The following is a 113795-nucleotide window of genomic DNA, read 5'->3' as shown; positions in this document are numbered from 1 at the left end:
ATAATGTGGCCCCAACACAGCTAACCCCCCCCCCCCCCCCCACTTCAAATGGAACTCATTACTGGCTGCCATTCTGAAAAATGGCCCATCATCCCTACCCTCTGCCTTCCGTCAGTCAGCCAATCCTCTTGGAATGAATTTCTGTTTTTCTTCCCTAATTACCCCCAGAAACTCTGGTCTTTGCTGCTCCACCATCTTCCCTGTTAGGCTTCAATCCCACTCACTCCAATCAATTCTGTCCAGCTCCTCTCGCATTTCTTCGTGGTTACCTCTACTCGATTGCACTGCCGTTACAACTGATTCTGGTTTCTCCCTCTCAAAATGCAGGGTGAATTCTGTAATATTATGGCCAATGCTTCCCTAGGAGCTCATTCGCCTTAAGCTCCTTAAGGAACTGGTGAGGCCACTTTTAGGATATTGTGTATGGTTCTGATTATCCTTCCAACAGAAGGGCATTGTTAAATTTTGACAGCGTGTGCAGAAAAGATTTACAAGGATGTTGCTGGGACTGGAGGGTATGAGCTATGGGGAGAGGCTGAATATGCTGGGCTTTTTTCACTGGAATGTCAGAGGCTGAGGGGTGAACTTATGGAGGTTTATAAAATCATGGTGGGCATGAATAGCCATGGCCTTTTTTCTAGGGTGGGAGAGTCTAAATCTAGAGGGCATAGGTTTAAGGTGAGAGGAGAAAGATTTAAAACGACTGGAGGTGTAACTTTTTCATGCAGAGGATGGTACTTGCATGGACTGAGCTGCCAGAGGTAGTGGTGGAGGCTGGTACAATTACAATATCTAGAAGGCATTTGGATAAATACATGAATAGGAAGGGCTCAGGGGGTCATGGGTCAAATACTGGCAAATGGGTCTGAGTCAGATGGTATGTCTGATCAGCATGGACAAGTTAGACCGCGGGGTCGGTTTCTATTCTGTTTGACTATTACAAGTCATCAAATCTAGAACTGCCTATTCCCTAAAGGGCTCTACCACATGCTGCTCCAAAAAAAAAACAAGTCTGACATATTCCACAAACAGTGCCACCTGCATACTGAAATCCCCAGTGATACTGTAATCGTAGCATTCTTACATGCAGTTTCTATGTCCTGATTTATTTTCTACCCCAGATCCTGACTACTGCTGGGAGGCTCTACTACAAAAGGTTCTACACCTTCCAACCCTAAATTGCTTCTAGTTATTGATTTTTTTTTTAAAACTAAAACGACAATACTACCTCCTCTGCGTATTTGCCTGCCCTTTCAATATGATGCACATCTTTGGATATTTAATTTCCAGTCCTGATCTCCTTGCAGCCATGTTGGTGTTGCCTATACACCATCATACCAATCAAATTTCAATTGGCGCTAATTCCTGAAACTGCCCAAATAGGACCTCTTGCCCACATTGTTGGTGTCAACAGGACCTGAAGGGCTTATGCCCGAAACGTCGATTTTCCTGCTCCTTGGATGCTGCCTGACCTACTGTGCTTTTCCAGCAACACATTTTTCAGCTCAACATGGACCCCAACAACTGGATACCCCTTCTCTCCCCTGTTTTCTTTCAAGCTGACTTGATATATCTTTCACCTTGGCACCAAGTAGGTAACACTGTGTGGTGGGGGGGGGTGCTCTGAATCCGGCTTGCAAAAGGACACTGTTCCCTAATTATAGAATCCCTATCATTTTCCTTCATGCGCCTCCTACATGAATGGCTTCCTGGACTACATGCAGTGGTCAGTTCGACCATCCTCCCTGCAGACCTTTTCCTCATCCATACAGGGAGCAAGTACCACATACTTGTTGGACAGTCAAGAATAAGTAAGCCATAAAATAACCAACAAAAAGGGAGCTGCACAGAACAAAGCAATTAGCAATAATCATACATACTGGAAGACCTTAAACTTTAGTGGTGGTTTATTACAAAATGTGTGTAACAAAGCTTTCAGCTTAGAACATTAACCTCATCTCCAAAACAAAATTGAAATTCTAAATGGCACAAAAATAAGTTAATATAGCTAACCACAGTTATTAAAATTTCTTTTCCTTACAAAAAGCTAATGAGAAATTTGGTACAAAAATGGTAACATCTTCAGTACTTTGCTTTATTATGAGGTGCAAAAATATGTACATTTACTAATTTTTAATGCACACGATCAACTTCAGAGACAGTGAAAGATTACAAACATCCAACAATGAAAGCATTATTGCATTAACATTCAAATACTAGAAAAAAACAGAAGGAATCAGGAAAGATGGAAGTTTAAAAAACGTTTGCCCGGTGCAATGAACTGTATGTCTGGTTATAAATTCTCACTTGTGTCATACCAGAAATGATCCTTCAGGCTTTTTCTTAAGTTTATCCATATTTGTATACAAATCTCTCATTCATGATATCCATTGAAGTGACAGTAGCTCACTAAACTTCCCCAATGTAAGTACTGCAAATTTGAAGAAATGCTGCTCAGGAATAACCACATTTCAGAGTAAGGTTTGAATAGAGTGACACAAGAGAGCAGAGGTGTTGAATGGAAAACACAAGATTATCCATTTGTTATAATCTCCTTCAAAAGCAAAAAGGTCACATACTTTAACTTCTACACTGAGGCAACAATGCCACTTCAAAAAGCTGCTACAAACAGCTTGTAAAGAAAGGAGAATTCATTTTTGTTTAATTAGCAGCTAGCAAATGTAGATTAGTTGTCAGTTCTAAAGCAGTATCATTATAAAAGTACAAATTTCAGAAACATAACCTATTACACAAAATGGTGTGATCACCATTGAGACAAAAGAAAATCTAAATCTACTTATTATGTGCCTGATACCAACTGCATCAGAAAATCAATTTTACAAGATAGAAAAAAATCACAACACTTGTATTTATTAATTTTATTGCCAAAGTCAAAATGTTAGGGTAGAAAAAAGTGAGTTTTTTTCCCCTATTATAATCATTAACTTGTTAGATTATGATTTGCTAAGTTAACATAGACATTCCTTGTCTCTTCAATTTTTATCCCAATACAGGCCCTTGAGATTACATCACTTCAGTAATCTGGTTAATTGCAACTGTACTTCACAAGCTTTATAACTGCCCTCAACTCTAGACTACTTGCGCCAATAGATTAAATTTTTGCTTTCTCTGCATTCATTTTTGTTATAATCTTATATCTCTAAATGCTCAATACATAGATCACGTTTTCATTTACACTTCAATTTTTTTTCTCAAAAGGGTTTTAAGCTTCCTTCATCATTGGGGAACCCAGTTTCTTCACACAATGCACAATATTGCTAATTTCTGAAGAGCTTTGGGGCATTTGGGACATGGAAGGAAAAACAAATAGTGCAAGTTCTTCCACCTCAGCTCTCAGGAAACACTGCAGTCAGTATCTGTTGGTCATGAGCAGTGTCCAGAATATATTTAATGGACTGCAATGGCTACCTGTCTTTATAGACCTTCTCAACTATCATGCAGAGGGGATATTTATTTTGCATGATTCAAAGATTTCTAATACAAAGATTTTCTTCAAATGTTGCCATAATATCACTCTGTAAATTCATGTCAATGGTAGTCGCCATCTGTAAAAAAGGGAACATTTTAAAATTATTTCAAGAGATGCAGATGTTTATAGCAAACTGAACATTTATTGCCCATCCCCAATTGCCCTCTAGATAGTGATGGGGAGCTGCCTTCTTGAACTGTTGTAATCCATATGATTTGGCACAACTACTTGACCTTATGTAGGGAATTCCAAGTTTTTGAAGTAGTGACAGTGAAGGAAGAGTAATATATTTCCAAGTCAGGATGGTGGGGGTTGGAGGGAAACCCATAAGTGGTAATATGTCCAGGCATCTTCTGCCTTTCTCCTTTTAAGTGGTAGAGGTTGCAAGTTTGGGAGGGGCCTTCAAAGGCAAACTTGGCAAGTTGCTGCTGTGCATTTTATCGATCTTATAACTGTCATTCTGTGGTAATGATAAAGGAAAATAATGTTTAAGGGTTACTGATTAAGTACTGAAAATGTGTTGCTGGAAAAGCGCAGCAGGTCAGGCAGCATCCAAGGAGCAGGAGAATCGACGTTTCGGGCATGAGCCCTTCTTCAGGAATGAGGAAATTGTACCAAGCAGGCTAAGATAAAAGGTAGGGAAGAGGGACTTGAGGGAGGGGCATTGGAAATGCGATAGGTGGAAGGAGGTTAAGGGGAGGGTGATAGGCCAGAGCGGGGGTGGGGGCGGAGAGGTCAGGAAGAAGATTGCAGGTTAGGAAGGTGATGCTGAGTTCGAGGGTTGGGACTGAGACAAGGTGGGGGGGGGGGGGGGGGGGGGGGGGGAAGAGGGGAAATGAGGAAACTGGAGAAATCAGAGTTCATCCCTTGTGGTTGGAGGGTTCCTTGGAGGAAGAGCGCCTCATCTTCCGCCTGCTGTCGTGTTGCTATGGTCTGGCGATGGAGGAGTCCAAGGACCTGCATGTCCTTGGTGGAGTGGTTGCTTTATTCTGGATTTGAGTGTTGTCCAAATTACCATCATCGAGGCAAGTAGGTAGTATTTTGTTACACACCTGATCAGTTTGAGTTTCCAAAAAATGTTAAGTTAACAAACAGTTAAAAACTTCCAGCAAAAGAAAATGTAGAACCTATTTATAAAGGACTGGCTTAGCTGTTATATTATTATTTTGTTATTATGTTTTAAATAATCAAATAACTGTTACTCATAATAATTGGTCTTGTTATGATCCTAGCTGATGGTAATACAGAACAATCCAGATCCCAGAGTAAAACCTGGCTTGATAAGCCGCAAGTTCTATGTGTCTTTTTGGTTATCATGGGAAGTCAGTTACTCAACAGTCACCAGAACTTGTATAAGTCAGTTTTGACATAACGTGACAGACGGAATCTCGCGTTAAGAAAATAGTGTAATACAGCACCATTTAAACTGAGGTCGGAATCACGTTATAGCCACATGGGTAAGGAACGTTTGCGCTATAGCTAATTCCTGTTGAAGAAACAGGTTATAGCAGAATTGACTGTAGTTTGAATAAAAGAACAAGGTTGAGAGGGGAGAGTGAGGAGCAGAGGACTGCTGGGAAGGTGAGTAAAATTGTTTTCAAAAAAAAACTTACCTCGGGCGTCAGGGCCTCCGTTTGTCGAGAGGTGAGAGTGAGGAGCACTCTCTCTTTTTAAGGGAGCAGCAGAGGGAGAGGCCACACGAGGAGCAGAGCACTGCTGGGTATATATTTGGGCAGCGGCTGAATCCCAAGACACTACACGTGTAGTGTCTCCCACCAATCCTCCTCCTCTAACCAAACAACAAAGGGAATCTCGTGTATTGTTAAGGTAAGGTGTTATAATTTATGTTTGTGTATCGTGTGATAGATTTCAAAGTTTAATATTGGTTGGTTAAGACTGTAGAGAAGTACTAGAAATTATTTAACTCAAATTTATATAAATTAATTAAGTAGAGATGGCTGGACAGGTGGTGTGCTGTGGCTGTATGATGTGGGAGCTGGCTGATCCCATTGTGAACGGCAGCAACCACATCTGCAGCAAGTGTTGGTTGCTGGAAGAACTCCAGATCAGAGTTGATGATTTGGAATCGGAGCTTCAAACACTGTAGCACATCCAGGAGGGGGAGAGCTACCTGGATGCTTTGTTTCAGAAGACAGTCTCACCCGCTAGATTAAGTAATTCAAACTCGCGAGTGATCAGGGACAACAGGGTGTGACTAAGTGAGGCAGGTAGGGGGATTCTGAGTTCAGGAGTGGAACAGCCTCAGCCCTTGACCTTGGCCAACAGGTATGAGATTTTTGCTCCCTGTATGGATGAGGAAAAGGGTGTGAACAGGATGAGCCAGCTGACCACGGCACCATGGTGTAGAAGGCCATTCAAGAGGGGGGAGCAAAAAGACAAGTAGTTGTTCTAGGGAATTCTATAATTAGGGGGAACAGATAGTATTCTTTGCGGGCCGGATTGGGAGTCCCGCATGGTGCGTTGCCTGTCCGGTGCCAGGGTACAGGACATCTCCAACCAGCTTGAAAGGATATTGGAGTGGGAGAGACAGGATCCAATTGTTGTGGTCCACGTTGTTTGTGCAAGGCTTGGAAGGAGGACCTGTTTGGGGATTATCAAGCACTATGAGGAAATTGAAGAACAGGTCTTCGAGGGTCATAATCTCTGGATTACTGCCCGAGCCATGTGCTAATTGGCACAGGGATAAGAAAATTAGGGAAGCAAACACCTGGCTAAGAGATTGGTGTGGGGAAGAGGGATTCTATTTCATGGGACATTGACATCAGGTTTGGAACCGGAGGGATCTCTATTGATGGGATGGTCTCTACCTGAACCAATCTGGAACCAGTGTTCTGGTGAAAAGGATAAATAGGATGGTCATTAGGACTTTAAACTTGACAGTCGGGGGCGGGGTGGGTAGGGAAAGGGAAAGCAACGGAGTATGGAGTCAGGTAGAAAGATAAGCAGCAGGTTAGCATGTGTGCAGGGTTTAAGTTCGAGGCAGACTAGGAATGAAGCAAAGAAGGATGGATAACATAGGACATATTACTAGAGATGTTAGCATTAAGGCACTTTATCTAAATGCTCGTAGTATTTGTAACAAAGTAGATGAATTAACAACACAAATCTTCGTGATTGATTACGATGTGGTAGGCATCACAGACGTGTTTGCAGGGGGTTCAGGACTGGTAGTTAAACATCCAAGGATTTACAACTTATTGAAAAGACAGGGAGATGGGGGGGGGGGGGCAGGGTTGCCTTGTTATTTAAGAATCAGATTAAGTCTATGGCACTGAATGACAGGGTCAGATGATGCGAGTCTGTGTGGGTGGAGTTGAGGAACCACAAAGGCAAAAAAAAAAAACCATAATGGGAGTTAAGTACAGAAGTCCCGGCAGTGGTCAGGACCAGGGATGCAAGATGTACCAAGAAATAGATAGCGCATGTCAGAAAGGCAAGGTCACAGTGATCATGGGGGACTTCAATGTGCAGGTGGACTGGCTGAATAATGTTGTTGGTGGATCCAAAGAAAAGGAATTCATGGATTGCTTACAGGATGGCTTTTTGGAACAGCTTGTGATGGAGCCCACAAAGGAGCAGGCTATTCTGGATTTAGTGCTATGTAATGAGCCAGACTTTGTAAAAGAGCTTACAGTAAGGGAACGCTTAGGAGGCAGTGATCATAATATGGTAGAATTCAGTCTGCAGTTTGAAAGAGAGAAGGTAAAATCGATGTAATGTTAATAAAGGTAATTACAGGGGCATGAGAGAGGAACTAACTAAAATCGACTGGAAGCAGAGCCTAGTGGGAAAGACAGTAGAGCAACAATGGCAAGAATTTCTGGGTGTAATTGAGGTCACAGTACAGAGGTTCATCCCAAAGAAAAGATAGATTATTCAGGGAGGGGTCAGAGAGCCATGGCTGACAAAGGAAGTCAGGAAATGTATCAAAGAAAAAGAGAGCACCTATAAAGTGACCAAGAGCACTGGGAAATCAGAAGATTGGGAAGACTACAAAAACAAACAGAGGATAACAGAGAGAAATAAGGAAGGAGAGGATCAAATATGAAGGTAAACTAGCCAGTAATATTAGAAATGATAGTAAAAAATTTCTTTCAATACATAAGAAACAAACGAGAGGCAAAAGTAGAAATTGGGCTGCTCCAAATTGATACTGGAAGGCTAGTGCTGGGAGACAAGGAAATAGCTGAAGAACGTAAGTATTTTGTGTCAGTCTTCACAGAGGAAGACAGGAGTAATATCCCAACAATTAAAGGAGAGTCAGAGGGAGAGTTGAGTATGGTAGCCATTACATAACAAAGTGCTAGAAAAGGTGGAAGGTCTAAAAAAAAAAAAGCCCAATAAATCTCCTGGCCCGGATGGGCTACATCAAAGAGTTCAGAGAGAGGTGGCTGAGGAACTAGTGGAGGCGCTGACTGTGATCTTTCAAAAATCACTGGAGTCAGGGAAAGTCCCAAATGATTTAAAAATTGCTGTTGTAACTCCCTTGTTCAAGAAAGGATCAAGACAAAAGGTGGAAAATCATAGGCCGATTAGCCTCACCTCAGTTGTAGGTAAAATTCTAGAATCCATCAGTAAGGAAGAGATTTCTAAATTCTTGGAAGTACAGGGTCAGATTAGAACAAGTCAACATGGATTTACTAAGGGGAGGTCGTGCCTGACAAACCTGTTAGAATTCTTTGAAGAGGTCACAAGTAGTTTAGACCAGGGAAACCCAGTGGATGTTATCTACCTAGACTTCCAAAAGGCCTTTGATAAGGTGCCTCACGAGAGGCTGCTGAGTAAGGGGAGGGCCCATAGTTCGAGGTGAGCTACTGGCATGGATTAGGGATTGGCTGCCTGACAGAAGGCAGAAGTTTGGGATAAAAGGTTCTTTTTCGGAATGGCAGCTGGTGACAAGTGGGGTCCTGCAGGGCTCAGTGTTTGGGCCTCAGCTATTCACTTTATACATTAATGATCTGGACGAAGGGACGGGGGCATTCTGGCGAAGTTCACCGATGATACGAAGTTAGGCAGACAGGCAGGGAGTACTGAGGTGGTGGGGAGGCTGCAGAAAGATTTAGACAGTTTAGGAGAGTGGCCCAAGAAATGGTTGATGAAATTCAATGTGAGCAAATATGAGGTCTTGTGCTTTGGCAAAAAGAATACAGGCATGGACTATTTTTTAAACGGTGAGAAAATTCATAAAGCCGAAGTACAAAGGGATCTGGGAGTGCTAGTCCAGGATTCTCTAAAGATTGATTTGCAGGTTGAGTCCGTGATTAAGAAAGCAAATGCAATGTTGTTATTTAACTTAAGAGGGTTGGAATATAAAAGCAGCAATGTGCTTTGAGACATTATAAAGCTCTAGTTAGGCCCCATTTAGAATACGGTGTCCAATTTTGGACCCCACACCTCAGGAAATACATACTGGCACTGGAGTATATCCAGCAGAGATTCACATGGATGATCCCTTGAATGGTAGGCCTAACATAATGATTGGCTGAGGATCCTAGGATTGAATTCATTAGAGTTTAGAAGGTTGAGGGGAGATCTAATAGAAACTTACAAGATAATGCATGACTTAGAAAGGGTGGATGCTGGGAAGTTGTTTCCATTAGGCGGGGAGACTAGGATCTGTGGGCAGAGTCAATTTAGAATGGATATGAGGAGACATTTCTTGGTGAGTCTGTGGAATTCACTGCCACGAAGCGCAATGGAGGCCGGGATGTTGGGTCTCTTCTTGATCTCGCAAGGAATTAAGGGCTATGGGAAGAGTGCAGGTAAGTGGTATTGAAACGCCCATCAGCCATGATTAAATAGCTAAGTGGACCCGATGGGCTGAATGGCCTTACTTCCACTCCTACGTCTTACGGTCTTATGGTTTAGAAGACAAAAATAAAAATTATATTACAAACCATATTCTTGTGGGCAAATCACCTTTCATTCAGCTACTAATTAAGAAATCTCACAGACAATCAAGTACTGAAAGAAATGATTTAAATTTTATTGAACGTAGCAACCAAAATAAGACCTCAAGTAAGCGAGTTAAACCTCAACTCAACTTGGCTATTACCTGATTAATGGTGGAACTTAGCAACGATTTCAAGTGACAGTGTCTGTTTCTAGACGTGTCCAGAGTTTGATCCTTTTGCTAAGTTACTCTCCAACAGAACTCCAGAGAGCATGTTCAATTCTTATACAGTCCTTCAGAGGACTGTGACAGATATTACTGATAAATTTTATTTTTAAGTCCTTTCATCTAAATTACTGAAAGTCTGTAGCTTGCCTCATCAGAAATAGCTCCCGTGTTCCTGGTTACATTCTGCATTGGCTGCCTGTTTGAAGACCTGCTTTCCTGCAGTTAACTCCTTAAATTCTTCTGCAGGCCATCATTGGCTTGTGGCTTGAGAAGCTAGATGCTTTATGCAAGTGTCAAAGCAATTTTGTTCATGCAGTTTTAACTCCCTTTTAAAAAAATTAACCTAGTTTTCTAATCAACCTCTTCAGAGATATTATTACACTCCTCTGGAGCAGGTGGGATTTGAACCTGGGTCTCCTAAGTCCAGGGCAAGGATACTACCATGTGTCACTAGAGAACCTACAATTCCCTCTTTTCACAGATGTAACTAATTGGTTTCAATTCCTGTAGAAGTTTCGGCTCGTCCTGTAGCAGTTTATTCCAGACAGTTTTGCTGCTTCTTTCCATGTGTGCCAGCTTGTCTTTGCTAACTCATTATTAAAAGTTCTGAAGTCTACACTATCACAATATTAGATAGAAACATTTGAGGGATCTCATTACAAACATTAAAAAGATTCACCCACTTTATTCCATCAACACACTCCCACATACTAAAAAACTTTAATGCAATCATCCTCATCGCCACACTGAAGCGTCTTGTGCATCTGGCACGGATGTAATTGGCTTTCATGCAACAAATTTCAGTGCAGTTACTTGATGCTTCTTTCATTGGCTAATGTCTGCTCCAAACACTAATGCTTCCTCTAAGCTGCACACTTACACAGATGTTGAGAAGTTCATGCTGATGAACATTGCTTCCATTTCCAGAAGCCGCTAATGTACATGGACCTCTCAGGTCTGCATAACAGGAAGAAACATTAAAAGGGAACATTGCTAGAGACCTTTAAAACAAACTGCTACTCACATGTCTATTACTTAACATGGATTCCCTAAATTCACCTCTTCAAGATGTCTTCTGATACTTCTGTAGCCTTTCACTTCTAGAATTTCCTTCTCCTTGAATTCTATGCACTTCAGGACTTCTCTCTCGCCCTGACTGCTTGCAGAATGCTGATTTCCCCAATCCGAGCGGTCATACAACTCAAGTGAGCAGAAACCTTAGCAATCATCTGCCTCAGCCGAAGTGACAAGACTTCTTGTAAACTTTAGTCATTTCAAAACTACATTTAACTTTAAAAAGCCAGATATTCACAATTGAAAAACTAGAATCTGTTTTCCTTCTCTTTAGAACCCAAGTTCTCAAATAATAAAATTAATCTTCATAACTGTAAAATATATTTGTTTTATATTCTAAAAAATTATATACTAAATAGGTTGCTCTACGATTTTTAAATGCTAAAGGATAATCTTAAGGTAATAGCCGCCTTCTTAGACACTTAGGATTGAAGATGACTCACTTACAGTCTGAGTTGATGGAATTTTAGATGGCTGTTAAGTTTAACATATAATCTGCAGACTCTGCAGTTTCTGGCGATCCTTGTACTGGGAGGCAGTGTTTGGGGGATCAGGCAGAGGTGATGCTTGGAAGTTTGCACAATCGTAGGGTGGCACGGTGGCTCAGTGATTAGCACTGCTGCCTCACAGCACTAGGGTTGCATGTTCGATTCCAGCCTTGGGCAACTGTCTGTGGGGAGGTTGCACATTCTCCCAGTGTCTGCGTGGGTTTTGTCTGGGTGCTCCGGTTTCCTCCCACAGTCCAAAGATGTGCAGGTCAGGTAAATTGGCAATGTTAAATTGCCCACAGTGTTAGGTGCATTAGTCTGGGTCTGGGTGGGTTACTCTTCGGCGGGTCAGTGTGGACTTGTTGGGCCGAAGGGCCTGTTTCCACACTGTAGGGAATCTATTCTAATCTCTCAGATGCCTCAACTTCATCCCTGCATGCGTCTGATGAATTCCATGTTTAGTGCCTTCTAAATTCTCAATGTTGGCTAATCATAAGCCAGGGCTTCCCATGAGTTGGCTGACATTTTGGTTTCTTCAGAGACTATTTAAGAACACCTCAAGTGCTTCTGCTGTCCTCCTCTCTTCCAACAAGGTCAGAGTAAAACAGCCACTTCAAACATTTGGCATCAGGAACACAAATGGCGTGTCATGCTCCTGGTTGAGTGATTTGTGCCTCAAAGCTGGGAATGTTAGCTTGGCGTAGGATGCTGCGATTTGAATGCCTTTACTACCACAGAACTTTATTATCTTGCAAGAGGCACTGCTGCTGGCAATCCCCTTCGTAGAAGTCCAAGACTTCAGGTGTGTGCAGGAGCCTGTGGATCACTGTTGTCCAGTTAACAATGGCTTTAATTTTTCAGTTTGTGATCCCAGCTCACAACATTCTCTTCATTCAGGTGAAGGCAAAGTTGCATGCTACCATTATATCTGACTTTGCCAAGACAGGCTCCCTGCATTTTTAAAACAGTACATAGTTTTCACGATTTCACCACTGACCTTAATCAACAGGGAGAAATGTTGCGCTGTGGGAGAAGGTTGGAAGAGGACTTTACTTTACTGCGATTAGCGAAAGGCTAAATTTTGCACATACTTTGGAGAAAAATTCAGCAGTAACTGCAGCTCAGTTTCTGACTGAGCACACACTCAAAAGGTCATGAGCATGCCAAAACTCAGTGACTAAGAATGAAGTGTTTTTGGTTTTGTATAGAAAATGATTAAATTAGATTGAACAATTACAGAAGCAAGATCATTCCTGGTACTCAGATGTTTTTGTTAACAGGAGGAGGACTAGCTTTAAATTAGTTATAATGACTGGTTTGTTTGTCCTTTCTGATACTGAAGCGCAACTCGAGCCTTACCTCCTTCAACTTTGAACATCCAAGATAGTTCCAGGATATATTTCAATGGTTAAGGGGCAGTTTTCATGCTACACCTTGCCATAGCGAGGATCATTCTGAACATTGTTTTTAATTAACAGTGTTCTTTAGTATTAGTATTCCGGAGAAGCTAATGTTGCCCTGAACCCCTCTATTCAGCAGCAAATTTTGAGAACACTCCATCCAGAGGACATAAATGTATTTTCTGGATCTTCTAATCTATTTTCAGGTCAGGCTACATGCAGATCATGGATACTCTGGGCATGAAGTTGCAGGATGCGACATAGTTTCTGTCACCTAAGAGTAGATGCAGGTCTATGCAAGGAGAAAGATGCCATGAATGTTGATTTTGTGGAGATCGTATTAGATTTAGCCACGCTTTTTCACCACAGCACAGACTGACAACCCTCATGTAGTCTGTCACCTCCTCACCAGCATCAGCTCTTTGCTGGCTACACTGATACAGCTATACTATATCTCAGTTCCAACAACTGTCAAATGTCACACTCTTCTCTGACATCTTTCCTGTACCTGGAGCACTGTATGAGGAAACAACACTTCCCAATAATGTAGAAGTGAGTGGTCGATCCTTCTCATCACTGTTGCATAGCAGCTGCCTCAGTACAGAGTCCAGTTTTCCACTATAAAGTCGATATATCTCAGTTTTTCCTAAACAAATGCCATTGAAAATTCCAAGTCTGCAAGTGAAGCGATAGCTTTTCAACAAGCAAATCCTATTCAGTCATGCACCTTGTGTAGATAGTTGATAAAAGATTGTTTTTAAACAAATTTACGGATAAACTCACTTATTTTTCTACAACCACAGTACCATGGCATTAAATAACATGCACCAAGTCAAAACTTAATTGACTTAAGGCAAGTGGTTTCTTAAAAATCACCCTGGATTCCTAGTCATTACATTGTATTATAGTACCACCAAAATGGAGCAATTTCTTAATGATTTGAAAGCAGCAGCTTTTGAACTGTGGACTGAAACAGCGGAGACAAATTAATTGTATATTGTGTCCTTACAGTGAATAAGAAATGTGCTTCTGCAACTTTTACAAGTGGTGGAAGCAGCTCCTTAGAGATTTAAAAACTACCTGAAAACTACCATCCGAGCAGAGTACAAGTCACATCAACTATTTAGTCATTTGTGAAATAAATTGCAGAACAGTCTTGAAAATATTTCTCTTTGGCTACTTACTGCTTCTCTTCTTCTACGTTCTTGTGCCCTTTTCCTGGCCAATTCTCTTTCTTTATCCAATGATTCTTGTTGTGTTTCATTCTCCTCCTGCATTTTCTGCTCAGTCAATTTCTCACTGACCTCGGCTTGAATTGTTTGACTCTCTTCTGGGATAATTTCCTTCTCTTTTTCTCTGCAACACAAGCAGAAAGTAGTTAAGCAAGCATTTGGGATACTTGACTTGATAAATAGGGTTCTTGAATACAAAAACAAAGAAACACAAAACATTAGTCAGCTGAAATAATATGTAGAATTCTGTGCACTACATTTTCAGAAGGTATAAAAGATATGTAGATGATAAAGCAGTACCTTATCACAGTAATACCAGTGAATGAGGGAGTAAAGTTATTTACAGATATTGGAGAAGTGAGGATTAACCTCCGAGCAAAACAGATTAAGGAATAAACTAATACAGTATTCAAAATAAAAGAGCACTCTTAATAGTTTCTCCTTTTTTGTTCTATTTCATAGTTGCGTAGATCAGCAATCAGTATCAGATTTAAATATCATAATTCGCAAAAACACAAAAGATGGAAACTTGGAAGAAATTTCTTCCCACAGATGGTGGTCAAGATCTGGAATGTTATTATACAGAAGCGTGGTGAAATACATTCAGCCCCTCAAAAATGCTTCAAGTCTTCAACCTTTTTATGGCTGAATTTTTACCTCAATGTAATCTTTCTGCACTATCCTATGGGTTAAGGAATTCCAAAGATTCACCACCTAACAGATGTTACCTAATAAATGTTACAAATAGTGTTTACAGATCTTAATTTGATCCAGAAGAAAGCAAACTTGTTTAGCTTCTCATGTCTTTCCACTAAGGATACTATCTGTAGAATGAGCTTCAGAATCTCAGTTTTATTTGGTATCAAATCTAAAAAAACTAACTTTGGACTGTAAGAGCAGCAGGTACTTCGGAACACAAAGACCTTCAGGTTCCCCTCCTGATCTGGACAGGTCACCATTCCTTCAGAGTTGCTGGTCCTCCTTGTTGTGTAGTAATGTGAAAGTACAGACTGTAGTAGTTCAAGATGAAGCCACATAACCACATTAACCACAATAAATTCTAGCTTAATCTTTGACAAACATTAAGATAGGTTAAAAATGGCTATTCCTATGAAATCAATTCTAGATCCATCACTTCATAAGATCTCGGATCAGCAGTAATATACATTTTATACTATCAGTGATGCCAAAGGCCAGGTATAATCAACAGTGATAGTTTTGACTATCTTAAGACCATAAGACCATAAGACATAGGAGTGGAAGTAAGGCCATTCGGCCCATCGAGTCCACTCCGCCATTCAATCATGGCTGATGCGCATTTCAGCTCCACTTACCAGCGTTCTCCCCGTAGCCCTTAATTCCTCGAGACAACAAGAATCTATCAATCTCGGCCTTGAAGACATTTAGCGTCCCGGCTTCCACTGCACTCCGTGGCAATGAATTCCACAGGCCCACCACTCTCTGACTGAAGAAATGTCTCCGCATTTCTGTTCTGAAATGACCCCCTCTAATTCTAAGGCTGTGTCCACGGGTCCTAGTCTCCTCGTCTAACTGAAACAATTTCCTAGCATCCACCTTTTCCAAGCCATGTATTATTTTGTACGTCTCTATTAAGTCTCCCCTCAATCTTCTAAACTCCAACGAATACAATCCCAGTATCCTCAGCCGTTCCTCATATGTTAGACCTGTCATTCCAGGGATCATCCGTGTGAATCTCCGCTGGACACGTTCCAGTGACAGTATGTCCTTCCTGAGGTGTGGGGACCAAAACTGGACACAGTACTCCAAATGGGGCCTAACCAGAGCTTTATAAAGTCTTAGTAGTACATCTCTGCTTTTATATTCCAACCCTCTTGAGATAAGAGACAACATTGCATTCGCTTTCTTAATCACGGACTCAACCTGCATGTTTACCTTTAGAGAATCCTCGACTAGCACTCCCAGATCCCTTTGTGCTTTGGCTTTATTAATTTTCTCACCATTTAGAAAGTAGTCTATGCTTTTATTCTTTTTGCCAAAGTGCAAGACCTCGCACTTGCTCACATTAAATTCCATCAGCCATTTCCTGGACCACTCTCTCAACCTGTCTAGATCCTTCTGTAGCCTCCCCACTTCCTCAGTACTACCTGCCTGTCCACCTAACTTCGTATCATCGGCAAACTTCGCTAGAATGCCCCCGGTTCCCTCATCCAAATCATTAATATATAATGCGAACAGCTGTGGCACCAGCACCAAACCCTGCGGGACACCGCTCGTCACCAGCTGCCATTCTGAAAAAGAATCTTTTATTCCAACTCTCTGCCTTCTGTTAGACAGCCAATCCTCAATCCATCCCAGCAGCTCACCTCGAACACCATGGGCCCTCACCTTGCTCAGCAGCCTCCCGTGTGGCACCTTATCAAAGGCCTTTTGAAAGTCTAGATAGACCACATCCACTGGGTTTCCCTGGTCTAACCTACTTGTTACCTCTTCAAAAAATTCCAAAATCTTGTTTGCCCTTCAGCTACTTTACAGCTAAGCATCGAATACACTTTGAGGCAATCTGACAATGACATCCTATGTCTGCTGACCCACATTATTTGCTATTTCCTCATGAGCACAAATTTTAAATTATTTCAACACCTCAATAGCTATGCCTTCTCATCGCCAATATCTATCAGCACTACTAATCACCTCTCCAAATTTTCTACTCCAATTCTAATCAATTGTGAATTCTTACTCCTGCTTTTTGCCTAACTGTGCCTTCCAATACTCAAGCCAAATGCGGAAATTTCTTCCCTCTTCCATGCTAGCCCTCTACCACCCTCAGATCTTCTTAACACACTCCCTAAAACCATAGTCTTTGATCAAGCCCTCAAAGATATTTTCTAAACTCCACATAATTTGCAACAGACATTTTTTAAATCAGTAAAGGATTCAAGGGTAATGGGGAAAAGATAGCAAAGTGGAGATGGAGATCATTGGATCTTTAAAATCCCATTGAAATGGTGAAGACTTGGTGGACTGAAGACTCCTATGTCAAAGTTATACACATGTACAACACAGAAACAATCCCTTTGGTCCAACTCATCCATGCCGACCAGATATCCTAATCTAATATAGTCCCATTTGCCAGCATTTGGCCCATATCCCTCTAAACCGTTCCTATTCATATACCCATCCAGATGCCTTCCATCACTTCCTCTGGCAGCTCATTCCATATTTGCGCCATCTTCTGCCTGAAAATGTTGCCCTCAGGTCCCTTTTAATATCTTTCACCCTCTCACCCTAAACCAATGCTCTCTAGTTCTGGACTCCCCCCACCCCAGGAAAAAGACTGTCTATTTATCCTATCCATGTCCCTCATGATATTATAAACCTCTACAAAGGTCACCCCTCAGCCTCCAATGCTTTAGGAAAACAGCCCCAGCCTGTTCAGCCTCTCCCTATAGCTCAAATCCTCCAACCCTTGCAACATCCTTGTAAATCTTTTCTGAACCCTTACAAGTTTCATAACATCTTTCTGATAGGAAGGAGACCAGAATTGTATGCAGTACTCCAAAAGTGGCCTAACCAATGTCCTGTACAGCTGCAACATGACCTCGCAACTCCTATATTCGACGTTCTGACCAATAAAGCAAACCAAACCAAAAGCCTTCTTCACTATCCTATCTACCTGCAACTCTACTTTCAAGGAACTATGAACCTGCACTCCAGGTCTCTGTCCAGCAAAACTCCCCAGCACCTTGCCAATAAGTGTATAAGACTTGCTAAGATTTGCTTTCCCAAAATGCAGCACCTCACATTTATCTAAACGAAACTCCATGCCACTCCTCAGTCCATTTGCCCAGCTGATCACTATCCCGTTGTACTGAGGTAATCTTCTTCGCTGTGCACTGTACTTCCAATTTTGGTGTCATCTGCAAACTTACTAACTGTACCTCTTAGGTTCACATCCAAATCATTTATATAAATGATGAAAAGTAGTGGACCCAGCACCGATCCTTGTGGCACTCCACTGGTCAAGGCCTCCAGTCTGAAAAGCAATCCTCCACCACCACACTGTCTTCTACTTTTGAGCCAATTCTGTATCCAAATGGCAAGTTCTCCCTGTATTCCAGGAGATCTAACCTTGCTAAACAGTCTCCCATGAGGAACCTTGTCAAATGCCTTAATGAAGCCCATATAAATCGCGTTCACTGCTCTGCCTTCATCAGTCCTCTTTGTTCTATGTTCTCTGTTCCTTCTTCAAAAAACTCAATTAAGTTTGAGAGACAGGACTTCCCACACACAAAGCCATGCTGACTATCCCTCATCAGTCCTTGCCTTTCTAAATGCATGTAAATCCTGCCCCTCAGGATTCCCGCCAACAACTTGCCCACCAACAGTGACAGGCTCACCCATCTATAATTCCCTGGCTTTTCCTTACCACTTTTCTTAAATAGTGGCACCACGTTAGCCAACCTCCAGTCTTGCGGTACCTCACCTGTGACCATCCATGATGCAAATAGCTCTGCAAGGGGCCCAGCAATCGCTTCTCTGACTTCCCAGAGTTCTAGGGTACACCTTATCAGGTCCTTGGAATTTATCCACTTTTATGTATTTGAAGATATCCAGTACCATCTCTGTTGTAATATTTTTATGAATAATGACATTCTTATTTGGATTATAGTAGGCTTGATATTTACCTTATGGTTCTGCAGCTTCAAATATCAAGGAGCAATGAGACAGCAATAGTCCAGTGGTATCAGTGGACCGTTAATCCAAAGACGCAGATAGCAGAACTTGAATTGAATAAAAATCTGGAATTAAGTGTCTAATGATGACCATGAATCTATTGTCAATTGTTGGGAAAACGTACCTGGTTCATCAAGGTCCTTTAGAGAAGGAAACTGTTGTCCTTACCCAGTCTGGCCTACATTTGACTCCAAAACCACAGCAACGTGGTTGACTCTTAACTACCCTCAGGGCAATACATGTTGGCCTAGCCATGGATGCCCTCATCCTGTGAATAAATTAAAATAAAGCCAACTAGAAAACTGGACAAACTACATGCATCTTGCAGCTCAGCATAGTCTTCTGTTCTGTCTGGTTTTACAGTGTTGATATTTGTGCTGAAACAAACCATCTTATTAGCAAGTGAAGATGTCAGGGAGGCAATGGCCTAGTGGTATTATTGCTATACTATTAATTCAGAAACTCAGCTAATTTTCTGGGGACTTGCATTCAAATCCCACCATGGCAGATAGCGGAATTTGAATTCAATAAAGAATCTAGAATTAAGAGTCTAATGATGACCATAAATTCATTGCTTGTTGGAAAAACTTATCTGGTTCACTAACGTCCTTTAGAAAAAGGGAACTGCCATCCTTGCCTGGTTTGGCCTACATGTGACTCCAGACCCACAGCATTGTGGTGGACTCTTAACTGCCCTCTCGGCAATTAGGGATGGGCAATAAATGCTGCCCTAGCTAGAGATACCCACATCCCATGAGTGAATAAATAATTTTTAAAAATTAGTGAATTGTAGAATGCAATCAATGAGCACTGCAAACTCCACACAGACAGCCACCAGAGGTGACAATCCTGAATTGCTTGTCAATGCATTATGAAATTCGAAGGTTGTAGCATAATAGTAATGTCACTTGATGAGTATTCCACAGTTCCTAACACACTGGGGTTAGAGTCCTGTGAAATTTAAAAAAAAAATCTGGAATTTAAAAAGTTTCTTTATTGTTGACCATGTAACCACTGTCCATTGTAAATACCCAGTATCCTTTAGAGAAGGAAATCTGTCATCCTTACTTGGCCTGACCTACACACTACTCCGACACACAGCAGTGCAGTTGATTCTTAACTACCCTCTCAAATGGCCTAGCCAATTCAAGGGCAATAAGGGATGGGCAATAAACATTGATCCTGTCAGCAATGCCCATTTTCATGAATAATGTTTTTAAAAAGTGCAGTCAAGTAAAATACATAAGCTGACTATAAAAGCTTCTACGGGCATGCAGAAAGGAAATGCTTAGCTAAAATGAAAGATAGTATTACAGGCAATGTCAGGGGAATTTATAATGCGGAATAGAGAAATGGCAGAGAAGTTAAATATTACTGTTTCACTGAGGAAGACTCAAGAAATCTCTCAGAACTTCAAAAATAATTCCATGTGACTGTGGAGAATGAGTAGTAGCAGGAAATTAGTAAGAAAATTGTACTGGAGAAATTAATGGGGTTGAAAGTTGATAAATCCCCAGTACCTTATTCTCATCTAGATGAGTGCTGAAGGAGATAGCTGGAGAGAAATATGGTGCAATTGAGGTTACTTTCCAAAATTAATAGATTCTGGAATGACTCTTGTGGGTTGAAAGGCAGCAAATGTCACTCACTATTCAAGAAGAGAACGAGAGAGAAAACCAGGAACTACAAACCTGTTAGCCTTACATCAGAGGTAGGGAGAAAGTGAGGGCTGCAGATGCTGGAGATCAGAGCTGAAAACGTGTTGCTGGAAAAGCGCAGGTCAGGCAGCATCCAAGGAACAGGAGAATCGACGTTTCGGGCATAAGCCCTTCTTCAGGTAGGGAAAATACTAGATTCTATTGCAAAGGATGCAATAAGTAAACACTTGGATAATAATGATCTGATTGGACATAGTCAGCATGTATTTCGAAATAAGAAATCCTGCTGGACAAGTTTGGAGTATTTTTGAAGATGTTACTGGAAAAACAATAAAGCAGAATTGATGGATAGCATATTTAGATTTTCAGAAAGTGTTTGATAAAGTTCTCCACAGGAGGCTGGTTAGAAAAATTAAAGAATATGGGATATAAAATAATGTACTTACATGATTAATGATCAGCTGACAGACTGAAAACAGGAGTATGTATAATATGTTATTCTCATATTGGCAGACTGATTAGTGGGGTACTTCAAGGATCAGCAATTAGGCCCCAGTTGTGTTCTCACACACACACACACACAAAATCAATAATTTGGAGTTGGGAGACCAAATGTAATATTTCCAAATATGCAAATACAAAACTAAACAAGCACATTTGTGACAGGAAGATGTAAAGCAGCTTCAGGAGAATTTGGACAGATGTAGTGAATAACAAGAATGTGGGAGATGGAAAATAATGTGAAAATGTGAGGTCATTCACTTTGCAAGAAGAAACAGACATGCAAAGTACTTCATAAGTGGTGAAAGATAGGTAAGTATAAATGTAACAAAAGACCTTAGTAGTTTCACAAGCAGGTGTAGCAAGCTATTGGGAAGACTAATTGATTAGAACCCTTTGTTGCAAGGGATTTTGAGTACAAGAGTAGTGAAGTCTTGCTTCCATTGTATAAAAGTTTGGTTAGATCATAGTGGGAGTAGTGTGTACAATTTTGATCTCCTTATCTTGAGGAAGATATTATTGCCATAGAGAAAGTGCAATGAAGGTTCATCAGACTTGTTCCCAGGATGACAGGACTGTCCTATGAAGATAGATTGGGCAAACGGGTCCTATATTCTCGGTTTGGGTGGAACTGAGAAATAAGAAAGGGATGATCACCTTATTGGGATTGTATTATAGACCCCCCAATAGTCAGAAGGAAATTGAGAAACAAATTTGTAAGGAGATCTCAGCTATCTGTAAATATAATAGGATAGTTATAGTAGGGGATTTTAACTTTCCAAACATCGACTGGGACTGCCATAGTGTTAAGGGTTTAGATGGAGAGGCATTTGTTAAGTGCATACAAGACAATTTTCTGATTCAGTATATGGATATACCTACTAGAGAAGGTGCAAAACTTGACCTACTCTTGGGAAATAAGGCAGGGCAGGTGACTGAGGTGTCAGTGGGGGAGCACTTTGGGGCCAGCGACCATAATTCTATTCGTTTTAAAATATAGTGATGGAAAAGGATAGACCAGATCTAAAAGTTGAAGTTCTAAATTGGAGAAAGGCCAATTTTGACAGTATTAGGCAAGAACTTTCAAAAGCTGATTGGAGGCAGATGTTCGTAAGTAATTGGACAGCTGGAAAATGGGAAGCCTTCAGAAATGAGATAACAAGAATCCAGAGAAAGTATATTCCTGTCAGGGTGAAAGGTGTAGGGAATGCTTGATGACTAAAGAAATTGAGGGTTTGGTTAAGAAAAAAAAGGAAGCATATGTCAGGTATAGACAGGATATATCGAGTGAATCCTTAGAAGAGTATAAAGAAAGTAGGAGTATACTTAAGACGGAAATCAGGAGGGCAAAACGGGAACATGAGATAGCTTTGGCAAATAGAATTAAGGAGAATCCAAAGAGGTTTTACAAATATATTAAGAACAAAAGGGTAACTAGGGAGAGAATAGGGCCCCTCGAAGATCAGCAAGGCAGCCTTTGTGTGGAGCCACAGAAAATGGGGGAGATACTAAATGAATATTTTGCATCAGTTTTTACTGTGGAAAAGGATATGGAAGATTTAGACAGGAGGGAAATAGATGGTGACATCTTGCAAAATGTTCAGATTACATAGGAGGAAGTGCTGGATGTCTTGAAACAGTTAAAGGTGGATAAATCCCCAGGACCTGATCAGGTGTACCCGAGAACTCTGTGGGAAGCTAGAGAAGTGATTGCTGGGCCTCTTGCTGAGATATTTGTATCATCGAAAGTCACAGGTGAGGTGCCTGAAGACTGGAGGTTGGCTAACATGGTGCCACTGTTTAAGAAGGGTGGTAAAGACAAGCCAGGGAACTATAGACTGGTGGGCCTGACCTCGGTGGTGGGCAAGTTGTTGGAAGGAATCCTGAGGGACAGGATGTACATGTACTTGGAAAGGCAAGGACTGATTCGGGACAGTCAGCATGGCTTTGTGCATGGGAAATCATGTCTCTCAAACTTGATTGAGTTTTTTGAAGTAACAAAAAAGATTGAGGAGGGCAGAGCAGTAGATGTGATCTATATGGACTTCAGTAAGGCGTTTGACAAGGTTCCCCATGGGAGACTGATTAGCAAGGTTAAATCTCAAGGAGTACAGGGAGAACTAGCCATTTGGATACAGAACTGGCTCAAAAGGTAGAAAGCAGAGGGTGGTGGTGGTGGAGGGTTGTTTTTCAGACTGGAGGCCTGTGACCAGTGGAGTGCCACAAGGATCGGTGCTGGGCCCTCTACTTTTTGTCATTTACACAAATGATTTGGATGCGAGCATAAGAGGTACACAGTTAGTAAGTTTGCAGATGACACCAAAATTGGAGGTCTAGTGGACAGCGAAGAGGGTTACCTGAGATTACAACAGAGGATCTGGACCAGATGGGCCAATGGGCTGAGAAGTGGCAGATGGTGGTTAATTCAGATAAATGCCAGGTGCTGCACTTTGGGAAAGCAAATCTTAGCAGGACTTATACACTTAATGGTAAGGTCTTAGGAAGTGTTGCTGAACAGAGACACCTTGGAGTGCAGGTTCATAGCTCCTTGAAAGTGGAGCTGCAGGTAGATAGGATAGTGAAGAAGGCGTTTGCTTTCCTTTATTGGTCAGAGAACAGAGTACAGGAGTTGGGAGGTCATGTTGCGGCTGTACAGGTCATTGGTTAGGCCACTGTTGGAATATTGCGTGCAATTCTGGTCTCCTTCCTATTGGAAAGATGTTGTGCAAATTGAAAGGGTTCAGAAAAGATTTACAAGGATGTTGCCAAGTTTGGAGGATCTGAGCTACAGGGAGAGGCTGAACAGGCTGGGGCTGTTTTCCCTGGAGCAGAGGCTGAGGGGTGACCTTATAGAGGTTTACAAAATTATGAGGGGCATGGATAGGATAAATAGACAAAGTCTTTTCCCTGGGGTCGGGGAGTCCAGAACTAGAGGGCATAGGTTTACGGTGAGAGGGGAAAGGTATAAAAGAGACCTAAGGGGCAACTTTTTCACGCAGAGGGTGGTACGTGTATGGAATGAGCTGCCAGAGGATGTGGTGGAGGCTGCTACAATTGCAACATTTAAGAGGCATTTGGATGGGTATATGAATAGGAAGGGTTTGGAGGGATATGGGCCAGGTGCTGGCAGGTGGGATTAGATTGGGTTGGGATATCTTGTCGGCATGGACGGGTTGGACCCAAGGGTCTGTTTCCATGCTGTACATCTCTATGACTCTATGAAAGTTTTGAAGAATGTGAGGTGATCTCATGGAAATTTACAAAATATATAAAAAAGGGACAGGCAGGGTTGATGCAGGTATGATTCATCTGGTTGGGCAATCTAGAACTCATGGCACAATTTTAAAATGAGGGAGTAGCGCTTAGGTCCATAGAACATCACAGTGCAGTACAGGCCCTTTGGCCCTCAATCTAAAGCACATCTAACATACACTATTCCATTATCATCCAAATGTTTATCCAATGACCATTTAAATGCCCTTAGAATTTTTTTAGACTCAGGATTCTCTATAACAGAGAATAGTGAACCTCAGTTTTTGAGTATATTTCAGCTAGGGTTTGATAGATTTCTGATTACCAATGGCAGAGAGAATTATGGGGATGGCATGGGCAAAAGGTATTGAAGTGTTGATCAGCCATAATAGTGTTGAATGGGAGGGGCAGGTTGGATGGGCTGAAATGGTGAAGTCCTGCTCCCATGTTCGCAAGAAGCAAGAACATTCAGAAGGTGGCTGTTGCTAGCAAAGATAATTCTTATAGGTTCAAACCCACTCTAAGTGTAATTATTACCGTTGCTGCTCTGAAGCCATTTTCTTTTGTTCATTGTCAGTTTGTTCAAGATGGGATATTTTCATTTCTTGCTGAGCTTTCAAAGCTTTCTCACGTTGTTCTTTCTCCATTGCTGCTTTTCTGAACAATTTGAAACTCTCACTCGACGATTTTATTGTTGGCGGAGTTGTAATTGTCATTTTGCCCAAATTTGCCCACGAATTTGCATTCTTGACCTCAATGTCCTAGTATCAAAGAAAAAGCAGCTTGTGACATTGTGGGTTGATGAAAGGAACCTCAAAACTAGTGACAAAGTCTTTTAGTTCAATTAATTTTCTTAATTAACATGTAAATATTGGATTTCAATTGTCACATTGGAGAAATAGCAATCAATAAAAATGTCTGCACATAACAACAACAACACTCTAGTGTACAATAGCACAGGGCAATGATGTAATGTGGAAGACAACATAAGAGCAAGCATGTAGACAATGGAAGAGAGAAAAGACACAAACAAGAAAATGCTCATGGGCGGCACGGTGGCTCCATGGTTAGCACTGCTGCCAGAGACCTGGGTTCAATTCCTGCCTCAGGCGACTGTCTGTGTGGAGTTTGCACATTCTCCCCGTGCCTGTGTGGGTTTCCTCTGGGTGTTCCGGTTTCCTCCCACAGTCCAAAAATGTGCAGGTTAGGTGACTTGGCCATGCTAAATTGCCTGTAGTGTTAGTTGAAGGAGTAAATGGGTCTGGGTGGGTTGTGCTTCGGTGGGTCAGTGTGGACTTGTTGCGCTGAAGGGCCTGTTTCTACACTAAGCAATCTAATCTAAAAATCTAAAATTCCTTAGTTTTTAATTTAATACTACTTGCATTCTGTTTGGCCTGGGAACATTATAAAACATCTCATTATATTCAAAGTTTTGTCGGGTGCCTGAAGTTGGAGATCTAACAAGTTACACATCTGTTCTTATTAGAGTTAATAATTGATGCTTTTATTTACGAAGCCTTCTTAAAATATTTCAGACATGGAAGATGTCCATCCTGATGAAAATAAAGAAAGTCGTGACAATAAACTAGACCTGGAATGGAAAACCTCACTTGTTCCCAATAAAGATGGGAGTAAAACAGGTGGCTTTAAATGTTTGTGGTTGCCTAGGATATTAATGCAGATCTGGAAGTAGACTTGGCAACCTAATGTGAGAGTTAAGTGCTGCACCTTGAAGGTTGCTATCAAATGATTCAAATCAGTTTGTTTCATCACACGGCTTTGGAATTCTTAAAATTGGCTTCAAGTAATCCTGCAAACTGATATCTCACATACCTGGACATGCTACTGGAATGTTAGCTTTGCAGGGCATTATGATTTTTCAACTGGTGGCAAATCAAAAGGATTTTAAAAAATTAAGTGCACCAGTGAAGCTGGTTTGAAAACAGAAAAAATGTTTATTGTGCGATAGAGTACAAAACCCAAAGCTTATGGAAACCTGTTTTAAAAAGTCATGTCAGTAAGCAACCTCTTTACAGAGCACAAGTCCCACAGCATTCTGTGGAAATACGTAATTATTGAAATGTTCCCAGATTTTTATGTAAAGTGCTTTTGCATAAGAACACAATTTTTAACTGCACCTAGTTCATTTGTTGATTCTAAAGTATGTGGCCTACAATTGTCCACAAACTTAAATCAATTTAACCTTCACAGAAACCCCATAACTTGAATACATCGTTCATATCACCTCAACTCGCAAAATCTTATAGCAAAGAAACTGTTCAAGTTTTTGATAGCTTCTCTGGATAATTAATATCATTGGCATCATCTCCATGGCCTTAACCCTCTTTTTAAATGCGATCACCCAAAACAAAATTAAGAATTAGACTAATTTGATTTGTTTCCACAAAAGTAGCAGTCCTCAACCATATGACAACTTCTGCAAAGATAATGGCTGTAGAAAATCCAGCTCTTCCATTCTTCAAAAGGTGATTAATACAAAAATCAAAGGAAAACTTGAATGATACAAATTTTCTATCATTTTAGTTTGGAAAGATTGGCCACCTTTGCTTTTAAGGAGTCAATGTTCACAGACCTTAAAGCAACAATCCGACTGTCTTTGCAAAGACGGGCTTATTTTAAGACGACAAGTAGTGCAAGACGTACATTACATCAAAAGATTGCTGCTTTGATGGCATAGTCAAGACTCTCTCTAGGGAAACATTTTAGTTTAACATCACAGCAAAGGTTAAAGACCAAAATAAGTTTCAAGACAAGTTCTCATTCAATAGTTCATGGACATGAAAATGGACATGAAAATGTTTCAAATCAGTCAGTAAATTTAAATGCATGTACAAAATGAAAATAAAAATCCCACCTTCTTTGTAACATGGCAGGCTTTAGCCTCCAAAGCTAGTTTATTGTCACCAGTTTCTTTAATTTCACCAGGAACGGCAGCCTCCACATCTGAAATATTTTTAAAAATGTTTGATTTTAGCGATGCTAAAATAACAAAATTACAAGGGCATAAATATTTTAGTCAGCAATGATGCACTTACTTATGAATCCAAAGAACACTGCTCATAAAGACCTTGTAATCTATAATGTGTGAACTCCTCCTTTGGACTGTACTAATAATGAGTCACCAAGTTGGATGACAAGTTGACAAGCAGCAGCAGTGCTAACAAGAAGCAGGCAGCCAGTCACACTGAAGCATTTACACAATCTAAAAATACTTAACATCCTAAACTTAAACGTGAATATAGAAAACATAAATGATGGCTGAATTAACATACAAGCTTAAATAAAATGAAGGTGGACTTTTAAAAAGGTGACAGTGAAGAAATTAGATATTCCCTAAGCATTAACTTAGCTTCTCAGGACCAGTGTACACATCTAACAGTAAATATGAAATTCACATACTATTCAAATCTTTAAAACTCACTCTACAATTTTCACTTAAGATTTTTACAGCATGATGAGCCACATAAAAATTTAAGTTCAAGGGAGTGAGGAGGAGGCATACATGTTTAAAACATTGAAATTGCTGGAGAAACTCAGGCATGGTAGCATGCTCACCTTCCACCCTACCAACCTTCGCATAACCCACCCAACCGTAACAAGGACAGAACACCCCTGGTCCTCACCTTCCACCCTACCAACCTTCACATAAACCAAATCATCCGCCCACATTTCTGCCACCTCCAAAAAGACCCCACCACCAGGGATATATTTCCCTCCCCACCCCTTTCCACCTTCCGCAAAGACCGTTCCCTCCGTGACTACCTGGTCAGGTCCATGCCCCCCTACAACCCACCCTCCCATCCTGGCACCTTCCCCTGCCACCGCAGGAATTGCAAAACCTGTGCCCACACCTCCTCCCTCACCTCCATCCAAGGCCCTAAAGGAGCCTTCCACATCCAAAGTTTTACCTGCACATCCACCAATATCATTTATTGTATCCGTTGCTCCCGATGTGGTCTCCTCTACATTGGGCTGACTGGACGCCTTCTAGCAGAGTGCTTTAGGAAACATCTCTGGGACACCTGCACCAATCAACCACACTTCCCTATGGCCCAACATTTCAACTCCCCCCTCCCACTCTGGAGGAGGTCCTGGGCCTCCATCACTGCCGTTCCCTCACCACCAGATGCCTGGAGGAAGAACGCCTCATCTTCCGCCTCGGAACACTTCAACCCCAGGGCATCAATGTGGACTTCACCAGTTTCCTCATTTCCCCTTCCCCCACCTCACCCTAGTTCCCAACTTCCAGCTCAGCACTGTCCCCATGACTTGTCCTACCTGCCTATCTTCTTTTCCATCTATCCACTCCACCCTCCTCCCTGACCTATCACCTTCATCCCCTCCCCCACTCACCTATTGTACTTTATGCTACTATCTTCCCACCCCCACCAGCTTATCTCTCCACCCTTCAGGCTCTCTGCCCTTATTCCCGATGAAGGGCTTTTGCCCGAAACATCGATTTTACTGCTCCTCGGATGCTGCCTGAACTGCTGTGCTCTTCCAGCACCACTAATCCAGAGTCTGGTTTCCAGCATCTGCAGTCATTGTTTTTACCTCGCATCTATGGCGAACAGAGTTAATTTTGTGATTCAAAATGTTAACTCGGCTTTTACTCCACAGATCCTGCTGGACCAGGAGTTTCTCCAGCAATACTGGGTGGCGTTTTCCTTTCTGATCCAGCAGGAATGTTCCAAACAAAATTTCTTACAATTGGTCAAGGCTTTCAAGGATATGAAATAATATCAAAGTTGATTTAAATATTCTTTTAGCATTGCCATACTTCACCAGGCAAAAACATTCCATTCCAAACAAAAGCTAATTCTATTCCATTCTGTGATACAATTATAGTTTTCACGTACGCCAACTATCTTTTATAAAGGAAGATTGATATCTAGTGTAAATTTGGAATTTTAAGATTTCAAATTTACTTCTAAATTCCCATTCCTGACTTATTTTTGCCATATGAATTCAAGCGTATCTATGCTGGGGAGAAGGATAAATTGGTCAGCCACCTATACTGTTAAGATTGTTTGCTGATTAATCTGCCATATTTAGTTCTAGAACACAACAGATTATATATTTGAACTTGCACATTCAATGAACAACTATACATACGAAACACCAAACTTACTTTGTTGTTGCATGACTGGCATTTGGTCACTGGATATTTCAAGAGGTGGCTTGGTTTGATTAATTGCTAATTTATTAGATTCCTCTTCTGGCGAATTTGGTTCCTGGAAAGGAACACTTGGTAAACTATTTTCTTTAAGATTTATGCTGATTTAAAATGCATTTAAGAAAAAAACCAAATACAACATGAACTGATTTTACTTTACTTTGACATAGGTGGATGGATGAGAAAGATTCACTGGCAGACATTTAAATTTCAACAAAGGAGGTGAATGCAATGGGGACACAACTGCAGGAAGTCCTTAAAAACAAGAAATCAAATGTTAAATCAGGCATGACGAACTTTTTTTTGATATTTCAATTAAATAGTTAAAATTGAAATTAGAATTATTGACTAAAGCAGTTTCAAACGTTTAAAGAAATCAATATCAAGTGAGCAGACAGTTTTCTAAATGGCTAGTTACTTTTGTTCCCTTCCTTTGCATCAGTAAGTGGCTTTCCAATGCAAGACTAGTAAAGGCACTATTTTGCTTTTATTACAGCTCATTGTACTCAAGTTGGAAAAACTTCCATCTGCAACTGTGGTTAAAGATGAGACATTTCCTCAAAAGAACTCTCATCCTGGCAGTACTGTGGATGTATCTGTGCCAATTCAAGATGGCACTCACCACGATTTCCACAACAATTAAAGATGAACAACAAACCCTGATATCACATAAAAGAATAAAAACCTGCCTAAATATTAACTGCTCTCAAACTCAGGTTTCACCTATCCATCCATAATTTAAGACAAGTTAACAAATGTAGTGTGAATGGACTGCTCTGCATCAGGAATAAATGACAGAATCTGCTAATGCAAGACTTTTTCACAACTTAGATTTTTTATTAAGCAAAATGCTACCAGCAAAAACTGTAGGAAAAAAATTTGACTGACATCCAGCTCAGCTTGGATATGCAATCAGCTTTTACATCACAAGTGGAAAGAACTTCCAAAGGATACAACTGCTTGAAAAAAAAAGGAAACCTTCTAGACTGAAAAGCTATTCACAGCTAAGATTAGATTAGATTACTTTACACTGTGGAAACAGGCCCTTCGGCCCAACAAGTCCACACCGACCCGCCGAAGCGCAAACCACCCATACCCCTACATTTACCCCTTACCTAACACTACGGACAATTTAGCATGGCCAATTCACCTGGCCTGCACATCTTTGGACTGTGGGAGGAAACTGGAGCACCCGGAGGAAACCCACGCAGACACGGGGAGAACGTGCAAACTCTACACAGTCAGTCGCCTGAGGTGGGAATTGAACCCAGGTCTCTGGTGCTGTGAGGCAGCAGTGCTAACCACTGTGCCACCGTGCTGCCCTAAATATATGGATGGGCTGGAACATGGTTCTGCCTTTGCAATTGCTGAATTGGAGAAGGTGAAATTAATGACCACTGCTATTGCATTTCAGGCTGTTGCAATATGCATCGTGACTTTGGTGTTATTCACTCGTGGATTTGGGTGTCGCTGGCTGGACCAGCATTTACTGCCCTACCCTAGTGATCAACTGCCTTCTTTGACCTTTACAGCCCACGTGCTGCAGGTAGACCCACTATGCCATTTGAGGGTCGTTTTAGGATTTTGATCCATTAATACTGAAGAAACGGTTACATATTTCCAAGTCAGGATGGTAAGGAGAACTTGTAGCAGTGGTTTTCCCCATGTATCTGCTACTTTTTTTAAAAATTAGATTACTTACAGTGTGGAAACAGGCCCTTCAGCCCAACAAGTCCACACTGACCCTCCGAAGAGCAATCCACCCAGACCCATTCCCCTACATTTACTCCTTCACCTAACACTACGGGCAATTTAGCATGGCCAATTCACCTAACCTGCACATTTTTGGATTGTGGGAGGAAACTGGAGCACCGGGAGGGTGCCCACGCAGACATGGGGACAATGTGCAAACTCCACTCAGACAGTTGTCTGAGGTGGGAATTGAACCTGGGTCTCTGGCACTGTAAGGCAGCAGAGCTAACCACTGTGCCACCATGCCGCCTACTCCTGAACCCTTGCTGCACAGATAGTGACAAAACAACACTTTTAAACATAGGCCAAGTCTTGATAGTTGTGGTGAGCTAGCCTGAAAAGTGTAAAAGAAAAAGGAAAGACGAAAGCAAAGCTTTGACAAAAAGGTGCCACTGAAATTCCAAAGTACAAGAAGCAATACAATATAAAATACAACCCCACCTACGTGCTAAACTTGAAGTTCCAAAATCAGGGCAGTTATTCCATTACCATTCCTAAGGAGTTGCCAATAGATAAAGTATAGGCTGCAACATTCAACACTGGCTCCATAACCGACATAAAATTCCACATATGAAGACATCAGAAGTCAAATGAACTTCTGCCAGGCAATTACCCAGTGGAGTGGTGGTGATAATTTGGAGAATCGTACTTGAGAAAAGCTTAAAGAAGAAAAACAATTGCATTGTCAGATAATCTAATTAGTTCATTAATCCACTTTAGAGAAAGGAACTTGTGCTTTTTCCAAAATATAATCTAGACATATCATTCTTGCTTACATGATGTGGTTGACACCTAACAACGGCAAGGTGGTCTAGAAACCATTTTGTTCAACTGACAGGGACAGGTAACAACTTGATTTTAGCTCTGAAGAAGAGTCTAGATTTGAAGCATTAGCCCGCTGTCTCTCCACAGATGCCACCTGACCCGCTGTGATCTCTAGCATTTTTAGAGTTTTCAGTAAAGATTTCAGCATCTGCAGTAATTTGTTCCTAACGTGTGTGTCCAGCACTGTTCAAATTCCAAGAACAAACTTGTAAAATTTGTAGACTTTCTAGGTTTCTTTGAACGTTTGAACATTGCCACAACTGATTACTCAAATGAAAATTTACAACAGGATTCTCAAAAAAAGCATACAAGAGGTATACAGAGTGGATATTAAGTACGAGGAGGAACTTGGAGGAATATTAAAGAGGCTGAAGCTTCTCAAGTTGGAAAGCAGGAGCTTAATAGGTTCAAAAATAACATTTTAAACACTGTAGGTGAATACCATAAACAGTGCTTTGAGAAAATTCTGGGCCAATGTTAAGTTCATGGCACAAGCTATTAATGTGATAAAGGAAAGCATAGTATTGCATGTCAAGGAAGAACTGCAATGCACCACAAGCTGCAAATTGTTACAGTTTACTATGGCAGGAATCTTGTTTTTAAAAAAAACACAGCATGATATCAACCTCCCATAATTGCCAGGAATTAGATTTGCACTGTGAAAAATAAGGAAGTTAGGGTTGCACATTTACTTTAATACTTTGTTAAGAGCACAGTTTACAAAGAATATCACAAATACTGTAATCAGGATGCAAGCTCAATAGGGGGAGTTATGAAAGGAAACAAGCCATAGAGTCATAGAGATGTACAGCATGGAAACAGACCCTTCAGTCCATCCCGACCAGATATCCCAACACCATCTAGTCCCACCTGCCAGCGCCCAGCCCATATCCCTCCAAACCCTTCCTATTCATATACCCATCCAAATGCCTCTTAAATGTTGCAATTGTACCAGCCTCCACCACATCCTCTGGCAGCTCATTCCATACACGTACCACCCTCTGCGTGAAAAAGTTGCCCCTTAGGTCTCTTTTTATATCTTTCCCCTCTCACCCTAAACCTATGCCTTCTAGTTCTGGACTCCCCGACCCCAGGGAAAAGACTTGGTCTATTTATCCTATCCATGCCAGTCATAATTTTATAAACCTCTATAAGGTCACCCCTCAGCCTCCGACGCTCCAGGGAAAACAGCCCCAGCCTGTTCAGCCTCCCCCTGTAGCTCAGATCCTCCAACCCTGGCAACATCCTCGTAAAAGGAGAAAGTGAGGACTGCAGATGCTGGTGATCAGAGCTGAAAATGTGTTGCTGGAAAAGTGCAGCAGGTCAGGCAGCATCCAAGGCTGCTATTTACATCTTTGTAAATCTTTTCTGAACCCTTTCAAGTTTCACAATATCTTTCCGATAGGAAGGAGACCAGAACTGCATGCAATATTCCAACAGTGGCCTAACCAATGTCCTGTTTGGCCGCAACATGACCTCCCAACTCCTGTACTCAATACTCTGACCAATAAAGGAAAGCATATCAAACGCCTTCTTCACTATCCTATCTACCTTCAACTCCACTTTCAAGGAGCTATGAACCTGCACTCCAAGGTCTCTTTGTTCAGCAACACTCCCTAGGACCTTACCATTAAGTGTATAAATCCTGCTAAGATTTGCAAGTCCTTTAGGAAAACAAGGAAATGGTCAGTCATTTATAGCACAGAAGGAGGCTATTAGGCCCACTGACTTCATGTTGGAAATACATTTAAATAGTACAGTAGAAAGGGAACAAGCATGCTAAGCAGGTAGACTACTGGTTCCACTATTCACTGAAGCCTTAGATGCCCCACTAAATTTCCATTATATGGATTGCAGAAAATCAAGGAGGCGCTCACCACCAAATTCTCCTGGGAAATCAGGGATGGATGATAAATGCTGGCCTATCCAACATCACCTATATCTTTCCAACAAACAAACATCTAATTCCTGTGCGATGCTCATGTAACATTTCTATCGACAGCAGTATGCACTTAGATAAATTTTCAGCACGAAATTAATATGTTGTCAAACAATGCGGAAAGAAAAACTTCAATGCTCACTACAAGTTGCTCCAATAAATTCTCCATCATTGTTTCAAATAGCAAAATGCTGGCAAGTTTCTATACTGCAAGACAGACTACACTTCAATAAGTAATTGACTGTAGATTGCTTTGAGGTATCCAGAGCCTATGAAAAGGTGTATTGTAACAAGGTTTGCATTAAGATCAGTAGCTCGGGTGCCAGTTGTTATAGTTATGGGTATGCTCGCCAAGCTGGGAAGTTGATTTCCCGAGTTTTCGTCACTACGTTTATCCTCATAACTATAAGTGTTTCGGCTTTACCATCCCTGTACCTTCATCCAACTGCCTCAACTCTTTCCCCTATGATTGATTCCCCTGCAGCTCCAAATACCCCTACACCCCTCAACCCTTCAGAAATGCTGACAATTAGACACCAAGACTGTAATCATCTCTGACCTGTGACCAACACTGCCGAACAGTCCCTGGACATGACTGACCAGACCCATGACAAACCACCCCCTCTCTCTGAACTGTGCTGGGACAGATTCTCAGACCTTGCACATTCCAACAGATGACTGATTGTAACAGAATCATAAAAAAAAGAGACTGTGTGGACTGTACCCATGACTGACGGTACCAACAATCCCCTTGACCGACTGAGAATTAGCTCCCAGCAGTTTCTGCCATGCCCATTTGACTGAATAAACAGTGTACTTGCTGCTCAGACAGCTGGCACATGCAGGTGTTACTTTGCCATGTCAATGTACTGTACAACAAGATGTGCCTTCTCTACTCCCTCCTCCAAAAAGAAATTCCAATACTGAGTGCAGCTGTGCTAATAAAGCCTCTTAAAGAGTAGTAATGACAGCCTTTGGCAGGTAGGTGCAAAATGAGCAAGCACGGAGAACACAAAGAAGCAGCCCTCAAATACAGCTTGGTCCACTCTGCGAGTTGGGCTCCGTCCATCTGTGAAAAGTGCCTTGCAGCACCATAGTATGCCTGCCTCTACCTTGTGAGAGAAAATGAGGTCTGCAGATGCTGGAGATTAGAGATGGAAATGTGTTGCTGGAAAAGCGCAGCAGGTCAGGCAGCATCTAGGGAACAGGAGAATCGACGTTTCGGGCATTAGCCCTTCTTCAGGAATGAGGAAAGTTTGTCCAGCAGGCTAAGATAAAAGATAGGGAGGAGGGACTTAGGGGAGGGGCGTCGGAAATGTGATAGGTGGAAAAAGGTCAAGGTGAGGGTGATAGGACAGATTGGGGTGGGGGCGGAGAGGTCGGGAAGATGATTGCAGGTTAGGGAGGCGGTGCTGAATTTGATGGATTTGACTGAGACAGGCTGGGGGGAGGGGAAATGAGGAAACTGGTGAAATCAGAGTTCATCCCTTGTGGTTGGAGGGTTCCTAGCCGGAAGATGAGGCGTTCTTCCTCTAACCGTCGTTTCGCTGTGGTCTGACGATGGAGGAGTCCAAAGACCTGCATATCCTTGGTGGAGTGGGAGGGGGAATGGTAACCCAACCACCCTGTAGCTCAACATTTCAATTCCCCCTCCCACTCCACCAAGGATATGCAGGTCTTTGGACTCCTCCATCGTCAGACCACAGCGAAACGACGGTTGGAGGAAGAACGCCTCATCTTCCGGCTAGGAACCCTCCAACCACAAGGGATGAACTCTGATTTCACCAGTTTCCTCATTTCCCCTCCCCCCACCCTGTCTCAGTCAAATCCATCAAATTCAGCACCGCCTCCCTAACCTGCAATCTTCTTCCCGACCTCTCCGCCCCCACCCCAATCTGTCCTATCACCCTCACCTTGACCTTTTTCCACCTATCACATTTCCGACGCCCCTCCCCCAAGTCCCTCCTCCCTATCTTTTATCTTAGCCTGCTGGACAAACTTTCCTCATTCCTGAAGAAGGGCTAATGCCCGAAACGTCGATTCTCCTGTTCCCTGGATGCTGCCTGACCTGCTGCGCTTCTCCAGCAACACATTTCCATCTCTACCTTGTGAGAGCCCCGCCATTCTGTCAAGGAGATGCCATGATGGCTGGCAGGTGTTGGATACCACTGGACAAGAGGCATTTACGACTGGCATCCATGCATCATGCCTCCAGCAGCTGCTGCCTAGTGTGCGCAATGGGCTGTTTGGAGCCAGTGATGAGCTGCTTCTGCCAGGAGGATGCGCTGGTTTGTTGTTGGCATCTCACTGCTGAGTGTTGAGAATCATGCCATGGTGCCTGCGAAAAGCTCAAATGATGGAGTGAGATGATCACCATGTCAAGATGGGCCTCAATGCACGTCACCCAATTCTGCCATAGATCTTGCTTTAGCCCATATCACTGAGATGCCCCTCTACAAGATTCCATCCAATGTTTTTACTTCAGCCTACAGAGCAAGAGTGGTCATCCTCACAAAAATTACAAAACTTCTTCTACCCAAATTGCAAATTCAGTGAATTTTTCTCATTGCCAACCTCAGACATTAAATAGATTTGAAATTCAGCCCAAAAGGCCAAGTAATCAAAGAAGATTAAAGTTTAAATAAAGCTCAAAGATCAGTGGAGTTCTGGATAATATAGAAGGTTGTCAAAGGGTACAGCAGAATATAGATCAATTATAGACTTGGGTGGAGAAATGTCAGATGGAGGTCAAGCCAGGCAAGTGTGAGGTGCTGCACTTTGAGAGAGCAAATACAGTCAGAGAGATGCACAACACGAAAACAGATCCTTCGGTCCAACTCGTCCAAGCTGACAAGATATCCCAACCTAATCTAGTGCCACCTGCCAGCACCCGGCCCATATCCCTCCAAACCCTTCCTATTCATATACCCATCCAAATGCCTTTTATATATTGCAATTGTACCAGCCTCCACCACTTCCTCTGGCAGCTCATTCCATACACATACCACACTGTGAAAAAGTTGCCCTGTAGGTCTCTTCCATATCTTTTCCCTCTCACCCTAAACCCTATCACTGAACCCAGGGAAAAGACTTTGTCCATTTATCCTATCCACACCCCTCATTTTAAAAACCTCTATAAGGTCACCCCTCAGCCTCCGACGCTCCAGGAAAAACAGTCCCATTCTATTCAACTACTTCTCTATAGCTCAACATCCTTGTAAATCTTTTTGAACCCTTTCAAGTTTCACTACATCCTTCCAATAGGAAGGAGACCAGAATGTTAAGGAAACAATTAAGAAAAAGCTTACAGTTAATAGTAGGATCCTGAATAGCACTGATCTAGAGGGATCTTGGGGTTCAAGTCCATAACTCCCTCAAAGTGGCCATGCAGGTAGGTAGGGTGGTAAAGGAAGCATATGGCGTGCTTGCCTTTATTGGTCAGGGCATTGAATTCAAGAGTCAGGATATCATATTGCAGCTTTACATGACTTTGGTTAGGCCACACAGAATATTGTATTCAAGTCTGGTTGACACACTATAGGATGGATGTAGAGGGTTTGGTGAGAGTGCAGAAGAGACTTATTAGGACGCTGCCTGGATTAGAGGTTATGAGCTATAAAGGAGAGGCTAGAAAAACTAGGGTTGCTTTCTACGGAGTGGCAGAGGCTGAGGGGAGACTTGATAGAAGTCTATAAAAGTTATGAGATGCATAGATAGGGTTGACAAATGTTATCCTAGAGTTGAAATGTCTAATACTAGGTGGCATGTATTTTAGGTGAGGGGGAGAAGCATTCGAAAGGAGCTGTGAAGGAAAAAAAGTGTTTTTTTTAAAAAAAGTGTGATAGATGGCTGTAACACACTGCCAGGGGTGGTGGATGAGGCAGATATGATTGGGGCATTTAATGGACTTTTCGATAAGCACATGAATATTCAAGGAATGGAGTGATATGGACCAAGGGCAGGCAGAAGGTATTAATTTAATTTGGTGTCATATTCGGCACATTGTGCAGCGAAGGGCCACTCCTATGCTGATCTATGTTCTATCATCATCATTATTTCAAGAATGGAATGACTACCTCCCAAATCTTGGACTGTCCTTTTGGACAGCACTGTGGGTCTATCTGCGCCATGGACAACAACAGTTTAAGATAAAACAACTCATTACCAACTTCGTCAGGGCAATTAAGGAAGGATAATAAGTCAAATGACAGTGACACCTACATTCCACAAACAAATGACGAAGTTAGAAGTCACACAACACCATGTTATAGCCCAACAGGTTTATTTAAAATCACTAGTTTTCAAAGCGCTACTCCGTCAGATTCAAACCATCATCCCTCAAAAACAAAACATGTTGGAGAAACTCAGCATATCTAGCAGTATCTGCAGAGAGAGAAACAAAATTAATGTTTTGGGTCCTGCATGACTGCTTCAGAACTGAAAGGAGCTAGAAAATTGTGTTTTTTAAAAAACACTTGACAGGGAGAGGAGATCTTTCCACTGGTGCTACCAGACTTGTTGGATTTCTCCAGCACTTCTGTTTGTATTTAAGATTTCTACCTTCTACAAAATTTGACTTTTGCTACCACTAAAGCTAAATTTTCACTAGATGCAAACAAATTGGGCAACATAATTTGCTCTGATGTTAAAGTAGAAAGTATAATCATTACTGAAAGAGTTAATTGGTAAGGGCCTTGAAATGTCTTCTGAAATTGGAATAATTTACAGCTTTTTGTTGTAATAAAGTTGCAAATTTAAAAATGCAAAGCATATCAGCTCATCCTATTAAATCTTCAAATCATACTCCATAATAGAACTCAAACTGACTATAACAAAGCAAAATCATTACCTTGAGGTGAAATAATGATCCGTGCTGGCTCTTTTAATGACACAAGTTGCTGAGACTTAGAAAGCTGTATCTTTGTTTGCTGACTACTGAACAAAGCAGATTGTCTATGCATCTGCTGGGAATCTGGTACCTTATAACCAGGCAATGGCTGCACTTGACTAGTATTCAATGCTGATTGCTGCGAAGAATATTTCATCTTGAAATTTAGATGGTTGTGCTTTTAAAAAGGAAAAAGTTAGTTGAAAAGACCAAATACAAAAGTGATCAAATTCTACACCACTGACATTAAAAAATCTAAGTTACCTTTCTTTCTTCAACAGCAAGAACCTTACTTTTGCTCCATTTCTGCTTTGATGATTTTTCTGCAGAAATAAAGTTGAGAATAACACTGAACGTTAAATTCATGAAAGTAAAATCAAGAATACATTGGTACAACTTATGGATGGCAATTTCTACTTTTACAAGGTAATGAAAATCTGAAATCCCAAAAACCCTTCAGACTAAGTGGTAGTGTATAATTCAATTTTTAAAAAAATGTGTTTGGCTCAATATTTCAGTCTCCTTTTCATCACATTGACAAGGAAGATACTTGTGTGATCTGTACAGTGTACAACTGGGGCACTGTAATCAGCAAGGGTGGCTGTTTGAGTGACACAAGGTTATGTAACCATGACAGTTTAACTGGTGGAGGCCAACACATCATAATGGTCAACTAGACAAGGAACTGAAATGTGTTCACCAAACTGGATCCCAGAATATGCTTTCAGGAGAGGATGTCTGTTAAAAGAGGATGTCTGTTAAAAGAGGATGTCTGTTAAAAGAGGATGTCTGTTAAAAGAGGATGTCTGTTAAAAGAGGATGTCTGTTAAAAGAGGATGTCTGTTAAAAGAGGATGTCTGTTAAAAGAGGATGTCTGTTAAAAGAGGATGTCTGTTAAAAGAGGATGTCTGTTAAAAGAGGATGTCTGTTAAAAGAGGATGTCTGTTAAAAGAGGATGTCTGTTAAAAGAGGATGTCTGTTAAAAGAGGATGTCTGTTAAAAGAGGATGTCTGTTAAAAGAGGATGTCTGTTAAAAGAGGATGTCTGTTAAAAGAGGATGTCTGTTAAAAGAGGATGTCTGTTAAAAGAGGATGTCTGTTAAAAGAGGATGTCTGTTAAAAGAGGATGTCTGTTAAAAGAGGATGTCTGTTAAAAGAGGATGTCTGTTAAAAGAGGATGTCTGTTAAAAGAGGATGTCTGTTAAAAGAGGATGTCTGTTAAAAGAGGATGTCTGTTAAAAGAGGATGTCTGTTAAAAGAGGATGTCTGTTAAAAGAGGATGTCTGTTAAAAGAGGATGTCTGTTAAAAGAGGATGTCTGTTAAAAAAAGGATGTCTGTTAAAAAAAGGATGTCTGTTAAAAAAGGATGTCTGTTAAAAAGAGCATGCATTTGTTAAAAGGTTTATAGAACAAAGAAAATTTACAGTCCAGGAATAGGCTCTTTGGTCCTCCAAGTCTGAGCCGATCCAAATCCACTGTCTAAACCTATCACCCGATCCCCAAGCATCTGTATCCCTCTGCTCCCCACCTACTCATTCATATGTCCAGACGCATCTTAAATGAATCTACCGTGCCTGCCTCTGCTGGCAACGTGTTCCAGGCATCTAACATCCTTGTGTAAAGTACTTTCCATATGTATCCCCCTTAAACTTTTCTCCTCTCACCTTCAGCACGTGACCTATCATTATTGAATCCCCCACCCTGTGAAAAAGCTCAAGTCTATCCACCCTGTCTACACCCTTCATGATTTTGTAGACCTCAATCAGGTCCCTTCTCAATCTCCTTTTTGCTAATGGAAACAATCGTAACCCACTCAACCTCCTTTCATAGCTAGGATCTTCCATACCAGGCAACATCCTCATAAACCATCTCTGCACCCTCTCCAAAGCATCCACATCCTTTGGTAATGTGGCGACCAGAACTGTACACAATATTCTAAATACGGCCAAACCAAAGTCTTGTACAATTTTAACATAACCTGCTAGCTCTCTTATACTCAAATTAATTATTTTCTGGAGGAAGCGGGGGCATGCAATGCAAAGGCAAAGGGATCTATCTTCCCTTTTCCTATTCAAGCTGCCCAAAAGTAGGTCTATAACAAAATAGCACAACACATCATTGAATGCTGCAACAGAATTCACCCATTCTATGGTGGATTATTTGCCCATTGAGCAAACACTTGGAATGAAACAGCCAGAGTCCAACTTTGTCTCTACATGGACATGCAAGAGTTTCTTTACACCTTTTTTTAGTACATTTCCATATTGTCTACTCATTTTTTTTTAGGATACACAATTAAAAAAAACAATGGACAGGAAAAGTGACATGAAGACATTATAGTTAAAATATTTAAGGAATACCAAATTATCATTTAACAATATGAAAGTGCTGAAAACAAAATAAAGTTAAGTGAGCTACATTCAAATTTAACACATTTTGGATAGTGAAGCATTGTTCTGGTGTACACAAACTAACTGGAATTCGCAAGTCACACTTAGCCATTAGCCAGCTTTAATATAGATCACAAGTGATAGTGGATGATCAGAGAACCATAGATAGATAGAATCCCTACAGCGTGGAAGGAGGCCATTCAGCCCATCTGCTCCACACCAGCCATCCAAAGAGCATTCGACCCAGACCCATTCCTCCTACTCTATCCCTGTAACCATTCATTTTTCACTGCTAATCCACCTAGCCTGCACATCCATGGACACTGTGGGTAACTTAGCATGGCCAATCCACCTAACCTGCACATCTTTGGATTGAGGGGGGAAACTGGACCACCTGGAGGAAACCCACATAAACAAGGGAAAACGTGCAAACTTCACAAAGGAAGTCCCTTGAGGGTGGAATAAAACCTGGGTTCTTGGCACTGTGTGGTAGCGGTGCTAACCACTGAGCCACCATACCACCCCTAGGTAGCCCTCCTTAAACTACTTCAATATACAGTGAATATATTTATTCAATGTTACATACTTTAAGGATTAAGGTCTAGGTCTATAATTCAGATAGTCAGTTTCAAAACCCATTTATAAAACATTTTAGACCTAAACTGTAACATTATAGTACAGTGTACACTTTAAAATGACAAATTCTAGTTATGTTGTTATAATAAATTTTACTTTTGCTGCAAATGTAGAGAGGGAGACACAGTAGCATTAAGGTAAAGTCACTAACAACTCAAGATTCCTGAAGAAGGGCTTATGCCCGAAATGTCGATTCTCCTGTTCCTTTGATGCTGCCTGGCCTGCTGCGCTTTTCCAGCAACACATTTTTAAACAACTCAAGATGCCCAAGCTAATGTTGTGGGACAAGGATTCTAATCCCACCATAGAAGATGGAGTTTCAATTCAGTAAAAGTCTTGAAATACAAGCTGGTTTAATGGTGACTGCATAACCACTGTCGACTTTTGTAAAAGCTGATTGATTCACTAATATCCTTCTTTGCCTAGCTGAGTTTATGTTTGTCTCCAGTCTCTCAGCATATTTAATAGCTTTCTCAAACGGGCTAGGCAGGCCACTCAGACACAGGAAGATTAGAGATGGGCAATAAATGCTGACACAACCAGTGATGGTCATATCCCATAAATGGATTTTAAAATAATGACTAAAGGTTAACAGGAAAAACCATGATCTTATCATAAAATGTGCATTGTATCAAGCAACCAGCTGTAACTAGAGGCATCTACAACTACACATAACACACGTACATGTCTCAGTGATCATATTCCCACTTGAGTCATAAGATTGTCGGTTCAAGTCTTATTCCTGTAGATTTACGCTAGACAACACTGACTATTTGAATACATTGCACTAATCAGAGGTGCTGTTGTTTGGATCAACATTACTGAGGCCATATAAAGTTGCACTATTGACAAAAGATAGAGGTCTTGTCCATTGTTTATCCTTAGTTGACACATGACTAGTAATTTATTAAATTACTGTTTGTGAAAGCTTGCTATGCTTAAAATGGCTACCATATTTTTAAATTAAAAATACACATTAGTAATTTGATGCATCATTGCTGTGAAGCACTTTTTATTCCTTTTTTCTCTCAGGATCTGGGCATCATCGTTAATGCAGGATTTATTGCTCATTCCTAATTACCCTTGAATGGAGTGGCTTGTGCCATTTCAGAAGGCAGTAAGGAGTCAACCACACTAATGTGGATCTGGAACCAGCTCAAAGTGACATTACCTTCCATAAAAGGTCATTAGTGAACCAGATAGCTTTTACAATAATTGGTAATAGTTACATGGTTATTAGGCCAGCTTTTAACTTATTTTTTTATGGAATGCAAATTCCACATGTGGGGTTTAAACAGGCATCCCAAGAATGATGGGCTGGGGATCTAGGTTACAACTCCAGTGCATTATCACTGTGGTACCACCTCCACAACATAGACACTTAAAACAAATGCAGCAAATTCAAAATTTTATGGCAAGTTGATTGAAAAATTTCTTATCACAGACAAGAGGCTGTACAAGATTATCTATGATATAATCTATTAATCCATTAATAGGGCATTATGGCTAGCACTGCTGCCTCACAGCTGCAGAGACCTGGGTTCAATTCCTTGGGCAACCGTCTGTGGAGTTTGCTCATTCTCCCAGTGAATTTGTGGGCTTCCTCCAGGTGCTCCAGTTTCCACCGCAGTCAAAGATGTACAGGCTAGATGGATTGGCCAACTAAATTGTCCATAGTGTCCAGGAATGTGCAGGCTTGGTAGATTAGCTATGGGGAATGCAGAGTTACAGGGATAGGGTTGGGGTGTGGGTCTGGGTGGGACACTCTTTAGAGGGTTGATGTGGACTTGATGGGCTGAATGACTCGCTTCCACACTATAGGAGATTCTACAATTCATAACTGTGGGCAGCTGCCAGCAAGGTGACAAGTCATTTCCTGTATGATTTCAAGCCATCTTGATTGCTACCATTACCATCAGTTGAGGATCCTATCACTAATTTGAACTCAGTACTGAACATCCAGCCCTCTTCTGAACCTAAGAAAGGACACCTTTAATGGAGTCATTAGTTGAAATCAATTGTCATGCAAATGCCCCCCAAATTCAGCAATCTGTATCAGAGTAAAGTTGATACATTGTAGCCTTGTAAAGAAACGTTGAGAGGCTTCTGATGACGGGAGCTCAGAGTTACATTACAAAAATACCAATATCAAGGTACTGTAAATACCACAAGTGTTATCCCTGGGAGACAAACATCATCTTGAAGTAATGTCTTTAGTTTGTCATTTGATGGAATTTTCAGCCACAATTTAGCATTCACTTGCTCATCCATAAAATATTTTCTCTAACATTACGCTGTACAGTATTTCATGCAGGTAATCAAAGATTTTGAACTGACTGAGAATTTGCTATTTGCTACTAATTAGGGGCTGCCCACAGTAACTTCCATAAATTTTCAAGGAAGTGAGAGTTAATTTAGTGCTGCAAAATTAATGTGGTCTCAATTTTACATTGTTATCTTTCACACTTCTAGTGAAGACTGCCAACATATGTTGAATGCATTTTATCTTTTTAGCCATTAAGATCCAGATTGATTTCAGTGTGGAAAGAATGTCAAATAAGAACACAGATTTCTTTAGATAAGTAATGATTATACTGAGAATCATTCTCTTCCTGATCCCATTACTTTCCAACAATTTCTTTGCGTTAATTAACTGTACTTTTCTCAAGTAAGCAAAGACTGACCGAAACAAAATTCTAATAACTGAACTTCGAGGTAGTCTGCCATACAAGATATTGTCACTTTAGGAATTCAACAGAATCATACATGAAATAACTTTAATGATCAGTTTTAATAAGTTTTGAAGAATATGGAGAATGGAACCAAAAAGTAAACATACTGACATATAGAGAAAACTGCAACCACAAACATTAAAATAAAAAAAGCCAATCTTAGAAGACCTGAAACTTGAAATTACTAAACTTGCCCACAAGGTCCAGTGTTGAAAATCCAGTCTAGACCATTCGGGTAAATACTCCCCATCTTTAAGCTGTTAGGGATTTATATAAAGGAGAAAGTGAGGTCTGCAGATGCTGGAGATCAAAGTTGAAACTTTATTGCTGGAACAGCACAGCAGGTCAGGCAGCATCCAGGGAACAGGAGATTCGACGTTTTGGGCACAGGCCATTCTTCAGGATTTATATAAAACACACTGAAGAAATCTTAATCCAGTTTCTAATAAGCACAAGCCTACAGTTTAAAAACTACCCTGTGGATGGATGAGGACAATTGGGAGAAAAATGTTAGCTTGGAGAAAGGGGTGACCTTCTGGATTGGGACTATGGCAGAGCTGAGACAGACTTCCTCTGTATATGGCGGTGAATACCTAACTCAAATGTTTGTTAAAGACTCTGGATGCAAGAAAGAAGAAATCCATTCTCCATTATCAACCCTGGGTAATGCATTTATATTTAGAAATCAACTTAGAATCATAGAATCGCTTCAGTAAGGAAGCAGGCCATTCAGCCATCAAATCCACACTGACCATCCAAAGAGCATTGCACCCAGACAAACCTCCCCACCATCCCTGTAGCCCTGCATTTCCCATGGCTAATCCACCTAACTTACAAATCCCTGAATACTATGAGCAACTTAACATGGTCAACCCACTTAACCTGCATATCTTTGGATTGTGTCTGCGTGAGTTTCCTCTGGGTGTTTCTGTTTCTTCTCTCAGTCCAAAGATGCGCATGCTAAATTACACCTTACTGTTCAGGTATGTGCAGGTTGGGCGTGGTAAATGGGGGGTTATGGGGATGGGGTGTGGAGAGCTGGGTCTGGATTGGATGCTGTTTGGAGGGTCAGTATGGAATCAATGGCTGAAAAGCCTCTTTACACACTAAGGATTCTATGATTCTGTTCAAGAGGTACATATTACTACAGTAAAACCTGACCAAGAGAGCTTCTAGACATCAACATCCCTCAAAAAAACCTCTGTACAAAGATCAACACACCCAAAATCAAAGTAAACAAGTAATAAAAATGTAATGCAAGGAGCATACATATCATTTATACTTTATTTACAGCATAAATATTTGGATATTATAGTATTTGAGGCATATAAAATTTGGCAGTTTATCAAGAATGCTGATTGATAAGCTGCTGGTTAAAACAAACCGTTTGCTGTAATAAGAAAGATAATCGAACTGGATTGCAACATTGAGGGGAAGAGAGGAGGTAATTGTACTGTTCCAATATCTTCAGTAGATAATATTCCTCGACAGCAACAGGTTTCTCGTTGGCTGCTGTACTACTTTCTGTTTGAAAAATAAACTATGACCTATTCAACATACATGATACAAGTTAACAGATTAAAACAGTATTATAAAAAACACTTGCCACCATCACTCTGGAAGTTAATAGCAATGAATATAACATGGCTAAGATTTTGATGTTAAGTCATTGTCCAAATTAATTATCCTTGTGCCCATCAGATAAAAGGACATGCCTATTGGGCATCAATTCTTTTCCCAAAAGCAGCTAAAAAGAAAAACAAATGTAGAAGTGAACAAATTAACCACTACATTGAATGGATCTTGATTTTTATTTCCAAATGTATTTTTACTGAAAAATTACAAAATACAATGAAAAGCTTTCATTTGTTGCCACAAATTGGCACCAGTTTGAATAATTTAAGAATATGCGAAAAAAGACACAGCTTGGAGAGAGTTGCCCAGTCCTGAACCAGCTCATCACCAAGGACACTTGCAACTGCTTTGTGCTATCTACATTGGACCCAGTCAATATCGAAGTTACTGATCCTCAGGTGTCACCTTTGCTTCTAGGCCAATACTCCTCCACCACTGCCTTGTTGTCACTTGCGCCGGAGTCACCAACGTCAGTCATATATCTCACCGCTGAACCCACCTTATTGATGTTGCTGTGATGTCCTTCTGCCATCGCCAGTACCAGACCCAATCAACAATGAAGTCTCTGATCCTCAGGTACCATCTTTTGCTACTGGGCGTATTTCACCAATGTAGACACGGCTACATCGCAGGTCCAATACTTGCTCTGGAAAAGTAGGTAGGGATTCATTCTCCTCCCTGGTAAACCTGGTCAAGGTCTGGTCTTGGGCTCACCCAAAGTTCACGCTGGGTCTACTAGAGGTCTACTCGAGGTCCGCATGCTGAGGTCTTACTACCTCAAATGCCATCCAAGCTCAGGACAAAGATAAGTAAAAGAAAACAAAAAAGTGGGGAAAAAAGACAAGAAAAGGGGTCGGAACGGAGGAGATTCGGCAGTGGAGCCTTACTCTGCTGCTATCCTGGACATAATAACAAATGACTAGGAGTATAAGATTGTGTATATGTCCAGAATGCTTTGAACTAAAGAGTGAACTAAATAATTCAAAAAGGGGATAAAACATTCCTCAACCAGTAAGATTACTCTTACCAACAACAAATCTATGCTTCAGTGAAAAATGCCTCAAGAGATCTGTTTTGGGATCGGGGAACTACTTAAACAAAATCTTCCCAAAGTACTAACTTTTTTAATCTGCTTCTCCAAGTCAACTTGTAAATATACAACAATGTCCTTGTGGTCAGGTTTCTCTACAGTTTAGCCCTCTGAAAGATTTAGATTCAATTTTATCAAATACTGATACAAGGTTATTCAACTTAGTTAGTGAAAACCAAGTGATGTAGGCCTAAAATTAATATACAATGCACTTCACATTAAAATACTGGCCCATTCAGCATTCAGTATCCAAAATACTTTAGTCACCTAACCAAATTCTTTCTGAATTCGATACTTTGCCAAAAAAGCTACTGCTGCAAATAAAACTGCATCAATATGTTAAACAATCGGAGAGTAATTGTATTAACTAAGCCTCAAGTTATTTCAGAAGGTATTGCAAGCAGTAGTCCCTTACAACTGCAGATTACGGCAGTTCACAGACTCCCAGACCAACACCACTGTGGAATCTGTGGACCTCACGTATTGGTTATGGGCATTTGCATTTCCTTTTTAAATATTTGAAAAATCCATCTGTTGCACTTTTGGTTGCAGCTCAGCTCTGTGCTCCTGATCTTTGGGAACCCAATGTGGAAAGGTGAAGGCAGATCAGAGGACCTTCTTGTGGGTCTGCTCCTGGGGCTGGCCAGACGAGATTAATAAAAAAAAAATGGGTCCAGGCAGCAGGCCATGAGGAGTATCATCTCTGCCAACTGACTACCCCACTTCCATGGTTACATTTGCTCCCCAGGTGTCATTGGAGAGGGAGCATGTCATGTTTACCAAACCTCATGATGCCTTTAGGGAGTGATGGGCAACATGGAGGTGATGCAGTGCTTTACTTCCCTCTCCAACTTCATTTTGATTTAGTTCTTTCCTCTCCCTAACTTCCCCTTCACTTTCTAATGACATCATTGCCCTTAACAGGCTTTGCTTGTAAATGTTTCATTAGCCACACGGGCGTTTTCCTTGTGGTGGAAAAATTGAACAATAAAGTATATACACAAAAGAAAAGTGAAGCCCTAAAAACGGTTATGCTTATGGTCTTGAAGCTAACTTTGATGCAAAGCTTGCTTCAAGACCATAAGCATCCATACAACAATGTTTGTTTTATTTACTATATCAATATGCTTTGCAGGAGCAATACAAAACATGATACTGAAACACAAGGGTAAAAAAAGGTCAGATGATCAAAATGCTTGCCAAGGAAACAAACTTTAAGGATTGTCTTGAAGTGAGAAAAGTGAGAAACGAGAGATAGGCAGAGATGTAGGTAAGGGAAAAGTGAGGTCTGCTGATGCTGGAGATCAGAGTCAAGAGCATGGTGCTGGAAAGGCACAAGTCAGGCAGCATCCAAGGTGCAGCAGAATCGACGTTTTGGTCAATTTTGGAAACTTATGCCTGAAATGTTGATTTTCCTGCTCCTTGGACGCCACCAGAGATGTAGGTAAGGTACTCAGAGCTTGGGCCTACCCAGAGGGAGAAGCTAGTTAAAGTAAAAGTAATACTGAAGCAGACCAAATTCAAATGCAGCAAGACCAGAACATGCCCAAGTTTAGGCTGACAAGTGGCAAGCAACAGTTGAGGTGCATAACTGTCAAACAATGAGCAGCTCCAATAAAAATATCTAACCAATATTCCTGGATGTTTAATGGCTTATGATTTTTGAGATGATGATTTGTGGCTCAGATCAAAAGTTCAGGTTGTAAGTTTGCTCGCTGAGCAGCTGGATTTGTTCTCAGAAGTTTCAACACCATGCTAGGTAACATTATCAGTGAGCCTCTGGTGAAGTGCTGGTGTTCAGTCCTGCTTTCTATTTGTGTGTCTTGGTCGGTTATGGTGGGTAATATCATTTCCAGTTCTTTTTCTTAGAAGTTGATAAACGAGATCCAAATTGGCATGTTTATTGATGGAGTTCCAGTTTGAATTCCAGTCCTCTAGGAATTCCCATCCAATTCTCTTTTTAGCCTGTCATAGGATGGTGTCCTTCTTCATCTATGTGTAAGGATACTAGTGATAGCTGGTCATGTCTTTTGGTAGCTAGTTGGTGTTAGTGTATCCTGGTGGCCAGTTTCCTGCCTGTCTGTCCAATGCAGTGTTTGTTGCAGTCCTTGCGATGTATTCTGTAAATGACATTTGTTTTGCTGGTTGTTGATACAGGGTCCTTTAGGTTCAGCAGTTGCTGTTTGTGTGTTTGTAGGCTACCATGATGCCAATGGGTCAGAGTAGTATGGTAACCATCTCTGATATATTGATCTTCGATGTATGGTAGTGTGGCTAGAATCTCAGGGTATGCTGTCTTTGTATTTGGGTTTGTTGTTTAAGAATTGGACCCATTGTTCTATACAGCGTATTCAAATAAACACTATATTGGACAGACAGGCAGGAAACTAACCACCAGGATACACAAACAACTAGCCACCAAAAGACATGACCAGCTATCACTAGTATCCTTACACACAAATGAAGGAGGACAGGTGAAACAGCCACATGGATGGGAACTCGAGGACTGGAATTTAAACCAGAACTCCATCATCAAATACATCAATTTAGACCCCATTTATCAGCCTCTAAGAAAAAGAACTGGAAATGATATCACTAAGACACACAAATAGAAAGCGGGACTGAACGCCAGCGCTTCACCAGAGGTTCACTGATAACGTTACCTAGCATGGTGATGAAACTGCTGAGAACTGCTACCAGCTCGGCAAGCAAACTTACAACCTGACATTTAGTGGTATTACCATTACTGAATCTTCTGCTAGCAACATCCTGGAAGTTAACATTGACCAGAAGTTGAACTGGGCCTGTTATATAAATACAGTGGCTACAGACGCAGGCCAGAAACTAGGAATCCACAGCAAGAAAATCCCATCCTGTCTCCCAAAAGCCTACGGCCATGGCACAACTAAGGTGTCTGATGAAAGGCTCACCCTGCAGCTGCAACAACATTCAAGAGGGTTACCACCATTCAGAACAAAGCAGTTCTCATGCACCACAGAAATTCACCAAGGCTCGTTAGATAGCATCGTCTGAATTCCCATCATCAGCTAAAAAGTCAGCAGTAGATACATGGTGCACCACCACCTGCAAGGTCCCTTCCAAGCCATCCACCATCCTAGCTTAGAAATGTCACTTTCTAAAATCATGGAACCTACACCAAATAAACTGCAGTGGTGTAGCTGTCCACCACCTTCTCTCAAGCAACTAGAAATGGGCAATGAACGTTCGCCCAACCAATGACACCCCATTCCACGAATGAATATAAAAACTATTAACTGAGATAGAAGCAAAGTCGGATAATAGCATGAGGATGAAAATACATGGTCTTAAGGATAGTGCTAATCCATGGTTGGAAGGTCAGATCAGAATCAAATGACACCAAATAGACTAGCTTAATCTTGTGCTGCTACCATGCAAAGGGGTGGCATTAGTACTTAGGAAATAGAGTTTGGTGCAGAGAAAATAGTTTCAGTTTTCCTAATATTTAATTGGAGAAAATGTCTGTTTAGCCATTGCCAGATATTAAATAAGCAATGTGATGGCAGCAAACCAATGGGCAGCAAGGTAGCTCAGTGGTTAGCTCTGCTGCTTCACAGCACCAAGGGACCTGGGTTCAATTCCAGTCTTGGGCGACTGTCTGTGTGGAATTTGCACATTCTCCAGTGTCTGCATGGGTTTCCTCCTGGTGCTCCCACTTCCTCCTACAATCCAAAAATGTGCAGGTCAGGTGAATTGGCCATGCCAAATTGCCCCATAGTGTTAGATGCAAATTAGTCAGTGAAAAATATAGGGTAGGGAAATGGGCCTGAGTGGGTTACACTTCAGAGGGTCATTGTGGACTTATTGGGCTTCCATCCTGTGGAATGGATTGGCAAAAGATGGTAGCAAGGTAGAGATGGACATCAGCATATAATGTAAAGACTAGTGTTATGCTTTCAGACAATGTTGTCGTTGAGAAACAGAACACGGTTACTGAAAAATTCTTAAGGGAATACCAAAAGGCAGAGAAGAGGAGATACCACTACAAATGATACACTTGCTGTAATTAGATGGAGAAGAATGGGACTGGTTGAGTGCAGTCTCACCCAGCTGACAGTGGGGTGTTATTGTAAGAGGAAGTTGACAATATCTTTGTCAAAGTTTGCAAAAGGCTGAGAAGCATGAGAGGGAAAGCTTATCTTTTGCACAATCATGGAGAAGATCATTTATGATTTTGATGAAATCCATTTCTGTAATGTGTTGGAGATTCAATTTGAGGGATTTAAGCATGCAGTAATTTATACAGAAAAGTGAAATTAATACAAAAGCCAAATACCACAAATGTTCTTAATCTTGAAATTTGTTTGCATTGTTTACTGTTTAACTTTCAGGGAATCACCAGTGCCAGTTAGCTTTATTAATTCATATTAATCATGAAGCTTGTAGTATTTTATTCAAATAATTTGGGAAAACAGGCAATCACAAATTTGCAACAAAATTGGTAATAAATTTTCTTGATATGGTGCATCTGAAAAAACATGGGAGAAACAAAGTTAAAGACAAGGAGGAAAAATATTCTAATTATTTGTCTGATGGTTTTGGTTTAAGTTTCTATAAAATATCAGAAACTACAAGATATGAGAGAAGGAAGAGCAAAGAACATAGGGAGTGGCAGACAATTTTATCTACTGCGGTGGAAGATAATTTAGATTTTGAAATCAAATAGCAGTTTGATTTCAAAACAGTTGTACATTGTTGAGCAAACAACTGTTTATTTACTATCCAATTAAAATGTATAGTTACTTAGTTTAACATTCATTATAACAGCTCAGTATTTAATGTTTTTTGTGGCCTGAGCTTTGAAGGATTATGACAAAATAGATTAATTTCAAGTTTTGTGGATACCTTTTTTTCCTTTTAAAAACATTCCCAATGAAAGGTCACAATTGAACTTTAGTTGAAAGACCTACAAATATCATGTGACTTCAGCTAATTGCTCAGACTTACTACACAAATCTCTTTCCTGTGATTTATGGATGCCTTGTTGCGATATTGTTTTGGATATCAGTTGAGGAAGATCTGCCCAGCTTATCTCTCTGCCTTCTGAAACATCTTTGTTTCCCCGTTTTAAATTCGATTGGTCTCCTTAAGCGCTGCTTTGCAATGCTGTTTCCTGAGAAAGCTGCATCGACAAAGACCTCAGTCAAAACTGCACTCATCTCGTGACTTGCACGTCTACACCAAATGGATAACCATATGAACAGTCAACTATTCGCCTATTTCTTCAAGAAACAAGCATCATTTGTCAAAGGTGCTCTCCCTCCACCAAAGTGAATCTCTAGACAGAAATTGAGTTGCTTCCCTTTACTCTTTGCATGCGTGTGTTGCAGTTTATTAAGAGGTGTAAAATTTACATTACAAATTGTGTTGGCCAGTTTTGTCTTTGTTGAATAAATTTGACTTAAATAGATCAATAATGTTGCATTTATTAAAGAAACCTGCTTGATGGATCTTTTTATTCCAAGTCAAATATAGGGAAAACATACCATTTCATCATTTCTGGCCAATTATATTATTCTGCATACTAAATACCACTTTCATTAAGTACATGTCACACAAAAATGGAAAAGGCTCAACTTCAAATCCAGTAACAAATTTTTGTTCACAATAAGTTGCTCAGTTAGGTTGGACTGAAATCTGCAAATTTTCCAATTTAGCAACAATAAAATATTTGAGCCCCCTTTCATCATTTGGTAACTCTTAAACCTCTAACAAAGAATACCAAAAAAAGTTAGAAAAATTTAGACAAAATAAACACATTCCAAACACTACAAAGCTTTTCATTTGGAAATACTGAGATTTCTAATCTTAACTTTGGTCCAATTGTAAAATTAAATAGAATTACAAATCTAGTTATTAGATGCGAACAAAATGACTTGGGAGTCAGCTGACTTCCACCAACTGTTGAAAAAAAAAAGGTTATAAAGATGGAGTGGCAGACTGATTAAAACAGGGAGAAATAATCCATATTTGTAACACTAAGGATAGATACTGACTGACAAGGGACATCAGATTCTGTAACAAAACTGAAACTATATTATGTCAGAACACACTCAACAGGACTAGAAGAACTCGCTGCTCAGCTCACTAGCAAAAACATAAATACCAAAAACTGACCAGATATTTATACCTAGAAGATGCAAATACCTTTCCTCTACCCTACAATCTCCTCCCAACCTTGAAAACAGTGTAATTCCATTGAAAATACATCTTTTGTCAAATTAAATCTTACAGAAGCCAATTTAAATTCTTTCAGAGTGAGCATCTTTAAGACTCTAGTAACTATATATTTCATTCTCAGCATTGACCCTACTCTAATCAGCAAGAGTTGTAAGAACCTGTATTAGTGTAGCCAAAACAGAAAATATCTTCCAACTGACAAATCCAGAAAACATGATATACACACCTCTCAATCCGCATGGAGTTTTGAAATCACAACAGTTGAAGCATTGCATTTAACGTGGAAGCATTCATGGTTAACTTATTAGGAATGACAAAATCAAAACCATACACAAGATATTCAAGCAAAGTTCTACTCAACATCAATCAATTTGAAAATAGCTGGAAAAAGCAGCATATGCTACGTATACAAGCAGGTCAGCCAGCAGCACCTACAAAATGAAACACCAAGTTTATATTCCACAAATAAGCCTTCATCACATGATCAATTGAAATTTGATAACCAGTTTTTCTATTTGATGACTAATTTCTTGTGCATTAAGAGTTTGCAGCTTTTATAAGACGTCAATTTGTCTTCTAACTTTACTGTTTATATTATTTAGAAAATCTTTCTACCTTAATTGAGTTCAACATTTCCAGGCTTCTTAAAAAAATTCTGCGAATGCCTGATGAATCAGTTGGTCTTTCCCCGCCATTGATTTTGCATTTTGTACTGGAATATACTGTATTTCAAGCAATATAGATTATATAATCGAATGGTTACCGTTCAGCATAAATGGACAATTCAAAATGTCAAAAGGATACTTCAGCTTCCAATACAACATTGTGCAAGATCTAACATTAATAACTAGCTCCATTTTCTATTCTGCTGGAAAATAATAGATCTGAGTGAAGTTGGGAGGATAGTACAGATCAATTGTACCTGGCTGTATACATGTACGTACAGAGGTTGATACCTAACCTGATTCAGTGTCATTGCTATCTGAAGAACTAGATTCACTACTGCTGCTGTCACTTTCAGAGTCTGAGGAACTGCTGCTGCTTTCACTTAATCTTGAACATTGGCCCATATCTATAGCTGGATTATTCTTCTGAGCTGTAAAAAAAAAAAAGTCAAAACATTTAATTTGAAGACAAAAAGAAAGGGCATGGTATTACAGTTTAAGCATACCAAGTACATACAGTTTTTGTGTTTTTTTCCAGCGTTCAGGTGCCCACTCACATCCTGTAATCTTTTTTCCAGCTCTTGCTTTTTCTCCAATTGAATTTCTTCTTTAGATTTTCCTGAAGACTTTTTAGCTACATAATGCAGTATCCAAAAATGCATTAGACTCAGCATCATTCTAAATGAGAATATCTATATTGTCGAATTCCATACTTACGGAAAGTTTTTCTTTGCTTTTTTCTTAGACAAGTATTAACATGTCTTTCCAGGTCTCTCAGTGTAGAGGACTTTAAAGTTTCAAAGTCAATTTCTATCTCATCCGGATTAGAGTCCCTTAAGGACGGCTCTCGTGCCTGTATTATATGAACGATGCGCCCCAATTTGTCACCAGGAAGCTTGTTTATATCAAGACTTAATCGTCTCTTTTCATCATAAGACATTGGCTTAGCATCATCTTCTGATTCACACACTGGCATATGCTGCTTAATCTTCTTTGATGTTCTGCATTATAAAATGCATTTATTTAAATAGATCCAGTCAATAAAAGATGCATTACAAACATTTCTCGCCTATGTATGGAAACTCAAAGCTGCAATGCTTGGCTGTGACGACGGAATCAGATTTTGTAAAATCGAGCACAGTTAAATATATGCTTCACAGAATCAGAATTTACTTATTTGGTCCACATGCCATCACTAAGACAGCCATTAAAATATAATTTGTTTATGGAGTTTTCTTATAGAAATGTTTACAATGCTGAATGTTACAGTCTGTAATCGACAGCAATATAATTTGGAAGTTGTCTGAATGGGTCACAAAGTTGCAGTTATAAGACCCATGATTAAGTACAGTAGCGCCTCGACTTACGAACTTAATCTGGTCCGGGACCCGGTTCGCGAACTGAATCAATTTTCCCCATTGTTCGGATAGCGTAAGAATGCTTGGACATAGCAACGAACGATGTTCACAGCGCACCCGACAAAGACGAACTGAATGAAATCACGCGGGGCCAGAGAGCTTTTGCATTCAACAAGCGTGTAGCAAAGCAGAACAATGAAACTATGTGGTTGTACACCGACTTTTTGCATTCGTACCTTGAATTTCATACGTACGTTGAAGCAAAATTTTACGTACAATCCTGTTCGTAAACCGATTTGTTCGTGAACGGGGTCGTTTGTATGTCGAGGCGCTACTGTATTATAATTGGGATCATTTTATTTATTTACATTGTTTCAACAATAATGGCCAACCTCCTGGTGATTATGCAAACTAGGAGCAAGAATAGGTCACTCAGCTCTCACACCTGCTAAGAAAATAATGGATAACTTTATTATTCCATATTCCCATCTACCAGAAATAACAATTTACCTCCTGATCAAGAATCTGGTCTCTCGTCACCATAAAAACAAAGACTATGCTTTCACTGTCTTTTGAGCAAGAGTTCCAAAAAAACAACTTTGCCTTATTTGTCTTATGGGGCTGACCCTTTATTCTGGGGCTGGAAGAAGTGGTCTCTAGTTCTATGTTGTGCCATAAAAGGAAACATCCTTTCCAAATGCACGAGTCTGCCTTGTGTGATCTTTCCTCATCCCTCCTGAAGGGCTTATGCTCAAAACGTCGATTCTCCTGCTCCTCGAACACTGCCTGATCTGCTGTGCTTTTCCAGCACCCCACAACTCTGATCTCCACCATCTAGTCCTCTCACTTTCTCCTCATAAGATAACCTGCCTATTCCAAGGATTAGTCTAGTAAAACATCTCTGAACTATTTCCAAATTTATATTCTTCCTTAAAGAAATCAATACCCTGTGCAGTACTCTACATGAAGTTTCAAATGTTCCATATAACTGAAGCAGAACCTCCTTAAATTTTGTATTCAACTCATTTGCAATGAAAGCATTCTGTCAGACTGTCTTATTGTTTTCTATGCCTGCATGCTAACCTTTTGCAATTCATACATTAGGAAATAGAAGATGTCAATTAATTGCAGAAATTCCAAAACTCAACTGGCCTTCAAGAAGTTAGGTGAGTGACAAGCAAAAGCATAGAATAATGGTTTTGTCAATCATGATCAAGAGCAGTTCAACACAATATGAAATACCATTGCAGTAGAACACAAGATTTAATCTTGTTCCTGTTTCTTAAGGTTCTTTGAGCCTATTCTGCCACTCTATGATCAAAACTGACCTGCTCCACACAACTCAATTCCCTGATAGACTGGAGTATCAATGTCTTAGCCTTTAATATAATCAACCTTTAAGTACTGACAACTCAAATCCTGAATCCAAAAATCTAAACTCTGAATTTTGAATGAAGAAATTTCAACCATTTTACACTTTACCCTGAGACTGTGTCCCAATGCGTTAGATTCTTCAGTCAGAGGTGGTAACTTCTATGTCCACTCTATCAAGCTCCTTCAGAATTATGTATGCTTCAATGAAATCACATCTCACTCTAAACTCCAACTCTATGTTTGGCTTTTTTAAAAAATAGGCTGAATAAACTATTTCTCATACCAGGTACAAATCCAGTAAAACTTGTGACAAAACAATTACCCTTGGCAAAACATCCTTGCCTCCTGAAAGTTACTGCCTTCCATCACCAACATGTAGGTGGTAGATCAGCACAGTAAAACTGTTCATGACAGGTTAAAATAAAAAGTACTGTCTAAAAACTTAGAGGGACAATTTATTGCCAACTTTACTGGTTCTTTATGGGTTTCCAATATTTGTCTTTACTGATTGTAATAATACCATAAATTCAGCAACCAGAGTTCAATTGATAACCTCTTGGTGAGGATGAGCTTTACACACTTTGGTAAGCCCATGGCAGAACAATGGAAAATGGTCCAGCAGATTGTAAAAGTTTAGTCATCAGGTATATTCAAGACTGAGATTGATAGATTTGCAGGAACTAATAACTAATATAGGACTTGTACAGGTAAATGGCATTAGGTAGATGATCACCATGACCTTGAATGGCAGAGCAAGCTCAAGCAGGCTGAATAGAAATTAGAGTGGTGCTGAAAAAGTACAGCAGGTCAGGCAGCATCTGAGGAGCAGGAAAATTGACGTTTCGGGCAGGAGACCTTCCTGATGAATATCTCCTGCCCGAAACGTCGATTTTCTTGCTCCTCGGATGTTGCCTGACCTGCTGTCCGTTTCCAGCACCACTCTAATCTTGACTCTAATCTCCAGCATTTGCACTCCTCACTTGCACCTCAAGAGGCTGAATAGTCTGCTCATAATTAATGTACAAACCAGGGTGAATCAGAATTCAGCACATTCTTCATTATGCAAAATAGTGATTTCAGTTTTTATAATTAATAAGTCAAGTCATTAAAGACAACTTCCTTGTACTTTTTTCTCCAGTAAGCAAGGCTGTTTCAACAAACTTATTAATCAAGCACCATTGCGTACTTTTTGCATGCTATTTAAACTAAAAAAATCATTCATCAGATAAATTGATAAATTAACAGTCAGAGATGTACAGCAAGGAAACAGACCCTTCGGTCAAACTCGTCCATGCCAACCTGATGTCCTAAAATTAATCTCGTCCTCATTTGCCAGAACTTGGCCCATATCCTTCTAAACCTTCCCATTCATGCACCCTTCAGATGCCTTTTAAAATGTTGCAATTGCACCAGGTTCCACCACTTCCTTTTGCAGCTCATTCCACAAATGCATCACCCTTTGTGTGAAAGAGTTGCCAGAGGTCCCTTGTTTTTAAATAGATATTTTTATTGAAGAAAAAGAAAATTTTTTAAACTTTTATAAACTTACAAAATAACACAGACAAATATAAACACTAACATTCTATTAAATATTCAATAAATAACCAAAACACAACAGACACAAAATAATGAGAAAATAAATTACTTAACTAAGAACTAATCTAACCTACAAATAACCAAAACATATAACAGAATATCTTACATTACTCAAAAAAAAAAGAGATAACAGAGTAAATAAATAATGAAGTACATGCTCAGAGTGAATTAATATCAAGACAATAATAAAACCCGTATTCATATGGGATTCCTCCCTGGGGGCCCCTGGACCAGCCAGAACCACTACCACAACTAGATAAAAGCCCTTGACAATATGGCTGAAATATCTGTATCTATATAGTTCATGAAGGGCTGCCATATTTTATAGAATTTTTCAGTTTTTTGGTACACCATATTTGTGAGGAAGTCAAGGGGAATACATCCCATGATTAACCCTTGCCAATTCGAAAGTCCTGGAGGGCCCTCAGCTACCCAATTTATTAAGATATTTTTCCTTGCACAAAAGGAGAGAATGGAAAATAATTTCCTCCTGTGCACATTCAAGGGGGCGCAGGTTCAAAAAGCCCAGGAGAAGAGATACTGGATCTACTCCAATTTCTGCTCCCAAGACTTCTGTCAGCACATTTGCTACTCTGGTCCAGTATTTACAGATCTTATGACATCTCCATAAGCAGTGTGCGAGAGTGCCCACTTCTATTTTACATTTAGGACACACTGGAGATATTCATGCTCTAAATTTTGCCAATCATTCCGGTGCTATGAGTCCTATGGAGTATCTTTAGTTAGATGGTTTGTGTTCTATTACAAATGGGAGATCTTTCTGGCATTTTCCCAGATGTCGTCCCACATCTCTAAACAGATTTCCAACCCCAATTCCTGATTCCATATTTTACCAATTGTTCCATGTCTTTCAATACTTCGTTCTGTAAGGAGTGATAAAGAGTGCTGACCAACGGTGGACCCATTGTCCATAACACACTTTCCCTATCCGATTTATAAGAGCTATCCAATAATGTGGTGGTCTTCTGTATATAATTTTGAATTTGGAAATATTGATAAAGGTCTCCATTAGGCAGTCCAAATTTCTGGTGCAGCTGCTCAAAAGACATCATAACCTCCCCATCAAACAGATCCCCTAAGCAACAAATACCCCTGGACCTCCAGGTTCTAAATGTAGGGTCTGTGTGCCCCAGTTCCCACTATAGGAGTGGGAGGAGAGGTTTTTGTGAATTACCCTTGTCTTACCGCATTATCTTCCAAGCTTTAATTATATTTAATACAATGGGGTTTTTATAATGGTCCATAATGACTTTCATCTTATCTAAAAATAAAAGATCAATGAGGGGACACTTTGCTTGAGAAGCCTCAATGTCCAGCCAGATTGATTGCGGATCACGCGAGACCCAGTCGGCTACATAGCTTAGAGAACTCAGCAGGTACTTCCTAAAGTCTGGAAAATCCAGTCCTCCCCTTGCTTGTGGGAGCTGCAGCTTCTTTCATTTAATAAGGGGCCGTCTATGATGCCAAATGAAAGAACCAAGCCAACCATATAGTTTGCTCCCCAGGCTGCCATTGCGTATTCTCACAGGGTATAAGAAACGAGACAAAATATTCATTTTATTTAGAGCTATTCTGCCTAACCAAGATATCGGGAGATCCCTGCAGCATTGAAGATCCTTATCCTCTCTAATAGGTGCACAAAATTGGCTTTGTACAGTTGACCAAAAACTGGGGTGATAAAAATCCCTAAATATAAAAAACCCTCCAGAGACCACCGAAAGGGAAAGCAAAAACTGTCCGATAAATTGGACATACTAGCGAGACCGCCCATTAGCATGGCCTCCGATTTTGTGAAATTGATTTTGTAGCCTGAGAACGCACTGAATAAATTAATTACTTGGATCAAGCAGAGCACAGATATCAAAGGATTACTAAGAAAAAGGACATCATCTGCATAAAAGGTAATTTTATGTTTACCTGAACCAACCTTTGGAGCCATTATATCAGAATTGGCCCGTATAGCTTCCGCTAGTGGTTCAATTATTAGCGTAAATAATAGCGGAGAGAGAGGACATCCCTGACGACAGCCCCTACCCACACTGAAGCTATCCGAGCCTAAACCATTAGTAATCACGGCCACTTTGGGAGTGTAAGGAGAGTATTGAGACCCATTTGGCAAATACCTCTCTGACACTGAACTTTTCCAGTGTGTAAAACAGACATGACCATTCAACCCAATCGAATGCTTTCTCCACATCTAAAGAGATTACTATTCCCAGTATTCTTTCCTGATGACAGACTTGGATCACATTCAAAACCCTTCTAATATTATTAGATGATCTGCGGCCCTTGATAAACCCCATCTGATCCTCTTTTATAACGTATGGTAGAACCCTCTCCAGCCTTAATGCTAATGTTTTAGAAAGAATTTTAAAATCTACATTTAGCAAAGATATTGGCCTGTATGATATGCAATCTTCTGGGGCCTTTAAGGATGAGAGAAATATTTGCTTCTCTCAAAGGCGGGAGGCAGTCCGGACTATATGAATAATTGTACATGTCTACAAGTGGACCAGCCAGTACCCCTATAAACTCTTTGTAGAATTCAGCCTGGAATCCATCTGGGCCAGGTGCTTTACCACTCTGAAGCTGCCTGATTGCATCAAGTACTTCCTGGGTTGTCAGGGAAGCATTCAGGATCGACACCTGTTCCGGGTTAAGTCCGGAAAGGCCAGGCTTTTAAAAAAAAAGGACTCCATCTTCTTAGCGCTGTCTTCACAATCCTGTGATTTATACAGATCAGAATAAAACTTTCTGAAGGCTGTATTGATCCTTTTCTGGTCATGAGTCAAAGTACCAGCACTTTCCCTAATGGATGCGATAGCTTGAGGGGCCTTTTTTCTTCTTGCGAGATGAGCCTGGTAGATACCTAGCCTATCGCCATATTCATATTGTCTTTGTTTTGCAAATAATATTTCTCTCTTTGCTGTTTGGGTAAGTGTGGTACTCAAGGCTGTCCTAAGAGCTGTGATCTTTTGTAATTTAGCAATAGAGGGCCTATTAACATGTGCTAGCTCAGCTACCTTCAAGCGAGCCTCGTGCTGCTGTCCTCCCTTTTGTTCTTTCTGTGCTGCAGAGTATGAAATAATGAGACCTTGCACATAGGCCTTAATGGTCTCCCACATCATCGACGGGTTACTGGCCAAGCCTAAATTAGTTTCCAAAAATGTTTTAAATTCTTGAGAGAAATATTTTATGAATTTACTATCCTTCATTAAGAAGGAATCTTAATGAATCTTAACGATACGCTTGTCTCATTGTCCCTAGTCTTAACTTGCATAAATACTGGAGCATGATCAGAGATTATTATATTACCTATTTTGCAGAATAATATGGAGTTCAAAAAAATCGAGGGAGCAAAAAACATATCAATTCTAGTATGACACTTGTGGGTTATAGTAGAAAGTAAAGTCTCTGCCCTGCGGATAAAGACACTTCCACACATCTATTAACCCTAGCTCCTTATTCAAATCCGCCAATTGTCTGGATCTAGGAGATATACCTGCAGTCCTCTTGGGTATCCTGTCTATCTCTGGGTCCATAGTACAATTAAAATCTCCTCCTATAATTGTGTAACGAGCCCCAAAAGCCATCAATTTGGAGAACGCTCCTGTTATAAATTTGAAGGGGTGTGCCGGGGGACAATAAAGATTCAAAATTCCATACTCCTCTCTATTTATGAGGGCTTTGATCAGTATATACCGTCCAGATTCATCTTTTATCTGATTTAAGATTTTGAAAGGAAGGTTCTTCTGAATGAGAATGACTACGTCCCTACTTTTGGGGCTAAAAGATGAAAAGAAGGCCTGATCAAATCCTCTTTGTTGTAATTTTAAGTGCTCTTTATCCAGTAAGTGCATCTCCTGTGAGAGCTATATCAACTCTTTCTTTTTTGAGGTTTGATAGTATTTTCTTCCTTTTGATTGGAGAATTACTCCCCTTGACATTCTAGGTACACTACCTAATCGAATGACTAACCATGATCATCCAGGCAAGTCAGAGACCCCCCCCCCCGGGAGGAAGAACCCCACCTAAAACACATTTAAAAGGAGATTTTCCCCCTTGTTCCCAGGGGGCATCACTACTTATCAATAAACCCACTGTATCCTCTCCCAACCAGTGCCCCACCCTCGACCCAGACACCACATAATAGAGTGAATAAATTCGCGTGTACTATAAAACCAAAGTTAAAATTGAGTGCCCCACCCTCCACACCAACACTTGAATACGTTTATTAAAGATGATATACAGTATAAACATATAAAACTATAAAGTTACAATCCCAGCCAGTAATAGTTAACTAAGTATAATTTTAAAAAACCCATTCTGAAAAAAAACATTTGAAGTAGGACAGTGAATGTCTCTCTTTCCCCACCCCCCACCCCCACACGAATCAACTGAGCCGCTGGGCCTGTAAACAGTAAGAAAATCACAGAATAGGTAACAAATAAGCCCCCCCTCCCTGCTCCCCAGAGACAATATTAAACAATAAAAGGGGATGAAAAGAGACAGAAAAGATCAACCGGGGAAAGAGGGGGCAAAATAGCATCATTAGCCATATGGTTTAATTCTCACAGTCTATTTAAGAAAGTCCAAAAATTCTTTAGCCGAAGTTATAAACGGATCCTTCATGGCTGAAGAGCAGCGTTGCTGGGTAACACAAGGAATATTGGACGTTTAAGTCTCTCAGATGCTTCTTCACCTCATCAAATGCCCTCCTTTGTGGACCACAGCTGGAGAAAAATCCAGGAATAGCATAATCCTAGAGCCCTTGTACACTATGGCCTGGGGATCCTTCCCCAGGATTCAAGATGCTTCTAGGAACACCTGTTTCTCTGTAGCATTGGAACTGGAACAGGACCGGGTGGGGGCGCTGGTCCAACCCGGGCCTGCTTATAGCAACCCAGTGGGCTCACACTGCCCACACCTGGCCTGATCCAGACTCCAGCTTTAATATTTCAGGGAGCCATTGCTCCAAAAAAAAAAACAAAAAAAAACAGCCAGCTGGCCTTCCTCTCCTGTTCAGTAAGGCCCAGCAACTGAATTTTTTTTGATGACTTAGATTATCGAGGTTGATGTGCTCCTCTAAGCTCCAGACTCATGTTCGAGAGCCCGGACCCAGCCCATGGCCGATTCAGTGGCAGTCTCCGAGGTCGCGGCCTTTAGCTCCGCCCCTCCAATGCAATGTTCGAGCTTTTCAATTTCTCGGTCGTACTTTTGCAGCGTGACCAAGAGTGACTCCCACCTGCTCCTGGATTCTTCGATGAAGGCATCGATCCTCTCCTGCAGCTTGTTATTAAGGAGATCAGGCTTGCCTCTGCAGGTAAGTCCCCCCGAGGCAGCCGCGGACGTCTCCACTGCTGCTGGAGGGGGTGGGGGAGGGGTCCCTGCCTGTTGCGAGTTGTGGCCATTTTTTCCTTTAGTCATTTTAAGCACAGCACCAAGCTGTTCAAGTTTGGTGCTAAATGACTAAATATGCAGGGTAAAAGTTATTTTAAATGTTTTAGAGGATGTGGTGGAGGTGGACACCCCACTTTGCCCGAGTCTTGGGCAGAGCACTACAGACTCAGACTTGCTGGGTCGCCGCCATCTTGAATCTCCTCCCTGAGGTCTCTTTTAAATCTCCCTCCTCCAACTCTAAACCTATGCCCTCTAGTTCTGGACTCCATTACCCCAGGGAAAAGATCTTATGTGTTTACCCTATCCATGCTCCTCATGATTTTATAAACCTCTATAAAAGGTCACCCCCTCAACCTCCAACACTCCCAGGGAAAACAGCCCCAGCCTAAATCAGTCTCTCCCTCCAACCCCAGCAACATCCTCGTAAATCTTCTGAACCTTTTCAAGTTTCACAACAGGAGTCCTATTAGGAGGGAGACCAGAATTGCAAACGTGGCCTAATCAATGTCCCTAAAAGCCACATCATGACCTCCCAACTCCTATACTCAATGCTCTGACTAATAAAGGAAAACATACTAAACATTATGAAAAAAAACTTTTTCTCCCCCAATTACAGGGCTTTATCAGGTCAACAACCTGAAATGTTGTTGTCTCTCTTTCCATAGATGTGGCTTTGCCAGCCCTGTTCAACATATTCCATTTTCAAATTTTCAACAGTCTGTACTTGATGGTGGCAGAGTATAACACTCCAGCCAGAGCTCCTCTGTTACACTTGTTCTCTTTTCAACTTTTGACTTATCCAGAGGGAATGGAGGTGATGACTCTGGACCAGAAGCCGCTGATGAGTCACGGAGGAGAGTTGACAGAGCAGAGGCCAGCAAGGGGGGAAAGCAAGCCATGGAGAAAACCTACCTTGAAGCAGCTATGAGCTGGTACAGAGCAAACTGGAGCAACAGTTGTTGGACTGGGGTCCAGTGCGATTACCTGTGAAAGCCCCTATGCTGAGGTACTGCAATGTAATGGGGTGCAGTGAGAGAGAGACTCAGTGAGATCCTTGTATAAGGAGGAGGGAGAACTTCAAGGCAGGCATCCTCAAGAGAATTCGCAGTAAGGTTAAAATCAACAAGGCGGAAGTGGGTACTGCAGATGCTGGAGATTAAATTCAAGATTAGAGTAGTGCTGGAAAAGCATAGCAGGTCAGGCAGTATCCGAGGAGCAGGAAAATAAATGTTTCGATTTTACAGCCCTTCATCAGGACTGTAACGTTTATCCTTTTAACTATGTCATACTTCTATGTTATACTATCAATCACTAAAATAAATGTAACTACTTTTTCTTTTTTATTCCTCCTTTTGTATTGAAGATTTTTACCTGTACCCAAGATGGCATCATAAGAGGTGACATTGTAAAATTCACTGTACTACCCTGTACTTGAGTACACGTGACAAAAGGATAGTCTATTGTTTTGCTTTTTATAACTTTGGTATATTAAGCTGACCCACTGAAGTTCATCATCCAGAGTACATTCTGCACCCTCAGTGCTTCCAAGTGATGCTCAAAACTGGAACATGGGTGGCACATTTTAAAAATCATCATTTGGTTATGGAGCATTCTGAGATCTTCTGTGAAATGCAACTGATGCATTTTGAATTTTTTTTCTAAAAGAAATGAAAAGCACGGGCTGCTGTTCCATTTCCCAGGTCACTTTAGCTTACCTTAATATTAAGTAAAATAACAACATTTTAAAATCAAACTGCAGAAGTTGATTCTAAAAGCAAATGTTTTACTAGATTTAAAAGAAGAAATATTGATGACAAAAATAGGACAACATTCTCACTCATACTTTACAATCTAAGCGCATCATGAATAGCAGAAATACTATTTGGAAAATATGGTGACAAAAAATCCACTTGTACCTTCTTTCCTCAGAGCTTTTCTTGTATTTCTTTTTCTGCAATTGCTTGGATTTGGTTTTCTTCCTTTCACAGTTTTTCTTAAATTTCTTATTTTTTCTCCTTTCCTTTTTGACTTTCTTCTTTTTCTTCAGTCTAGACAGTGGAGCTCGAGTTAACGCTTTGAGCTGATCATGCACGGCTTTCAACTGTGGAAGATCATATTGAAAGTAGTCAAAATCTCCACATAGTGAGTTAATATTGCCATACTGAGTTTGATTATCTCAAACTAGTTGTCAGAACAAAATTGATTTGGCCTGCCTGCCCTCTTCCCCATTCTCCTGAGCAGTACAATAACCTTAGATTCCTTTGTAGATTAAAATCTGTCGACCTCAGCACTGAATACATTTTGAACTCAATATCCATCACTCTGTTGGAGAGAACTCCAAGATGACAGTCCTAGAAACAAAATTCTCCTCACTGGCCTTTTAAATGGAAGCTTCCTGATTTTTGAATTCTGGATATCAGTATCTCATTTGCTGTGAACAGCCAATGGGCGGCACGGTGGCACAGTGGTTAGCACTGCTGCCTCGCAGCGCCAGAGACCCGGGTTCAATTCCCGCCTCAGGCGACTGACTGTGTGGAGTTTGCACGTTCTCCCCGTGTCTACGTGGGTTTCCTCCGGGTGCTCCGGTTTCCTCCCACAATCCAAAGATGTGCAGGTCAGGTGAATTGGCCTTGCTAAATTGCCCGTAGTGTTAGGTAAGGGGCAAATGTAGGGGTATGGGTGGGTTGCGCTTCGGCGGGTCGGTGTGGACTTGTTGGGCCATAGGGCCTGTTTCCACACTGTAATGTAATCTAATCTAATCTAAAATGCTACATTATACAATCTGCCAGTTTTTGTGTCATATAGTGAACAGACTTGCCATCACACCAGTACTGAAATTCATACTTTTTTTTTAATGCATTCATGAGATGCCGGCTGTGCTGTTTGGACCACCATTTATTGTCCATTCTGAACTACCTTTGACAATATGTGCAGAGCTGCCTTCTTGGAACACTACACAGTCCATTTGATGCAGGTACACCCACAATTCTGTTAGGCAGGGAGTCCCATAATTTTGACCCAGTGACAGAGGAAATGGCATATATTTCCAAGTCAGGTTGGTGATTTGTTTAAAGGCAGAGTCTAATTTACTTGCTGGTCTTGTCCTATTGGCTCTGGGGTTAGAAGTACTGTCCAATTAGCTTTGGTGAATATCTGCAGTGACTCTTGTATAAAAAGGTACATACTGCTACTGAGCATCAGTGGTGGAGGTAGAGAATGCTTGTTCATGTGGTGCCAAATCAAGTGTGCTGCTATGACCTAGATTGTATCAATCCCAAAGCCTAATCGTATCAAACAGTATATTGTTCAACTATTCATAGATAGATATTCATTGTACACAAACAGCCCACTCTTGCAAAACTTGGACATGGTTACAACAACATATTTTCTTTTTCCAGAATCACATCTAATGTAATAGAACAGTCCTTTGGCCCAGTATGTCCACACCAAACATGATGCCATTCTAAATAAATTCTATATGCCTGCATATGGTCCTTCTATTCCTTGCCTGCTCATGGGTGAAAAAGCTCAATGTGCCTTAATGATTACCACCCAATTGCTCTGACCTCCATAACCATGAAGGGCTTTGAGGGGCTGGTCATGCCCCACATAGACTCTAGCCTCCCAGCCTGCCTTGATCCCCTGTAATTTGCTTACTGACTTAAGTCCACAGTGGATGCCATTTTCCTAGGCCTGCACTCATCCCTAGAAAATCAAGGCAACAAAGACACCTATGTCAGACTCCTACTCATCAACTACTGCTCCACCTTCAACACGTAATCCCCTCCAGACAGATCAAAACTTCATGACCTAGGTCTCGGCTCCACCCTCTACAACAGGATCCTCAGTTTCCTGACTCACAGACCACAATCAGTGAATATAGACAACTGCACCTCCTCCACCATAACTCTCAACACCGGAGTCCCCCAAGGATGCATTTGTAGTCCCCTGTGCACCCACAACTGGGTAGCCACAAATTCCAAACAAATGCGATCTACATGTTTGCTGATGACACTGTTGTGATAAAAGCTGAATATCAAACAACGAGTCAAAATACAGGAGTGAGAGTTTGGTGTCGTACTGCAATGATAACATCTCTGTCAATGTTTGCAAAGCAAAAGTACTGATCAATGACTTCAGGAAGAAAGGAGAACAGGCCCCCATCCATGTCAACAGTGTGGAAGCTAAGAAGATTGAGTGTATCATGTTCCGAGGAGTGACGATAACCCATGTGTTCTGGACTTCCCAGCAGATGCAACAATCAAGGAGGCACAACAACATCTCTTCTTACTCAGGCAGCTGAGGAAATTTGGCATGTCCAGAAGGACCCTCAACTTTTACAGATGCACCTTAGAAAGCATACTATCTGGGTGCACAATGCCTTGGTACGGCAACTGCTCTGCCCAAGTCCACAGGAAACCATGGAAGGCTGTGTGCACTGTCCAGGAGGAGAAAGTGAGGACGACAGATGCTGGAGATCAGAGTAGAGAGTGTAGTGTAGGAAAAGCACAGCAGGTCAGGCAGCATCCAAAGAGCAGATGAATCGACATTTCGGGCATAGGCCCTTAATCAGGAATGAGGCTTGTGGTCGGGGCTGACAGATAAATGGGGGGGGAGGGGGGGGGCGAGGAGAAGAGGCGGGGGGGAAGGTAGCTGAGAAAGCGATAGGTGGATGAAGGTGAGGGAGAAGGTGATAGGTGGGGGGGGGGGGGAGAGGAGCGGAAGTGATGGACAGTTCTGGAGGATGGTGGGGGTGGGGGAGAATTGAGGAAGCTGTTGAAATCCACATCTATCCCATGTGGTTGCAGGTCCCCAAGGCAGATTGAGGTCTTCCTCCCTCCCGGTGTCGGTGGTAACAGTTTGGCGGTGGAGGTGGCCAAAGACTGCATGTCCTTGATGGAGTGGGAGGGGGAGTTGATGTGTTCAGCATCGGGGCGGTGGGGTTGGTGGATGCAGGTGTCGCAGAGATGTTCTCTGAAATGATCTGCAAGGCGACGTCCTGTCTCCCCACTGTAGAGGAGACCACACCGGGTGTAACAGATGCAGATGACGACATTGGTAGAGGTACAGGTAAATTTCTGACCGATGTGGAAGGATCCCTTGGGGCCTTGGACAGAAGTGAGGGGAGTGGTGTGGGCACAGGTTTTGCACTTTCTGCAGTGGCAGGGAAAGGTGCCAGGAGTGTGGACTTGACAAGGGAGTTGCGGAGGGAAATCTCTTTTCGGAACACTGATAGGGGTGGGGAGGGAAATATATCTCTGATGTTGGGTCCGTTTGGAGGTGGCGGAGGATGATGCATTGTATGCAGAGGTTGGTGGGGTGGAAGGTGAAGACCAGGGGGGTTCTTAGACTACACCACCTCCTACCCTACCTCCTGTAAAAACACCATCCCTTATTCCCAGTTCCTCCACCTCTGCCACATCTATTCCCAGGATGACCGAATCCACCTCAAAGTCCCAGATGGCCTCCTTCTTCCACAATCGCTACTTCCCTTCCCATATGGTTGACAATGCCCTCCAGCATATCTCCTCCACTTCACGCACCACCACCCTTGAACCCAACCCCTCCCAATACAAGGAGGGAACCCCCGCCCCGTCCCGGTCCTCACCTTCCACCCCATATGACCTCTGCATACAACGCATCATCCTCCACCACCTCCAAATGGACCCCACCACCAGAGTTATATTTCCCTCAACACTCCTATCAGCGTTCCAAAAAGATCATTCCCTCCACAACTCCCTCGTCTGGTTCACACCCTTAACCAGCCCACACCCAACTCCTGACTCCTTTCCCTGCCATTACAAGTAGTGCAAAATCTGTGCTCACACCCACTCCCCTCACCTCCGTCCAAGGCCCCAAGGGATCCTTCCACATTTGTCAGAAATTTACTGTACTTCTACCAATCTTCTGGAATTTTTGAGGATGTAACTCTGAAGATGGACAAGGGAGACCCAGGGATGTAGTGTACCTGGACTTTCAGAAAGCCTTTGATAAAGTCCCACATAGGAGGTTAGTGAGCAAAATTAGGATGCATGGTACTGGGGGCAAAGTACTGACTTGGATTGAAAATTGATTGGCTGACAGGAAACAATGTAGTGATAAACGGCTCCCTTTCGGAATGGCAGACGGTGACCAGTGGGGTACTGCAGGGATCAGTGCTGGCTCCGCAGCTTTTTACAATATATATTAATGATATAGAAGATGGTATTAATAGTAACATTAGCAAATTTGCTGATGATACAAAGCTGGGTGGCAGGGTGAAATGTGAGAAGGATGTTAGGAGATTACAGGGTGACCTGGACAGGTTAGATGAGTGGTCAGATGCATGGCAGATGCAATTTAATGTGGATAAATGTATGGTTATCCACTTTGGTGGCAAGAACAGGAAGGCAGATTACTCCCTAAATGGAGTCAAGTTAGATAAAGGGGTAGTACAGAGAGATCTGGGTGTTCTTGTACACCAGTCAATGAAGGTAAGCATGCAGGTACAGCAGGTAGTGAAGCAAGCTAATAGCATGCTGGCCTTCATAACAAGAGGGATTGAGTATAGAAGCAAAGAGGTTCTTCTGCAGCTGTACAGGGCCCTGGTGAGATCGCACCTGGAATATTGTGTGCAGTTCTGGTCTCCAATTTTGAGGAAAGACATTCTGGCTATTGAGGGAGTGCAGCGTAGGTTCACGAGGTCAATTCCTGGAATAGCGAGACTATCTTATGTTGAAAGACTGGAGCGACTGTATACCCTTGAGTTTAGAAGACAGAGGGAATCTGATTGAGATGTATAAGATTATTAAAGGATTGGACACTCTGGAGGCAGGAAGCATGTTTCCGCTGATGGGTGAGTCCCGAACCAGAAGACACAGCTTAAAAATAAGGGATAGGCCATTTAGGACAGAGATGAAGAGAAACTTCTTCACCCAGAGAGTGGTGGGTGTGTGGAATGTTTTGCCCCAGAAGGCAGTGGAGGCCCAGTCTCTGGATTCGTTTAAGAGTTGGATAGAGCTCTCAAGGATAGTGGAATCAAGGGTTATGGAGATAAGGCAGGAACAGGATACTGATTGAGGATGATCAGCCATGATTATAACGAATGGTGGTGCAGGCTTGAAGGGCAGAATGGCCTACTCCTGCACCTATTGTCAATGTCATCTACTGCATCTGTTGCACTCCGATGTAGAGGAGACCACGCAGGGAGACAGGACGCTTTCTTGCGGATCTTTTCAGAGAACATTTCTGGACACCCGCATCTACCAACCCCACCGCCCCCTCCCACTCCAAGGACATGCAGGCCCTGGGCCGCCTCCACCCCAAACCGTTACCACCCGACACCTGGAGGAGGAATCCCTGCAACACACGGAATCAATGTGGATTTCAACAGCCTCATTTCCCCCCACCCCCATTATCCCAGTCTCAAACCTTCAACTCTGCACCGCCCTCCAGACCTGTCCATCACTCAGCCCTCTGACCTATCACCTTCTCCCTCACCTTCAACCACCTATCGCTTTCTCAGCTACCTTCCCCAAAATTCCACTCCCTCCCATTTATCTCAGCCCCAACCCCCAAGCCACATTTCTGATGAAGTGGTTATGCCCGAACCGTCGATTCTCCTGCTCCTCAGATGCTGCCTGACCTGCTGTGCTTTTCCAGCACTACTCTCTACTGTCTGCCTAGTCCAGACAGTCACAGAAGCCCCCTGTACATGGACTCCAATTACATTTCTTGTTGGCACAGAAAGGCTGTAAACATCCCACCCCAGTAATACTCTCCTACATCCTAGTCAGTCAGGAAGATACAAAAGCTTGAAAACACACACACACGTACGGCTTCTTCCCTGCCATGACTAGACTGCTGAATTGATTCTCTGACTTCAATAATTTTGATCTTATTAATGTTTATCTTAGTTCTCACACCTGCACAGTGTAACCTATATGCGTCGCACTGTCTGAACACCCTACGATCTGTATGTCCTTGCTTTATATGATTTGCCTATACTGCTCGCAAACAAAGCTTTTCATTGCATTAGGTACATGTGACTACAATAAATCAAATGCCTCTTAGACATTGCTGTTGTATCTGCTTCTACCAAGTGCCCTAGCAGCACATTCCAAAACACACCCTCTTGTGTAAAGAATTAACTCACATCTCACTTTAAACCTGTGTCCCCTATTCTTTGACATTTGCACCTTGGGGTACAACTACCCACACTATCCATGCTTCTCCAACTTTATACACTTGTATCAAGCCTCAGCCTCCCACACTCTAGTGCAAACAATCTAATTTTGTCTATCCCCTCCTTTTACAGAACATACTCCAACCAGGCAAAATCCTGGTGAACCTTTTTTGCACCCTCAGAAGTCTCCACATCCTTCATATAGTGCAGTGACCAAAACTGCATACAATACTCCAAATCTGGCCTAACTAAAGTCAAATGCAGCTGCAATATGATATGCCACCTTTTATACTTCCGTGCCCTTACCAATGAAGGCAAGCCTGCCGTAGACCTTCTTTTATCACCTCATCCACTTGTGTTGTCACTTTTAGGGAGCTACGGACTTGCTACCCAAGATGTCTCTGTATATCAATGTTCCTGCCATCTACTGTATACATTCCCCTTGTAAATGACCTCCCGAAATGCATTACCTCACACTCATCAGGGATTAAACTCTGCCATTTCTCTGCCCTACTCTGACTGATCTATACCCTATTTGACAACCTTTCTCTATCCACAGGTCCACTACTGTTTCTGTCATCTACACGTTTACTAATCAGATCATCTGCATTTTCAACTAAATCATTTATATACATTATCAACAGGTCCCAGTACTGATCCTTGAACACCACTGGTCACAGTCCTCCAGAGAAAAAAACACTCAACTACCCTCTGATTTTTTATGACCAAGCCAATTTTGCATCCAACTTACAACTCACTATGAATCCTATTGCCTTAATCTTCTGTATCAGCCTATCATGAGAGACCTTGTCAAATGCTTTAGCAAAACTCCTGTAGACAACATTCACTACCCCACCCATGTCAAACATCTTCATCACTTCCTCAAAAACTCAAATTTGAGAGACAAGACCTCCTGTGCACAAAGCCATACTAATCTCTAATAAATTTGAGATTTGCTAGATAATCTGAAGTTTACGAAGAATTATGCTGATAACCAATTTAGGATCATCAGTTGGACCTGTGGTGTGATGTGCTTGCACGAACTGGAAGTTATGTATATTAAAACACAGGACCTTTGCCTTTGCAGGCAAGAAAATATGTTCGTGCATTGCATCTATTCCAACTCAACAAAACAGGTGACAACCATTTGCTGGTTCATTTCTCAGGGCAATGACCTGATCAATTACAGCCAACCTGCTCAATATTTAAACAAAGCCTGGCAGTATTTGTTGAACATTTTAAAAAAAAAAGTGCCTTCTCCATGTCATTACCCCCTACATTTAGAGTCCACTTGTCAACCAGTGCACATTTACTCATGGAGTCCAAAAGTTGGTTTTCTCCTTCAAAAGAGAGTTGTCCTGGTTAATGCAAGATGACTGGATGTGTCTTTTTCAGCACTACTCAAGTTATGTAGTATTTGTACTCTTAAGTTTGAAGATATTCTGATCACCATTTCTCAAGTGTTCTCCCACTGTTATATGCTCCAGTTGTTCCATTTCATTCCCAAACAGACTTTACATCCTTCTGGAGTAGGAAACATCTTTGAGGAGAAAGTGAGGTCTGCAGATGCTGGAGATCAGAGCTGAAAATGTGTTGCTGGAAAAGCACAGCAGGTCAGGCAGCATCCAGGGAACAGGAGAATCGACATTTCGGGCATAAGCCCTTCTTCAGGAATGAGGAAAGTGTGTCCAGCAGGCTAAGATAAAAGGTAGGGAGGAGGGACTTGGGGGAGGGGCGTTGGAAATGCGATAGGTGGAAAGAGGTCAAGGTGAGGGTGATATGTCAGACTGGGGTGGGGGCAGAGGGGTCAGGAAGAAGATTGCAGGTTAGGAAGGCGGTGCTGAGTTCGATGGATTTGACTGAGACAAGGTGGGGGGGGGGGGAAAATGAGGAAACTGGTGAAATCCGAGTTCATCCCTTGTGGTTGGAGGGTTCCTAGGCGGAAGATGAGGCACTCTTCCTCCAACCGTCGTGTTGTTGTGGTCTGGCGATGGAGAAGTCCAAAGACCTGCATATCCTTGGTGGAGTGGGAGGGGGAGTTGCAGTGTTGAGCCACAGGGTGGTTGGGTTGGTTGGTCCGGGTGTCCCAGAGGTGTTCTCTGAAACGGTCCGCAAATAGGCGGCCTGTCTCCCCAATATAGAGGAGGCCACATCGGGTGCAGAGGATGCAATAGATGTTGTGTGTGGAGGTGCAGGTGAATTTGTGGCGGATATATAGAAGTTTCCTTTGGGGCCTTGGAGGGAGGCGCCAACCACAAGGGATGAACTCTGAGGTGGTGAAAGCAGTGAAGGTAAACGAACAAAACATTTGCAGTCATGCATTCCTGAAGAAGGGCTCATGCCCGAAACGTCGATTCTCCTGTTCCCGGGATGCTGCCTGACCTGCTGCGCTTTTCCAGCAACACATTTTCAGCGCTGGAGTAGGAAACACAGGCAAGAAAGCTTGAGAATACATTTCAGGAATCATTCCCCTCTCTTTGCCCTTTGCAATGCAATTTCCTATTTTGTGGTAAGAAAGTTGTTCCTTTTAAGGCAATCCACACCATTTCTCCCAGTAAGCAGATTGTGAGAGGTGTTTTTGTACAATCATAAAAGTTTGTTCTTTTGAATGAAGTGGCAAAATAAACAAGAGGCTGCAATGAAGAAACTGACCAAAAAAAAAGTGTTAACCAAATATATGGATTGACCTTGACCAAAAAATACAAAACGGAACTGGTGAAGTTTATAGAATCCATATGTTTCTAATGCTGGAGAGTGGATATAGATTTGAAAAGTCAAACGTTAATGGTCACAGATACAAATCCTAGCAGCACAGGGGCTGGGGCTTCAACCGAGAATATGCTACAGTAACTCACTAGTGACAACCTCTGCTTTTGGAGAAAAGTCAAAACATGCCTCGACAGCTAAGTAAATGAAACCACAGAGAAAAAGAAATGTTCTCAACTCAAGATGTGAATGATCAGGAACCAATCTTGGAATAACATGCCCCAAGAAAATGAAGTACCAACAATCAAACATATAGTTTTACAATCTCATGAACTCTCAGTTACTGTACACTTGGCGATCAGGAGTGACAAAGTGAGAGATTAGTGGCACTATAACAATAATTTAAGTGAAATTGTATTTAAAAAATAAGATTCTTTTCTTTTTAGAAATTCTTTTTAAACCTGATCTTGAAGCTGAGCAAGGCGATCCTTCTGTTCTTTCATTAAGCTGTCAGAGCTACTTTCAGCAGAGTAACTGTCATTATCTTCACTTGATGATTCAGTGAAATGAGTTGTGGATTGTGCCGATGGTGGAGCTTTAACAGGCTCAGATATTTGTGCATATTGCATCTCAAAAACATCCTGTTTAAAAAAAAAGTGGATACAGATTAACTAGACATTAGTTTAAAAAAAAAGGGTTTCTTCCAAAGGATTGTTTTTCTCTGAAAGTTTATGATTATATATGTTACATAAGAGGAAAGGTGACAGTTTGGATTAAAATATAGCATGAAATTTTGCTCCCAATCCTCCCTCTCACGCTGCTGCACTAAATTACTTGCCTTCAACTCAATAGACTAGTGCATAGAAATAAATGTGTTGGGGTAATAAAATCATTTAAGAATCCTCAAATGCCATTCCAAACATCAATGAAAAATTCATTTTTTTTTTTAGCTCAGATGTGCCTAATAAAGTTGTTGCACTAGCTTGAATTAAGTATAGGAAGATGTCAGGATTTATAAAATCAAAAACATTTCTCTTGACACTGACATTGAAATTTTATTGTAATCAGTGGATCTCCCTTTGTGTTACATCCACTCAACCAAACCCAGCATTAAGATTACTGTTGGGTGGTGTGGGAGATGGAGGATCCAAAACGGCCTGCGAAATTAAGATTGCTCCATGGCAATATTCAATTTACAGAATCTAAAGATGCATGCTGACTCAAAATTGTTTTATTTGCTAACTGTCAATCTCCTATAAACAGTGTCACCTACAGGCATGAATGATCCTGCAGGCAATGGTTTTACAATGCAGGAGATAAGATTTTGCAAAGCATTTTTCTAGGTAGTTCAGCAAACCATTAAACTATTGATTATAAAAATGTTTGTCATGACCATGGTTCATAACCCCAGATTCAACGACAAATTCAACTTTTTATTACAGTTTGTTTTTTAAAAGTGTGGATATACAGCCAAAAAATGACTGAAAATGTAAATAGAGTAGAGTAATTTAGTTCAATGACTGGAAGGCCTGTATTGACTATCCCAGTCTCAAGACAGACCATAGAATGTTATGCCTGATGGGTGTCAAATGAGTTTCAATAAAAATGAATTTAGTTGTAACACTATTTTTAAACTACATCACCCAAGAGTTTTCTCAGACAATGAAAATACTGAGATAAAAAGAGAGCAATCTGGGCGAGAGAAAGGAAGAAAGTCTCTTTCTCTTTGCTTAAAGTCAGAATGCAAATGAAACCTCAGCCACAAGGAAACAGGCCTAATGCCTATCAGCTGACCTGCAAAGGCAAGCATCTCAAAGTCAACTCTGGGCTAACAACATGGCTGCCCTACACATAACTCAGGAGATTTAGTTACGTATCTTTATGCAAATTTGTTGGATTCACTTCATTTGATCTCTCTGTACTGAATGGATTCTTGCATTTAATAACTAATGACCTCTCTTCTATTAACTCAAAAAAGCCTGGTCAAGTCAGCAGCTATTAAAACATGCAATTTGTTTATTTAGCTAGTATTATCTGGGAAAAAGGCATTTACAAAAGAATGGATCCTTTTCTAAATTAATCTTTTTGTGACCACCTAAGGAAATGGATGAATGAATCAAGATGAGAGCCAGTTCATCCTTTTTTGCTTGGGAATTGCACAATTTGGCGTATTCTACCTGGAGCCTTAATAAATCGGTTAACCTCACCCAGAGATTGGTCACAACAATATTAATCTTTCATGAATGGTCATAATCTCTTACCTGAAGTTTTCTACCCATAGCTACTACTTCATGGTCTGGAGGATTATACTTGTAGCAGTTGAAAAACATTAATCTCACATCTGCAGCAAATTCCTGGCTACTTCCGTATTCTTGGTTGCTCATTTTTCTCTTGCAAGAGAAATTGAAACAGAATTATTACAATATCAAGTATATTAAACTTAGCCCTTGTTGATTTCAGAGCAGGATACCTGTCTGGATTTCCTCCCATGAAAATAAGGATTTGACAGTCATTAAAATTTGCAACCGTGCTTTAAGTAGAATAATGATCTACAACAGACTCCACAATAATCAAATATAAATCACAACTCGTGTGATGCTTTGCATTAGTTGACCTCAATTTATTTTTAGTAACAACGCAAATCATTAATACTAGCTGGAGCGACTCAAGGTCGAGAACAAGCTTTGTCATGTTGCTTACAACTAAAAACATAATTGCAGTAACAGATTGTATTGAAAAATGTTTTAATTTTATTATGCAGACCACATCAAACATGTCAACACTATAATGGAGTTATATTCATCATGCCAAAGCTAAGCACTTGGATGTTTTTCATTACTACGTTTCAAAATCAAGCTATAATCTGACTCCATTATACTGGCACTTCCAGGTTCCTGTGATGTCCCTTCTTTTACAGTCTTAACTTAAACGTTTGCACCTTGATGCTTAACTGTGTTGAACATTGCCTCGTGTGGCTCAAGAAACTGACTCTGGTAAGACAGTCTGTGGCATTTGCTACAGGATATGACAGTAGTCCAAAAAGATACTCGAGTCACTGGCCTGTTTTCTAGAAGTCTCTTCTCACCAACCCATCTTTGTTTGTCCACAAGCTCTTCCACTGCCTGTCGAAACAATTAGCCTCCAGTTGTTGTAGCTGTCAGCAACATGTAGTTTAAGTAAACTGAAGGTTTATGCCTGGACGTCTTAATAGAAGAATTTTTAAATAAAAAAAGGAAGCAAAATGAAAAGTTTAAAAAACAAAGCATTGTGAATGCTTGATATCTGAACAAGAACAGAAATTGCTGGAAAATCTCAGCAGGTCTGATCACACCTGTGGAGAGAAAGCAGAGTTAACATTTCAGGTCCATCAATCCTTCTTCAGAAACCTGAAGTTTCAGAAAATAACAAGTTACTCAGTTTTAAGGGGATCCTGAATCCAATAGGTGACTGTATTGACACCAACTATATTGCAAGTTTATTCAGTCATTTTTCCATAGCGGAGGTGGGGGGGCGCTACACAATTACCGGTATCAACATTATTCCGGTCTTCAGTTAATTTCCAGCCTTAGTAATATGTTATGACACAATGGCCAGTTCACTGTTCAGAAGGTCAATGGGTATGTACTCATTATCCATTCAACTAACGTGGCTCAGTAATTATTTTATATGGATGGAATTAATTTGCTCCAGAACCTCTGAATTAGATATTTTGCTCTGCCAAGAGAAGTCAAGGGTAGAGCTCAGAAAATGGCAATGAAAAATGTTCAACCCTTTCTCCTGCTTAGTGTGTCACTCAGATCTTTCGCAACACAGTGATTCTGGCATCAAGTGACAGATTGCTGGCAATTGTGGAGCCAAGATGTCAATCACCTTCAGAATCACCAGACCCCAACACGTTCCTTCTAATATTCATCAGTATCAGGAATATAATGATTGGTCTTAAGAAGTAATGATGATTTTATGTGGCAATAGTAGACAAATCTTTCTAAGATTAATTTAATACAGCTTAATATGTTACCAAAAATTGTGAGGGCTTAAACAATAAGATTTAGTTCAAAACAGAGATAAACAAATAAGGAGTTTTAAAAACCTTTGCCTGTGACATGGGCATTGCTGATTAGATCATCATTTATTGCCCCTTGTGATCTGCCTGGAGAAAGTGGTAGTAAGCTGCCTTGTTGAACTCCTGCTGTAGGATGTAGGGACATGCTCAGTGCTGCTAAAGCGGCAACTCCAGGATTCTGGTATAGTGACAAGTAATGGAGATATACTTCCACATCAAGATGGTCTATGGCTTTGAGGGGTACCTGCAAGTGGTACTGTTCCTGTGTATCTGCTGCCTCATCCTTCTAGGGGTATATCACAGGTTTGGAAGTGAAAGCAGTCTTGGTTAGTTACTGCAGTGCATCTTGTAGATAGAATATACTGTTGACTGTGCACTGGTGAAAGGAATTAAGGTTGAAAATGTTGAATGTGGTGCCAATCAAGTAGGTTGCTTGGATGGTGTCAAACTTCTTTAAATGAAGTTACACCTAACAACCAGTGGGGAGTATTTAATCACACTCCTGACTTGCACCTTGTAGATGGTGGAGAGACAAGGAAATAGAGTTACTTGCTGCAGGATTCCTAGTCTTTGATTTACTCTTGTACACACAGTATCTATATGGCTGGTTAATGATAACCCTCTCTATGTTGACAGTGGGAATTTCAGCACTGATAATGTCATTGAACAAAGAATGATTTTTAAAAAATCTCTTATCAGAGGCAGTCGTCATTACTTGACACTTGTATAGGACAAATACTAATTTGCCACTTATCAGCCCAAGCCCGAATGTTGCCCAAATCTTGGTACATGTGTACACAGACTGCTTCAGTATCTGAAGAATGATCAGCATCATTCACCATTCCTGACATTAATGGATGGAGGGAAGGTTATTTTTGATACACTTGAAAATGGTTAGGACCAAGGCAATACTTCGAGGAACTCTAGCAGTGATGTCCAAGAGCTGAAATGATTAACCAACAATCATAACTACCTTTTTTGTTATTTGTCACTCCAACAAATGGTAAGCTTTCTCAGATTCTACTGACACTAATTTTGCTGGGAATTTTAAAATGTTTATTTTGTTGAAAGTGGCTTTGATGTCAAGGGCAGTCACTAACCTCTCATTCGGAGTTGGCTCTTTTGTCCATGTTTGCATCAAAATTGCCATGATATCAGAAGCCAAGTGGCTCTAGCAGAATCCAAATGGTACATCAGTGACCAATTATAGCCTTAGTAGTGTCCACTGCCCTCATTCTCTTATTGATATCACATGGAGTGAATCTAATTGGTAGAAGGCTGGCATCTATGATGTTGGAGAGACGCTGGAAGAGGGAGAGATGAATCCTAACTTGGCACTTTTGGCGACAGATGATGCAAGTACTTCCGACTTGTCTTTTGCTCTGATGTGTTGGGCTCCACTTTCACCAAGGACGTGGATTTTTGTGGAGCCTCTACCTTCTGATAGCTATTTATTTGTCCACCATTATTCACAATATGGCAGAACTACAAAGGATAGGGCTAAGATCCCCCACAACCATTCTTTTGAACCCGGCTTCCACTGTATTACATGGAAATAGACCAGTGTTGTAGGCTGACCAGGTTGAAACCTGAACTTTAAATATGTCTGGTGCTATTCCTGGCATGCCTTCTTACACTTTTCAATGAACAAGGAATGAATGTCTGGCTTGATGGGAATGGTGGAGTGGAGAATGTGCTGAGCCCAGCGATTACTGATGGTTGTTGAATACAGCTCTAATGACTCTCAGCACTTTATAGACACCTAGTCTGAAATTGCCAGATGTGATTCAGTCTGCACGTTTAGCATGGTGGCTGTCTTGCAGATCTTGTGACAACCCTAGTTGGAATAGTATGCTGGAAATGAAGTCCCACTTTTCTATCAGTCATTGCAAATGTGAAATGAGTGTTTTAAACTCTGGGGTGGTTAATGCCCGACTGTGGCCATTACCTGAGATGAAAGAAATTCTCAACAGTTTTAAAGAATGGAAAAGGAAAACAAAAGATATTGTAACAAGTGCACTCTCTGACACGAGAAAAACAGATTACTAAATGCAAACTTAAACTTTTTCCCCTTTAAATCAAAACATTAATTTACACCCAATGAATAAGGCAGTACACATTTTAGGAGTATTATGGTAGAAAACAGACAAAAATGTCACAAAGGCCATGGATCAAATTCAAAGTCAATGGAATGAGGAAGCTTTTCCCAATTTTCATTGCTGCTTTTGGTGTTGACATCACACAGTCAATTCAACAGCTGGTCTTGGCTAGTGTTAGAAGTTTTCTTTCCCTTTGCACTCTTAGATTTTTTTTTGTCCCAATTAAAAATCTGCACTATTTCACTTGTTTTTTTCTAGGTCGAGTCCATACTGCTCCTCATGTCTGTGATAAAGTGTCACTTAAACCAATCCAAACCCCGTTGCTAAGCTGTTTTCTTTCATAGACATTTGGTACCAGTGAATCGCATATGTATCAAAATCTAGCTTCCAGCGAAGTTATATGTCCTTGAGTAACCATTAAGTGACCACACAGTTCCACTTCCCTTCGAATGGTGAAGGGAATTCCAAATTTCCATTTTCTGGTTTCTATTTCCCAAACAAGATTTGTAGTCTAAGGAGAAAGTGAGGACTGCAGATGCTGGAGATCAGAGCTGAAAAAGTGTTGCTTGAAAAGCGCAGGTCAGGCAGCATCCAAGGAGCAAGAGAATTGACGTTTTGAGCATGAGCCCTTCTTCAGGAATGCAGTCTAAGGGCATCTTTGATGTGGTTAATGGGATTTTGTGTCTGAAGGACTACAGTGGTCTCTACTACTGATCATGGCACAGTAAATGCATTTATGACAGGTAGATTGATGAGGATGTGATCAAGTAAATTTCTCCCTTGTTGGTTCCTTCACCACATACTGTAAACCCAGTCCAGTGGCCCTGTCCTTCAGGACTCTGCTAGCTTGGTCAGTAATGGAGCTACCAAGCAACTCTTGATCACGGACATTGAAATTCCCCACTTGCAGTACATTTTGTATTCTTACCACTGTGTTAACTGGTCTGTGGGCCAGGTCACCAAACTTTGGCACAAATCTCCAATGTTGGCAAAGATGACTTTGCAGGATTAAGGAGGTTTGAGATTGTTTTTGGTGTCTAGGGTTGATGTCAGGTGCTCCATCCAGATTTATTATTTTCGTTAATCTTTGTTTGGGTTGAAGTAGTTTATAAGCTTTGGTCAAATTCCAGGTGGAGACAGTATGAGCAGATACTGTAGGAAACTACTTGATACAAGTCTCCTAGAACACTTATTTTAATCATGATGCAACTTAAGTAAACTGAAAGTTTATGCAATGCCAAATGAGCATAAATAATGACATTTTACAAGGGGTGAAGAAGAACAGGACTGACATGGATCAAAGTATCAGAAATCTTGACCTGTGACTAAAATTTTAAAAACAAAAAGTTCTACAAAACCTCTCCTGTTGCAAAGTAATGATGAGCACAAATAAAACATCAACGATCAGTGGCTCAAGGATAGTAATTTCAAACTTAAATTTTCTTCTTGCATGCCCACAAAGCTAAATGTCTGGACATTCAGCACATTCTTAAACCACTATTGTAATGGTCTCAAAGTTCTGACATAAAACACAAGTAATTCAATTATGAAACTGATCCATCATTTATGAATCATGGCCTTGACGTAGATGCAAAATTACTTCACTAGAGATGGAACATTAAAGTAAATACAATGAAATACTTCAATTTACCACAACTCATTGGAGGGAAGCATAAAGAAAACAAATTTTCTGGTGACAAGATTATACTGCAATGTTCTGAAGATTCTCCCCCACCACCCTCCCTCCCTCAGATTACTGCACAGGATAATCGGTGTTGCTGGTTAAAATTAAGCAGGAAGTTTTACCAAGTGACATAACAATTGAGAGTTGTAGTTCAAAATATTGTTACAAACTGGAAAAAAGTCAGAATATATGTTCTTATTGGAGAGCATTTCTAATTACGCATGACACAGTCAGAAAACAGAGTTAACATTTTGAGCCCAGTCTTCACAGATGTTGCCAGACCTGCTATCATTCTCCAGCAATCTTTGTTTGCTTCAGATCTCCAGCATCCACAGCTCTCTGTACAGTATTTGTTCATGATTTACAATATCCTTTCGCTTGGAATTTTCCCACCTTATGTTTTACTACATAATCCAGTCCAGCTTTTCCTTACAGTCCATGTTCCCTTTGCTACATGATATTATTATTATTATTATTATTATTATAATATTACTAACCTCTTTTTCACAAATACACCAAACACAAATTTCATGCTTCTAAAACAAGTGATGTAAATGCTCCATAGCCCCCTAAGACTCAGATCATGATGGTTGCAAGGTTGGAGGTTTAGGGTGTAGGTTTGCTTGCTGAGCTGTAGGTTTGATATCCAGACGTTTCATTGCCTGGCTAGGTAATATCATTGGTGGCGACCTCCAAGTGAATCCTAGTAGCACACAAACCCACCAACACACTCAAACAAAAACAAAAAGACCCAGTACAACCCATGGACAAAACCAACGTCGTCTACAAAATTCCATGCAAGGACTGCCACAAACACTACGTAGGACAAACAGGAAGAAAGTTAGCCACCAGGATACACGAACACCAGCTAGCCACAAAAAAAACACGACCCTCTCTCCCTCGTAGCCCTACACGGAGGAAAAAAAACCCACCATTTTGACTGGGACAACACATCTATCCTGGGACAGGCTAAGCATAGACATGCCAGAGAATTCCTAGAGGCCTGGCACTCCAACCACAACGCCATAAACAAACACACAAATCTAGATACCATCTATCAACCGCTCAGAAAACGAACAGGAAATGACATCACCACAAACCCCAGGAACCCCATTCAGGACAAACATATAAATAGAAAGCAGGAGACAACAGCTTTGCTTCACTTGGAGGTCGCCACTGATGTTACCTAGCCAGGTAATGAAACGTCTGGATATCAAACCTACAGCTCAGCGAGCAAATCTACACCCTAAATCATGATGGTTGTTAATGCACCAACTTACTTTAAGATAAAATTGACAATGAAATGCAAAACAGCTTCAAAATTTGAAAACATTTAACCTGGTTATTCAGGATCAAAAGAACACATTCAAAATATGGTTTGTGGAAATTTACTACCTCATGAAATAGATGATTAACACCTTCCAATTTGTTCAGTATTGAAAGATCTGGAAGGTGACAAGAGAATAAATGAACTTACTTTCACAGAACTGAGGTCCATGGGGTGCTCAATAATATCATGATAATCATGAAGTCCCAATGCTTCAGCATCCACTGGCTCATAGAAAGGCCACGCATATGCTGCATGCTTCTTTGCAAACATTTCTTTGAGAATATCATTGCAAAGTTGCAAATTTGTTGTCAACTTGTCTTTTTTACCAGCTGGATGCTGTTGAGAATCTGGTAGATCCTTTGTAGGTGGCTTACTTAATTGACTGCTTTTCTCTGGGGAGCAGGTTTTTGTAGGTTTGCACTCTGAGAGGATTGGCGAGGATCCACTACTTATTGTAGGAACTGAAGTAGTAGGTGTAGTAGTGTCTGCCTTCCTTTTAATACCTTTCTTTGCCTTAAAATGAAAAAACAACACATTAAAGACAGCAAGTTCAAAAATGAAACAGGTGAACATCAGGTGATCAAGCCTTTTCCCGAAAGTTGATCGCATCTATTCACATTATTCTAATATTTTCTCCATTACAACATTTCCAATTGCCTATTCAAACCCACACCAATATAAGTTTGGCAAGCAGACGCATTTGCTGAAACCTAGTGCTTGAATTAATTCTCAAAACCCAAGTAACTGCATCTAAATAATTAGATTTGGCTTGTGCTTCCATTTAAACCAATTCAGGATTATTCCTTCAGGTTTTAAAGAGTTTTCAAAGTAGCCAACAGGAGAGTTGAAAAGACAGTTTAGCTGACACTTAGCACAAGAATTCATTTCAAGAATTTAGAGTTCAGAACATTGATTTGGAGGAGTTACATGCCTTATTGTTAACTACATTGCCTTCTAATAATCATCCAGGCTGCACAGTATTTTGGTGGACAGCATTAAAAGTTAATATATTTCCCTAACAGCAGCCTGAGGAGCAAAGAAATTGTTGCTCAGCATTTGAGCTTTACTTCAAAAGGCAGACTCTTTTCCTAGTTGTTGGCGGTTTGAAGAGACCTTTTGAAATGTATTTGGAAACTTTCTGGGACACTTTGCCAAGACTTAATCACTATTTATTCTGGAAATACTGTAAGGGCTTTGACTAATAAAAAAGTGTCATGTTATTCACCTCGTAGGATTCAAGAGAAAGGAGTCCCAGGCCCTTCCCTCAAATTGGTGGTATCTTCATTCATGGGATGTGGATCATCTCTGGCCAGGCTAGCCTTCATTAGTTATCTCCAATTTCCATGGAGATGGATGTGGTAAATCACCTTCTTGAAACACAATAGTCCTTGGGGTGTGGTGCGGTTATGAAGGCAGCTACAGGACTTTGACAGTGAAGGAACAGATTTAGTTCCAAGTCAGGATGGTGTGCAACGTGGTGGGGAACTTGATGGTGGCGTCCATATGCATCAGCTGGTAGGGGTTGTGGATTTGAAAGATGGTACTGAAGGAGCCTGAGTGTCACTGCCATCTTGTAGACAATACACACTGCTGTCAGTGTATTGGTGGTGTAGGAAGTGAACCGAGTTCCAATCAGATAGATTGCTTTGTCCTAGATGATGTTAAGCTTCTTGCATGCTGTTGGAGCTACATTCATCTTGGAAAATCACACATGTGACTTGTGCCATGTAGATTGTGGACAAACACTCCAAGGGCAGACATGATTACTCATTGCAGAATACTTAGCCTTGAACCTGCTGTTGTAACCTCATTAGATACAAGCTCTGGCTAGTTCGATTTCTGGTGAATGGTAACCGTAGGATGTTGCTAAAGAAAGCCTCAGTGATGGTGATGGATGGATTTCTTTTGCTGGAAATCATTACCTGGCAATTCTGTGGCATATTACAGGCCACTTAACAACTCAAGCCAGAATTATAGATACAAACTCCTCAGCATGAGGAATAGCAAATGGTGTTGAACATTGGGGATTTTCACTGATTGCACAATTTGATCTTATGGTGGAGGCACATTTATTGGAGTCAAAGGTCAACCTTCACTCTAAGCAGTGTGGCTGTGCTGCCACTGGTAAGCTCCACTCATGTCAGCTGCCGTGCCAACAATTAGCTTCTGCTAATTTCAGAAGCTGTTGCTGGGCATGGACCTTGGGAGGTCTGCATAGTATTTCTTTAGAGAACTTTGCTGAAGGTCATGATGCAGAAGTGCCTGTGTTGAACCAGGGTGGACAAAGTCAGAAGTCACACGACACCAGGTTATAGTTCAACCTGACAAAGGAGCAGCGCTCCAAAAACTTGTAGTAATTTCAATAAACCCAATGGACTCTAACCTGGTGTCATGTGACTTCCAACTTTGAGAAGGCGGAGGAATCTAAGATACTACCCTAACGAACTTGTGCAGTGATTTCCTGGGCTGAGATGATTGGTTTAACAAATGCAACTATCGCCCTTTTTTGTTAGATATGACATCAACCAGTATCTTTTCCCAATAAATCAATTTTTGCTACAGTCCTTCAATACCACATTCTAATGTGGCCTGGAGACATTACAGTGCAGTACAGGCCCTTTGGCCCTCAATGTTGCACTGATCTGTGAAAACAATCCATCTCTGACATTTGTCCTATATCTACCTTCCTCTCAATTTTTTTTAAAAGCTATGCCCCCTTGTACTAGCCACTCCCATGTGGAAAAAGGCACTCTAATCCTTTGATCATCTTGTATGGCTCTATTAAGTCACCTCTTAACCTTCTCTCTAATGAAAACATCCTCAAATCCCTCAGTTTTTCCTCTTAAGACCTTCCCTCCATACCAGGCAACATGTTGGTAAATCTCCTCTGCACTCTTTCCAACGCTTCCACATCCTTCCTATAATGCAGCGACTAGAACTGTACGCAATACTCCAAGTGCGGCCACACCAGGGTTTTGTATAGTTGCAACATGACCTCATGGCTCGAAAAGTCAATCCTTCCACCAATAGAAGCTAACATTATATGTCTTCTTAACAACCCTATCAACCTGGGTGGCAACTTTCAGGGATCTATGCACATGGACAAAGATTGCTCTGCTCATCTGCACTACCAAGAATCTGATCAGCCCAGTACTCTGTATTCCTGTTAGTCCTTCCAAAGTGAAACACCTCACACATTTCTGCATTAAACTCCATTTGCCACCTCAGCCCAGCTCTGCAGCTTATTTATGTCCTTCTGTAACCTGCAACATCCTTCGGCACAGTCCACAACTCCACCAACCTTAGTGTCATCCACAAACTTATTAACCTGCCCTTCTAGGCCCACATTCAGGTAAATTTATAAAAATGACAAACAGCAGTGCCACAAAACAGATCCTTGTGGTACAGCACATTAACTGAACTCCAGGATGAACATTTCCCATCAACCACACCCTGTCTTTTTACACCTAACCAATGTCTGATCCAAACTGCTAAATCAACCTCAATCCCATGCCTCTATTTTCTGCAGTAGCCTACTGTAGCCGAACCTTATCAAAAGCTTTACGGAAATCCATATACACCACATCAACCACTTTACCCTCATCCACCTGTTTGGTCACTTTCTCAAAAGAACAAGGTTTGTGAGGCATGACCTACCCTTCACAAAACAGTGTCGACTATCTCTAATTAAATTATTCCTTTCTAGATAATTATAAATCCTATCCCTTATAAACTTTTCCAAAACTTTGCCCACAACAAAAGTAAGGCTCACTGGTGCATAATTACCAGGGTTGTCTCTACTCCCCTTCTTGAACAAGGGGACAATTCTACTATCCTCCAATTGCTGGCACTATTCTTGTAGGCAATGACGACAAAGATCAAAGCCAAAAGCTCCGCAATCTCCTCCCTGGATTCCCAGAGAATCCTAGGATAAATCCCATCCAGCCCAGGGGACTCCTCTATTTGCACACTTTCCAGAATTGCTAACACCACCTCATGAACCTCAATCCCATCTAGTGTAATAGCCTGTATCTCAGTATTCTCGACAACATTGTCTTTTTCCTGAGTGAATACTGATGAAAAATATTCATTTAGCGCCTCTCTTATCTCTTCAGACTCCATGCACAACTTCCCACTACTGTCCTTGACTGGCCCTACTCTTACTCTAGTCATTCTTTCATTCCTGACATACCTACACAAAGCTTTAGGGTTTTCCTTGATCCTATCTGCCAAAGACTTCTCATGTTCCCTCCTGACTCTTCTTAGCTCTCACTTTAGGTCCCTCCTGGCTAACTTGTAACTCTAAAGTGCCCTAACTGAGCCTTCATGTCCCACCATTACATAAGCCCCCTTCTTCCTCTTGACAATGCCTTGATCTCTCTGGAATTCAGCTCTTTTGTCTATTTTTGTACAAGTTAGTAACGAGATCAGGTACCAAGGGACCTGGGAACCCAAACTTAACATGTTATTCCTTTGAAAGTGCCACTTGACAGCACTGCTGATGACCCCTTCCATCACTTTGCTGATGGCAGAGAGCAGGCTGATTTGGCAGTAATTAGATTTGTTCTGCTTTTTGTGCATAGTACATACCTGGGCAATTTTCCACATTACCAGAGCAGACCTATGGCAACAAAGGAGTCCAGTTCAATTCCTGGTGACATCGGCATTGACAAGGTCCAGCAAGGATTCTGTTGTGAGGGCATCGATGGAGGTAAGATGGCGCCAAAGCGTTGCAACGTTTGTTCCAGCAGCAGTGGTGCAGAGAAGAGGACTTGTGCCTGCCACCAGGCCCATGGCCCAGAGTGGAGCACTTAAATGAGGACTTAAAGTTGAACACTCATTTTTCTGCCTTCATATTCTATGTTTTGGGTTTATTTTTGCATATTTTAAGATGGTGCCAGAGTGTGGCAACACTATACAACACTTTCCACAGTAAAAATACATACAACAATAAATCAAATAAAAGCAGATGTTGGCATTGTAGTGGAACACTAACCTCATTTTACGGTTAGGCAGGACCCAAAAATTGAACAGGCAAACAAACAGATACACTGCTCAGACTGCAGGGTTAAAAACAAAAACAGCTACCATTTTAACAGATTTTGCAGGGAAGAATTCCAAAAACACAGTCTGTGCAGATATAGAAATACTTACTTTTATAACAGACTGTCCTGCTGGTGTTAGAGGAGCGTGTGTAGTGGCTGACAACGATGGTATTCGTGACTGAGGTGGTAGTGCAACCATTGGTTTCTGACTTCCAGTTACAGATGTTGGTGGACATAATTTTGATTGTGCAATTGAGGACACTGTTGGCATTATAACAAGAACAAAACTATTCACATAACAGTCCAGATATATATACACCACCATCCAAGTTTTCAACATTAAATTACTCACCTAAAAGCTAGAGTGGTTAGGTACACATGAAAAGAAGTGCAACCATGATTATCCCTAAGCAAATGATACAATTGTAATTGGAACAAATTAATTTAGACATAACTGTGTTAATGCAGTTATGTTTACATGTGTAGAAATATTTGAATTGATGCAGGTCAGGAAATATCAATTTGCTCAGAACACTTGTTAGACCACATTTGAGTTCCATCGGCAGTTTGGGATCCCTTGTTGAAAAAAAGTCAAAGGCATTGCATCCATATATTGGAAAGTTAGAAAACAGTTTCTGGACATGGGACACTAGTTATGGAGTGACTTGTGACAGTAGGACGACCAAAGCTGGATGAGAAAGTATAGTTAAAAATGGATTTGTGCATATCACAGAAGACTACATAAATACATGAGTTATAAAATGATAGAAAGATAATGCTGACAACATTGAGATAAATTAAGATTGGACAAAACTTGTGTGGAGCAGTGACAGGTACAGACCAGCTGTGTCAATCATGTTTTTACACTGTAAATTCTATACACTTTCAGCAGAAATAGTCAAGAGAAGATTTAATTCAAGGTTACTCAACTCCATAAGAAATAGGAAGAATAGGCCATTCAGCTCCTTTAGCGCGCTTCACCATTCAAAAGAATCACAGCTGATCCCAACATTCTCACATCCTCTTTCTCTGTAACCTTCAACTCTCTTACTGATAAAAAAATCTTCCTCAGCCTTAAATATGCACAAGAATCTGCTCTCACAGATCTCAGTGGCAAAGAATTCCAAAGACTTTCAACCCTCAAAGGAAATTCCTCTCATCTCCATCTTAAATTGGCTCCACATTAAATTGTGATTGATAGGGCTGAAAAACCTATTTTTTCCACTTTCTCCCATAACCTTTGATCCCCTTGGCAATCAAAAATTTATCTGTTTTAAAATATATTTAATGCCCTGCCCCTCCATAGACTTCTGTGGCAATGGATTGCACAGATTCACCACTCTCTGATGAAAGTAGTTTCTCCTCATCTCCATTTTAAAGGGTCTTCCCTTTACTCCAAGGTTACGCCCTCTGGCTCTCATCTCTTCTGCCAATGGAAACATGCTCCCAATGTCCACTCTATCCATTCTGAGCAGTATTCTAAGTTGCAATCAGATTCCCATCCCCTTCCCCACCCATCCTTCTAAGCCCCATTGAGTATAATCCCAGAGTTCTCAAAACATTCCTCATAAGTTGTTACACCTTTTATTCCTGGGATCAGTCTCATGAACCTCCTCTGGACTTGCTCCAGAGCCAATACATCCTTCTTGAGGTATGGGGATCAAAATTGCTCACAACCCTAATTGTGGTCTGACCAGAGCCTTATAAGGTTCTGAACTACGTACCTGCTTTTACATTCAAGTCCTTTTGAGATGAAAGGCCAAATTGTATTTGCCTTCCTAACTATTGATTCAACCTGTAAGTTTACCTTAAGAGTAATCTGGACTGGGACTCCAGTCCTTTAGCACTTTGGATTTCTGAATTTTCTCTCCATTTAGAAAATGGTCTTTGCCTCTATTCTTCCTACCAAAATGCATGATCTCACACTTTCCTATGGTGTATATCATCTGCCACTTCTTTGCCCACTCTCCTAACCTGTCTAAATTTTGTGCAGCCTTCTTGCCCACCGCCCCCCCCCCCCAACCTCCATACTACCTCCCCCACCATCTATTTTTGTATCATCTGCAAACTTAGCCAGAATGCCCTCAGTTCTTTCATCCAGCTCATTAAATGTATAAAGTGAAAGGTTGTGGTACCAACACTGACCCTTGCAGAACCACTAGAAACCACACTTGACCTTCCAAAATTGCCTAGATTCTGCAATCAGTGTATCCAACGTCCCTAACTACTGCATTTGGAACCCAGGGACGAAGCCAATCAGAACCAGGGTATTTGTCACGTTTTAGACCATTTCATGTTTGCAGTAAACTTTCTTTTACTAATTTGAAAACATGAAGCGCCTCATCTTGTGAAGACAAAATGCTTGTTTAACCTCCCTGCCGCTCTCTCATTTCCTAATTGTTGTCCTGCCTCATGTTTTTTAGGAATTAGTGTTATTTTTATTATTCGTTATCTTTAATTAAATACCAATTTAAAGCCTCTGTACAGAGAGCTATTGCAAAATAGAAAAGTACTCTATAATGCAACACATTCACACAGTGGTTGTTAAATTCTAGAAATTTGGAAAAGATAACAGTGGACAATAATGGAAGTATTTTGGAAAAATAAGATTAGTTTTAGATTACTCTAGCATCGAATTGACTTGGATGGATTGAATAGCATCTTTACAGGAGTAAAGATCTATGGTTCCAAAACAATTAAGGCTCATAATATTCCCAAACAGGTGAAGTAAAGAAGAGAGATTCCTGGTCATACAAATTGGTACAACCCCTAAAGTTGAAGAAATAGCCCATCAACATCAGTGGTAATTGGTATTTTAACTGCATCAGCCACAGTAACTATTTCTACACGTACAGGAATTATGAAGATCACTCGAAGAATAACAGAAGTACTTATTAGTATTAGGATGTGAATTCACCATAAGGTGATGATTATGGTAAATAACATTAGTAAAAAGACAATTTTCAGAGGAAATTAGAACAGAATTACATAGTTATACATGACTCATTTCAATTCAAAATTTTATGATTCCATTAATGCAATCTTAAAATGGCTTTATGTGTTAAGCCACAAATTACAGGAACCTTCTAATTATATACATATGAAACATAGCACAAATGTTACAATAAATACCAAAATTCAGTTTGCTTTCATTCCAATCATCATAAAATATTTGAATTTGCTCTCTCAAGCCAAGTTTTCACACTCCTTTTTTACCAATTTAAAAGAAAATTGTGCTGAAAGGCACCCACAAAATTGGCAACGTTCCAGCACCATTAATCACAACCTCTAATTAAGCCTTCAAGCAGACTATTAAAATAAAACTAAGTTTCCTTTAAGTAATGGAAGAATTAATTCTCTCATCCCAAATAAAAAATATTACATGAACTTCCATAAGTGCTATGCAACAGATTTCAAAAGTTTTGAAATAACAGGATTGTAGAGTGGTGGAGTAACAGGAAACAGTTAATGGCTGACTTTCAGACCAGAGATACAGTTATAGAGTCAGAGATGTACAGCATGGAAACAAACCCTTCAGTCCAACCCGTCCATGCCGACCAGATATCCCAACCCAAACTAGTCCCACCTGCCAGCACCGGCCCATATCCCTCCAAACCCTTCCTATTCATATACCCATCCAAATGCCTTTTAAAATGTTGCAATTGTACCAGCCTCCACCACATCCTCTGGTAGCTCATTCCATACACGTACCACTCTCTGCGTGAAAACATTGCCCAAAGGTCTCTTTTATATCTTTCCCCTCTCACCCTAAACCTATGCCCTGTAGTTCTGGACTCCCCAACCCCAAGGAAAAGACTTTACCTATTTATCCTATCTATGCCCCTCAATTTTGTAAACCTTTATAAGGTCACCCCTTAGCCTCCGGCGCACCAGGGAAAACAGCCCCAGTCTGTTCAGCCTCTCCCTGTAGCTAAGATCCTCCAACCCTGGCAACATCCTTGCAAATTTTTGCTGAACCCTTTCAAGTTTCACAACATCTTTCCGATAGGAAGACCAGAATTGCATGCAATATTCCAATAGTGGCCTAACCAATGTCCTGTACAGCCGCAACATGACCTCCCAACTCCTGTACTCAGTTCTCTGACCAATAAAGGAAAGCATACCAAATGCCTTCTTCACTATCCTATCTACCTGCGGCTCCACTTTCAAGGAGCTATGAACCTGCACTCCAAGGTCTTTTTGTTCAGCAACACTCCCTCGGACCTTACCATAGGTCCTGCTAAGATTTGCTTTCCCAAAATGCAGCACCTCACATTTATCTGAATTAAACTCCATCTGCCACTTCTCAGCCCATTGGCCCATCTGGTCCAGATCCTGCTGTAATCTGAGGTAATCCTCTTTGCTGTCCACTACACCTCCAATTTTGGTGTCATCTGCAAACTTACTAACTGTACCTCTTATGCTCGCATCCAAATCATTTATGTAAATGACAAAATTTAGAGGACCCAGCACCGATCCTTGTGGCACTCCACTGGTCACAGGCCTCCAGTCTGAAAAACAACCCTCCACCACCATCCTCTGTCTTCTCTGGATTTATAAGAGAATTCCCTAGGAATCTGTGATAGCACTCCCATTCTTTGGTGCATCATAACGACTAGACTCCAGAGTAGAAAGCACAATTTCAAAAATCTGCAGACAATACAAAACCTGGAAGCTATACTAAAGACTGTATAGAATTTCAAAGGTTAGACAGGTTGATTAACAATGCAGAGAAGTGTGAAGTGAAACACATGGAGACAACATAAAATGAAGGGTACAATTCTAAACAGGGTGCAGGAGCAGAAGGACTAAGATATGCGTGTGTAAAACTTACATAAAATTATTCAACCTGTTTACCTGGTTGAGAACACAATAAATTAAGTCCTGAATGCCATCTGCTTTAATAATCTATCCAGGTACTATTCTTTAGTATAGAGAACAAAGAGAAGTCTCAATAGTATGATATCAGCAGTGAAAGGAGTAACTTTAGTACGTGGAATTGTTCGAGGAGAGATGGTCAAGAGATTTGATAGATGCATTCAGAGTCATGAAAAACCTGGACAGACCGATAGGGAGAAACTATTCCCATTGCTGGAGAGACAAAAAAGAAGTAACACTTAAATTTGGCAAAAGAGGCAAACGACAGAAGATGAAACTTGCTTACACTCAAATGGTTGGTATCTGGAACGCAATGCCTTTACATGGAGGAAACAGGGTCAGGCATTCAAGGGGATTTTGGATCATCATTTTAAAGAAAATAAACGCACGAGGCCAGGAAGGTGGTGAGTGGCATTAAGTGGATTAGTATTTCAGGGTAGACTTACAGAATCAGAAGGACTCCTCCTGTGCTGTAACCATTTTAAGATTCAATATATTTGAGTGCACTGCCACATCCATTAACTATAGTAAGCTATAACTTATGCTAAAAAAACTTCTGTGATGAAGGGCTTTTGCCCAAAATGTCAATTTTCCTGCTCCTCACATGTTGCCTGACCTGCTGTGCTTTTCCAGCACCACTCTAACCTGAACTCTGGTTTCCAGCATCTGCAGTCCTCACTTCTGCCTACTATGAAAATGCAGGCTAATGTAGTCCCAAGCCATTTTACAAGAGTGTTATCAAACAATTTGGTGCTGTGTCACAAGGGGATATTACAAGTTTGGTTACAAAAGGTAGGTTTCAAGGACTATCTTATAGGAGCAAAGCAAAGATGTGGAGGGGTGAATTTCAGTTTATGCTGTGACATCTACAAGCACGATGATCAGTTTAGAGTCACAGATGTACAGCACGGAAACAGATCCTTTGGTCCAATTCGTCCATGCCGACCAGATATCCTAAATTAATCTAATCCCATTTGCCAGCACTTGCCCATATCCGTCAAAACCTTTCCTATTCATAGACCCATTCAGATGCCTTTTAAATGTTGCAATTGTACCAGCCTCCACCACTTCTTCTGTCAGCTCATTGCATACATGCACCAGCCTGTGTGAAAAAGTTGCCCCTTAGGTACCTTTTATAACTTTCCCCTCTTACCCTAAACCTATGCCCTCTAGTTCTGGACTCCCCCACCCTAGCAAAAAGATCTTCTCTATTCATCCTATGCATGCCCCTCATGATTTAATAAATCTCTCTAAGGTCACCCCTCAGCTTCCAACGCTCCAGGAAAACAGTTCCAGTCTATTCAGCCTCACCCTTTAATTCCCCACTGGCCATTGAGACTGTGATGATAAGCTGCCTTCTTAAACCACTGCAGTGCATGTAGTGTGGATATACCTATTGTACCATTAGGGTGGGTGTTACAAGATACTGATCTAGCAACACAAAGAACAGCGATATATTTCCAAGTCAAGATGGTGCGTAGCATGGAGGGGAATTTGCAGGTGGTGGTGTTCCCATGTATCAAATACCCTTGATACAAGTGGGTATGGTCATCCAGCCGGATACACCCACATCCCGTGAATGAATAACCAAAACAAATTTCAGAAGGAAGTGTGAAAGTGGTCAGGTATGCATTGAAATAGTCATGTCTAGAATGAACAATAGCATGGATGAGGATTTCAGCAGATGAGCAGAGGGCAGAGTCAGGTAATGCAACAGAAACAAGTAGGCTTACTGTTACATAGTTAGATTTTAACTAAGGGACACTACGACATAGAGGTTGTAAACACGTCTTGTTCCACCTCTAACACTGCAAGAGTGGCTAGCAAATTGTTTGTGATGCAGTCCTATTCCAAAACAAAGTTTTTTGGTGATCCTTCTAATTTCTGGATCTAAACTTAAAGCCTCTCTCGATTCCAAGTTATTTCAAGAAGAGACCCCATAAACTCACTCATCCGTTCCAATTAGGAATGGTGCTCTTCTGGTTTCAAGTTAAAGCAAAGCACACAGGTTTAAGGCAGAAGTTTGAGGATGCTTTCTGCCTCACCATCCCAGACATTTTCAAAGTGCCATGTTATAAATAAGGAGGCAATATATACTTTTCAATTGATTACCTGATCCTTTCCTTCCTTTGCCATTCCCTCCTCTTTTGTTAGCCACAGGAAGCTCTATTTCTTCTTGTGGCATTTGTGACACCTTCTGTAGAAAAAGCTTCTCCAAGGTTTGTGCCATTACAACTATGTCATCCCCTGGCTATAAATAGACACTAGTTAAATAATTTTATCAACATAACACAAGAAGCATTTCACAATTATAAGGTGTAACAACATACCCGATTATATACATAGCAGTTAGTAAACATTGTATTTATGTCCTCTATACACTCCATAGCTTTACAGTAATATTTATTTTCCAAGCGTTTTTTGATGGTACCCAAATCCATTGGGTTCTTTGTAATCTGATAGTAATCCTGTGGGGAGGGAGAAAACAAAAACACAGGCAGAGCAGCAGCATCCATTTACGCATGTTCTTCCAATTATATTGTGACTTTAATTGCAAAAATTAGTTTCCAATTTTAAGTACTCTTAAATTGGTTGACTTAACAGCACATTTTTTTAAACAAGCAAATGTTTCTTTCAAAAGAACCTGTGTTTCTTTATTATCTCAGGTACTAGCAAATATTATATTTCTCTTTCCAAGTCTTGATATATGCTAGCAATTGTTTTGGAATAAAATTTAGATATGAGTTGAATGGAAAGATTTTTGAAAACATAAAACTACATTGGATAAATAGAATGCAGTAGATGCAATGTCCACAGATTGGGAGAAATCAATTTAGCACCTCAAGGAGGATGTGACATGAAATAACAGTACAATACAACATTGATTAATTGAAAATGAGTTTTGAGCTTTGCTCACATTTCACATGGGCAGGCCATGCATTTGCACTTGGTATGAGCAAATGATTTTGACTTTAATATGAAATGCAATCTTAAAATTTACTCTGACAGGATGAAAAAAGGTTCTACTGAAAGAATTTGAACAGTAAAGAGTCAAAGTAAACAGCAGAACCTCCAAGATAATCTTCGGATTATTATCTGAGCCACAGACAAACAGGTAAATAAAGTCAAGGAGATAGACACATGGCACAATGATTGGAATGGCTGGAATGGGTTACTGGCCCAAAACTGGGTAGAAGGAATCAGTTTTGGTGGGATGAGCCTAACATGAAACATGCTGGGACCAGTGCCCTGGTGTATAACAAAGGACTGACAGGGTTTTAAAATAACTACTTTGATGTAGAGGGTGAGACAGTTGGAGGAAAGGAAAATATTGACTTACAAAGCAAAATGATATGACAGTATTACAGTGTAACTATTTGGATAACAATATCCAGAGAGAGATGGGAAGGGACAAAATTTACAAAACAGAAAATGACAATAAAAAGGGTAAAAGCAACAAAATGAAATGGTCTCTATTTGCATATAGAGTATTTGGAACAAACTAAATTCATGAGAAGGAACAAAAAACATGTTTATAGATATGAGCTATAACAGACATGATTGCAAGGAGATCAAAGCTGGGAGCTAAATATTCAGGTGCATGCCTTTTCAAAAAAGCAAGAAATTATCTTGGATAAGAAGGTTTAATATCCACATGGCTGATATTCTTTTTAAAAAGAATGATAAACACACTGGTAGGAGTAGCCTATAGGCCCTTAACAGTAGCTATACAATAGGGTAGAGAATATCAATCAGGATTGAATGACAGCATATAAATATGCATTAAAAATAATGGGTCATCTTAATCTTCATGCAGATCGAGAAAGTCAGATTGCTGGAGATAGCCACAAGAAACTAACAGAGTTATTGGGGTTATTTTGGATCTTGTGTGTAATAAGGCAGATTTAATAAAATACTCCCTCATAAACAGTGACCACATGGTAGAATTTAGCAGGAAAAACTGGAGTTTGAAACAGGACTACGAGAGCTAACTAAAGATAATTACAAAAGAACAAGGCCCATGTTAGCTCCAGCAGACTGGGAAAGGAGTTTAACATAGACAAGCAGAAAGTTGAAAGAACACAGCAAACCAGGCAGCATCCGAAGGTGGAGAAGGTAGTCTTTCAAATGTAACCCTTCTTCACAACTAGGGGAGTGGTAAACAAGAGGATTTGGAATACTTAAGACCAACAAAATAAAGAGCGACAAGTTAACTTAATGTGCTATTGGAAAAATGGTAGAGTTGGATGTAATATCACAACATTCAGAAATACATAACAATCAAGCAGAGTCAGAAAAGCTTCAATGAAGGGAAAAGCTTGCCTGAGATGTAATACAATTCATTGAGAAGGTAACAAGCAGGATAGTGGATGTAATATGTTTGGATTTCCAGAGAGTATTTGATAAGGCACCACACATCAAGCTACTTAAGATAAGAGTACATGGTATTGGATATAGATTAGTAGCATGAAGAGAGGAATGCTTAACTAACACAAATCAAAGAGTTGGGATTGGTGGGGGGATGGGGGAGGTGGGAAGTAGTTCAGGACGAAACTTGTAACCAGTTGGTGTACCACACAAATCACTGTGGATGCCATGTTATTTACATAATATATAAATGACTTAGGAGGAGGAAAACTACAGACACACCAAATCTGCAGATCTCATGAAAATAGGTGGGAAGGCAAGTGGGGAAGTTGACACAATTAATCTACAGTGGAATATGGGCAGGTTGAGTAGACAAAAATATCGTAAATGGAATATAATGTGGGAAATTGAGAGGTTATGCATTTTGGCATGATTATTTATTATGAAATATTTAAGTAGAGAAAAATTGCAGAAAGCTACAGCACAGATTTGGGAGAAAGCTAGCTAACAAGTTCAGCAGGTAATATGGAAGGCAATGAAATGTTGACATTTATTGACAAGGGAATGGAGTATACAAATAAGGAAGTCTTGCTAAAACTATACAAGGCACTAGTGAGAACACAGCTAAAATACTGAACAGTTTTGAGCCCCTTACCTAAGGAAAGATATACTTGCATTGGAGACATCCAAAAAAGGTTCACAAGGTTAATTTTGGTTAAGATGGGGTGGGGTGGGGAGGGGGGGTTAGTTATCTTGAGTAGGATTGAGTTAGTTTATCTATGAGGAGAAAGTGAGGTCTGCAGATGCTGGAGATCAAAGTTGAAACTTTATTGCTGGAACAGCACAGCAGGTCAGGCAGCATCCAGGGAACAGGAGATTCCTGAAGAAGGGCCTGTGCCCGAAACGTCGAATCTCCTGTTCCCTGGATACCGCCTGACCTGCTGTGCTGTTCCAGCAATAAAGTTTCAACTTAGTTTATCTATACTCATTGAAGTGAGAAGAATGAGGAACAACCTTATTGAAACACACATATGTATTTGGGGACATTACAGGGTGGATGTGGAAAGTGTTTCTCCTGGGAGAGTCTAGGAATATGGGGCATAACCTTATTACAGGTCAAAGAGAGCTGAGGAGGAATGTCTTCTCAGTGAGCAGTGAATCTGTAAACTTTTCATCACGAGGTCTTTGAGATTGGATTGTTAAGTATATTCAAGGCTGAGAAAGACAGATGTTTCGTTAATATGGGAATCAACGGTTATGGGGAAGAGGCAGGAAGTGTAGCTGAGGACCATCAGATCAGCCATGATGATTCTGAATAGTGGAGCAGACTCCAGTGGGCTGAATGGCCTACATCTCTTCCTCCATTGCATGATCTTGTGGAGGGAAGTTTGCTGGCAAGTAACTGGAAAGTATGTTAAGAAATTAAGAGGTGCAAATGTCACTGTGTGGATACAGTGAAGGATTACATTCGCAAAGAAGAGAGGACAGATTTAATAGAAAGAGAAATAAATGGAAGTCAGGACTCAAATTCCTGAGAATATAAATATAGGCAGAGAAAGTCAAAAATGGCCAACAGCTATTGGGATTTTAAAAAGAGATTCTATATTATTACAAATAAATAAATTAGTTGTGAATTTCTTCAAAAAAATAATTGAACTATAGAAATTTTCTACATTGATTTTGATATCCCACAGTAATCTACAGATCTGAACAGATAAAAATCAAGGAACGTAAATTCAAAAACTGGTTTAAGAATTTATAATTCAGTTTTAGAAGAAAACACCAAAAGGAGAAAATTGGTTTCAGTTATAACTTGACAATTAAATTATCAGAATGTCAAAATCCCAACTGATCCACGAATCTCCTTTTGAAAATGAAACTCACTGTTCTTACCTTAATCACTACTGAAGCAATTCAAAGAAGGCCCACTAATCTCAAAAATTAGGAACAGGTAATAGATGTCCCTGCCATCGGACAAAAGAAAAATCCTATTTTCTAGCTGGCTTACCAATGACATTTAATTTAAAATAACCACTCTTCTTTTGCTGACAAAGGCAAATTACTTCCATAGTAACACATGCTAGAACACTAATTTTAAGTTACAGAGGCAAAGAGGATATGAGATATACTGATAAGAGGTCAAACTGTCTCATTCATACTGTAAACACTTCGAGTTCTACTTCTAATTGTCTGCCCTTTGCCAAAAATAGAAAGGCATTGCAGTGAACAATTGTCTACCCTCATTGACTACCTCTTCAGAAAAATAACTCCATCTCATGGCTGTCCAAAAGGTGGGAATTTGAATAATTCAAAATACTCAAGCAGCATAAACCAGATTATCATAGCTGAAAGCAAGCACGAAAATGCAAGGTTTTCATCCAACTGTCATAAGATATTAAATTTCCAATTACTGCCTTGTATACTTATGTCTTACAGTTTGGATCTTTTTTCAAGGGGTTGGAGCCCAACCCCACAATATTTATACAATCTGCTCTCCATTGTAGTTAGTCATTTGTTGCAGCTAAAAGCCATGGCAATATAACTCAACAAAGCACTGTGTTCTAATCAGGCACAATTATAATTCTTACAGGCAAGTTCAGCTTCACAGCATCAACAGGTTGTTGGAATGGCCAGGCAAAATGGTGTTTCCAAAGAGCTTTGACCACCACCTTTTCCAAATACTGTAGCTGATTTGTCATTCGGCTAGGTTTCTTTGGGTTATAATATTCTGGTGGCTGTGGATTTACAATCACATTTTGCTGCTGTAATCTTTTATACCCAGTTGATGTCATTTTGAATATCAAAATTTCTTGCACTTAGCCAACAGGATTTTAAAACTCTCTTCTTTCAAGGCTCTTGACGGACTATTAATCCATCATGTTTCCATGTCAGGATTATGACACAATCTGTTGGAAAAAAAAAAGACACTTTAGAAAAAACTGTTTTTACTTGATTTCAAATCATATTTTTTTTACTTCAAATATCAAAGAATTCAGACTACATTTTATTTTAGGAAAATACCACCAGTGAATGCAGAAGAAACCCAAAAATATTCCACTTATACAAATGAAAATGCAAGTGGAGCTATCTTAGCATCGTCCCACCTTGGTGAGTAGAGATTATACTTTATTTTCAAAGTGAAATTTTACAAGTGCTGAAAAGGAGAGTTTGATACAAACTAATGATGAAGGTTAGAAGTAAATCAGCTCCATTCAAGAGCACAACAGAAAAAGGAGGCCACCAGCTCAGTGCAGACATACATACTATCAGAATAAGCAACATGACAGATCATTTCCCTGTGCTCAAGTTTAATTCAAAATAAATGAGTAACATGGAGTTTAAAAAATTGTGTAATGTGATCAAGTCCCACAAGATAGAGTCAAAGTCATAGAGATGTACAGCATGGAAACAGACCCTTCGGTCCAACCTGTCCATGCCGACTAGATATCCCAACCCAATCTAGTCCCACCTGCCAGCACCCGGCCCATATCTCTCCAAACCCTTCCTATTCATATGCCCATCCAAATGCCTCTTAAATGTTGCAATTGTACCAGCCTCCACCACTTCCTCTGGAAGCTCATTCCATACCCATGCCACCCTGTGTGAAAACGTTGCCCCAAAGGTCTCTTTTATATCTTTCCCTTCTCACCCTAAACCTATGCCCTCTAGTCCTGGACTCCCCGACCCCAGGGAAAAGACTTTGCCTATTTACCCTATCCATGCCCCTCATAATTTTGTACACCTCTAAGGTCAACCCTCAGCCTCCGATGCTCCAGGGAAAACAGCCCCAGCCTGTTCAGCCTTTCCTTATTGCTCAAATCCTCCAACCCTGGCAACATCCTTGTAAATCTTTTCTGAACCCTTTCAGGTTTCACAACATCTTTCCGATAGGAAGGAGACCAGAATTGCATGCAATATTCCAACAGTGGCCTAACCAATGTCCTGTACAGCCGCAACGTGACCTCCCAACCCCTGTACTCAATACTCTGACCAATAAAGGAAAGCATACCAAATGCCTTCTTCACTATCCTATCTACCTGCGACTCCACTTTCAAGAAGCTATGAACCTGCATTCCAAGGTCTCTTTGTACAGCAACACTCCCTAGGACCTTACCATTAAGTGTATAAGTCCTGCTAAGATTTGCTTTCCAAAATGCAGCACCTCACATTTATCTGAATTAAACTCCATCTGCCACTTCTCAGCCCATTGGCCCATCTGGTCAAGATCATGTTGTAACCAGAGGTCACCCTCTTTGGTGCCCACTACACCTCCAATTTTAGTGTCATCTGCAAACTTACTAACTGTACCTCTTATGCTCGCATCCAAATCATTTATGTAAATGACAAAAAGTAGTCGACCCAAGGACACTTCCCATCCTTGTGGCACTCCACTGGTCACAGGCCTCCAGTCTGTAAAACAACCCTCCACCACTACCCTCAAGATATTTAATTTCTTCCAGTGATAAACAGAAAATACTGGAGACAGGCAGATTCCTAATCCCTTCTAGCAAATTACCCCTGATACCATGAGATTTTATTTTCCATAAAAACCTTTGTTATGGCAAGTGAAGGAATAGCAATATATTTCCAAATCAGAACAGCAAGTGGCTTGGAGGGGAACTTCCAGGTGCTCATGCATCCCTTGTCCTTCTAGATGGAAGTGGTTGTGTATTTGGAAGGTGTCGCCGAAGGATCGTTCGGGAATTTCTGCAGAGCATCTTGTAAATATTACACATTGCTGCTACTGAGCACGGTTGGTGGGAAGAGTGGATATGGTGCCATAAAGTAGGTTCCTTGGACTGGATGGAGCTAAATTCCAGAGGGGAGGTGAGAATGACAAACCTGGATATCAAGGCTGCATTCATCCAGGCAACTGGGGAGTATTCCAACACACTCCTAACTAGCACCTTACAGGTGAGGGACAAGCTCTGAGGAGTTGGAAGGCAAATTATGCGCCACAGCATTCCTAGCCTCAAACATGCTCTGTAGCCACTGTGCTGGAGACAAGTTAAATTTCTGGTCAATCACAACCTCAGGTGTTGATGGAGATTTCAGTGATGGCAACGCAATTAAATGCCAAAGGGCCGAGGTTAGATTATTTTTTATTGGAGATGGTTACTCTTGCCACACAAATGCCAGACAATGTTACTTGCTACTTGTCAGCCCAAGCCTGGATATTGTCCAGATCATGTTGCATTTGAATATTGACTTCTTCAGTTTCAGAGTGGTGACAAATGATGTTGAACGTGGCTCACCAATGATTGTACATCCCTGCCTCTGACCTTATGATGGAAAGGAGGTCATTGATGAAGCGGTTGAACTACAACCATCTACAACAACTACAACCATCTTCCGATGTGACTGGTATGACTCTAACCGGCAGAGTTTGCCTCCTGATATCTATTGACACTAGTTTTGCTGGAGCCCCTTAATGGCACACTGTCAAATGCAGCCTTGATATCAAGGTCAGTCATTCTCACCTCACTTCTGGAATTCAGCCCTTTTTTATTCATGTTTGGAATCAAAACTCCAAAAGAAGGTCAGGAGCTGAGTGGCCTTGGTGGAACATAAACTGGGCGTCACCAAGGCATTATTACTGAGAAGGTGCTGTTTGATTAGCGTCGTCAAAGTGCTATCACCTTACTGATTGAGAGTAGACAAATGGGATGGTAATTGCTTGGGTTAGATGTGGTTTGCCTTGGTATATAGGACACATCTGGAATGTGTCAGTTGTCTTGAGAGGAAAGGTTGGGCAGGCTAAGCCTCTAATTTCCTGGAGTTTAAAAGAGGTGACTTGTTAAACAAACTCCTGAGGGGTCTTGACAGGGTAATAGATGAAGAGGTTATTCATTTACTTCAATTATGTAGAGCTAGCAATTTAAAACTAGCAATTTAAAACTAAGGGTAATCTATTTAAAATAGAAAAGAGGCAAAATTATTTCCTGGGACTGTTGACTGGCTCCAGAAATGTTCCTGAAAGAAGTGGTGGAAGGTGTGTCTAAAGACTTGATGCAGGTGTTAATATATTCTTGGTAAACAAGGGGTGAAATGTCATCAGGAAGCAGGGATGTGGAATTTCAGTTTGCATTTAGTAGTATTACACAGTTAGAAAGAGATAGTTAAAAGAAATCTTCCCATTAGCTGATGGTACAAGTACTATGGGATAAGCTTGCCTCAGAGGAAGGAGCTTTCTTTAAACAAAAAAAATGATATTGGCAATAAGGGTGATTGAGCAGAAACAACGACTTCAGAAGGAAATAGAATTGACAATTGAAGGATATAACCTTATAAGGCTACACAGATAAAGCAAGCCAGACAGTCCTCCCTTGCTCAATGAGAAGTCAACATGGACCGAAAAAGGGCCAAATAGCCTAAGATGTAAATGATTGGTCACAATATCTAGGTTGCTGGCCAATGACAATACACTATGGTAGTTGGCAGATGTGTGGGGCAGGGTGTTGGAGTGGAATTCTTGTAACTTGGTGGATACAGAAATTGGACAGGATAAAAATAAAGAGAAGGCACGAAAAAGGAAATCAATGCTCAAAGCAGCAATATTACTTGGCCACCAAGGGATGCAAGCAAGTTATGGAGGCAAGGGTGTAGACAATAGAAATTCCTGCCACAATTTTTAAATTCTCCTGTGCAATAGTGATGACAAGATTGAGGATTTACAACTGTTACACTCTTATTCAATATAAGAATTTGTGATTGAATTGATGAGCTGATAGTCATTGCAGAAAATATCCAGAAAATAAACATGACAAAATGAATTCAGAAAGCAAATTTGTGGTTAGATTAGGAAAGTATACAATAGTATTCCCTAAGGATTAAGTCTTTATGACACATTAATGACCACAATTGAGCCAGAAAAATATCAGAGCTTGCAGATGAAAGAACCTAGAAATGCGGTTAACAGTGAGCAAGATGGCAATAGACTTCAGGAAGTCAGACAGATTGGTAAGAAAGGCACACAGATAGCAGATGATTTACTGCAAAGTGTGAAGTGACACATCCAAGAAGAAAGAGGTGGAAGGAAGGCAATATAAACGAAATAGTATAGCTTTAAACTGTGTGCAGCAGAGACCTTGTGGCTACAACACATTTATTTGAATGTAGCAAGATTAGACAGCTGATGAAAAGCATACAAAGATCCACTTCAAGCATAAGAATACATATGGAAGGAAGTTATGCTAATTTTTTAATTAGCAGACTTTAGCAGAAGTAACACTGCCGATCACTTAGCACACTTTTGCATGACAAAGCTTGAAGAGGATGCAAAGACAGATTTATTAAATTAGTAAGTAATAAGGATGAAGGATTAAGAGCATCATGTCAGCTATGTGGAAAGACCACAGAAGTTGAAGCAATCTCTATTTTCTGAAAAAGAGATACAAATCAATATGTTCACTCTGAAGGGCTTTAACAGAATAAATGAGGACAAAATCATTAAATGACCAGAGATAAGGTAATTGGCAAAACAACCAGGTGGAAAAAGAATACAACTTTGTGTAAAGCAAAAAGTGAGTTAAGATTCTGAAATGCACGACCCAAAAATGGAAAGGATCCCTCAGGCAGGAGGATGATTGCCTTACTGAAGCAGAGAGGGATGGCAAAGTCCATATAAGGTTGAGGAGGCTTAATAGTGACAAACCTCAAATCGTCCTTCTTTGTAGTTGTTGAGTGGAGTCTCATTTGAAATGCCCAACTCTAACAATGCCAATACCTTTTTGGAGAATCAACTAGGTTCTACCTGCCTCTTCCGCCTGTAGTCTGCATCAACGCTGCATATCATCTGAATCATGGGGAAGGGTTGGAATGCTAAGACCACAGGCTGAAGGGGCAGGTAGAACAGATGCTGATCTCACCCAACTGATTCTCCAAAAAAGGTATTGACATTGTAATAGAGTTGGGCATTTCAAATGAGACTCCGCTCAACTACTACAGCCATCAGACAATGCCCATTGAATGTAACAACCTAAGGGCTGGGGAAAATGGAGAGAATGAGCATGAAATTTGTCAAGATGAAAAGGTGTCATGCCTAATTGAGAGCAATGGAGGTATCATATGCCACCAGTTTTCCTGAGAGCACCTTGCTGAGGGACGAGAGCTGATCGATGTCTCTTCAGGTCTCCCCATTTGTCTTCAATCTCACCTTTCATAATCTGGTTTCTGGTAGCTCACAATCCAAATCAATACTCCTGTGCACCTGAATTGGAAGGGGACAAATATACTGGCGGGGAGATTTGCTTTGGTTGCTCTGGAAAATTTAAACTTTTCAAAGATAGACCGAGACTGATCGTATTAAGTGCTTGGATGAAGAGAAATTTGTTAAGGGTGTACAAGATTCAGAATGCGGATGTACCTACTAGAGAAGGTGTGAAGTTAGACCTACTCTTGGGGAAAATAAAGACAGGGCAGGTGACAGAGGTATCAATGGGGAGCACTTTGGGGCCAGTGATCATAATTCTATTAGTTTTAAAATGGTGATCGAAAAGGATAGACCAGATCTAAAAGCTGAAGTTCTAAATTGGAGGAAGGCCAATTTTGACGGTATTAAGCAAGAACTTTCAAAAGTTAATGGGGGCAAAGTTCGCAGGTAAAAGGGATGGCTGGAAAATGGGAAGCCTTCAAAATAATAAAAAAACAAAGTCAAGAGACAGAATGTTCCTGTTAGGGTGAAGGGCAAGGCTCGTGGATTTACTTGCAGAAAATCTTAAGAGTGAAGTATAACATCCATATCTCATCTTCATAATCCTCACTAGGAAACAAAGGCGGCAGACTGGGAATCCGTGGTCCATTATCAGATACTCAACAAGGACTCATTCGGAGGTTACCCTGTATCTAGTATTGAGGAAGCATTACAAGTTTTCAAAAGGTAGGAAGTATTCCAGCAACTTGATATGTCTGACTTCTATTTTCCTTTCATACTGAAAAAGGATGGCAGTTCCTTATGGCCTAAGTGCAGTACTGTCAAAAGTTCAAGGGCAGAGAAAAAATAATCATTTATGCCAGTCAGTATCTCAAGCCAAATGAAAGGAATATGAAAAAATTAAAATCATGAGGGGCATGGATAAGATAAATAGACAAGGTATTTTCCCTGGGGTGGAGGCATCCAGAACTAGAGGGCATAGTTTGAGGGCAAGAGGGGAAAAATAAGGGCAACTTTTTTTATGCAGAGGATGGTGAGTTTATGGAATGCGCAGCCAGACAAAGTGGAGGCAGATACAATTACATCATTTAAAAGGCATCTGGATGGGTGTATGTACAGGAAGGGTTTAAAAGAGATATGGGCCAAATGCTGGCAAATAGGACTAGATTAGACAATAGGTGCAGGCGTAGGCCATTTTGCCCTTCGAGTCTGCACCACCATTCATTATGATCGTGGCTGATCATCCTCAATCAGTATCCTGTTCCTGCCTTATCTCCATAACCCTTGATTCCACTATCCTCGAGAGCTCTATCCAACTCTTTCTTAAACGTATCCAGAGACTGGGCCTCCACTGCCTTCTGGGGCAGAGCATTCCACACACCCACCACTCTCTGGGTGAAGAAGTTTCTCCTCATCTCTGTCCTAAATGGCCTACCCCTTATTTTTAAGCTGTGTCCTCTGGTTCGGGACTCACCCATCAGCGGAAACATGTTTCCTGCCTCCAGAGTGTCCAATCCTTTAATAATCTTATACATCTCAATCAGATCCCCTCTCAGTCTTCTAAACTCAAGGGTATACAAGCCCAGTCGCTCCAGTCTTTCAACATAAGATAGTCCTGCCATTCCAGGAATTGACCTCGTGAACCTACGCTGCACTCCCTCAATAGCCAGAATGTCTTTCCTCAAATTTGGAGACCAGAACTGCACACAATATTCCAGGTGCGATCTCACCAGGGCCCTGTACAGCTGCAGAAGAACTTCTTTGCTTCTATACTCAATCCCTCTTGTTATGAAGGCCAGCATGCTATTAGCCTTCTTCACTACCTGCTGTACCTGCATGCTTGCCTTCATTGACTGGTGTACAAGAACACCCAGATCTCTTTGTACTACCCCTTTATCTAACTTGACTCCATTTAGGTAGTAATCTGCCTTCCTGTTTAGATTAGATTAGATTACTTTACAGTGTGGAAACAGGCCCTTCGGCCCAACAAGTCCACACCGACCCGCCGAAGCGTAACCCACCCATACCCCTACATTTACCCCTTACCTAACACTACGGGCAATTTAGCATGGCCAATTCACCTGACCTGCACATCTTTGGACTGTGGGAGGAAACCGGAGCACCCGGAGGAAACCCACGCAGACACGGGGAGAACGTGCAAACTCCACACAGTCAGTCGCCTGAGGCGGGAATTGAACCCGGATCTCTGGCGCTGCGAGGCAGCAGTGCTAACCACTGTGCCACCGTGCCCCTACACACGTCCCCAGTCCCGAAGAAGGGATACACCCGAAACGTCAACTTCTCCATCTCCTGAAGCTGCCTGGTTTGCGGTGTTCTTCCAGCCTCCTGCCTGTCTATTTTGCCAATTGAGACACATCTGCACAAACGTTTCCAGAGTCTGTCCCTCCCGGATTCACTTCCTTTTCTTTCGATTGCTGCAAGTCAATTAGATTAATCTAATCTAATCTAATCTGTTCTTGCCACCAAAGTGGATAACCATACATTTATCCACATTAAACTGCATCTGCCATGCATCTGTCCTCACCTAACCTGTCCAGGTCACCCTGTAATCTCCTAACCTCCTTCTCACATTTCACCCTGCCACCCAGCTTTGTATCATCAGCAAATTTGCTAATGTTATTATTAATACCATCTTCTATATCATTAATATATATTGTAAAAAGCTGTGGTGCCAGCACTGATCCCTGCAGTACCCCACTGGTCACCGCCTGCCATTCCGAAAGGGAGCAGTTTATCACTACTTTGTTTCTTGTCAGCCAACCAATTTTCAATCAAAGTCAGTACTTTGTCCCCAATACCATGCGCCCTAATTTTGCTCACCAACCTCCAATGTGGGACTTTATCAAAGGCTTTCTGAAAGTCCAGATACACTACATCCACTGGATCTCCCTTGTCCATCTTCAGAGTTACATCCTCAAAAAATTCCAGAAGATTAGTCAAGCATGATTTCTCCTTCATAAATCTATGCTGACTCTGACCTATCCTGTTACTGCTATCCAGATGTGTCGTAATTTCATCCTCTATAATCGACTCCAGCATCTTTCCCACCACTGAGGTCAGACTAACTAGTCTATAATTTCCTGCTTTCTCTCTCCCTCCTTTCTTAAAAAGTGGTACAACATTAGCCACCCTCCAATCCACAGGAACTGATCCTGAATCTATCGAACTCTGGAAAATAATCACCACTGCACCTACGATTTCTAGAGCCACCTCCTTCAGTACCTTGTGATGTAGACCATCAGGCCCCGGGGACTTATCAGCCTTCAGACCTAACAGTCTCTCCAACACCAATTCTTGGCAAATATAAATTCCCTTCAGTTCAGGTCCTTCAGCCACTGTTACCTCTGGGAGATTGCTTGTGTCTTCCCCAGTGAACACAGATCTGAAGTACCAATTCAACTCTTCCACCATTTTTTTGTTCCCCATAATATATTCCCCTGTTTCTGTCTTCAAGGGCCCAATTTTAGTCTTAACCATTTTTTCCCTTTCACATACCTAAAAAAGCTTTTACTATCCTCCTTTATATTTTTGGCCCGTTTACCTTCGTACCTCATTTTTTCTCTGCGTATTTCCTTCTTAGTAATCCTCTGTTGTTCTTTAAAAGCTTTCCAGTCCTTCGTTTTCCCACTCATCTTTGCTATGTTATACTTTTTCTCTTTTGACTTTATAGGTTTCCCAACTTCCCTCGTCAGCCACGCCTACCCCTGCCTCCTCATAGGATCTTTCTTCCTTTTTGGAATGAACTGATCCTGCATCTTCTGCATCATACCCAGAAATATCTGGCATTGTTCCTCCACTGTCATCCCTGCTAAGGTATTGCACCATTGAACTTTGGCCAGCTCCTCCCTCATAGCTCCATAGTTCCCTTTATTCAACCGGAATATTGTCACTACCGATTGTACCCTCTCCCTCTCAAATTGCAGATTGAAGCTTATTGTATTATGGTCACTACCTCCTAATGGCTCCTTCACTTCGAGGCCCCTGATCAATTCTGGTTCGTTGCACAATACCAGATCCAGAATTGCCTTCTCCCTGGTAGGCTCCAGCACCAGCTGTTCTAAGAATACATCTCGGAGGCACTCCACAAAGTCTCTTTCTTGAGGTTCAATACCATCCTGATTCTCCCAGTCTACTTGCATGTTGAAATCCCCCATAACAACTATAGTAACATCTTCACGACAGGCCAATTTCAGCTCCTGATTCAACTTACACCCTACATCCATACTACTGTTTGGGGGCCTGTAGATAACTCCCAAGAAGGTCTTTCTACCCTTAGTATTTCTCAGCTCTATCCATACTGACGCTACATCCCCTGATTCTAGGTCCCCCCACGCAAGCGACTGAATATCATCCCTTACCAACAGGTTAGGATATCTGGTCGACATGGATGAGTTGGACCAAAGGGTTTGTTTCCGTGCTGTACAACTATGACTCAACTCCAGTACATCAATAACTTAACTGAGAAGAAGCGTCAATGCTTCACAAATGTATAAATATAAAAAATCCCAATGAACTAAAAATGAGCAATTTGCTCAGCTAACTCAGGCTTTATCAGTGAACAAGAAATAACTATTGTAACAGACAACTTTGGTAAAAACAAAAGATTTTAAGTACTGCACAACTTGAACTCGACCCATTTGAAAACTCCAAATACACTTGATCATGATCAAAACAGATTCTGGATTAGTGGCGCTGGAAGAGCACAGCAGTTCAGGCAGCATCCAAGGAGCTTCGAAATCGACGTTTCGGGCAAAAGCCCTTCATCAGGAGGAAGGGCTTTTGCCCGAAACGTCGATTTCTAAGCTCCTTGGATGCTGCCTGAATTGCTGTGCTCTTCCAGCACCACTAATCCAGAATCTGGTTTCCAGCATCTGCAGTCATTGTTTTTACCTCATGATCAAAACAGAAACAATTGAACAAATTTAATTTGGGCACACAGACAGGGTAAACTGAACTCCAAAAACCAAAAGGTCTAAATAAAAAAGGTGGTTTTTTTTTTTAAGTCTTTATGATTTTAGCAATCCACATCTGCAGTTGTCTGTAGGGTGATTTTCATTCATTCTTCGATTACATGATTGATCAGCTGGACCTGGGTCTTTTACAGTTAATATTAGCTTTCAAGCTTTCTTGGTTTTTGTCTTTTCCACACAGAAAGCAAGCAAAAGAGACGATGCTCTCTGTCTACAAGCTCTGGATGTTCTTCTCTTGCTGCTCTGGCATAATCTTTCATCCTGAGGGGCTTTTGCCCGAAACATCGATTTTACTGCTCCTTGGATGCTGCCTGAACTGCTGTGATCTTCCAGCACCACTAATCCAGAATCTGGTTTCCAGCATCTGCAGTCATTGTTTTTACCTATAATCTTTTAACACTCATTAGGTCAGAGGGCTGCTGGCAGGCAGAAACTCCTGAACTCAAAAGACTCTCACTGCCACTTAGGCTTGAATGGTCCCTCTCACCATTTCAAAAAATATTGTGCTACACAACTCAAATATGCAGCTATAGATTTTCAGGTTGGAAAACTTCCCTGGTCTTCTATTTATTGCAATCCAACTTCCACTTCAGTCTATATTCTCAAATGGAAAAATACAGTCTCTCAAATAAAGCTGGCAGCTAGAGCTTCATAAAGGAGACTTTTTCAGAAGGTCAGAGACATTCTGATCAGTGTAGAGTTACGGTTTCACAGACAAATTACTCAACTATTTTCTAACCTCTGCCAAGCTAGAATAAAAGATCCAATGGGCAGGCAAACTTACTCAGTTTCAATTCCAGATTAAGCAAAAATGCAGATGCTGATGCTCCTAGTTGGAAAACCCAAATCAAAGGCAGCATTTGAATACCAATTCCCTGTGACAGCCAAATTTTGATTGAGGATTTGGGTGTCCTTGAGCTCCAAATATTGAGAGGTGTATTTCTTTAAAAATAAAAATTCTGCCCTTCCCAAAATTCAGAATTCACTTTGCCCTCATAATACAACTATTCAACAAATCTTAGCTGGTCTATTATGTCTTTGCTGCCTCAAGTGTTCATCTTCCCATCTAGCTTTGTATCATTAGCAAACTTTGTTAGATTTTGTCCTCTCTAAATTGATGACATCAATTCTCAACAGGCAGGTCCAAGTGCTATTCCTGACTGCACTCCATATAGTTAAATTCTGCACCTGGAAAATCTATTTATTTCTGCCCTTAAATTTCTGTCCATTACCTAATCCTTGATCTCTGCTTGTGCTAGAGTCCCATAGAGACCTCAGAACTTCTTTCTTTTTTTAAAAAAAACTTCCTTTTGGCAGCTGGAAGGAATGAGAAGAGCTCATGTTTTAATTCTACTACAACAAACTAGAACCACTATTGAAAAAACACTTTGAAAGGGAGGCAATGACATAAATGGTAATGGACTAGTAATCCCAGTTTAATAGTCTAGGGGAATGAGCTCTTATCCCACCATGCAAACAGCAGAAATTTGAATTGATACAATTTATAAATAGAAATCTAGCCTAATGGCACCCACATAAACGCAGGGAATTGTGAAAACCTATCTGGCTCAGTAATGTCCTTTAAGAAAGCAAATCTACTGTTCTTACCTGGTCCAGCCTATGTGTGACTCCAAATCCACAGCCAAGTAGTTGATTCTTAAGTACTCTCTACGGAATTAGAAATGGACAATAAATGATGGCCAGGCCAGTGATACTCACATCCAGCAAACAAAACATGATTTACTGCAGGATCATCTTATATCGAGACTATTACTGGAAGTTTTCCCTCTAGCATAAGCTGGAAGATTTGCCAAGCTAAATTTTAACTCAGGTTTGTTGCTTTCAATCTAAGCACAAGTTCCCATTCATATTCTGGCGAGGCTTTTGGGTTTATAGCTGCTCTCAATTCCCACCAGAAAGCCTGGCAGACTAACCTGTGAAACTATTTTAGGAAAGCTGTAACTGACATCGCAATAGCTTTCACTGTACCTTTCCCTTCCCCTAGCCCATCACCACAGCAATGTCAATCACACTGGAATAGCATTCAAATACAGATGTTGCTGGGAAGGCACCCAAACTCCACATCTTTGAACATGGATCGTTTAAAGCACAACTGCTTACAACTGGATATCCTCATCATATCTCTGGGACTTTGCAGTCTCAGTCTTTCCACCGTTAGCACACAGGTTGCTGCCATGGTATCGAAGCATAAACATCTTTGTCCCAGTCATGCGATTTGGGCACTCTTTAATCGCAAACACATAAGCTATTTGCAAATAGCTTTTCTCCAGCAGCTTTAGAAAATCCCACCTCTAACTTCGCACTTCAATCCCAGATAGGTCTCATGATTGCCTTCATTTTACCCTCAGGCTTCTCCTAAACAATCTCAATTATAAATCAGCGTACCCTCCAGGCCATGCAGTTGCTCAGACGTTCCGCACCGCCAAATTAAATTTCAGGTTTGGGAAATCACAGCTGTATAGTGATCGAAGGTCAATGAACTGAAAACAAATTACTGTAAGTATTGATTACTACATATTGCTCTTAAATGCTAATCCCAAACCTGTCTAAAGTGGAGCTGTCTTAGAAAGTGATGGCAGCTTCCCAATAACCTTGTACAAACATAGGAAAAGCAATAGACTGTTC

General features: G+C 40.9%; 1 protein-coding gene across 1 annotated transcript; it reads right to left on the bottom strand.

The window, feature by feature from the left end:
* Positions 1–1939: 1939 nt before the first annotated feature.
* LOC122554708 (bromodomain-containing protein 3-like) lies at positions 1940–100886 on the bottom strand. The gene is made up of 18 exons (XM_087990263.1): positions 100595–100886; positions 95751–95889; positions 88870–89021; positions 83863–84228; positions 76801–76929; positions 75001–75180; positions 65586–65770; positions 54638–54921; positions 54438–54554; positions 54217–54351; positions 38819–38877; positions 38516–38732; positions 29311–29405; positions 29106–29208; positions 26829–26917; positions 24491–24714; positions 13779–13950; positions 1940–3566 (listed from the first exon to the last, which is right to left on the bottom strand). The coding sequence occupies exons 1-18, from the start codon at positions 100796–100798 to the stop codon at positions 3486–3488; spliced, it is 2931 nt and encodes a 976-aa protein (XP_087846389.1). The 5' UTR covers positions 100799–100886; the 3' UTR covers positions 1940–3485.
* Positions 100887–113795: the final 12909 nt, after the last annotated feature.

The sequence above is a fragment of the Chiloscyllium plagiosum genome, unplaced genomic scaffold (genome assembly GCF_037043375.1).
Source record: "Chiloscyllium plagiosum isolate Xiang-an unplaced genomic scaffold, Cpla_swu_hap1 HiC_scaffold_9, whole genome shotgun sequence".
NCBI lineage: Eukaryota > Metazoa > Chordata > Chondrichthyes > Orectolobiformes > Hemiscylliidae > Chiloscyllium > Chiloscyllium plagiosum.
The sequence above is the reverse complement of the archived record's forward strand: the minus strand, read 5'-3'. Positions and strand labels throughout refer to the sequence as shown.

What these genes read in the sequence shown, in the direction of transcription:
- LOC122554708 (XM_087990263.1), bottom strand. Translation starts at nt 100,798, where the DNA reads ATGACATCAACTGGGTATAAAAGATTACAGCAGCAAAATGTGATTGTA. An exon ending in TGGAAAAAAACACAAAAACT is followed by an intron (nt 54,352 to 54,437) that starts GTATGTACTTGG and finishes TTTTTTTTACAG; the next exon opens with CTCAGAAGAATAATCCAGCT. An exon ending in TAGCAATGACACTGAATCAG is followed by an intron (nt 38,878 to 54,216) that starts GTTAGGTATCAA and finishes TTATTTCTGCAG; the next exon opens with AAAAATCATCAAAGCAGAAA.